Source organism: Vicugna pacos, unplaced genomic scaffold (assembly GCF_048564905.1).
Source record: "Vicugna pacos unplaced genomic scaffold, VicPac4 scaffold_195, whole genome shotgun sequence".
In the NCBI taxonomy this organism is placed as follows: Eukaryota; Metazoa; Chordata; class Mammalia; order Artiodactyla; family Camelidae; genus Vicugna; species Vicugna pacos.
In genome coordinates, this window is record NW_027328874.1 from 442,373 (window position 1) to 564,268 (window position 121,896).

Below are 121,896 nucleotides of genomic sequence, written 5' to 3' on the forward strand. Positions count from 1 at the left end.
TAAGAAGTTTAACAGAACTCATTTACATGTTTTGGGAGTTATACGAAAATGGAGTTATATTTTGAAACACACTAAATCGACCTAGAAGCCAGACTTGTCAATTTTGGTAACATTGTGTCAGCTCTACGGAAAAGCTAGACAGATAGAATGCAAACTAGCAGTCCAAACTGTTCAAGGGGTCATGTCAGCTCTTTAAGGTTGAAGCCTCCGAAACCAACAGGAACCATGAAATAACTTTTGGAAACATGGAATAACCCCCAACCTTGGATACACTTGTGCATGTGGTGCCCTGTATCCCAATGACACCTACTGGCCAATGTTGGCATTTCAAGGGGTAACATCCCTCTCTAGGAAAATACAAGAGGAAACAAACCAAATATATACATTTAGGTTTGAATCCAAAAGCACCTAGAGGCATTCTAGCTAGGAGAATCCTGCTGCAGTTATGCTAGTCTATTGAGAACCAGGTGTTTTTCTATCAGTGTTGAGAACGCTTAATCATCCGATCCTGTAGTTTAAAGCCATTTAACGCAACCAAGTCTGCACCCCCATGATATAGTGCCCCCGGGGGCTTGACTCAAGTGAAAGACCATCCACATAAGCTGTGTCTTTAATGTCATTGGCGACTTTTACAGTTCAGTTCACTTTCTGACTTGTACTATTTACCTTCACTGTCTTGAAAAACTGAAGCCTAATACAGATTCATGTTCAGTCAAAGATTCCCCTCACTTACCACACTCCCTTCACCCCAGGGAAGAGATAAACACAACATTTGCTGAATCTAGCAGAAGGACATCGTTTCTAGGTGTGAGCTAAGTATTCAATTTTATCTATTTCAGCCGAGACTATTTGACCTTTAAGGTGTTCACTGTTGTTCACAGAGAGTGAAGCTGGAGGAACTCTGATTCTAGGAGGGGCTTGCTCTTCTCGTAATGGCTTCATTGCAGCTCAGGTACTGATCCTTCAAAATGGATGCCTGAGTGGAGGGGAGGCAAGGGCAAGTGCTCACTAGCTAGGCCCAAACCTGGGAAAAGGCTTACCTGGGCTTGTTGAATTTTGGTCTGAATGGCTTGGGAATGCCCCTTGGGACGTGTGGATTCTCACGACCTCTTCCAAGAACAGGAGCGTTTTGATCATCTCTGCCATTTCTTCTCCTTCAGACGTCAGGGACCTTGGACCCGTTATTGGAGAAGAGAATTGAGGAACTTCCTCAAGTCCACGTTGGCACTCCGTATGTTTCTGCCTGTATCAGTGAGTTTCAATATGTCTCATGAATGTCTTTTGAGCCTGGTATCCTCTACAGCTGTCTCCACGCCAGTATTCTCCATTGTAGCAGAACATCTCTCATCCATGTGTTCGCATCTCTCCTCAATCCGTGCAGCCAGCTTACCGGCCAGCTTCTCTTCGTGTCTCCCCTAAAGTCGACTTCACCAGGACTGGGCAAGTCTGAAAGTACCTCGGAGCCTGACCAGTAAGCTGATGACAGGCAGATCTTCCACTGTCTGCCCTTTCAGGTTCTGGAAACTGACCTGTGACCTCAGGTCTTTGGGCAGCAGCAGTATCTCGAACTTACACAGCTTCCCGGACCAAAGACCTAAGCCAAGCTCCACAGAGGGCGGCAGCCCCTCCATCACACTGATCCACCCACAGAACTCTGCCCGGTTACCTAGGATCCAACAGCCACAACAAGCCTCGCGGTAAACACCAACATTCCACCTGGAATCCAACCGCTAACTGCCATCCCCAATGGCTGCTGCATCTTGTCAGTGTTGGGGGAGGGGCTGCATCCGACGAGAGGTTCCTAAGGTAAATGTGATTCTACCCACTAGCGTCCCATGGGCCTTTCTTCTTCCCTCTTTCCTTTTGTTCAGAGCTCTATGCACCGTACCAATGGAGGGAAGTGTGTCCCTTTTCAGTTGATGGTTTCACACGTCTTTAAACTTTCTAACAGTTCACAGTACACAGGGACCCACTAAAGGAGACTTATGTTCCTATAATATCCGTACACCCGGAATACATATGCGTCGCCTGATTTCTGCTGAAACACCCACACTCTCAGGACATGGATCCATTGGATTCATGGGGGCTGAAATTCCAAGAAATGAAACCAACCCCAATGTGCACTTTGCTGTCGGTCTCTTTTGCACTTAGTACACTTTGGCAGAGCTACTTGCCTTTGTTATAGGCTTCTTACATTTCTTCTCTACGTAGCCTAGAATATGGCATTCCTTCATCCTGTTGGAAGACATACAAGTCTACATCACGGACTAGGAGTCCATTTGATTCCAAATCGGCATTAGTGTTAGGTCACGATATGCTCTTATGAATCAAAATTTACGAATATGAATGCACGCTTCTGATTTCCGAATACAAGTGTGCTGAGTACATGCAAGCCACGATACTGGGTCGATGCGTTCTGAATGACCCTTGACCTCACCTTGAGTATTTTCTTTTGAATAATCATGGTTCCCTTTGTATATGTCAGCCAACCATACCATTTTGGTGCTTGTTTGTTGGTTTGATTCTTTGTTGGTCTTCTTCTCGCTTGTTTTGCAAACACGTCAGGCCATGCATCTCTCCTTTCGCTTCAAACAGAGTCAAATAAGCTGATTCACTTAAGAGAGTGCTTCCAATCACCTATGATTTCCTGCTTCCCTCTCCCATCTTTAGGGTTTTGATGTCCTCCTTAAGTTCTTCTTCTTTCTTCTCTGCCACACATGCTCTTCTTGCATTTCCAATAATGGTTTCTTCTTTCCATTCCATCTTGCTGCTTTTCTATTCAGGGGAGTTTTCTCAACCTTTCTTTTAGAAAAACTTTTGAACTGCTGAATTCTTTTAAGATTTGCCGGTCTGTAGAATTCTCTAGCTCTGCCGTTATTTGAAATGGTGTTCATGTGGCATAGGCTACCCTAGGTGGCAGCATTTGGCCATTCAGGATATGGTCTGTGTCCTGGCACTCCTCCCTGTCCTGCAATATTGCTGCCGAGATATCAGCTGAAACCCCTCTGGAGGTTTCCTTGTGACTATGTTGTTTCCTCCAGGTGCATTTTAAATCACTCGGATATTCGTGAACTTTGTTGATTTGAATCATACAGCTGCTGGTAGGTCTATTGGGATTCCACCTCCTTCGGATGCTGTGTAATTCCTGAATTCGCATAGATGATTCTTTCTTGGCTTTCAGCAAGTTTCAGTCTGATTTTTCTACAGATAAATTTTCAGACACTTTTTGTTTCTTTATCTCTTGCTTTTCCATCTGGGACTCATGATTTCTATTCTTTCATGCCCTGTCTTAACCCAGGGTTCAACTGCAATGTTTCCATTTGTTGGCACTTGCTTTCCTATGTCTGCTTCTGACCGAGGTTTTTCTCTTCCCCTGTCTTCACAGTCATTCACGCGTCCCTCTGCATTATCTAGTCTGCTAAGGACTGAATTTTAGCCCTGATATTATCACAACCATTGAGTTTCCTGATATTTTTGGCTCGTGTTGAGACTTTCTCTTCCCCTTTTCTGGTATTCTGCCTTTTGTGATTCTGAGACACTGGTGTTCTTCAGTGTTTTCCTGACCTTCATTTTCAACACTTGTTCTGGATAGCGTTTTGCAGACTAGTTGTTTGAAAGCTTATCTTTTGCGCCTTCAATATCTTTGGAACTGAAAATGGTACTTCCTGTTTCTTTTACTGTTCTTCTTCATCTCTACTGGTCAGGTAATATCAGGTATCTAATGTAGACTTCTAGGGCTTTGTTAATTGAAAATTTTAGACTCTTGTCTCTACGCAATTCCATGGGATTTCTGTGAGGACAATTTCTCCTAGGCATTGATGCCATAACCTGTACCTGTGTGTGTTGTTTGGTATATCTCCAATTGCTGGTGTTGCATTAGTTGTGGTGAACAACCCATACTACTTCGATTAGCATAACTTCATTTTGATTATACTTATCTCACACTTCTGAAAGTGCACAGGACACTTCCTCTTGTGGAAATGAAGCTTCTAAAAGTTCTCAGCTCTGCATTCTTCTCTATGTCATTTTGGAGTGTTTCCAAAACAGCAAACTGAGAGTGCTCTTCTGCTTTTTATTGCCACGGGAATGTCCCAATGAAATGAGTTCTTTCCAGAGCTTCTCTGTCTACAGAAACACCAGTGGAAGCATATCTATGGATGTCACATATCAGGGCCTGCTGGAATGATCCCGCAGACCTTCCTTGTTGTCCTAGGTGCCGTACCGTGCCGGTGCCATCCAAAATGTAGCATCCGCTTTTGGGAGATAGTGCTGAAGGGAATGCTTCCTCTTCTCACGCTGTGGACTTGGACCACTCTCCCTTGTCCTCTCATCCTTGTGGCACGGGTGCACGAAGGCAACCACAGAGTTGTTGCGCATCCTGTGACTCAAACCAAACCATAATCCCAGCCCAGGTTATGAATGTAGCATATCCTAAGGCTTTTCATTCTGATTTCAAATTCAAGGCCCCCTGGATCCCTCAGACCAGATGCACGATATCTCTGATTCAGCCCCACACGTGCTCTATTGGCAAAATTCCCAATTGGTCCCTGGTCCTGCAGATGTACTGGGTGTGGCCATGGGACATATCGGTAATCGCAACCGCGCGACCAGTGTGGTTGATTTATTATTGGTACACAGTTCGGTTTGCTCTCTTGATTCGACCCACCACATCCCACAACGCACTCCAGATCCCTGAGACTCAGCGTGTGCCATCATCCGTAGCTCTATGCCTCACTGACCATTGCCTCTGCTACCTCAAATTTGGCAGCTGGGATCTTGGTCTCAGAATTAACTGTGGGGATATTTTGCGCTGGTTTCTTTGAGTTCTCTCAGCCAAGCATCTGCTGTGCACTCTTGTAAATCTCAGCACATCACCTTCAAACCCATGTCTCCTGTCCACTTGAGAGTGTGCGTCCAAGTTAAACAGAGTTTCACCCTTGTTGCTCCATCACCAGGGGTCCGAACCTGCACTGGTTTCCATTCCCTGCTTTGCATTCTCCTGCTTCCAGGTGTCCTGAGGCCTCATCCTGTTTTTGGGAGTAACAGACCTCTCTTCTGCCAGTGTCCTATGCTAAGGGCTGGGTGAGTGGATGTTTCCATTGCTCTGTACATGGGAGCGAGTTTGAGTGCAGGTTGCACTTCTTCTCTGCCAACTGGGCATCGATGAATCAACACTATCCAGATACATTTCACAGAAATGTGATATTTGCTTAGCTCTTTGTTTCTATACAGCCGTGGTGGGAGGGATTGTCCGAAGACAACTATTTTTGACATTGTGTTGATATCCCATTTGCAGTCTTTAAGAAGTTTAACAGAACTCATTTACATGTTTTGGGAGTTATACGAAAATGGAGTTATATTTTGAAACACACTAAATCGACCTAGAAGCCAGACTTGTCAATTTTGGTAACATTGTGTCAGCTCTACGGAAAAGCTAGACAGATAGAATGCAAACTAGCAGTCCAAACTGTTCAAGGGGTCATGTCAGCTCTTTAAGGTTGAAGCCTCCGAAACCAACAGGAACCATGAAATAACTTTTGGAAACATGGAATAACCCCCAACCTTGGATACACTTGTGCATGTGGTGCCCTGTATCCCAATGACACCTACTGGCCAATGTTGGCATTTCAAGGGGTAACATCCCTCTCTAGGAAAATACAAGAGGAAACAAACCAAATATATACATTTAGGTTTGAATCCAAAAGCACCTAGAGGCATTCTAGCTAGGAGAATCCTGCTGCAGTTATGCTAGTCTATTGAGAACCAGGTGTTTTTCTATCAGTGTTGAGAACGCTTAATCATCCGATCCTGTAGTTTAAAGCCATTTAACGCAACCAAGTCTGCACCCCCATGATATAGTGCCCCCGGGGGCTTGACTCAAGTGAAAGACCATCCACATAAGCTGTGTCTTTAATGTCATTGGCGACTTTTACAGTTCAGTTCACTTTCTGACTTGTACTATTTACCTTCACTGTCTTGAAAAACTGAAGCCTAATACAGATTCATGTTCAGTCAAAGATTCCCCTCACTTACCACACTCCCTTCACCCCAGGGAAGAGATAAACACAACATTTGCTGAATCTAGCAGAAGGACATCGTTTCTAGGTGTGAGCTAAGTATTCAATTTTATCTATTTCAGCCGAGACTATTTGACCTTTAAGGTGTTCACTGTTGTTCACAGAGAGTGAAGCTGGAGGAACTCTGATTCTAGGAGGGGCTTGCTCTTCTCGTAATGGCTTCATTGCAGCTCAGGTACTGATCCTTCAAAATGGATGCCTGAGTGGAGGGGAGGCAAGGGCAAGTGCTCACTAGCTAGGCCCAAACCTGGGAAAAGGCTTACCTGGGCTTGTTGAATTTTGGTCTGAATGGCTTGGGAATGCCCCTTGGGACGTGTGGATTCTCACGACCTCTTCCAAGAACAGGAGCGTTTTGATCATCTCTGCCATTTCTTCTCCTTCAGACGTCAGGGACCTTGGACCCGTTATTGGAGAAGAGAATTGAGGAACTTCCTCAAGTCCACGTTGGCACTCCGTATGTTTGTGCCTGTATCAGTGAGTTTCAATATGTCTCATGAATGTCTTTTGAGCCTGGTATCCTCTACAGCTGTCTCCACGCCAGTATTCTCCATTGTAGCAGAACATCTCTCATCCATGTGTTCGCATCTCTCCTCAATCCGTGCAGCCAGCTTACCGGCCAGCTTCTCTTCGTGTCTCCCCTAAAGTCGACTTCACCAGGACTGGGCAAGTCTGAAAGTACCTCGGAGCCTGACCAGTAAGCTGATGACAGGCAGATCTTCCACTGTCTGCCCTTTCAGGTTCTGGAAACTGACCTGTGACCTCAGGTCTTTGGGCAGCAGCAGTATCTCGAACTTACACAGCTTCCCGGACCAAAGACCTAAGCCAAGCTCCACAGAGGGCGGCAGCCCCTCCATCACACTGATCCACCCACAGAACTCTGCCCGGTTACCTAGGATCCAACAGCCACAACAAGCCTCGCGGTAAACACCAACATTCCACCTGGAATCCAACCGCTAACTGCCATCCCCAATGGCTGCTGCATCTTGTCAGTGTTGGGGGAGGGGCTGCATCCGACGAGAGGTTCCTAAGGTAAATGTGATTCTACCCACTAGCGTCCCATGGGCCTTTCTTCTTCCCTCTTTCCTTTTGTTCAGAGCTCTATGCACCGTACCAATGGAGGGAAGTGTGTCCCTTTTCAGTTGATGGTTTCACACGTCTTTAAACTTTCTAACAGTTCACAGTACACAGGGACCCACTAAAGGAGACTTATGTTCCTGTAATATCCGTACACCCGGAATACATATGCGTCGCCTGATTTCTGCTGAAACACCCACACTCTCAGGACATGGATCCATTGGATTCATGGGGGCTGAAATTCCAAGAAATGAAACCAACCCCAATGTGCACTTTGCTGTCGGTCTCTTTTGCACTTAGTACACTTTGGCAGAGCTACTTGCCTTTGTTATAGGCTTCTTACATTTCTTCTCTACGTAGCCTAGAATATGGCATTCCTTCATCCTGTTGGAAGACATACAAGTCTACATCACGGACTAGGAATCCATTTGATTCCAAATCGGCATTAGTGTTAGGTCACGATATGCTCTTATGAATCAAAATTTACGAATATGAATGCACGCTTCTGATTTCCGAATACAAGTGTGCTGAGTACATGCAAGCCACGATACTGGGTCGATGCGTTCTGAATGACCCTTGACCTCACCTTGAGTATTTTCTTTTGAATAATCATGGTTCCCTTTGTATATGTCAGCCAACCATACCATTTTGGTGCTTGTTTGTTGGTTTGATTCTTTGTTGGTCTTCTTCTCGCTTGTTTTGCAAACACGTCAGGCCATGCATCTCTCCTTTCGCTTCAAACAGAGTCAAATAAGCTGATTCACTTAAGAGAGTGCTTCCAATCACCTATGATTTCCTGCTTCCCTCTCCCATCTTTAGGGTTTTGATGTCCTCCTTAAGTTCTTCTTCTTTCTTCTCTGCCACACATGCTCTTCTTGCATTTCCAATAATGGTTTCTTCTTTCCATTCCATCTTGCTGCTTTTCTATTCAGGGGAGTTTTCTCAACCTTTCTTTTAGAAAAACTTTTGAACTGCTGAATTCTTTTAAGATTTGCCGGTCTGTAGAATTCTCTAGCTCTGCCGTTATTTGAAATGGTGTTCATGTGGCATAGGCTACCCTAGGTGGCAGCATTTGGCCATTCAGGATATGGTCTGTGTCCTGGCACTCCTCCCTGTCCTGCAATATTGCTGCCGAGATATCAGCTGAAACCCCTCTGGAGGTTTCCTTGTGACTATGTTGTTTCCTCCAGGTGCATTTTAAATCACTCGGATATTCGTGAACTTTGTTGATTTGAATCATACAGCTGCTGGTAGGTCTATTGGGATTCCACCTCCTTCGGATGCTGTGTAATTCCTGAATTCGCATAGATGATTCTTTCTTGGCTTTCAGCAAGTTTCAGTCTGATTTTTCTACAGATAAATTTTCAGACACTTTTTGTTTCTTTATCTCTTGCTTTTCCATCTGGGACTCATGATTTCTATTCTTTCATGCCCTGTCTTAACCCAGGGTTCAACTGCAATGTTTCCATTTGTTGGCACTTGCTTTCCTATGTCTGCTTCTGACCGAGGTTTTTCTCTTCCCCTGTCTTCACAGTCATTCACGCGTCCCTCTGCATTATCTAGTCTGCTAAGGACTGAATTTTAGCCCTGATATTATCACAACCATTGAGTTTCCTGATATTTTTGGCTCGTGTTGAGACTTTCTCTTCCCCTTTTCTGGTATTCTGCCTTTTGTGATTCTGAGACACTGGTGTTCTTCAGTGTTTTCCTGACCTTCATTTTCAACACTTGTTCTGGATAGCGTTTTGCAGACTAGTTGTTTGAAAGCTTATCTTTTGCGCCTTCAATATCTTTGGAACTGAAAATGGTACTTCCTGTTTCTTTTACTGTTCTTCTTCATCTCTACTGGTCAGGTAATATCAGGTATCTAATGTAGACTTCTAGGGCTTTGTTAATTGAAAATTTTAGACTCTTGTCTCTACGCAATTCCATGGGATTTCTGTGAGGACAATTTCTCCTAGGCATTGATGCCATAACCTGTACCTGTGTGTGTTGTTTGGTATATCTCCAATTGCTGGTGTTGCATTAGTTGTGGTGAACAACCCATAATACTTCGATTAGCATAACTTCATTTTGATTATACTTATCTCACACTTCTGAAAGTGCACAGGACACTTCCTCTTGTGGAAATGAAGCTTCTAAAAGTTCTCAGCTCTGCATTCTTCTCTATGTCATTTTGGAGTGTTTCCAAAACAGCAAACTGAGAGTGCTCTTCTGCTTTTTATTGCCACGGGAATGTCCCAATGAAATCAGTTCTTTCCAGAGCTTCTCTGTCTACAGAAACACCAGTGGAAGCATATCTATGGATGTCACATATCAGGGCCTGCTGGAATGATCCCGCAGACCTTCCTTGTTGTCCTAGGTGCCGTACCGTGCCGGTGCCATCCAAAATGTAGCATCCGCTTTTGGGAGATAGTGCTGAAGGGAATGCTTCCTCTTCTCACGCTGTGGACTTGGACCACTCTCCCTTGTCCTCTCATCCTTGTGGCACGGGTGCACGAAGGCAACCACAGAGTTGTTGCGCATCCTGTGACTCAAACCAAACCATAATCCCAGCCCAGGTTATGAATGTAGCATATCCTAAGGCTTTTCATTCTGATTTCAAATTCAAGGCCCCCTGGATCCCTCAGACCAGATGCACGATATCTCTGATTCAGCCCCACACGTGCTCTATTGGCAAAATTCCCAATTGGTCCCTGGTCCTGCAGATGTACTGGGTGTGGCCATGGGACATATCGGTAATCGCAACCGCGCGACCAGTGTGGTTGATTTATTATTGGTACACAGTTCGGTTTGCTCTCTTGATTCGACCCACCACATCCCACAACGCACTCCAGATCCCTGAGACTCAGCGTGTGCCATCATCCGTAGCTCTATGCCTCACTGACCATTGCCTCTGCTACCTCAAATTTGGCAGCTGGGATCTTGGTCTCAGAATTAACTGTGGGGATATTTTGCGCTGGTTTCTTTGAGTTCTCTCAGCCAAGCATCTGCTGTGCACTCTTGTAAATCTCAGCACATCACCTTCAAACCCATGTCTCCTGTCCACTTGAGAGTGTGCGTCCAAGTTAAACAGAGTTTCACCCTTGTTGCTCCATCACCAGGGGTCCGAACCTGCACTGGTTTCCATTCCCTGCTTTGCATTCTCCTGCTTCCAGGTGTCCTGAGGCCTCATCCTGTCTTTGGGAGTAACAGACCTCTCTTCGGCCAGTGTCCTATGCTAAGGGCTGGGTGAGTGGATGTTTCCATTGCTCTGTACATGGGAGCGAGTGAGTGCAGGTTGCACTTCTTCTCTGCCAACTGGGCATCGATGAATCAACACTATCCAGATACATTTCACAGAAATGTGATATTTGCTTAGCTCTTTGTTTCTATACAGCCGTGGTGGGAGGGATTGTCCGAAGACAACTATTTTTGACATTGTGTTGATATCCCATTTGCAGTCTTTAAGAAGTTTAACAGAACTCATTTACATGTTTTGGGAGTTATACGAAAATGGAGTTATATTTTGAAACACACTAAATCGACCTAGAAGCCAGACTTGTCAATTTTGGTAACATTGTGTCAGCTCTACGGAAAAGCTAGACAGATAGAATGCAAACTAGCAGTCCAAACTGTTCAAGGGGTCATGTCAGCTCTTTAAGGTTGAAGCCTCCGAAACCAACAGGAACCATGAAATAACTTTTGGAAACATGGAATAACCCCCAACCTTGGATACACTTGTGCATGTGGTGCCCTGTATCCCAATGACACCTACTGGCCAATGTTGGCATTTCAAGGGGTAACATCCCTCTCTAGGAAAATACAAGAGGAAACAAACCAAATATATACATTTAGGTTTGAATCCAAAAGCACCTAGAGGCATTCTAGCTAGGAGAATCCTGCTGCAGTTATGCTAGTCTATTGAGAACCAGGTGTTTTTCTATCAGTGTTGAGAACGCTTAATCATCCGATCCTGTAGTTTAAAGCCATTTAACGCAACCAAGTCTGCACCCCCATGATATAGTGCCCCCGGGGGCTTGACTCAAGTGAAAGACCATCCACATAAGCTGTGTCTTTAATGTCATTGGCGACTTTTACAGTTCAGTTCACTTTCTGACTTGTACTATTTACCTTCACTGTCTTGAAAAACTGAAGCCTAATACAGATTCATGTTCAGTCAAAGATTCCCCTCACTTACCACACTCCCTTCACCCCAGGGAAGAGATAAACACAACATTTGCTGAATCTAGCAGAAGGACATCGTTTCTAGGTGTGAGCTAAGTATTCAATTTTATCTATTTCAGCCGAGACTATTTGACCTTTAAGGTGTTCACTGTTGTTCACAGAGAGTGAAGCTGGAGGAACTCTGATTCTAGGAGGGGCTTGCTCTTCTCGTAATGGCTTCATTGCAGCTCAGGTACTGATCCTTCAAAATGGATGCCTGAGTGGAGGGGAGGCAAGGGCAAGTGCTCACTAGCTAGGCCCAAACCTGGGAAAAGGCTTACCTGGGCTTGTTGAATTTTGGTCTGAATGGCTTGGGAATGCCCCTTGGGACGTGTGGATTCTCACGACCTCTTCCAAGAACAGGAGCGTTTTGATCATCTCTGCCATTTCTTCTCCTTCAGACGTCAGGGACCTTGGACCCGTTATTGGAGAAGAGAATTGAGGAACTTCCTCAAGTCCACGTTGGCACTCCGTAAGTTTCTGCCTGTATCAGTGAGTTTCAATATGTCTCATGAATGTCTTTTGAGCCTGGTATCCTCTACAGCTGTCTCCACGCCAGTATTCTCCATTGTAGCAGAACATCTCTCATCCATGTGTTCGCATCTCTCCTCAATCCGTGCAGCCAGCTTACCGGCCAGCTTCTCTTCGTGTCTCCCCTAAAGTCGACTTCACCAGGACTGGGCAAGTCTGAAAGTACCTCGGAGCCTGACCAGTAAGCTGATGACAGGCAGATCTTCCACTGTCTGCCCTTTCAGGTTCTGGAAACTGACCTGTGACCTCAGGTCTTTGGGCAGCAGCAGTATCTCGAACTTACACAGCTTCCTGGACCAAAGACCTAAGCCAAGCTCCACAGAGGGCGGCAGCCCCTCCATCACACTGATCCACCCACAGAACTCTGCCCGGTTACCTAGGATCCAACAGCCACAACAAGCCTCGCGGTTCACACCAACATTCCACCTGGAATCCAACCGCTAACTGCCATCCCCAATGGCTGCTGCATCTTGTCAGTGTTGGGGGAGGGGCTGCATCCGACGAGAGGTTCCTAAGGTAAATGTGATTCTACCCACTAGCGTCCCATGGGCCTTTCTTCTTCCCTCTTTCCTTTTGTTCAGAGCTCTATGCACCGTACCAATGGAGGGAAGTGTGTCCCTTTTCAGTTGATGGTTTCACACGTCTTTAAACTTTCTAACAGTTCACAGTACACAGGGACCCACTAAAGGAGACTTATGTTCCTATAATATCCGTACACCCGGAATACATATGCGTCGCCTGATTTCTGCTGAAACACCCACACTCTCAGGACATGGATCCATTGGATTCATGGGGGCTGAAATTCCAAGAAATGAAACCAACCCCAATGTGCACTTTGCTGTCGGTCTCTTTTGCACTTAGTACACTTTGGCAGAGCTACTTGCCTTTGTTATAGGCTTCTTACATTTCTTCTCTACGTAGCCTAGAATATGGCATTCCTTCATCCTGTTGGAAGACATACAAGTCTACATCACGGACTAGGAGTCCATTTGATTCCAAATCGGCATTAGTGTTAGGTCACGATATGCTCTTATGAATCAAAATTTACGAATATGAATGCACGCTTCTGATTTCCGAATACAAGTGTGCTGAGTACATGCAAGCCACGATACTGGGTCGATGCGTTCTGAATGACCCTTGACCTCACCTTGAGTATTTTCTTTTGAATAATCATGGTTCCCTTTGTATATGTCAGCCAACCATACCATTTTGGTGCTTGTTTGTTGGTTTGATTCTTTGTTGGTCTTCTTCTCGCTTGTTTTGCAAACACGTCAGGCCATGCATCTCTCCTTTCGCTTCAAACAGAGTCAAATAAGCTGATTCACTTAAGAGAGTGCTTCCAATCACCTATGATTTCCTGCTTCCCTCTCCCATCTTTAGGGTTTTGATGTCCTCCTTAAGTTCTTCTTCTTTCTTCTCTGCCACACATGCTCTTCTTGCATTTCCAATAATGGTTTCTTCTTTCCATTCCATCTTGCTGCTTTTCTATTCAGGGGAGTTTTCTCAACCTTTCTTTTAGAAAAACTTTTGAACTGCTGAATTCTTTTAAGATTTGCCGGTCTGTAGAATTCTCTAGCTCTGCCGTTATTTGAAATGGTGTTCATGTGGCATAGGCTACCCTAGGTGGCAGCATTTGGCCATTCAGGATATGGTCTGTGTCCTGGCACTCCTCCCTGTCCTGCAATATTGCTGCCGAGATATCAGCTGAAACCCCTCTGGAGGTTTCCTTGTGACTATGTTGTTTCCTCCAGGTGCATTTTAAATCACTCGGATATTCGTGAACTTTGTTGATTTGAATCATACAGCTGCTGGTAGGTCTATTGGGATTCCACCTCCTTCGGATGCTGTGTAATTCCTGAATTCGCATAGATGATTCTTTCTTGGCTTTCAGCAAGTTTCAGTCTGATTTTTCTACAGATAAATTTTCAGACACTTTTTGTTTCTTTATCTCTTGCTTTTCCATCTGGGACTCATGATTTCTATTCTTTCATGCCCTGTCTTAACCCAGGGTTCAACTGCAATGTTTCCATTTGTTGGCACTTGCTTTCCTATGTCTGCTTCTGACCGAGGTTTTTCTCTTCCCCTGTCTTCACAGTCATTCACGCGTCCCTCTGCATTATCTAGTCTGCTAAGGACTGAATTTTAGCCCTGATATTATCACAACCATTGAGTTTCCTGATATTTTTGGCTCGTGTTGAGACTTTCTCTTCCCCTTTTCTGGTATTCTGCCTTTTGTGATTCTGAGACACTGGTGTTCTTCAGTGTTTTCCTGACCTTCATTTTCAACACTTGTTCTGGATAGCGTTTTGCAGACTAGTTGTTTGAAAGCTTATCTTTTGCGCCTTCAATATCTTTGGAACTGAAAATGGTACTTCCTGTTTCTTTTACTGTTCTTCTTCATCTCTACTGGTCAGGTAATATCAGGTATCTAATGTAGACTTCTAGGGCTTTGTTAATTGAAAATTTTAGACTCTTGTCTCTACGCAATTCCATGGGATTTCTGTGAGGACAATTTCTCCTAGGCATTGATGCCATAACCTGTACCTGTGTGTGTTGTTTGGTATATCTCCAATTGCTGGTGTTGCATTAGTTGTGGTGAACAACCCATACTACTTCGATTAGCATAACTTCATTTTGATTATACTTATCTCACACTTCTGAAAGTGCACAGGACACTTCCTCTTGTGGAAATGAAGCTTCTAAAAGTTCTCAGCTCTGCATTCTTCTCTATGTCATTTTGGAGTGTTTCCAAAAGAGCAAACTGAGAGTGCTCTTCTGCTTTTTATTGCCACGGGAATGTCCCAATGAAATCAGTTCTTTCCAGAGCTTCTCTGTCTACAGAAACACCAGTGGAAGCATATCTATGGATGTCACATATCAGGGCCTGCTGGAATGATCCCGCAGACCTTCCTTGTTGTCCTAGGTGCCGTACCGTGCCGGTGCCATCCAAAATGTAGCATCCGCTTTTGGGAGATAGTGCTGAGGGGAATGCTTCCTCTTCTCACGCTGTGGACTTGGACCACTCTCCCTTGTCCTCTCATCCTTGTGGCACGGGTGCACGAAGGCAACCACAGAGTTGTTGCGCATCCTGTGACTCAAACCAAACCATAATCCCAGCCCAGGTTATGAATGTAGCATATCCTAAGGCTTTTCATTCTGATTTCAAATTCAAGGCCCCCTGGATCCCTCAGACCAGATGCACGATATCTCTGATTCAGCCCCACACGTGCTCTATTGGCAAAATTCCCAATTGGTCCCTGGTCCTGCAGATGTACTGGGTGTGGCCATGGGACATATCGGTAATCGCAACCGCGCGACCAGTGTGGTTGATTTATTATTGGTACACAGTTCGGTTTGCTCTCTTGATTCGACCCACCACATCCCACAACGCACTCCAGATCCCTGAGACTCAGCGTGTGCCATCATCCGTAGCTCTATGCCTCACTGACCATTGCCTCTGCTACCTCAAATTTGGCAGCTGGGATCTTGGTCTCAGAATTAACTGTGGGGATATTTTGCGCTGGTTTCTTTGAGTTCTCTCAGCCAAGCATCTGCTGTGCACTCTTGTAAATCTCAGCACATCACCTTCAAACCCATGTCTCCTGTCCGCTTGAGAGTGTGCGTCCAAGTTAAACAGAGTTTCACCCTTGTTGCTCCATCACCAGGGGTCCGAACCTGCACTGGTTTCCATTCCCTGCTTTGCATTCTCCTGCTTCCAGGTGTCCTGAGGCCTCATCCTGTTTTTGGGAGTAACAGACCTCTCTTCTGCCAGTGTCCTATGCTAAGGGCTGGGTGAGTGGATGTTTCCATTGCTCTGTACATGGGAGCGAGTGAGTGCAGGTTGCACTTCTTCTCTGCCAACTGGGCATCGATGAATCAACACTATCCAGATACATTTCACAGAAATGTGATATTTGCTTAGCTCTTTGTTTCTATACAGCCGTGGTGGGAGGGATTGTCCGAAGACAACTATTTTTGACATTGTGTTGATATCCCATTTGCAGTCTTTAAGAAGTTTAACAGAACTCATTTACATGTTTTGGGAGTTATACGAAAATGGAGTTATATTTTGAAACACACTAAATCGACCTAGAAGCCAGACTTGTCAATTTTGGTAACATTGTGTCAGCTCTACGGAAAAGCTAGACAGATAGAATGCAAACTAGCAGTCCAAACTGTTCAAGGGGTCATGTCAGCTCTTTAAGGTTGAAGCCTCCGAAACCAACAGGAACCATGAAATAACTTTTGGAAACATGGAATAACCCCCAACCTTGGATACACTTGTGCATGTGGTGCCCTGTATCCCAATGACACCTACTGGCCAATGTTGGCATTTCAAGGGGTAACATCCCTCTCTAGGAAAATACAAGAGGAAACAAACCAAATATATACATTTAGGTTTGAATCCAAAAGCACCTAGAGGCATTCTAGCTAGGAGAATCCTGCTGCAGTTATGCTAGTCTATTGAGAACCAGGTGTTTTTCTATCAGTGTTGAGAACGCTTAATCATCCGATCCTGTAGTTTAAAGCCATTTAACGCAACCAAGTCTGCACCCCCATGATATAGTGCCCCCGGGGGCTTGACTCAAGTGAAAGACCATCCACATAAGCTGTGTCTTTAATGTCATTGGCGACTTTTACAGTTCAGTTCACTTTCTGACTTGTACTATTTACCTTCACTGTCTTGAAAAACTGAAGCCTAATACAGATTCATGTTCAGTCAAAGATTCCCCTCACTTACCACACTCCCTTCACCCCAGGGAAGAGATAAACACAACATTTGCTGAATCTAGCAGAAGGACATCGTTTCTAGGTGTGAGCTAAGTATTCAATTTTATCTATTTCAGCCGAGACTATTTGACCTTGAAGGTGTTCACTGTTGTTCACAGAGAGTGAAGCTGGAGGAACTCTGATTCTAGGAGGGGCTTGCTCTTCTCGTAATGGCTTCATTGCAGCTCAGGTACTGATCCTTCAAAATGGATGCCTGAGTGGAGGGGAGGCAAGGGCAAGTGCTCACTAGCTAGGCCCAAACCTGGGAAAAGGCTTACCTGGGCTTGTTGAATTTTGGTCTGAATGGCTTGGGAATGCCCCTTGGGACGTGTGGATTCTCACGACCTCTTCCAAGAACAGGAGCGTTTTGATCATCTCTGCCATTTCTTCTCCTTCAGACGTCAGGGACCTTGGACCCGTTATTGGAGAAGAGAATTGAGGAACTTCCTCAAGTCCACGTTGGCACTCCGTATGTTTCTGCCTGTATCAGTGAGTTTCAATATGTCTCATGAATGTCTTTTGAGCCTGGTATCCTCTACAGCTGTCTCCACGCCAGTATTCTCCATTGTAGCAGAACATCTCTCATCCATGTGTTCGCATCTCTCCTCAATCCGTGCAGCCAGCTTACCGGCCAGCTTCTCTTCGTGTCTCCCCTAAAGTCGACTTCACCAGGACTGGGCAAGTCTGAAAGTACCTCGGAGCCTGACCAGTAAGCTGATGACAGGCAGATCTTCCACTGTCTGCCCTTTCAGGTTCTGGAAACTGACCTGTGACCTCAGGTCTTTGGGCAGCAGCAGTATCTCGAACTTACACAGCTTCCCGGACCAAAGACCTAAGCCAAGCTCCACAGAGGGCGGCAGCCCCTCCATCACACTGATCCACCCACAGAACTCTGCCCGGTTACCTAGGATCCAACAGCCACAACAAGCCTCGCGGTAAACACCAACATTCCACCTGGAATCCAACCGCTAACTGCCATCCCCAATGGCTGCTGCATCTTGTCAGTGTTGGGGGAGGGGCTGCATCCGACGAGAGGTTCCTAAGGTAAATGTGATTCTACCCACTAGCGTCCCATGGGCCTTTCTTCTTCCCTCTTTCCTTTTGTTCAGAGCTCTATGCACCGTACCAATGGAGGGAAGTGTGTCCCTTTTCAGTTGATGGTTTCACACGTCTTTAAACTTTCTAACAGTTCACAGTACACAGGGACCCACTAAAGGAGACTTATGTTCCTATAATATCCGTACACCCGGAATACATATGCGTCGCCTGATTTCTGCTGAAACACCCACACTCTCAGGACATGGATCCATTGGATTCATGGGGGCTGAAATTCCAAGAAATGAAACCAACCCCAATGTGCACTTTGCTGTCGGTCTCTTTTGCACTTAGTACACTTTGGCAGAGCTACTTGCCTTTGTTATAGGCTTCTTACATTTCTTCTCTACGTAGCCTAGAATATGGCATTCCTTCATCCTGTTGGAAGACATACAAGTCTACATCACGGACTAGGAATCCATTTGATTCCAAATCGGCATTAGTGTTAGGTCACGATATGCTCTTATGAATCAAAATTTACGAATATGAATGCACGCTTCTGATTTCCGAATACAAGTGTGCTGAGTACATGCAAGCCACGATACTGGGTCGATGCGTTCTGAATGACCCTTGACCTCACCTTGAGTATTTTCTTTTGAATAATCATGGTTCCCTTTGTATATGTCAGCCAACCATACCATTTTGGTGCTGGTTTGTTGGTTTGATTCTTTGTTGGTCTTCTTCTCGCTTGTTTTGCAAACACGTCAGGCCATGCATCTCTCCTTTCGCTTCAAACAGAGTCAAATAAGCTGATTCACTTAAGAGAGTGCTTCCAATCACCTATGATTTCCTGCTTCCCTCTCCCATCTTTAGGGTTTTGATGTCCTCCTTAAGTTCTTCTTCTTTCTTCTCTGCCACACATGCTCTTCTTGCATTTCCAATAATGGTTTCTTCTTTCCATTCCATCTTGCTGCTTTTCTATTCAGGGGAGTTTTCTCAACCTTTCTTTTAGAAAAACTTTTGAACTGCTGAATTCTTTTAAGATTTGCCGGTCTGTAGAATTCTCTAGCTCTGCCGTTATTTGAAATGGTGTTCATGTGGCATAGGCTACCCTAGGTGGCAGCATTTGGCCATTCAGGATATGGTCTGTGTCCTGGCACTCCTCCCTGTCCTGCAATATTGCTGCCGAGATATCAGCTGAAACCCCTCTGGAGGTTTCCTTGTGACTATGTTGTTTCCTCCAGGTGCATTTTAAATCACTCGGATATTCGTGAACTTTGTTGATTTGAATCATACAGCTGCTGGTAGGTCTATTGGGATTCCACCTCCTTCGGATGCTGTGTAATTCCTGAATTCGCATAGATGATTCTTTCTTGGCTTTCAGCAAGTTTCAGTCTGATTTTTCTACAGATAAATTTTCAGACACTTTTTGTTTCTTTATCTCTTGCTTTTCCATCTGGGACTCATGATTTCTATTCTTTCATGCCCTGTCTTAACCCAGGGTTCAACTGCAATGTTTCCATTTGTTGGCACTTGCTTTCCTATGTCTGCTTCTGACCGAGGTTTTTCTCTTCCCCTGTCTTCACAGTCATTCACGCGTCCCTCTGCATTATCTAGTCTGCTAAGGACTGAATTTTAGCCCTGATATTATCACAACCATTGAGTTTCCTGATATTTTTGGCTCGTGTTGAGACTTTCTCTTCCCCTTTTCTGGTATTCTGCCTTTTGTGATTCTGAGACACTGGTGTTCTTCAGTGTTTTCCTGACCTTCATTTTCAACACTTGTTCTGGATAGCGTTTTGCAGACTAGTTGTTTGAAAGCTTATCTTTTGCGCCTTCAATATCTTTGGAACTGAAAATGGTACTTCCTGTTTCTTTTACTGTTCTTCTTCATCTCTACTGGTCAGGTAATATCAGGTATCTAATGTAGACTTCTAGGGCTTTGTTAATTGAAAATTTTAGACTCTTGTCTCTACGCAATTCCATGGGATTTCTGTGAGGACAATTTCTCCTAGGCATTGATGCCATAACCTGTACCTGTGTGTGTTGTTTGGTATATCTCCAATTGCTGGTGTTGCATTAGTTGTGGTGAACAACCCATACTACTTCGATTAGCATAACTTCATTTTGATTATACTTATCTCACACTTCTGAAAGTGCACAGGACACTTCCTCTTGTGGAAATGAAGCTTCTAAAAGTTCTCAGCTCTGCATTCTTCTCTATGTCATTTTGGAGTGTTTCCAAAAGAGCAAACTGAGAGTGCTCTTCTGCTTTTTATTGCCACGGGAATGTCCCAATGAAATGAGTTCTTTCCAGAGCTTCTCTGTCTACAGAAACACCAGTGGAAGCATATCTATGGATGTCACATATCAGGGCCTGCTGGAATGATCCCGCAGACCTTCCTTGTTGTCCTAGGTGCCGTACCGTGCCGGTGCCATCCAAAATGTAGCATCCGCTTTTGGGAGATAGTGCTGAAGGGAATGCTTCCTCTTCTCACGCTGTGGACTTGGACCACTCTCCCTTGTCCTCTCATCCTTGTGGCACGGGTGCACGAAGGCAACCACAGAGTTGTTGCGCATCCTGTGACTCAAACCAAACCATAATCCCAGCCCAGGTTATGAATGTAGCATATCCTAAGGCTTTTCATTCTGATTTCAAATTCAAGGCCCCCTGGATCCCTCAGACCAGATGCACGATATCTCTGATTCAGCCCCACACGTGCTCTATTGGCAAAATTCCCAATTGGTCCCTGGTCCTGCAGATGTACTGGGTGTGGCCATGGGACATATCGGTAATCGCAACCGCGCGACCAGTGTGGTTGATTTATTATTGGTACACAGTTCGGTTTGCTCTCTTGATTCGACCCACCACATCCCACAACGCACTCCAGATCCCTGAGACTCAGCGTGTGCCATCATCCGTAGCTCTATGCCTCACTGACCATTGCCTCTGCTACCTCAAATTTGGCAGCTTGGATCTTGGTCTCAGAATTAACTGTGGGGATATTTTGCGCTGGTTTCTTTGAGTTCTCTCAGCCAAGCATCTGCTGTGCACTCTTGTAAATCTCAGCACATCACCTTCAAACCCATGTCTCCTGTCCGCTTGAGAGTGTGCGTCCAAGTTAAACAGAGTTTCACCCTTGTTGCTCCATCACCAGGGGTCCGAACCTGCACTGGTTTCCATTCCCTGCTTTGCATTCTCCTGCTTCCAGGTGTCCTGAGGCCTCATCCTGTCTTTGGGAGTAACAGACCTCTCTTCGGCCAGTGTCCTATGCTAAGGGCTGGGTGAGTGGATGTTTCCATTGCTCTGTACATGGGAGCGAGTGAGTGCAGGTTGCACTTCTTCTCTGCCAACTGGGCATCGATGAATCAACACTATCCAGATACATTTCACAGAAATGTGATATTTGCTTAGCTCTTTGTTTCTATACAGCCGTGGTGGGAGGGATTGTCCGAAGACAACTATTTTTGACATTGTGTTGATATCCCATTTGCAGTCTTTAAGAAGTTTAACAGAATTCATTTACATGTTTTGGGAATTATACGAAAATGGAGTTATTTTTTGAAACACACTAAATCGACCTAGAAGCCAGACTTGTCAATTTTGGTAACATTGTGTCAGCTCTACGGAAAAGCTAGACAGATAGAATGCAAACTAGCAGTCCAAACTGTTCAAGGGGTCATGTCAGCTCTTTAAGGTTGAAGCCTCCGAAACCAACAGGAACCATGAAATAACTTTTGGAAACATGGAATAACCCCCAACCTTGGATACACTTGTGCATGTGGTGCCCTGTATCCCAATGACACCTACTGGCCAATGTTGGCATTTCAAGGGGTAACATCCCTCTCTAGGAAAATACAAGAGGAAACAAACCAAATATATACATTTAGGTTTGAATCCAAAAGCACCTAGAGGCATTCTAGCTAGGAGAATCCTGCTGCAGTTATGCTAGTCTATTGAGAACCAGGTGTTTTTCTATCAGTGTTGAGAACGCTTAATCATCCGATCCTGTAGTTTAAAGCCATTTAACGCAACCAAGTCTGCACCCCCATGATATAGTGCCCCCGGGGGCTTGACTCAAGTGAAAGACCATCCACATAAGCTGTGTCTTTAATGTCATTGGCGACTTTTACAGTTCAGTTCACTTTCTGACTTGTACTATTTACCTTCACTGTCTTGAAAAACTGAAGCCTAATACAGATTCATGTTCAGTCAAAGATTCCCCTCACTTACCACACTCCCTTCACCCCAGGGAAGAGATAAACACAACATTTGCTGAATCTAGCAGAAGGACATCGTTTCTAGGTGTGAGCTAAGTATTCAATTTTATCTATTTCAGCCGAGACTATTTGACCTTGAAGGTGTTCACTGTTGTTCACAGAGAGTGAAGCTGGAGGAACTCTGATTCTAGGAGGGGCTTGCTCTTCTCGTAATGGCTTCATTGCAGCTCAGGTACTGATCCTTCAAAATGGATGCCTGAGTGGAGGGGAGGCAAGGGCAAGTGCTCACTAGCTAGGCCCAAACCTGGGAAAAGGCTTACCTGGGCTTGTTGAATTTTGGTCTGAATGGCTTGGGAATGCCCCTTGGGACGTGTGGATTCTCACGACCTCTTCCAAGAACAGGAGCGTTTTGATCATCTCTGCCATTTCTTCTCCTTCAGACGTCAGGGACCTTGGACCCGTTATTGGAGAAGAGAATTGAGGAACTTCCTCAAGTCCACGTTGGCACTCCGTATGTTTCTGCCTGTATCAGTGAGTTTCAATATGTCTCATGAATGTCTTTTGAGCCTGGTATCCTCTACAGCTGTCTCCACGCCAGTATTCTCCATTGTAGCAGAACATCTCTCATCCATGTGTTCGCATCTCTCCTCAATCCGTGCAGCCAGCTTACCGGCCAGCTTCTCTTCGTGTCTCCCCTAAAGTCGACTTCACCAGGACTGGGCAAGTCTGAAAGTACCTCGGAGCCTGACCAGTAAGCTGATGACAGGCAGATCTTCCACTGTCTGCCCTTTCAGGTTCTGGAAACTGACCTGTGACCTCAGGTCTTTGGGCAGCAGCAGTATCTCGAACTTACACAGCTTCCCGGACCAAAGACCTAAGCCAAGCTCCACAGAGGGCGGCAGCCCCTCCATCACACTGATCCACCCACAGAACTCTGCCCGGTTACCTAGGATCCAACAGCCACAACAAGCCTCGCGGTAAACACCAACATTCCACCTGGAATCCAACCGCTAACTGCCATCCCCAATGGCTGCTGCATCTTGTCAGTGTTGGGGGAGGGGCTGCATCCGACGAGAGGTTCCTAAGGTAAATGTGATTCTACCCACTAGCGTCCCATGGGCCTTTCTTCTTCCCTCTTTCCTTTTGTTCAGAGCTCTATGCACCGTACCAATGGAGGGAAGTGTGTCCCTTTTCAGTTGATGGTTTCACACGTCTTTAAACTTTCTAACAGTTCACAATACACAGGGACCCACTAAAGGAGACTTATGTTCCTATAATATCTGTACACCCGGAATACATATGCGTCGCCTGATTTCTGCTGAAACACCCACACTCTCAGGACATGGATCCATTGGATTCATGGGGGCTGAAATTCCAAGAAATGAAACCAACCCCAATGTGCACTTTGCTGTCGGTCTCTTTTGCACTTAGTACACTTTGGCAGAGCTACTTGCCTTTGTTATAGGCTTCTTACATTTCTTCTCTACGTAGCCTAGAATATGGCATTCCTTCATCCTGTTGGAAGACATACAAGTCTACATCACGGACTAGGAGTCCATTTGATTCCAAATCGGCATTAGTGTTAGGTCACGATATGCTCTTATGAATCAAAATTTACGAATATGAATGCACGCTTCTGATTTCCGAATACAAGTGTGCTGAGTACATGCAAGCCACGATACTGGGTCGATGCGTTCTGAATGACCCTTGACCTCACCTTGAGTATTTTCTTTTGAATAATCATGGTTCCCTTTGTATATGTCAGCCAACCATACCATTTTGGTGCTTGTTTGTTGGTTTGATTCTTTGTTGGTCTTCTTCTCGCTTGTTTTGCAAACACGTCAGGCCATGCATCTCTCCTTTCGCTTCAAACAGAGTCAAATAAGCTGATTCACTTAAGAGAGTGCTTCCAATCACCTATGATTTCCTGCTTCCCTCTCCCATCTTTAGGGTTTTGATGTCCTCCTTAAGTTCTTCTTCTTTCTTCTCTGCCACACATGCTCTTCTTGCATTTCCAATAATGGTTTCTTCTTTCCATTCCATCTTGCTGCTTTTCTATTCAGGGGAGTTTTCTCAACCTTTCTTTTAGAAAAACTTTTGAACTGCTGAATTCTTTTAAGATTTGCCGGTCTGTAGAATTCTCTAGCTCTGCCGTTATTTGAAATGGTGTTCATGTGGCATAGGCTACCCTAGGTGGCAGCATTTGGCCATTCAGGATATGGTCTGTGTCCTGGCACTCCTCCCTGTCCTGCAATATTGCTGCCGAGATATCAGCTGAAACCCCTCTGGAGGTTTCCTTGTGACTATGTTGTTTCCTCCAGGTGCATTTTAAATCACTCGGATATTCGTGAACTTTGTTGATTTGAATCATACAGCTGCTGGTAGGTCTATTGGGATTCCACCTCCTTCGGATGCTGTGTAATTCCTGAATTCGCATAGATGATTCTTTCTTGGCTTTCAGCAAGTTTCAGTCTGATTTTTCTACAGATAAATTTTCAGACACTTTTTGTTTCTTTATCTCTTGCTTTTCCATCTGGGACTCATGATTTCTATTCTTTCATGCCCTGTCTTAACCCAGGGTTCAACTGCAATGTTTCCATTTGTTGGCACTTGCTTTCCTATGTCTGCTTCTGACCGAGGTTTTTCTCTTCCCCTGTCTTCACAGTCATTCACGCGTCCCTCTGCATTATCTAGTCTGCTAAGGACTGAATTTTAGCCCTGATATTATCACAACCATTGAGTTTCCTGATATTTTTGGCTCGTGTTGAGACTTTCTCTTCCCCTTTTCTGGTATTCTGCCTTTTGTGATTCTGAGACACTGGTGTTCTTCAGTGTTTTCCTGACCTTCATTTTCAACACTTGTTCTGGATAGCGTTTTGCAGACTAGTTGTTTGAAAGCTTATCTTTTGCGCCTTCAATATCTTTGGAACTGAAAATGGTACTTCCTGTTTCTTTTACTGTTCTTCTTCATCTCTACTGGTCAGGTAATATCAGGTATCTAATGTAGACTTCTAGGGCTTTGTTAATTGAAAATTTTAGACTCTTGTCTCTACGCAATTCCATGGGATTTCTGTGAGGACAATTTCTCCTAGGCATTGATGCCATAACCTGTACCTGTGTGTGTTGTTTGGTATATCTCCAATTGCTGGTGTTGCATTAGTTGTGGTGAACAACCCATACTACTTCGATTAGCATAACTTCATTTTGATTATACTTATCTCACACTTCTGAAAGTGCACAGGACACTTCCTCTTGTGGAAATGAAGCTTCTAAAAGTTCTCAGCTCTGCATTCTTCTCTATGTCATTTTGGAGTGTTTCCAAAACAGCAAACTGAGAGTGCTCTTCTGCTTTTTATTGCCACGGGAATGTCCCAATGAAATGAGTTCTTTCCAGAGCTTCTCTGTCTACAGAAACACCAGTGGAAGCATATCTATGGATGTCACATATCAGGGCCTGCTGGAATGATCCCGCAGACCTTCCTTGTTGTCCTAGGTGCCGTACCGTGCCGGTGCCATCCAAAATGTAGCATCCGCTTTTGGGAGATAGTGCTGAAGGGAATGCTTCCTCTTCTCACGCTGTGGACTTGGACCACTCTCCCTTGTCCTCTCATCCTTGTGGCACGGGTGCACGAAGGCAACCACAGAGTTGTTGCGCATCCTGTGACTCAAACCAAACCATAATCCCAGCCCAGGTTATGAATGTAGCATATCCTAAGGCTTTTCATTCTGATTTCAAATTCAAGGCCCCCTGGATCCCTCAGACCAGATGCACGATATCTCTGATTCAGCCCCACACGTGCTCTATTGGCAAAATTCCCAATTGGTCCCTGGTCCTGCAGATGTACTGGGTGTGGCCATGGGACATATCGGTAATCGCAACCGCGCGACCAGTGTGGTTGATTTATTATTGGTACACAGTTCAGTTTGCTCTCTTGATTCGACCCACCACATCCCACAACGCACTCCAGATCCCTGAGACTCAGCGTGTGCCATCATCCGTAGCTCTATGCCTCACTGACCATTGCCTCTGCTACCTCAAATTTGGCAGCTGGGATCTTGGTCTCAGAATTAACTGTGGGGATATTTTGCGCTGGTTTCTTTGAGTTCTCTCAGCCAAGCATCTGCTGTGCACTCTTGTAAATCTCAGCACATCACCTTCAAACCCATGTCTCCTGTCCGCTTGAGAGTGTGCGTCCAAGTTAAACAGAGTTTCACCCTTGTTGCTCCATCACCAGGGGTCCGAACCTGCACTGGTTTCCATTCCCTGCTTTGCATTCTCCTGCTTCCAGGTGTCCTGAGGCCTCATCCTGTTTTTGGGAGTAACAGACCTCTCTTCTGCCAGTGTCCTATGCTAAGGGCTGGGTGAGTGGATGTTTCCATTGCTCTGTACATGGGAGCGAGTGAGTGCAGGTTGCACTTCTTCTCTGCCAACTGGGCATCGATGAATCAACACTATCCAGATACATTTCACAGAAATGTGATATTTGCTTAGCTCTTTGTTTCTATACAGCCGTGGTGGGAGGGATTGTCCGAAGACAACTATTTTTGACATTGTGTTGATATCCCATTTGCAGTCTTTAAGAAGTTTAACAGAACTCATTTACATGTTTTGGGAGTTATACGAAAATGGAGTTATATTTTGAAACACACTAAATCGACCTAGAAGCCAGACTTGTCAATTTTGGTAACATTGTGTCAGCTCTACGGAAAAGCTAGACAGATAGAATGCAAACTAGCAGTCCAAACTGTTCAAGGGGTCATGTCAGCTCTTTAAGGTTGAAGCCTCCGAAACCAACAGGAACCATGAAATAACTTTTGGAAACATGGAATAACCCCCAACCTTGGATACACTTGTGCATGTGGTGCCCTGTATCCCAATGACACCTACTGGCCAATGTTGGCATTTCAAGGGGTAACATCCCTCTCTAGGAAAATACAAGAGGAAACAAACCAAATATATACATTTAGGTTTGAATCCAAAAGCACCTAGAGGCATTCTAGCTAGGAGAATCCTGCTGCAGTTATGCTAGTCTATTGAGAACCAGGTGTTTTTCTATCAGTGTTGAGAACGCTTAATCATCCGATCCTGTAGTTTAAAGCCATTTAACGCAACCAAGTCTGCACCCCCATGATATAGTGCCCCCGGGGGCTTGACTCAAGTGAAAGACCATCCACATAAGCTGTGTCTTTAATGTCATTGGCGACTTTTACAGTTCAGTTCACTTTCTGACTTGTACTATTTACCTTCACTGTCTTGAAAAACTGAAGCCTAATACAGATTCATGTTCAGTCAAAGATTCCCCTCACTTACCACACTCCCTTCACCCCAGGGAAGAGATAAACACAACATTTGCTGAATCTAGCAGAAGGACATCGTTTCTAGGTGTGAGCTAAGTATTCAATTTTATCTATTTCAGCCGAGACTATTTGACCTTGAAGGTGTTCACTGTTGTTCACAGAGAGTGAAGCTGGAGGAACTCTGATTCTAGGAGGGGCTTGCTCTTCTCGTAATGGCTTCATTGCAGCTCAGGTACTGATCCTTCAAAATGGATGCCTGAGTGGAGGGGAGGCAAGGGCAAGTGCTCACTAGCTAGGCCCAAACCTGGGAAAAGGCTTACCTGGGCTTGTTGAATTTTGGTCTGAATGGCTTGGGAATGCCCCTTGGGACGTGTGGATTCTCACGACCTCTTCCAAGAACAGGAGCGTTTTGATCATCTCTGCCATTTCTTCTCCTTCAGACGTCAGGGACCTTGGACCCGTTATTGGAGAAGAGAATTGAGGAACTTCCTCAAGTCCACGTTGGCACTCCGTATGTTTCTGCCTGTATCAGTGAGTTTCAATATGTCTCATGAATGTCTTTTGAGCCTGGTATCCTCTACAGCTGTCTCCACGCCAGTATTCTCCATTGTAGCAGAACATCTCTCATCCATGTGTTCGCATCTCTCCTCAATCCGTGCAGCCAGCTTACCGGCCAGCTTCTCTTCGTGTCTCCCCTAAAGTCGACTTCACCAGGACTGGGCAAGTCTGAAAGTACCTCGGAGCCTGACCAGTAAGCTGATGACAGGCAGATCTTCCACTGTCTGCCCTTTCAGGTTCTGGAAACTGACCTGTGACCTCAGGTCTTTGGGCAGCAGCAGTATCTCGAACTTACACAGCTTCCCGGACCAAAGACCTAAGCCAAGCTCCACAGAGGGCGGCAGCCCCTCCATCACACTGATCCACCCACAGAACTCTGCCCGGTTACCTAGGATCCAACAGCCACAACAAGCCTCGCGGTAAACACCAACATTCCACCTGGAATCCAACCGCTAACTGCCATCCCCAATGGCTGCTGCATCTTGTCAGTGTTGGGGGAGGGGCTGCATCCGACGAGAGGTTCCTAAGGTAAATGTGATTCTACCCACTAGCGTCCCATGGGCCTTTCTTCTTCCCTCTTTCCTTTTGTTCAGAGCTCTATGCACCGTACCAATGGAGGGAAGTGTGTCCCTTTTCAGTTGATGGTTTCACACGTCTTTAAACTTTCTAACAGTTCACAGTACACAGGGACCCACTAAAGGAGACTTATGTTCCTATAATATCCGTACACCCGGAATACATATGCGTCGCCTGATTTCTGCTGAAACACCCACACTCTCAGGACATGGATCCATTGGATTCATGGGGGCTGAAATTCCAAGAAATGAAACCAACCCCAATGTGCACTTTGCTGTCGGTCTCTTTTGCACTTAGTACACTTTGGCAGAGCTACTTGCCTTTGTTATAGGCTTCTTACATTTCTTCTCTACGTAGCCTAGAATATGGCATTCCTTCATCCTGTTGGAAGACATACAAGTCTACATCACGGACTAGGAGTCCATTTGATTCCAAATCGGCATTAGTGTTAGGTCACGATATGCTCTTATGAATCAAAATTTACGAATATGAATGCACGCTTCTGATTTCCGAATACAAGTGTGCTGAGTACATGCAAGCCACGATACTGGGTCGATGCGTTCTGAATGACCCTTGACCTCACCTTGAGTATTTTCTTTTGAATAATCATGGTTCCCTTTGTATATGTCAGCCAACCATACCATTTTGGTGCTGGTTTGTTGGTTTGATTCTTTGTTGGTCTTCTTCTCGCTTGTTTTGCAAACACGTCAGGCCATGCATCTCTCCTTTCGCTTCAAACAGAGTCAAATAAGCTGATTCACTTAAGAGAGTGCTTCCAATCACCTATGATTTCCTGCTTCCCTCTCCCATCTTTAGGGTTTTGATGTCCTCCTTAAGTTCTTCTTCTTTCTTCTCTGCCACACATGCTCTTCTTGCATTTCCAATAATGGTTTCTTCTTTCCATTCCATCTTGCTGCTTTTCTATTCAGGGGAGTTTTCTCAACCTTTCTTTTAGAAAAACTTTTGAACTGCTGAATTCTTTTAAGATTTGCCGGTCTGTAGAATTCTCTAGCTCTGCCGTTATTTGAAATGGTGTTCATGTGGCATAGGCTACCCTAGGTGGCAGCATTTGGCCATTCAGGATATGGTCTGTGTCCTGGCACTCCTCCCTGTCCTGCAATATTGCTGCCGAGATATCAGCTGAAACCCCTCTGGAGGTTTCCTTGTGACTATGTTGTTTCCTCCAGGTGCATTTTAAATCACTCGGATATTCGTGAACTTTGTTGATTTGAATCATACAGCTGCTGGTAGGTCTATTGGGATTCCACCTCCTTCGGATGCTGTGTAATTCCTGAATTCGCATAGATGATTCTTTCTTGGCTTTCAGCAAGTTTCAGTCTGATTTTTCTACAGATAAATTTTCAGACACTTTTTGTTTCTTTATCTCTTGCTTTTCCATCTGGGACTCATGATTTCTATTCTTTCATGCCCTGTCTTAACCCAGGGTTCAACTGCAATGTTTCCATTTGTTGGCACTTGCTTTCCTATGTCTGCTTCTGACCGAGGTTTTTCTCTTCCCCTGTCTTCACAGTCATTCACGCGTCCCTCTGCATTATCTAGTCTGCTAAGGACTGAATTTTAGCCCTGATATTATCACAACCATTGAGTTTCCTGATATTTTTGGCTCGTGTTGAGACTTTCTCTTCCCCTTTTCTGGTATTCTGCCTTTTGTGATTCTGAGACACTGGTGTTCTTCAGTGTTTTCCTGACCTTCATTTTCAACACTTGTTCTGGATAGCGTTTTGCAGACTAGTTGTTTGAAAGCTTATCTTTTGCGCCTTCAATATCTTTGGAACTGAAAATGGTACTTCCTGTTTCTTTTACTGTTCTTCTTCATCTCTACTGGTCAGGTAATATCAGGTATCTAATGTAGACTTCTAGGGCTTTGTTAATTGAAAATTTTAGACTCTTGTCTCTACGCAATTCCATGGGATTTCTGTGAGGACAATTTCTCCTAGGCATTGATGCCATAACCTGTACCTGTGTGTGTTGTTTGGTATATCTCCAATTGCTGGTGTTGCATTAGTTGTGGTGAACAACCCATAATACTTCGATTAGCATAACTTCATTTTGATTATACTTATCTCACACTTCTGAAAGTGCACAGGACACTTCCTCTTGTGGAAATGAAGCTTCTAAAAGTTCTCAGCTCTGCATTCTTCTCTATGTCATTTTGGAGTGTTTCCAAAACAGCAAACTGAGAGTGCTCTTCTGCTTTTTATTGCCACGGGAATGTCCCAATGAAATGAGTTCTTTCCAGAGCTTCTCTGTCTACAGAAACACCAGTGGAAGCATATCTATGGATGTCACATATCAGGGCCTGCTGGAATGATCCCGCAGACCTTCCTTGTTGTCCTAGGTGCCGTACCGTGCCGGTGCCATCCAAAATGTAGCATCCGCTTTTGGGAGATAGTGCTGAAGGGAATGCTTCCTCTTCTCACGCTGTGGACTTGGACCACTCTCCCTTGTCCTCTCATCCTTGTGGCACGGGTGCACGAAGGCAACCACAGAGTTGTTGCGCATCCTGTGACTCAAACCAAACCATAATCCCAGCCCAGGTTATGAATGTAGCATATCCTAAGGCTTTTCATTCTGATTTCAAATTCAAGGCCCCCTGGATCCCTCAGACCAGATGCACGATATCTCTGATTCAGCCCCACACGTGCTCTATTGGCAAAATTCCCAATTGGTCCCTGGTCCTGCAGATGTACTGGGTGTGGCCATGGGACATATCGGTAATCGCAACCGCGCGACCAGTGTGGTTGATTTATTATTGGTACACAGTTCGGTTTGCTCTCTTGATTCGACCCACCACATCCCACAACGCACTCCAGATCCCTGAGACTCAGCGTGTGCCATCATCCGTAGCTCTATGCCTCACTGACAATTGCCTCTGCTACCTCAAATTTGGCAGCTGGGATCTTGGTCTCAGAATTAACTGTGGGGATATTTTGCGCTGGTTTCTTTGAGTTCTCTCAGCCAAGCATCTGCTGTGCACTCTTGTAAATCTCAGCACATCACCTTCAAACCCATGTCTCCTGTCCGCTTGAGAGTGTGCGTCCAAGTTAAACAGAGTTTCACCCTTGTTGCTCCATCACCAGGGGTCCGAACCTGCACTGGTTTCCATTCCCTGCTTTACATTCTCCTGCTTCCAGGTGTCCTGAGGCCTCATCCTGTTTTTGGGAGTAACAGACCTCTCTTCTGCCAGTGTCCTATGCTAAGGGCTGGGTGAGTGGATGTTTCCATTGCTCTGTACATGGGAGCGAGTTTGAGTGCAGGTTGCACTTCTTCTCTGCCAACTGGGCATCGATGAATCAACACTATCCAGATACATTTCACAGAAATGTGATATTTGCTTAGCTCTTTGTTTCTATACAGCCGTGGTGGGAGGGATTGTCCGAAGACAACTATTTTTGACATTGTGTTGATATCCCATTTGCAGTCTTTAAGAAGTTTAACAGAACTCATTTACATGTTTTGGGAGTTATACGAAAATGGAGTTATATTTTGAAACACACTAAATCGACCTAGAAGCCAGACTTGTCAATTTTGGTAACATTGTGTCAGCTCTACGGAAAAGCTAGACAGATAGAATGCAAACTAGCAGTCCAAACTGTTCAAGGGGTCATGTCAGCTCTTTAAGGTTGAAGCCTCCGAAACCAACAGGAACCATGAAATAACTTTTGGAAACATGGAATAACCCCCAACCTTGGATACACTTGTGCATGTGGTGCCCTGTATCCCAATGACACCTACTGGCCAATGTTGGCATTTCAAGGGGTAACATCCCTCTCTAGGAAAATACAAGAGGAAACAAACCAAATATATACATTTAGGTTTGAATCCAAAAGCACCTAGAGGCATTCTAGCTAGGAGAATCCTGCTGCAGTTATGCTAGTCTATTGAGAACCAGGTGTTTTTCTATCAGTGTTGAGAACGCTTAATCATCCGATCCTGTAGTTTAAAGCCATTTAACGCAACCAAGTCTGCACCCCCATGATATAGTGCCCCCGGGGGCTTGACTCAAGTGAAAGACCATCCACATAAGCTGTGTCTTTAATGTCATTGGCGACTTTTACAGTTCAGTTCACTTTCTGACTTGTACTATTTACCTTCACTGTCTTGAAAAACTGAAGCCTAATACAGATTCATGTTCAGTCAAAGATTCCCCTCACTTACCACACTCCCTTCACCCCAGGGAAGAGATAAACACAACATTTGCTGAATCTAGCAGAAGGACATCGTTTCTAGGTGTGAGCTAAGTATTCAATTTTATCTATTTCAGCCGAGACTATTTGACCTTGAAGGTGTTCACTGTTGTTCACAGAGAGTGAAGCTGGAGGAACTCTGATTCTAGGAGGGGCTTGCTCTTCTCGTAATGGCTTCATTGCAGCTCAGGTACTGATCCTTCAAAATGGATGCCTGAGTGGAGGGGAGGCAAGGGCAAGTGCTCACTAGCTAGGCCCAAACCTGGGAAAAGGCTTACCTGGGCTTGTTGAATTTTGGTCTGAATGGCTTGGGAATGCCCCTTGGGACGTGTGGATTCTCACGACCTCTTCCAAGAACAGGAGCGTTTTGATCATCTCTGCCATTTCTTCTCCTTCAGACGTCAGGGACCTTGGACCCGTTATTGGAGAAGAGAATTGAGGAACTTCCTCAAGTCCACGTTGGCACTCCGTATGTTTCTGCCTGTATCAGTGAGTTTCAATATGTCTCATGAATGTCTTTTGAGCCTGGTATCCTCTACAGCTGTCTCCACGCCAGTATTCTCCATTGTAGCAGAACATCTCTCATCCATGTGTTCGCATCTCTCCTCAATCCGTGCAGCCAGCTTACCGGCCAGCTTCTCTTCGTGTCTCCCCTAAAGTCGACTTCACCAGGACTGGGCAAGTCTGAAAGTACCTCGGAGCCTGACCAGTAAGCTGATGACAGGCAGATCTTCCACTGTCTGCCCTTTCAGGTTCTGGAAACTGACCTGTGACCTCAGGTCTTTGGGCAGCAGCAGTATCTCGAACTTACACAGCTTCCCGGACCAAAGACCTAAGCCAAGCTCCACAGAGGGCGGCAGCCCCTCCATCACACTGATCCACCCACAGAACTCTGCCCGGTTACCTAGGATCCAACAGCCACAACAAGCCTCGCGGTAAACACCAACATTCCACCTGGAATCCAACCGCTAACTGCCATCCCCAATGGCTGCTGCATCTTGTCAGTGTTGGGGGAGGGGCTGCATCCGACGAGAGGTTCCTAAGGTAAATGTGATTCTACCCACTAGCGTCCCATGGGCCTTTCTTCTTCCCTCTTTCCTTTTGTTCAGAGCTCTATGCACCGTACCAATGGAGGGAAGTGTGTCCCTTTTCAGTTGATGGTTTCACACGTCTTTAAACTTTCTAACAGTTCACAGTACACAGGGACCCACTAAAGGAGACTTATGTTCCTATAATATCCGTACACCCGGAATACATATGCGTCGCCTGATTTCTGCTGAAACACCCACACTCTCAGGACATGGATCCATTGGATTCATGGGGGCTGAAATTCCAAGAAATGAAACCAACCCCAATGTGCACTTTGCTGTCGGTCTCTTTTGCACTTAGTACACTTTGGCAGAGCTACTTGCCTTTGTTATAGGCTTCTTACATTTCTTCTCTACGTAGCCTAGAATATGGCATTCCTTCATCCTGTTGGAAGACATACAAGTCTACATCACGGACTAGGAGTCCATTTGATTCCAAATCGGCATTAGTGTTAGGTCACGATATGCTCTTATGAATCAAAATTTACGAATATGAATGCACGCTTCTGATTTCCGAATACAAGTGTGCTGAGTACATGCAAGCCACGATACTGGGTCGATGCGTTCTGAATGACCCTTGACCTCACCTTGAGTATTTTCTTTTGAATAATCATGGTTCCCTTTGTATATGTCAGCCAACCATACCATTTTGGTGCTGGTTTGTTGGTTTGATTCTTTGTTGGTCTTCTTCTCGCTTGTTTTGCAAACACGTCAGGCCATGCATCTCTCCTTTCGCTTCAAACAGAGTCAAATAAGCTGATTCACTTAAGAGAGTGCTTCCAATCACCTATGATTTCCTGCTTCCCTCTCCCATCTTTAGGGTTTTGATGTCCTCCTTAAGTTCTTCTTCTTTCTTCTCTGCCACACATGCTCTTCTTGCATTTCCAATAATGGTTTCTTCTTTCCATTCCATCTTGCTGCTTTTCTATTCAGGGGAGTTTTCTCAACCTTTCTTTTAGAAAAACTTTTGAACTGCTGAATTCTTTTAAGATTTGCCGGTCTGTAGAATTCTCTAGCTCTGCCGTTATTTGAAATGGTGTTCATGTGGCATAGGCTACCCTAGGTGGCAGCATTTGGCCATTCAGGATATGGTCTGTGTCCTGGCACTCCTCCCTGTCCTGCAATATTGCTGCCGAGATATCAGCTGAAACCCCTCTGGAGGTTTCCTTGTGACTATGTTGTTTCCTCCAGGTGCATTTTAAATCACTCGGATATTCGTGAACTTTGTTGATTTGAATCATACAGCTGCTGGTAGGTCTATTGGGATTCCACCTCCTTCGGATGCTGTGTAATTCCTGAATTCGCATAGATGATTCTTTCTTGGCTTTCAGCAAGTTTCAGTCTGATTTTTCTACAGATAAATTTTCAGACACTTTTTGTTTCTTTATCTCTTGCTTTTCCATCTGGGACTCATGATTTCTATTCTTTCATGCCCTGTCTTAACCCAGGGTTCAACTGCAATGTTTCCATTTGTTGGCACTTGCTTTCCTATGTCTGCTTCTGACCGAGGTTTTTCTCTTCCCCTGTCTTCACAGTCATTCACGCGTCCCTCTGCATTATCTAGTCTGCTAAGGACTGAATTTTAGCCCTGTTATTATCACAACCATTGAGTTTCCTGATATTTTTGGCTCGTGTTGAGACTTTCTCTTCCCCTTTTCTGGTATTCTGCCTTTTGTGATTCTGAGACACTGGTGTTCTTCAGTGTTTTCCTGACCTTCATTTTCAACACTTGTTCTGGATAGCGTTTTGCAGACTAGTTGTTTGAAAGCTTATCTTTTGCGCCTTCAATATCTTTGGAACTGAAAATGGTACTTCCTGTTTCTTTTACTGTTCTTCTTCATCTCTACTGGTCAGGTAATATCAGGTATCTAATGTAGACTTCTAGGGCTTTGTTAATTGAAAATTTTAGACTCTTGTCTCTACGCAATTCCATGGGATTTCTGTGAGGACAATTTCTCCTAGGCATTGATGCCATAACCTGTACCTGTGTGTGTTGTTTGGTATATCTCCAATTGCTGGTGTTGCATTAGTTGTGGTGAACAACCCATAATACTTCGATTAGCATAACTTCATTTTGATTATACTTATCTCACACTTCTGAAAGTGCACAGGACACTTCCTCTTGTGGAAATGAAGCTTCTAAAAGTTCTCAGCTCTGCATTCTTCTCTATGTCATTTTGGAGTGTTTCCAAAACAGCAAACTGAGAGTGCTCTTCTGCTTTTTATTGCCACGGGAATGTCCCAATGAAATCAGTTCTTTCCAGAGCTTCTCTGTCTACAGAAACACCAGTGGAAGCATATCTATGGATGTCACATATCAGGGCCTGCTGGAATGATCCCGCAGACCTTCCTTGTTGTCCTAGGTGCCGTACCGTGCCGGTGCCATCCAAAATGTAGCATCCGCTTTTGGGAGATAGTGCTGAAGGGAATGCTTCCTCTTCTCACGCTGTGGACTTGGACCACTCTCCCTTGTCCTCTCATCCTTGTGGCACGGGTGCACGAAGGCAACCACAGAGTTGTTGCGCATCCTGTGACTCAAACCAAACCATAATCCCAGCCCAGGTTATGAATGTAGCATATCCTAAGGCTTTTCATTCTGATTTCAAATTCAAGGCCCCCTGGATCCCTCAGACCAGATGCACGATATCTCTGATTCAGCCCCACACGTGCTCTATTGGCAAAATTCCCAATTGGTCCCTGGTCCTGCAGATGTACTGGGTGTGGCCATGGGACATATCGGTAATCGCAACCGCGCGACCAGTGTGGTTGATTTATTATTGGTACACAGTTCGGTTTGCTCTCTTGATTCGACCCACCACATCCCACAACGCACTCCAGATCCCTGAGACTCAGCGTGTGCCATCATCCGTAGCTCTATGCCTCACTGACCATTGCCTCTGCTACCTCAAATTTGGCAGCTGGGATCTTGGTCTCAGAATTAACTGTGGGGATATTTTGCGCTGGTTTCTTTGAGTTCTCTCAGCCAAGCATCTGCTGTGCACTCTTGTAAATCTCAGCACATCACCTTCAAACCCATGTCTCCTGTCCGCTTGAGAGTGTGCGTCCAAGTTAAACAGAGTTTCACCCTTGTTGCTCCATCACCAGGGGTCCGAACCTGCACTGGTTTCCATTCCCTGCTTTGCATTCTCCTGCTTCCAGGTGTCCTGAGGCCTCATCCTGTCTTTGGGAGTAACAGACCTCTCTTCGGCCAGTGTCCTATGCTAAGGGCTGGGTGAGTGGATGTTTCCATTGCTCTGTACATGGGAGCGAGTTTGAGTGCAGGTTGCACTTCTTCTCTGCCAACTGGGCATCGATGAATCAACACTATCCAGATACATTTCACAGAAATGTGATATTTGCTTAGCTCTTTGTTTCTATACAGCCGTGGTGGGAGGGATTGTCCGAAGACAACTATTTTTGACATTGTGTTGATATCCCATTTGCAGTCTTTAAGAAGTTTAACAGAACTCATTTACATGTTTTGGGAGTTATACGAAAATGGAGTTATATTTTGAAACACACTAAATCGACCTAGAAGCCAGACTTGTCAATTTTGGTAACATTGTGTCAGCTCTACGGAAAAGCTAGACAGATAGAATGCAAACTAGCAGTCCAAACTGTTCAAGGGGTCATGTCAGCTCTTTAAGGTTGAAGCCTCCGAAACCAACAGGAACCATGAAATAACTTTTGGAAACATGGAATAACCCCCAACCTTGGATACACTTGTGCATGTGGTGCCCTGTATCCCAATGACACCTACTGGCCAATGTTGGCATTTCAAGGGGTAACATCCCTCTCTAGGAAAATACAAGAGGAAACAAACCAAATATATACATTTAGGTTTGAATCCAAAAGCACCTAGAGGCATTCTAGCTAGGAGAATCCTGCTGCAGTTATGCTAGTCTATTGAGAACCAGGTGTTTTTCTATCAGTGTTGAGAACGCTTAATCATCCGATCCTGTAGTTTAAAGCCATTTAACGCAACCAAGTCTGCACCCCCATGATATAGTGCCCCCGGGGGCTTGACTCAAGTGAAAGACCATCCACATAAGCTGTGTCTTTAATGTCATTGGCGACTTTTACAGTTCAGTTCACTTTCTGACTTGTACTATTTACCTTCACTGTCTTGAAAAACTGAAGCCTAATACAGATTCATGTTCAGTCAAAGATTCCCCTCACTTACCACACTCCCTTCACCCCAGGGAAGAGATAAACACAACATTTGCTGAATCTAGCAGAAGGACATCGTTTCTAGGTGTGAGCTAAGTATTCAATTTTATCTATTTCAGCCGAGACTATTTGACCTTGAAGGTGTTCACTGTTGTTCACAGAGAGTGAAGCTGGAGGAACTCTGATTCTAGGAGGGGCTTGCTCTTCTCGTAATGGCTTCATTGCAGCTCAGGTACTGATCCTTCAAAATGGATGCCTGAGTGGAGGGGAGGCAAGGGCAAGTGCTCACTAGCTAGGCCCAAACCTGGGAAAAGGCTTACCTGGGCTTGTTGAATTTTGGTCTGAATGGCTTGGGAATGCCCCTTGGGACGTGTGGATTCTCACGACCTCTTCCAAGAACAGGAGCGTTTTGATCATCTCTGCCATTTCTTCTCCTTCAGACGTCAGGGACCTTGGACCCGTTATTGGAGAAGAGAATTGAGGAACTTCCTCAAGTCCACGTTGGCACTCCGTATGTTTCTGCCTGTATCAGTGAGTTTCAATATGTCTCATGAATGTCTTTTGAGCCTGGTATCCTCTACAGCTGTCTCCACGCCAGTATTCTCCATTGTAGCAGAACATCTCTCATCCATGTGTTCGCATCTCTCCTCAATCCGTGCAGCCAGCTTACCGGCCAGCTTCTCTTCGTGTCTCCCCTAAAGTCGACTTCACCAGGACTGGGCAAGTCTGAAAGTACCTCGGAGCCTGACCAGTAAGCTGATGACAGGCAGATCTTCCACTGTCTGCCCTTTCAGGTTCTGGAAACTGACCTGTGACCTCAGGTCTTTGGGCAGCAGCAGTATCTCGAACTTACACAGCTTCCCGGACCAAAGACCTAAGCCAAGCTCCACAGAGGGCGGCAGCCCCTCCATCACACTGATCCACCCACAGAACTCTGCCCGGTTACCTAGGATCCAAAAGCCACAACAAGCCTCGCGGTAAACACCAACATTCCACCTGGAATCCAACCGCTAACTGCCATCCCCAATGGCTGCTGCATCTTGTCAGTGTTGGGGGAGGGGCTGCATCCGACGAGAGGTTCCTAAGGTAAATGTGATTCTACCCACTAGCGTCCCATGGGCCTTTCTTCTTCCCTCTTTCCTTTTGTTCAGAGCTCTATGCACCGTACCAATGGAGGGAAGTGTGTCCCTTTTCAGTTGATGGTTTCACACGTCTTTAAACTTTCTAACAGTTCACAGTACACAGGGACCCACTAAAGGAGACTTATGTTCCTGTAATATCCGTACACCCGGAATACATATGCGTCGCCTGATTTCTGCTGAAACACCCACACTCTCAGGACATGGATCCATTGGATTCATGGGGGCTGAAATTCCAAGAAATGAAACTAACCCCAATGTGCACTTTGCTGTCGGTCTCTTTTGCACTTAGTACACTTTGGCAGAGCTACTTGCCTTTGTTATAGGCTTCTTACATTTCTTCTCTACGTAGCCTAGAATATGGCATTCCTTCATCCTGTTGGAAGACATACAAGTCTACATCACGGACTAGGAATCCATTTGATTCCAAATCGGCATTAGTGTTAGGTCACGATATGCTCTTATGAATCAAAATTTACGAATATGATTGCACGCTTCTGATTTCCGAATACAAGTGTGCTGAGTACATGCAAGCCACGATACTGGGTCGATGCGTTCTGAATGACCCTTGACCTCACCTTGAGTATTTTCTTTTGAATAATCATGGTTCCCTTTGTATATGTCAGCCAACCATACCATTTTGGTGCTTGTTTGTTGGTTTGATTCTTTGTTGGTCTTCTTCTCGCTTGTTTTGCAAACACGTCAGGCCATGCATCTCTCCTTTCGCTTCAAACAGAGTCAAATAAGCTGATTCACTTAAGAGAGTGCTTCCAATCACCTATGATTTCCTGCTTCCCTCTCCCATCTTTAGGGTTTTGATGTCCTCCTTAAGTTCTTCTTCTTTCTTCTCTGCCACACATGCTCTTCTTGCATTTCCAATAATGGTTTCTTCTTTCCATTCCATCTTGCTGCTTTTCTATTCAGGGGAGTTTTCTCAACCTTTCTTTTAGAAAAACTTTTGAACTGCTGAATTCTTTTAAGATTTGCCGGTCTGTAGAATTCTCTAGCTCTGCCGTTATTTGAAATGGTGTTCATGTGGCATAGGCTACCCTAGGTGGCAGCATTTGGCCATTCAGGATATGGTCTGTGTCCTGGCACTCCTCCCTGTCCTGCAATATTGCTGCCGAGATATCAGCTGAAACCCCTCTGGAGGTTTCCTTGTGACTATGTTGTTTCCTCCAGGTGCATTTTAAATCACTCGGATATTCGTGAACTTTGTTGATTTGAATCATACAGCTGCTGGTAGGTCTATTGGGATTCCACCTCCTTCGGATGCTGTGTAATTCCTGAATTCGCATAGATGATTCTTTCTTGGCTTTCAGCAAGTTTCAGTCTGATTTTTCTACAGATAAATTTTCAGACACTTTTTGTTTCTTTATCTCTTGCTTTTCCATCTGGGACTCATGATTTCTATTCTTTCATGCCCTGTCTTAACCCAGGGTTCAACTGCAATGTTTCCATTTGTTGGCACTTGCTTTCCTATGTCTGCTTCTGACCGAGGTTTTTCTCTTCCCCTGTCTTCACAGTCATTCACGCGTCCCTCTGCATTATCTAGTCTGCTAAGGACTGAATTTTAGCCCTGATATTATCACAACCATTGAGTTTCCTGATATTTTTGGCTCGTGTTGAGACTTTCTCTTCCCCTTTTCTGGTATTCTGCCTTTTGTGATTCTGAGACACTGGTGTTCTTCAGTGTTTTCCTGACCTTCATTTTCAACACTTGTTCTGGATAGCGTTTTGCAGACTAGTTGTTTGAAAGCTTATCTTTTGCGCCTTCAATATCTTTGGAACTGAAAATGGTACTTCCTGTTTCTTTTACTGTTCTTCTTCATCTCTACTGGTCAGGTAATATCAGGTATCTAATGTAGACTTCTAGGGCTTTGTTAATTGAAAATTTTAGACTCTTGTCTCTACGCAATTCCATGGGATTTCTGTGAGGACAATTTCTCCTAGGCATTGATGCCATAACCTGTACCTGTGTGTGTTGTTTGGTATATCTCCAATTGCTGGTGTTGCATTAGTTGTGGTGAACAACCTATACTATTTCGATTAGCATAACTTCATTTTGATTATACTTATCTCACACTTCTGAAAGTGCACAGGACACTTCCTCTTGTGGAAATGAAGCTTCTAAAAGTTCTCAGCTCTGCATTCTTCTCTATGTCATTTTGGAGTGTTTCCAAAACAGCAAACTGAGAGTGCTCTTCTGCTTTTTATTGCCACGGGAATGTCCCAATGAAATCAGTTCTTTCCAGAGCTTCTCTGTCTACAGAAACACCAGTGGAAGCATATCTATGGATGTCACATATCAGGGCCTGCTGGAATGATCCCGCAGACCTTCCTTGTTGTCCTAGGTGCCGTACCGTGCCGGTGCCATCCAAAATGTAGCATCCGCTTTTGGGAGATAGTGCTGAAGGGAATGCTTCCTCTTCTCACGCTGTGGACTTGGACCACTCTCCCTTGTCCTCTCATCCTTGTGGCACGGGTGCACGAAGGCAACCACAGAGTTGTTGCGCATCCTGTGACTCAAACCAAACCATAATCCCAGCCCAGGTTATGAATGTAGCATATCCTAAGGCTTTTCATTCTGATTTCAAATTCAAGGCCCCCTGGATCCCTCAGACCAGATGCACGATATCTCTGATTCAGCCCCACACGTGCTCTATTGGCAAAATTCCCAATTGGTCCCTGGTCCTGCAGATGTACTGGGTGTGGCCATGGGACATATCGGTAATCGCAACCGCGCGACCAGTGTGGTTGATTTATTATTGGTACACAGTTCGGTTTGCTCTCTTGATTCGACCCACCACATCCCACAACGCACTCCAGATCCCTGAGACTCAGCGTGTGCCATCATCCGTAGCTCTATGCCTCACTGACAATTGCCTCTGCTACCTCAAATTTGGCAGCTGGGATCTTGGTCTCAGAATTAACTGTGGGGATATTTTGCGCTGGTTTCTTTGAGTTCTCTCAGCCAAGCATCTGCTGTGCACTCTTGTAAATCTCAGCACATCACCTTCAAACCCATGTCTCCTGTCCGCTTGAGAGTGTGCGTCCAAGTTAAACAGAGTTTCACCCTTGTTGCTCCATCACCAGGGGTCCGAACCTGCACTGGTTTCCATTCCCTGCTTTACATTCTCCTGCTTCCAGGTGTCCTGAGGCCTCATCCTGTTTTTGGGAGTAACAGACCTCTCTTCTGCCAGTGTCCTATGCTAAGGGCTGGGTGAGTGGATGTTTCCATTGCTCTGTACATGGGAGCGAGTTTGAGTGCAGGTTGCACTTCTTCTCTGCCAACTGGGCATCGATGAATCAACACTATCCAGATACATTTCACAGAAATGTGATATTTGCTTAGCTCTTTGTTTCTATACAGCCGTGGTGGGAGGGATTGTCCGAAGACAACTATTTTTGACATTGTGTTGATATCCCATTTGCAGTCTTTAAGAAGTTTAACAGAACTCATTTACATGTTTTGGGAGTTATACGAAAATGGAGTTATATTTTGAAACACACTAAATCGACCTAGAAGCCAGACTTGTCAATTTTGGTAACATTGTGTCAGCTCTACGGAAAAGCTAGACAGATAGAATGCAAACTAGCAGTCCAAACTGTTCAAGGGGTCATGTCAGCTCTTTAAGGTTGAAGCCTCCGAAACCAACAGGAACCATGAAATAACTTTTGGAAACATGGAATAACCCCCAACCTTGGATACACTTGTGCATGTGGTGCCCTGTATCCCAATGACACCTACTGGCCAATGTTGGCATTTCAAGGGGTAACATCCCTCTCTAGGAAAATACAAGAGGAAACAAACCAAATATATACATTTAGGTTTGAATCCAAAAGCACCTAGAGGCATTCTAGCTAGGAGAATCCTGCTGCAGTTATGCTAGTCTATTGAGAACCAGGTGTTTTTCTATCAGTGTTGAGAACGCTTAATCATCCGATCCTGTAGTTTAAAGCCATTTAACGCAACCAAGTCTGCACCCCCATGATATAGTGCCCCCGGGGGCTTGACTCAAGTGAAAGACCATCCACATAAGCTGTGTCTTTAATGTCATTGGCGACTTTTACAGTTCAGTTCACTTTCTGACTTGTACTATTTACCTTCACTGTCTTGAAAAACTGAAGCCTAATACAGATTCATGTTCAGTCAAAGATTCCCCTCACTTACCACACTCCCTTCACCCCAGGGAAGAGATAAACACAACATTTGCTGAATCTAGCAGAAGGACATCGTTTCTAGGTGTGAGCTAAGTATTCAATTTTATCTATTTCAGCCGAGACTATTTGACCTTTAAGGTGTTCACTGTTGTTCACAGAGAGTGAAGCTGGAGGAACTCTGATTCTAGGAGGGGCTTGCTCTTCTCGTAATGGCTTCATTGCAGCTCAGGTACTGATCCTTCAAAATGGATGCCTGAGTGGAGGGGAGGCAAGGGCAAGTGCTCACTAGCTAGGCCCAAACCTGGGAAAAGGCTTACCTGGGCTTGTTGAATTTTGGTCTGAATGGCTTGGGAATGCCCCTTGGGACGTGTGGATTCTCACGACCTCTTCCAAGAACAGGAGCGTTTTGATCATCTCTGCCATTTCTTCTCCTTCAGACGTCAGGGACCTTGGACCCGTTATTGGAGAAGAGAATTGAGGAACTTCCTCAAGTCCACGTTGGCACTCCGTAAGTTTCTGCCTGTATCAGTGAGTTTCAATATGTCTCATGAATGTCTTTTGAGCCTGGTATCCTCTACAGCTGTCTCCACGCCAGTATTCTCCATTGTAGCAGAACATCTCTCATCCATGTGTTCGCATCTCTCCTCAATCCGTGCAGCCAGCTTACCGGCCAGCTTCTCTTCGTGTCTCCCCTAAAGTCGACTTCACCAGGACTGGGCAAGTCTGAAAGTACCTCGGAGCCTGACCAGTAAGCTGATGACAGGCAGATCTTCCACTGTCTGCCCTTTCAGGTTCTGGAAACTGACCTGTGACCTCAGGTCTTTGGGCAGCAGCAGTATCTCGAACTTACACAGCTTCCCGGACCAAAGACCTAAGCCAAGCTCCACAGAGGGCGGCAGCCCCTCCATCACACTGATCCACCCACAGAACTCTGCCCGGTTACCTAGGATCCAACAGCCACAACAAGCCTCGCGGTACACACCAACATTCCACCTGGAATCCAACCGCTAACTGCCATCCCCAATGGCTGCTGCATCTTGTCAGTGTTGGGGGAGGGGCTGCATCCGACGAGAGGTTCCTAAGGTAAATGTGATTCTACCCACTAGCGTCCCATGGGCCTTTCTTCTTCCCTCTTTCCTTTTGTTCAGAGCTCTATGCACCGTACCAATGGAGGGAAGTGTGTCCCTTTTCAGTTGATGGTTTCACACGTCTTTAAACTTTCTAACAGTTCACAGTACACAGGGACCCACTAAAGGAGACTTATGTTCCTATAATATCCGTACACCCGGAATACATATGCGTCGCCTGATTTCTGCTGAAACACCCACACTCTCAGGACATGGATCCATTGGATTCATGGGGGCTGAAATTCCAAGAAATGAAACCAACCCCAATGTGCACTTTGCTGTCGGTCTCTTTTGCACTTAGTACACTTTGGCAGAGCTACTTGCCTTTGTTATAGGCTTCTTACATTTCTTCTCTACGTAGCCTAGAATATGGCATTCCTTCATCCTGTTGGAAGACATACAAGTCTACATCACGGACTAGGAGTCCATTTGATTCCAAATCGGCATTAGTGTTAGGTCACGATATGCTCTTATGAATCAAAATTTACGAATATGAATGCACGCTTCTGATTTCCGAATACAAGTGTGCTGAGTACATGCAAGCCACGATACTGGGTCGATGCGTTCTGAATGACCCTTGACCTCACCTTGAGTATTTTCTTTTGAATAATCATGGTTCCCTTTGTATATGTCAGCCAACCATACCATTTTGGTGCTTGTTTGTTGGTTTGATTCTTTGTTGGTCTTCTTCTCGCTTGTTTTGCAAACACGTCAGGCCATGCATCTCTCCTTTCGCTTCAAACAGAGTCAAATAAGCTGATTCACTTAAGAGAGTGCTTCCAATCACCTATGATTTCCTGCTTCCCTCTCCCATCTTTAGGGTTTTGATGTCCTCCTTAAGTTCTTCTTCTTTCTTCTCTGCCACACATGCTCTTCTTGCATTTCCAATAATGGTTTCTTCTTTCCATTCCATCTTGCTGCTTTTCTATTCAGGGGAGTTTTCTCAACCTTTCTTTTAGAAAAACTTTTGAACTGCTGAATTCTTTTAAGATTTGCCGGTCTGTAGAATTCTCTAGCTCTGCCGTTATTTGAAATGGTGTTCATGTGGCATAGGCTACCCTAGGTGGCAGCATTTGGCCATTCAGGATATGGTCTGTGTCCTGGCACTCCTCCCTGTCCTGCAATATTGCTGCCGAGATATCAGCTGAAACCCCTCTGGAGGTTTCCTTGTGACTATGTTGTTTCCTCCAGGTGCATTTTAAATCACTCGGATATTCGTGAACTTTGTTGATTTGAATCATACAGCTGCTGGTAGGTCTATTGGGATTCCACCTCCTTCGGATGCTGTGTAATTCCTGAATTCGCATAGATGATTCTTTCTTGGCTTTCAGCAAGTTTCAGTCTGATTTTTCTACAGATAAATTTTCAGACACTTTTTGTTTCTTTATCTCTTGCTTTTCCATCTGGGACTCATGATTTCTATTCTTTCATGCCCTGTCTTAACCCAGGGTTCAACTGCAATGTTTCCATTTGTTGGCACTTGCTTTCCTATGTCTGCTTCTGACCGAGGTTTTTCTCTTCCCCTGTCTTCACAGTCATTCACGCGTCCCTCTGCATTATCTAGTCTGCTAAGGACTGAATTTTAGCCCTGATATTATCACAACCATTGAGTTTCCTGATATTTTTGGCTCGTGTTGAGACTTTCTCTTCCCCTTTTCTGGTATTCTGCCTTTTGTGATTCTGAGACACTGGTGTTCTTCAGTGTTTTCCTGACCTTCATTTTCAACACTTGTTCTGGATAGCGTTTTGCAGACTAGTTGTTTGAAAGCTTATCTTTTGCGCCTTCAATATCTTTGGAACTGAAAATGGTACTTCCTGTTTCTTTTACTGTTCTTCTTCATCTCTACTGGTCAGGTAATATCAGGTATCTAATGTAGACTTCTAGGGCTTTGTTAATTGAAAATTTTAGACTCTTGTCTCTACGCAATTCCATGGGATTTCTGTGAGGACAATTTCTCCTAGGCATTGATGCCATAACCTGTACCTGTGTGTGTTGTTTGGTATATCTCCAATTGCTGGTGTTGCATTAGTTGTGATGAACAACCCATTCTACTTCGATTAGCATAACTTCATTTTGATTATACTTATCTCACACTTCTGAAAGTGCACAGGACACTTCCTCTTGTGGAAATGAAGCTTCTAAAAGTTCTCAGCTCTGCATTCTTCTCTATGTCATTTTGGAGTGTTTCCAAAACAGCAAACTGAGAGTGCTCTTCTGCTTTTTATTGCCACGGGAATGTCCCAATGAAATGAGTTCTTTCCAGAGCTTCTCTGTCTACAGAAACACCAGTGGAAGCATATCTATGGATGTCACATATCAGGGCCTGCTGGAATGATCCCGCAGACCTTCCTTGTTGTCCTAGGTGCCGTACCGTGCCGATGCCATCCAAAATGTAGCATCCGCTTTTGGGAGATAGTGCTGAAGGGAATGCTTCCTCTTCTCGCGCTGTGGACTTGGACCACTCTCCCTTGTCCTCTCATCCTTGTGGCACGGGTGCACGAAGGCAACCACAGAGTTGTTGCGCATCCTGTGACTCAAACCAAACCATAATCCCAGCCCAGGTTATGAATGTAGCATATCCTAAGGCTTTTCATTCTGATTTCAAATTCAAGGCCCCCTGGATCCCTCAGACCAGATGCACGATATCTCTGATTCAGCCCCACACGTGCTCTATTGGCAAAATTCCCAATTGGTCCCTGGTCCTGCAGATGTACTGGGTGTGGCCATGGGACATATCGGTAATCGCAACCGCGCGACCAGTGTGGTTGATTTATTATTGGTACACAGTTCGGTTTGCTCTCTTGATTCGACCCACCAAATCCCACAACGCACTCCAGATCCCTGAGACTCAGCGTGTGCCATCATCCGTAGCTCTATGCCTCACTGATCATTGCCTCTGCTACCTCAAATTTGGCAGCTGGGATCTTGGTCTCAGAATTAACTGTGGGGATATTTTGCGCTGGTTTCTTTGAGTTCTCTCAGCCAAGCATCTGCTGTGCACTCTTGTAAATCTCAGCACATCACCTTCAAACCCATGTCTCCTGTCCGCTTGAGAGTGTGCGTCCAAGTTAAACAGAGTTTCACCCTTGTTGCTCCATCACCAGGGGTCCGAACCTGCACTGGTTTCCATTCCCTGCTTTGCCTTCTCCTGCTTCCAGGTGTCCTGAGGCCTCATCCTGTCTTTGGGAGTAACAGACCTCTCTTCGGCCAGTGTCCTATGCTAAGGGCTGGGTGAGTGGATGTTTCCATTGCTCTGTACATGGGAGCGAGTGAGTGCAGGTTGCACTTCTTCTCTGCCAACTGGGCATCGATGAATCAACACTATCCAGATACATTTCACAGAAATGTGATATTTGCTTAGCTCTTTGTTTCTATACAGCCGTGGTGGGAGGGATTGTCCGAAGACAACTATTTTGACATTGTGTTGATATCCCATTTGCAGTCTTTAAGAAGTTTAACAGAACTCATTTACATGTTTTGGGAGTTATACGAAAATGGAGTTATTTTTTGAAACACACTAAATCGACCTAGAAGCCAGACTTGTCAATTTTGGTAACATTGTGTCAGCTCTACGGAAAAGCTAGACAGATAGAATGCAAACTAGCAGTCCAAACTGTTCAAGGGGTCATGTCAGCTCTTTAAGGTTGAAGCCTCCGAAACCAACAGGAACCATGAAATAACTTTTGGAAACATGGAATAACCCCCAACCTTGGATACACTTGTGCATGTGGTGCCCTGTATCCCAATGACACCTACTGGCCAATGTTGGCATTTCAAGGGGTAACATCCCTCTCTAGGAAAATACAAGAGGAAACAAACCAAATATATACATTTAGGTTTGAATCCAAAAGCACCTAGAGGCATTCTAGCTAGGAGAATCCTGCTGCAGTTATGCTAGTCTATTGAGAACCAGGTGTTTTTCTATCAGTGTTGAGAACGCTTAATCATCCGATCCTGTAGTTTAAAGCCATTTAACGCAACCAAGTCTGCACCCCCATGATATAGTGCCCCCGGGGGCTTGACTCAAGTGAAAGACCATCCACATAAGCTGTGTCTTTAATGTCATTGGCGACTTTTACAGTTCAGTTCACTTTCTGACTTGTACTATTTACCTTCACTGTCTTGAAAAACTGAAGCCTAATACAGATTCATGTTCAGTCAAAGATTCCCCTCACTTACCACACTCCCTTCACCCCAGGGAAGACATAAACACAACATTTGCTGAATCTAGCGGAAGGACATCGTTTCTAGGTGTGAGCTAAGTATTCAATTTTATCTATTTCAGCCGAGACTATTTGACCTTTAAGGTGTTCACTGTTGTTCACAGAGAGTGAAGCTGGAGGAACTCTGATTCTAGGAGGGGCTTGCTCTTCTCGTAATGGCTTCATTGCAGCTCAGGTACTGATCCTTCAAAATGGATGCCTGAGTGGAGGGGAGGCAAGGGCAAGTGCTCACTAGCTAGGCCCAAACCTGGGAAAAGGCTTACCTGGGCTTGTTGAATTTTGGTCTGAATGGCTTGGGAATGCCCCTTGGGACGTGTGGATTCTCACGACCTCTTCCAAGAACAGGAGCGTTTTGATCATCTCTGCCATTTCTTCTCCTTCAGACGTCAGGGACCTTGGACCCGTTATTGGAGAAGAGAATTGAGGAACTTCCTCAAGTTCACGTTGGCACTCCGTATGTTTCTGCCTGTATCAGTGAGTTTCAATATGTCTCATGAATGTCTTTTGAGCCTGGTATCCTCTACAGCTGTCTCCACGCCAGTATTCTCCATTGTAGCAGAACATCTCTCATCCATGTGTTCGCATCTCTCCTCAATCCGTGCAGCCAGCTTACCGGCCAGCTTCTCTTCGTGTCTCCCCTAAAGTCGACTTCACCAGGACTGGGCAAGTCTGAAAGTACCTCGGAGCCTGACCAGTAAGCTGATGACAGGCAGATCTTCCACTGTCTGCCCTTTCAGGTTCTGGAAACTGACCTGTGACCTCAGGTCTTTGGGCAGCAGCAGTATCTCGAACTTACACAGCTTCCCGGACCAAAGACCTAAGCCAAGCTCCACAGAGGGCGGCAGCCCCTCCATCACACTGATCCACCCACAGAACTCTGCCCGGTTACCTAGGATCCAACAGCCACAACAAGCCTCGCGGTAAACACCAACATTCCACCTGGAATCCAACCGCTAACTGCCATCCCCAATGGCTGCTGCATCTTGTCAGTGTTGGGGGAGGGGCTGCATCCGACGAGAGGTTCCTAAGGTAAATGTGATTCTACCCACTAGCGTCCCATGGGCCTTTCTTCTTCCCTCTTTCCTTTTGTTCAGAGCTCTATGCACCGTACCAATGGAGGGAAGTGTGTCCCTTTTCAGTTGATGGTTTCACACGTCTTTAAACTTTCTAACAGTTCACAGTACACAGGGACCCACTAAAGGAGACTTATGTTCCTATAATATCCGTACACCCGGAATACATATGCGTCGCCTGATTTCTGCTGAAACACCCACACTCTCAGGACATGGATCCATTGGATTCATGGGGGCTGAAATTCCAAGAAATGAAACCAACCCCAATGTGCACTTTGCTGTCGGTCTCTTTTGCACTTAGTACACTTTGGCAGAGCTACTTGCCTTTGTTATAGGCTTCTTACATTTCTTCTCTACGTAGCCTAGAATATGGCATTCCTTCATCCTGTTGGAAGACATACAAGTCTACATCACGGACTAGGAGTCCATTTGATTCCAAATCGGCATTAGTGTTAGGTCACGATATGCTCTTATGAATCAAAATTTACGAATATGAATGCACGCTTCTGATTTCCGAATACAAGTGTGCTGAGTACATGCAAGCCACGATACTGGGTCGATGCGTTCTGAATGACCCTTGACCTCACCTTGAGTATTTTCTTTTGAATAATCATGGTTCCCTTTGTATATGTCAGCCAACCATACCATTTTGGTGCTTGTTTGTTGGTTTGATTCTTTGTTGGTCTTCTTCTCGCTTGTTTTGCAAACACGTCAGGCCATGCATCTCTCCTTTCGCTTCAAACAGAGTCAAATAAGCTGATTCACTTAAGAGAGTGCTTCCAATCACCTATGATTTCCTGCTTCCCTCTCCCATCTTTAGGGTTTTGATGTCCTCCTTAAGTTCTTCTTCTTTCTTCTCTGCCACACATGCTCTTCTTGCATTTCCAATAATGGTTTCTTCTTTCCATTCCATCTTGCTGCTTTTCTATTCAGGGGAGTTTTCTCAACCTTTCTTTTAGAAAAACTTTTGAACTGCTGAATTCTTTTAAGATTTGCCGGTCTGTAGAATTCTCTAGCTCTGCCGTTATTTGAAATGGTGTTCATGTGGCATAGGCTACCCTAGGTGGCAGCATTTGGCCATTCAGGATATGGTCTGTGTCCTGGCACTCCTCCCTGTCCTGCAATATTGCTGCCGAGATATCAGCTGAAACCCCTCTGGAGGTTTCCTTGTGACTATGTTGTTTCCTCCAGGTGCATTTTAAATCACTCGGATATTCGTGAACTTTGTTGATTTGAATCATACAGCTGCTGGTAGGTCTATTGGGATTCCACCTCCTTCGGATGCTGTGTAATTCCTGAATTCGCATAGATGATTCTTTCTTGGCTTTCAGCAAGTTTCAGTCTGATTTTTCTACAGATAAATTTTCAGACACTTTTTGTTTCTTTATCTCTTGCTTTTCCATCTGGGACTCATGATTTCTATTCTTTCATGCCCTGTCTTAACCCAGGGTTCAACTGCAATGTTTCCATTTGTTGGCACTTGCTTTCCTATGTCTGCTTCTGACCGAGGTTTTTCTCTTCCCCTGTCTTCACAGTCATTCACGCGTCCCTCTGCATTATCTAGTCTGCTAAGGACTGAATTTTAGCCCTGATATTATCACAACCATTGAGTTTCCTGATATTTTTGGCTCGTGTTGAGACTTTCTCTTCCCCTTTTCTGGTATTCTGCCTTTTGTGATTCTGAGACACTGGTGTTCTTCAGTGTTTTCCTGACCTTCATTTTCAACACTTGTTCTGGATAGCGTTTTGCAGACTAGTTGTTTGAAAGCTTATCTTTTGCGCCTTCAATATCTTTGGAACTGAAAATGGTACTTCCTGTTTCTTTTACTGTTCTTCTTCATCTCTACTGGTCAGGTAATATCAGGTATCTAATGTAGACTTCTAGGGCTTTGTTAATTGAAAAATTTAGACTCTTGTCTCTACGCAATTCCATGGGATTTCTGTGAGGACAATTTCTCCTAGGCATTGATGCCATAACCTGTACCTGTGTGTGTTGTTTGGTATATCTCCAATTGCTGGTGTTGCATTAGTTGTGATGAACAACCCATTCTACTTCGATTAGCATAACTTCATTTTGATTATACTTATCTCACACTTCTGAAAGTGCACAGGACACTTCCTCTTGTGGAAATGAAGCTTCTAAAAGTTCTCAGCTCTGCATTCTTCTCTATGTCATTTTGGAGTGTTTCCAAAACAGCAAACTGAGAGTGCTCTTCTGCTTTTTATTGCCACGGGAATGTCCCAATGAAATGAGTTCTTTCCAGAGCTTCTCTGTCTACAGAAACACCAGTGGAAGCATATCTATGGATGTCACATATCAGGGCCTGCTGGAATGATCCCGCAGACCTTCCTTGTTGTCCTAGGTGCCGTACCGTGCCGATGCCATCCAAAATGTAGCATCCGCTTTTGGGAGATAGTGCTGAAGGGAATGCTTCCTCTTCTCGCGCTGTGGACTTGGACCACTCTCCCTTGTCCTCTCATCCTTGTGGCACGGGTGCACGAAGGCAACCACAGAGTTGTTGCGCATCCTGTGACTCAAACCAAACCATAATCCCAGCCCAGGTTATGAATGTAGCATATCCTAAGGCTTTTCATTCTGATTTCAAATTCAAGGCCCCCTGGATCCCTCAGACCAGATGCACGATATCTCTGATTCAGCCCCACACGTGCTCTATTGGCAAAATTCCCAATTGGTCCCTGGTCCTGCAGATGTACTGGGTGTGGCCATGGGACATATCGGTAATCGCAACCGCGCGACCAGTGTGGTTGATTTATTATTGGTACACAGTTCGGTTTGCTCTCTTGATTCGACCCACCACATCCCACAATGCACTCCAGATCCCTGAGACTCAGCGTGTGCCATCATCCGTAGCTCTATGCCTCACTGACCATTGCCTCTGCTACCTCAAATTTGGCAGCTTGGATCTTGGTCTCAGAATTAACTGTGGGGATATTTTGTGCTGGTTTCTTTGAGTTCTCTCAGCCAAGCATCTGCTGTGCACTCTTGTAAATCTCAGCACATCACCTTCAAACCCATGTCTCCTGTCCGCTTGAGAGTGTGCGTCCAAGTTAAACAGAGTTTCACCCTTGTTGCTCCATCACCAGGGGTCCGAACCTGCACTGGTTTCCATTCCCTGCTTTGCATTCTCCTGCTTCCAGGTGTCCTGAGGCCTCATCCTGTCTTTGGGAGTAACAGACCTCTCTTCGGCCAGTGTCCTATGCTAAGGGCTGGGTGAGTGGATGTTTCCATTGCTCTGTACATGTGAGCGAGTGAGTGCAGGTTGCATTTCTTCTCTGCCAACTGGGCATCGATGAATCAACACTATCCAGATACATTTCACAGAAATGTGATATTTGCATAGCTCTTTGCTTCTATACAGCCGTGGTGGGAGAGATTGTCCGAAGACAACTATTTTGACATTGTGTTGATATCCCATTTGCAGTCTTTAAGAAGTTTAACAGAACTCATTTTCATGTTTTGGGAGTTATACGAAAATGGAGTTATTTTTTGAAACACACTAAATCGACCTAGAAGCCAGACTTGTCAATTTTGGTAGCATTTTGTCAGCTCTACGGAAAAGCAAGACAGATAGAATGCAAACTAGCAGTCCAAACTGTTCAAGGGGTCATGTCAGCTCTTTAAGGTTGAAGCCTCCGAAACCAACAGGAACCATGAAATAACTTTTGGAAACATGGAATAACCCCCAACCTTGGATACACTTGTGCATGTGGTGCCCTGTATCCCAATGACACCTACTGGCCAATGTTGGCATTTCAAGGGGTAACATCCCTCTCTAGGAAAATACAAGAGGAAACAAACCAAATATATACATTTAGGTTTGAATCCAAAAGCACCTAGAGGCATTCTAGCTAGGAGAATCCTGCTGCAGTTATGCTAGTCTATTGAGAACCAGGTGTTTTTCTATCAGTGTTGAGAACGCTTAATCATCCGATCCTGTAGTTTAAAGCCATTTAACGCAACCAAGTCTGCACCCCCATGATATAGTGCCCCCGGGGTCTTGACTCAAGTGATAGACGATCCACATAAGCTGTTTCTTTAATGTCATTGGCGACTTTTACAGTTCAGTTCACTTTCTGACTTGTACTATTTACCTTCACTGTCTTGAAAAACTGAAGCCTAATACAGATTCATGTTCAGTCAAAGATTCCTCTCACTTACCACACTCCCTTCACCCCAGGGAAGAGATAAACACAACATTTGCTGAATCTAGCAGAAGGACATCGTTTCTAGGTGTGAGCTAATTATTCAATTTTATCTATTTCAGCCGAGACTATTTGACCTTTAAGGTGTTCACTGTTGTTCACAGAGAGTGAAGCTGGAGGAACTCTGATTCTAGGAGGGGCTTGCTCTTCTCGTAATGGCTTCATTGCAGCTCAGGTACGGATCCTTCAAAATGGATGCCTGAGTGGAGGGGAGGCAAGGGCAAGTGCTCACTAGCTAGGCCCAAACCTGGGAAAAGGCTTACCTGGGCTTGTTGAATTTTGGTCTGAATGGCTTGGGAATGCCCCTTGGGACGTGTGGATTCTCACGACCTCTTCCAAGAACAGGAGCGTTTTGATCATCTCTGCCATTTCTTCTCTTTCAGACGTCAGGGACCTTGGACCCGTTATTGGAGAAGAGAATTGAGGAACTTCCTCAAGTCCACGTTGGCACTCCGTATGTTTCTGCCTGTATCAGTGAGTTTCAATATGTCTCATGAATGTCTTTTGAGCCTGGTATCCTCTACAGCTGTCTCCACGCCAGTATTCTCCATTGTAGCAGAACATCTCTCATCCATGTGTTCGCATCTCTCCTCAATCCGTGCAGCCAGCTTACCGGCCAGCTTCTCTTCGTGTCTCCCCTAAAGTCGACTTCACCAGGACTGGGCAAGTCTGAAAGTACCTCGGAGCCTGACCAGTAAGCTGATGACAGGCAGATCTTCCACTGTCTGCCCTTTCAGGTTCTGGAAACTGACCTGTGACCTCAGGTCTTTGGGCAGCAGCAGTATCTCGAACTTACACAGCTTCCCGGACCAAAGACCTAAGCCAAGCTCCACAGAGGGCGGCAGCCCCTCCATCACACTGATCCACCCACAGAACTCTGCCCGGTTACCTAGGATCCAACAGCCACAACAAGCCTCGCGGTAAACACCAACATTCCACCTGGAATCCAACCGCTAACTGCCATCCCCAATGGCTGCTGCATCTTGTCAGTGTTGGGGGAGGGGCTGCATCCGACGAGAGGTTCCTAAGGTAAATGTGATTCTACCCACTAGCGTCCCATGGGCCTTTCTTCTTCCCTCTTTCCTTTTGTTCAGAGCTCTATGCACCGTACCAATGGAGGGAAGTGTGTCCCTTTTCAGTTGATGGTTTCACACGTCTTTAAACTTTCTAACAGTTCACAGTACACAGGGACCCACTAAAGGAGACTTATGTTCCTATAATATCCGTACACCCGGAATACATATGCGTCGCCTGATTTCTGCTGAAACACCCACACTCTCAGGACATGGATCCATTGGATTCATGGGGGCTGAAATTCCAAGAAATGAAACCAACCCCAATGTGCACTTTGCTGTCGGTCTCTTTTGCACTTAGTACACTTTGGCAGAGCTACTTGCCTTTGTTATAGGCTTCTTACATTTCTTCTCTACGTAGCCTAGAATATGGCATTCCTTCATCCTGTTGGAAGACATACAAGTCTACATCACGGACTAGGAATCCATTTGATTCCAAATCGGCATTAGTGTTAGGTCACGATATGCTCTTATGAATCAAAATTTACGAATATGAATGCACGCTTCTGATTTCCGAATACAAGTGTGCTGAGTACATGCAAGCCACGATACTGGGTCGATGCGTTCTGAATGACCCTTGACCTCACCTTGAGTATTTTCTTTTGAATAATCATGGTTCCCTTTGTATATGTCAGCCTACCATACCATTTTGGTGCTTGTTTGTTGGTTTGATTCTTTGTTGGTCTTCTTTTCGCTTGTTTTGCAAACACGTCAGGCCATGCATCTCTCCTTTCACTTCAAACAGAGTCAAATAAGCTGATTCACTTAAGAGAGTGCTTCCAATCACCTATGATTTCCTGCTTCCCTCTCCCATCTTTAGGGTTTTGATGTCCTCCTTAAGTTCTTCTTCTTTCTTCTCTGCCACACATGCTCTTCTTGCATTTCCAATAATGGTTTCTTCTTTCCATTCCATCTTGCTGCTTTTCTATTCAGGGGAGTTTTCTCAACCTTTCTTTTAGAAAAACTTTTGAACTGCTGAATTCTTTTAAGATTTGCCGGTCTGTAGAATTCTCTAGCTCTGCCGTTATTTGAAATGGTGTTCATGTGGCATAGGCTACCCTAGGTGGCAGCATTTGGCCATTCAGGATATGGTCTGTGTCCTGGCACTCCTCCCTGTCCTGCAATATTGCTGCCGAGATATCAGCTGAAACCCCTCTGGAGGTTTCCTTGTGACTATGTTGTTTCCTCCAGGTGCATTTTAAATCACTCGGATATTCGTGAACTTTGTTGATTTGAATCATACAGCTGCTGGTAGGTCTATTGGGATTCCACCTCCTTCGGATGCTGTGTAATTCCTGAATTCGCATAGATGATTCTTTCTTGGCTTTCAGCAAGTTTCAGTCTGATTTTTCTACAGATAAATTTTCAGACACTTTTTGTTTCTTTATCTCTTGCTTTTCCATCTGGGACTCATGATTTCTATTCTTTCATGCCCTGTCTTAACCCAGGGTTCAACTGCAATGTTTCCATTTGTTGGCACTTGCTTTCCTATGTCTGCTTCTGACCGAGGTTTTTCTCTTCCCCTGTCTTCACAGTCATTCACGCGTCCCTCTGCATTATCTAGTCTGCTAAGGACTGAATTTTAGCCCTGATATTATCACAACCATTGAGTTTCCTGATATTTTTGGCTCGTGTTGAGACTTTCTCTTCCCCTTTTCTGGTATTCTGCCTTTTGTGATTCTGAGACACTGGTGTTCTTCAGTGTTTTCCTGACCTTCATTTTCAACACTTGTTCTGGATAGCGTTTTGCAGACTAGTTGTTTGAAAGCTTATCTTTTGCGCCTTCAATATCTTTGGAACTGAAAATGGTACTTCCTGTTTCTTTTACTGTTCTTCTTCATCTCTACTGGTCAGGTAATATCAGGTATCTAATGTAGACTTCTAGGGCTTTGTTAATTGAAAAATTTAGACTCTTGTCTCTACGCAATTCCATGGGATTTCTGTGAGGACAATTTCTCCTAGGCATTGATGCCATAACCTGTACCTGTGTGTGTTGTTTGGTATATCTCCAATTGCTGGTGTTGCATTAGTTGTGATGAACAACCCATTCTACTTCGATTAGCATAACTTCATTTTGATTATACTTATCTCACACTTCTGAAAGTGCACAGGACACTTCCTCTTGTGGAAATGAAGCTTCTAAAAGTTCTCAGCTCTGCATTCTTCTCTATGTCATTTTGGAGTGTTTCCAAAACAGCAAACTGAGAGTGCTCTTCTGCTTTTTATTGCCACGGGAATGTCCCAATGAAATGAGTTCTTTCCAGAGCTTCTCTGTCTACAGAAACACCAGTGGAAGCATATCTATGGATGTCACATATCAGGGCCTGCTGGAATGATCCCGCAGACCTTCCTTGTTGTCCTAGGTGCCGTACCGTGCCGGTGCCATCCAAAATGTAGCATCCGCTTTTGGGAGATAGTGCTGAAGGGAATGCTTCCTCTTCTCGCGCTGTGGACTTGGACCACTCTTCCTTGTCCTCTCATCCTTGTGGCACGGGTGCACGAAGGCAACCACAGAGTTGTTGCGCATCCTGTGACTCAAACCAAACCATAATCCCAGCCCAGGTTATGAATGTAGCATATCCTAAGGCTTTTCATTCTGATTTCAAATTCAAGGCCCCCTGGATCCCTCAGACCAGATGCACGATATCTCTGATTCAGCCCCACACGTGCTCTATTGGCAAAATTCCCAATTGGTCCCTGGTCCTGCAGATGTACTGGGTGTGGCCATGGGACATATCGGTAATCGCAACCGCGCGACCAGTGTGGTTGATTTATTATTGGTACACAGTTCGGTTTGCTCTCTTGATTCGACCCACCAAATCCCACAACGCACTCCAGATCCCTGAGACTCAGCGTGTGCCATCATCCATAGCTCTATGCCTCACTGACCATTGCCTCTGCTACCTCAAATTTGGCAGCTGGGATCTTGGTCTCAGAATTAACTGTGGGGATATTTTGCGCTGGTTTCTTTGAGTTCTCTCAGCCAAGCATCTGCTGTGCACTCTTGTAAATCTCAGCACATCACCTTCAAACCCATGTCTCCTGTCCGCTTGAGAGTGTGCGTCCAAGTTAAACAGAGTTTCACCCTTGTTGCTCCATCACCAGGGGTCCGAACCTGCACTGGTTTCCATTCCCTGCTTTGCCTTCTCCTGCTTCCAGGTGTCCTGAGGCCTCATCCTGTCTTTGGGAGTAACAGACCTCTCTTCGGCCAGTGTCCTATGCTAAGGGCTGGGTGAGTGGATGTTTCCATTGCTCTGTACATGGGAGCGAGTGAGTGCAGGTTGCACTTCTTCTCTGCCAACTGGGCATCGATGAATCAACACTATCCAGATACATTTCACAGAAATGTGATATTTGCTTAGCTCTTTGTTTCTATACAGCCGTGGTGGGAGGGATTGTCCGAAGACAACTATTTTGACATTGTGTTGATATCCCATTTGCAGTCTTTAAGAAGTTTAACAGAACTCATTTACATGTTTTGGGAGTTATACGAAAATGGAGTTATTTTTTGAAACACACTAAATCGACCTAGAAGCCAGACTTGTCAATTTTGGTAACATTGTGTCAGCTCTACGGAAAAGCTAGACAGATAGAATGCAAACTAGCAGTCCAAACTGTTCAAGGGGTCATGTCAGCTCTTTAAGGTTGAAGCCTCCGAAACCAACAGGAACCATGAAATAACTTTTGGAAACATGGAATAACCCCCAACCTTGGATACACTTGTGCATGTGGTGCCCTGTATCCCAATGACACCTACTGGCCAATGTTGGCATTTCAAGGGGTAACATCCCTCTCTAGGAAAATACAAGAGGAAACAAACCAAATATATACATTTAGGTTTGAATCCAAAAGCACCTAGAGGCATTCTAGCTAGGAGAATCCTGCTGCAGTTATGCTAGTCTATTGAGAACCAGGTGTTTTTCTATCAGTGTTGAGAACGCTTAATCATCCGATCCTGTAGTTTAAAGCCATTTAACGCAACCAAGTCTGCACCCCCATGATATAGTGCCCCCGGGGGCTTGACTCAAGTGAAAGACCATCCACATAAGCTGTGTCTTTAATGTCATTGGCGACTTTTACAGTTCAGTTCACTTTCTGACTTGTACTATTTACCTTCACTGTCTTGAAAAACTGAAGCCTAATACAGATTCATGTTCAGTCAAAGATTCCCCTCACTTACCACACTCCCTTCACCCCAGGGAAGACATAAACACAACATTTGCTGAATCTAGCGGAAGGACATCGTTTCTAGGTGTGAGCTAAGTATTCAATTTTATCTATTTCAGCCGAGACTATTTGACCTTTAAGGTGTTCACTGTTGTTCACAGAGAGTGAAGCTGGAGGAACTCTGATTCTAGGAGGGGCTTGCTCTTCTCGTAATGGCTTCATTGCAGCTCAGGTACTGATCCTTCAAAATGGATGCCTGAGTGGAGGGGAGGCAAGGGCAAGTGCTCACTAGCTAGGCCCAAACCTGGGAAAAGGCTTACCTGGGCTTGTTGAATTTTGGTCTGAATGGCTTGGGAATGCCCCTTGGGACGTGTGGATTCTCACGACCTCTTCCAAGAACAGGAGCGTTTTGATCATCTCTGCCATTTCTTCTCCTTCAGACGTCAGGGACCTTGGACCCGTTATTGGAGAAGAGAATTGAGGAACTTCCTCAAGTCCACGTTGGCACTCCGTATGTTTCTGCCTGTATCAGTGAGTTTCAATATGTCTCATGAATGTCTTTTGAGCCTGGTATCCTCTACAGCTGTCTCCACGCCAGTATTCTCCATTGTAGCAGAACATCTCTCATCCATGTGTTCGCATCTCTCCTCAATCCGTGCAGCCAGCTTACCGGCCAGCTTCTCTTCGTGTCTCCCCTAAAGTCGACTTCACCAGGACTGGGCAAGTCTGAAAGTACCTCGGAGCCTGACCAGTAAGCTGATGACAGGCAGATCTTCCACTGTCTGCCCTTTCAGGTTCTGGAAACTGACCTGTGACCTCAGGTCTTTGGGCAGCAGCAGTATCTCGAACTTACACAGCTTCCCGGACCAAAGACCTAAGCCAAGCTCCACAGAGGGCGGCAGCCCCTCCATCACACTGATCCACCCACAGAACTCTGCCCGGTTACCTAGGATCCAACAGCCACAACAAGCCTCGCGGTAAACACCAACATTCCACCTGGAATCCAACCGCTAACTGCCATCCCCAATGGCTGCTGCATCTTGTCAGTGTTGGGGGAGGGGCTGCATCCGACGAGAGGTTCCTAAGGTAAATGTGATTCTACCCACTAGCGTCCCATGGGCCTTTCTTCTTCCCTCTTTCCTTTTGTTCAGAGCTCTATGCACCGTACCAATGGAGGGAAGTGTGTCCCTTTTCAGTTGATGGTTTCACACGTCTTTAAACTTTCTAACAGTTCACAGTACACAGGGACCCACTAAAGGAGACTTATGTTCCTATAATATCCGTACACCCGGAATACATATGCGTCGCCTGATTTCTGCTGAAACACCCACACTCTCAGGACATGGATCCATTGGATTCATGGGGGCTGAAATTCCAAGAAATGAAACCAACCCCAATGTGCACTTTGCTGTCGGTCTCTTTTGCACTTAGTACACTTTGGCAGAGCTACTTGCCTTTGTTATAGGCTTCTTACATTTCTTCTCTACGTAGCCTAGAATATGGCATTCCTTCATCCTGTTGGAAGACATACAAGTCTACATCACGGACTAGGAATCCGTTTGATTCCAAATCGGCATTAGTGTTAGGTCACGATATGCTCTTATGAATCAAAATTTACGGATATGAATGCACGCTTCTGATTTCCGAATACAAGTGTGCTGAGTACATGCAAGCCACGATACTGGGTCGATGCGTTCTGAATGACCCTTGACCTCACCTTGAGTATTTTCTTTTGAATAATCATGGTTCCCTTTGTATATGTCAGCCAACCATACCATTTTGGTGCTTGTTTGTTGGTTTGATTCTTTGTTGGTCTTCTTCTCGCTTGTTTTGCAAACACGTCAGGACATGCATCTCTCCTTTCACTTCAAACAGAGTCAAATAAGCTGATTCACTTAAGAGAGTGCTTCCAATCACCTATGATTTCCTGCTTCCCTCTCCCATCTTTAGGGTTTTGATGTCCTCCTTAAGTTCTTCTTCTTTCTTCTCTGCCACACATGCTCTTCTTGCATTTCCAATAATGGTTTCTTCTTTCCATTCCATCTTGCTGCTTTTCTATTCAGGGGAGTTTTCTCAACCTTTCTTTTAGAAAAACTTTTGAACTGCTGAATTCTTTTAAGATTTGCCGGTCTGTAGAATTCTCTAGCTCTGCCGTTATTTGAAATGGTGTTCATGTGGCATAGGCTACCCTAGGTGGCAGCATTTGGCCATTCAGGATATGGTCTGTGTCCTGGCACTCCTCCCTGTCCTGCAATATTGCTGCCGAGATATCAGCTGAAACCCCTCTGGAGGTTTCCTTGTGACTATGTTGTTTCCTCCAGGTGCATTTTAAATCACTCGGATATTCGTGAACTTTGTTGATTTGAATCATACAGCTGCTGGTAGGTCTATTGGGATTCCACCTCCTTCGGATGCTGTGTAATTCCTGAATTCGCATAGATGATTCTTTCTTGGCTTTCAGCAAGTTTCAGTCTGATTTTTCTACAGATAAATTTTCAGACACTTTTTGTTTCTTTATCTCTTGCTTTTCCATCTGGGACTCATGATTTCTATTCTTTCATGCCCTGTCTTAACCCAGGGTTCAACTGCAATGTTTTCTTTTGTTGGCACTTGCTTTCCTATGTCTGCTTCTGACCGAGGTTTTTCTCTTCCCCTGTCTTCACAGTCATTCACGCGTCCCTCTGCATTATCTAGTCTGCTAAGGACTGAATTTTAGCCCTGATATTATCACAACCATTGAGTTTCCTGATATTTTTGGCTCGTGTTGAGACTTTCTCTTCCCCTTTTCTGGTATTCTGCCTTTTGTGATTCTGAGACACTGGTGTTCTTCAGTGTTTTCCTGACCTTCATTTTCAACACTTGTTCTGGATAGCGTTTTGCAGACTAGTTGTTTGAAAGCTTATCTTTTGCGCCTTCAATATCTTTGGAACTGAAAATGGTACTTCCTGTTTCTTTTACTGTTCTTCTTCATCTCTACTGGTCAGGTAATATCAGGTATCTAATGTAGACTTCTAGGGCTTTGTTAATTGAAAAATTTAGACTCTTGTCTCTACGCAATTCCATGGGATTTCTGTGAGGACAATTTCTCCTAGGCATTGATGCCATAACCTGTACCTGTGTGTGTTGTTTGGTATATCTCCAATTGCTGGTGTTGCATTAGTTGTGATGAACAACCCATACTACTTCGATTAGCATAACTTCATTTTGATTATACTTATCTCACACTTCTGAAAGTGCACAGGACACTTCCTCTTGTGGAAATGAAGCTTCTAAAAGTTCTCAGCTCTGCATTCTTCTCTATGTCATTTTGGAGTGTTTCCAAAACAGCAAACTGAGAGTGCTCTTCTGCTTTTTATTGCCACGGGAATGTCCCAATGAAATGAGTTCTTTCCAGAGCTTCTCTGTCTACAGAAACACCTGTGGAAGCATATCTATGGATGTCACATATCAGGGCCTGCTGGAATGATCCCGCAGACCTTCCTTGTTGTCCTAGGTGCCGTACCGTGCCGGTGCCATCCAAAATGTAGCATCCGCTTTTGGGAGATAGTGCTGAAGGGAATGCTTCATCTTCTCGCGCTGTGGACTTGGACCACTCTCCCTTGTCCTCTCATCCTTGTGGCACGGGTGCACGAAGGCAACCACAGAGTTGTTGCGCATCCTGTGACTCAAACCAAACCATAATCCCAGCCCAGGTTATGAATGTAGCATATCCTAAGGCTTTTCATTCTGATTTCAAATTCAAGGCCCCCTGGATCCCTCAGACCAGATGCACGATATCTCTGATTCAGCCCCACACGTGCTCTATTGGCAAAATTCCCAATTGGTCCCTGGTCCGTCAGATGTACTGGGTGTGGCCATGGGACATATCGGTAATCGCAACCACGCGACCAGTGTGGTTGATTTATTATTGGTACACAGTTCGGTTTGCTCTCTTGATTCGACCCACCACATCCCACAATGCACTCCAGATCCCTGAGACTCAGCGTGTGCCATCATCCGTAGCTCTATGCCTCACTGGCCATTGCCTCTGCTACCTCAAATTTGGCAGCTTGGATCTTGGTCTCAGAATTAACTGTGGGGATATTTTGCGCTGGTTTCTTTGAGTTCTCTCAGCCAAGCATCTGCTGTGCACTCTTGTAAATCTCAGCACATCACCTTCAAACCCATGTCTCCTGTCCGCTTGAGAGTGTGCGTCCAAGTTAAACAGAGTTTCACCCTTGTTGCTCCATCACCAGGGGTCCGAACCTGCACTGGTTTCCATTCCCTGCTTTGCCTTCCTGCTTCCAGGTGTCCTGAGGCCTCATCCTGTCTTTGGGAGTAACAGACCTCTCTTCGTCCAGTGTCCTATGCTAAGGGCTGGGTGAGTGGATGTTTCCATTGCTCTGTACATGGGAGCGAGTGAGTGCAGGTTGCACTTCTTCTCTGCCAACTGGGCATCGATGAATCAACACTATCCAGATACATTTCACAGAAATGTGATATTTGCTTAGCTCTTTGTTTCTATACAGCCGTGGTGGGAGGGATTGTCCGAAGACAACTATTTTGACATTGTGTTGATATCCCATTTGCAGTCTTTAAGAAGTTTAACAGAACTCATTTACATGTTTTGGGAGTTATACGAAAATGGAGTTATTTTTTGAAACACACTAAATCGACCTAGAAGCCAGACTTGTCAATTTTGGTAACATTGTGTCAGCTCTACGGAAAAGCTAGACAGATAGAATGCAAACTAGCAGTCCAAACTGTTCAAGGGGTCATGTCAGCTCTTTAAGGTTGAAGCCTCCGAAACCAACAGGAACCATGAAATAACTTTTGGAAACATGGAATAACCCCCAACCTTGGATACACTTGTGCATGTGGTGCCCTGTATCCCAATGACACCTACTGGCCAATGTTGGCATTTCAAGGGGTAACATCCCTCTCTAGGAAAATACAAGAGGAAACAAACCAAATATATACATTTAGGTTTGAATCCAAAAGCACCTAGAGGCATTCTAGCTAGGAGAATCCTGCTGCAGTTATGCTAGTCTATTGAGAACCAGGTGTTTTTCTATCAGTGTTGAGAACGCTTAATCATCCGATCCTGTAGTTTAAAGCCATTTAACGCAACCAAGTCTGCACCCCCATGATATAGTGCCCCCGGGGGCTTGACTCAAGTGAAAGACGATTTACATAAGCTGTGTCTTTAATGTCATTGGCGACTTTTACAGTTCAGTTCACTTTCTGACTTGTACTATTTACCTTCACTGTCTTGAAAAACTGAAGCCTAATACAGATTCATGTTCAGTCAAAGATTCCCCTCACTTACCACACTCCCTTCACCCCAGGGAAGACATAAACACAACATTTGCTGAATCTAGCGGAAGGACATCGTTTCTAGGTGTGAGCTAAGTATTCAATTTTATCTATTTCAGCCGAGACTATTTGACCTTTAAGGTGTTCACTGTTGTTCACAGAGAGTGAAGCTGGAGGAACTCTGATTCTAGGAGGGGCTTGCTCTTCTCGTAATGGCTTCATTGCAGCTCAGGTACTGATCCTTCAAAATGGATGCCTGAGTGGAGGGGAGGCAAGGGCAAGTGCTCACTAGCTAGGCCCAAACCTGGGAAAAGGCTTACCTGGGCTTGTTGAATTTTGGTCTGAATGGCTTGGGAATGCCCCTTGGGACGTGTGGATTCTCACGACCTCTTCCAAGAACAGGAGCGTTTTGATCATCTCTGCCATTTCTTCTCCTTCAGACGTCAGGGACCTTGGACCCGTTATTGGAGAAGAGAATTGAGGAACTTCCTCAAGTCCACGTTGGCACTCCGTATGTTTCTGCCTGTATCAGTGAGTTTCAATATGTCTCATGAATGTCTTTTGAGCCTGGTATCCTCTACAGCTGTCTCCACGCCAGTATTCTCCATTGTAGCAGAACATCTCTCATCCATGTGTTCGCATCTCTCCTCAATCCGTGCAGCCAGCTTACCGGCCAGCTTCTCTTCGTGTCTCCCCTAAAGTCGACTTCACCAGGACTGGGCAAGTCTGAAAGTACCTCGGAGCCTGACCAGTAAGCTGATGACAGGCAGATCTTCCACTGTCTGCCCTTTCAGGTTCTGGAAACTGACCTGTGACCTCAGGTCTTTGGGCAGCAGCAGTATCTCGAACTTACACAGCTTCCCGGACCAAAGACCTAAGCCAAGCTCCACAGAGGGCGGCAGCCCCTCCATCACACTGATCCACCCACAGAACTCTGCCCGGTTACCTAGGATCCAACAGCCACAACAAGCCTCGCGGTAAACACCAACATTCCACCTGGAATCCAACCGCTAACTGCCATCCCCAATGGCTGCTGCATCTTGTCAGTGTTGGGGGAGGGGCTGCATCCGACGAGAGGTTCCTAAGGTAAATGTGATTCTACCCACTAGCGTCCCATGGGCCTTTCTTCTTCCCTCTTTCCTTTTGTTCAGAGCTCTATGCACCGTACCAATGGAGGGAAGTGTGTCCCTTTTCAGTTGATGGTTTCACACGTCTTTAAACTTTCTAACAGTTCACAGTACACAGGGACCCACTAAAGGAGACTTATGTTCCTATAATATCCGTACACCCGGAATACATATGCGTCGCCTGATTTCTGCTGAAACACCCACACTCTCAGGACATGGATCCATTGGATTCATGGGGGCTGAAATTCCAAGAAATGAAACCAACCCCAATGTGCACTTTGCTGTCGGTCTCTTTTGCACTTAGTACACTTTGGCAGAGCTACTTGCCTTTGTTATAGGCTTCTTACATTTCTTCTCTACGTAGCCTAGAATATGGCATTCCTTCATCCTGTTGGAAGACATACAAGTCTACATCACGGACTAGGAATCCATTTGATTCCAAATCGGCATTAGTGTTAGGTCACGATATGCTCTTATGAATCAAAATTTACGGATATGAATGCACGCTTCTGATTTCCGAATACAAGTGTGCTGAGTACATGCAAGCCACGATACTGGGTCGATGCGTTCTGAATGACCCTTGACCTCACCTTGAGTATTTTCTTTTGAATAATCATGGTTCCCTTTGTATATGTCAGCCAACCATACCATTTTGGTGCTTGTTTGTTGGTTTGATTCTTTGTTGGTCTTCTTCTCGCTTGTTTTGCAAACACGTCAGGACATGCATCTCTCCTTTCACTTCAAACAGAGTCAAATAAGCTGATTCACTTAAGAGAGTGCTTCCAATCACCTATGATTTCCTGCTTCCCTCTCCCATCTTTAGGGTTTTGATGTCCTCCTTAAGTTCTTCTTCTTTCTTCTCTGCCACACATGCTCTTCTTGCATTTCCAATAATGGTTTCTTCTTTCCATTCCATCTTGCTGCTTTTCTATTCAGGGGAGTTTTCTCAACCTTTCTTTTAGAAAAACTTTTGAACTGCTGAATTCTTTTAAGATTTGCCGGTCTGTAGAATTCTCTAGCTCTGCCGTTATTTGAAATGGTGTTCATGTGGCATAGGCTACCCTAGGTGGCAGCATTTGGCCATTCAGGATATGGTCTGTGTCCTGGCACTCCTCCCTGTCCTGCAATATTGCTGCCGAGATATCAGCTGAAACCCCTCTGGAGGTTTCCTTGTGACTATGTTGTTTCCTCCAGGTGCATTTTAAATCACTCGGATATTCGTGAACTTTGTTGATTTGAATCATACAGCTGCTGGTAGGTCTATTGGGATTCCACCTCCTTCGGATGCTGTGTAATTCCTGAATTCGCATAGATGATTCTTTCTTGGCTTTCAGCAAGTTTCAGTCTGATTTTTCTACAGATAAATTTTCAGACACTTTTTGTTTCTTTATCTCTTGCTTTTCCATCTGGGACTCATGATTTCTATTCTTTCATGCCCTGTCTTAACCCAGGGTTCAACTGCAATGTTTTCATTTGTTGGCACTTGCTTTCCTATGTCTGCTTCTGACCGAGGTTTTTCTCTTCCCCTGTCTTCACAGTCATTCACGCGTCCCTCTGCATTATCTAGTCTGCTAAGGACTGAATTTTAGCCCTGATATTATCACAACCATTGAGTTTCCTGATATTTTTGGCTCGTGTTGAGACTTTCTCTTCCCCTTTTCTGGTATTCTGCCTTTTGTGATTCTGAGACACTGGTGTTCTTCAGTGTTTTCCTGACCTTCATTTTCAACACTTGTTCTGGATAGCGTTTTGCAGACTAGTTGTTTGAAAGCTTATCTTTTGCGCCTTCAATATCTTTGGAACTGAAAATGGTACTTCCTGTTTCTTTTACTGTTCTTCTTCATCTCTACTGGTCAGGTAATATCAGGTATCTAATGTAGACTTCTAGGGCTTTGTTAATTGAAAATTTTAGACTCTTGTCTCTACGCAATTCCATGGGATTTCTGTGAGGACAATTTCTCCTAGGCATTGATGCCATAACCTGTACCTGTGTGTGTTGTTTGGTATATCTCCAATTGCTGGTGTTGCATTAGTTGTGATGAACAACCCATTCTACTTCGATTAGCATAACTTCATTTTGATTATACTTATCTCACACTTCTGAAAGTGCACAGGACACTTCCTCTTGTGGAAATGAAGCTTCTAAAAGTTCTCAGCTCTGCATTCTTCTCTATGTCATTTTGGAGTGTTTCCAAAACAGCAAACTGAGAGTGCTCTTCTGCTTTTTATTGCCACGGGAATGTCCCAATGAAATGAGTTCTTTCCAGAGCTTCTCTGTCTACAGAAACACCAGTGGAAGCATATCTATGGATGTCACATATCAGGGCCTGCTAGAATGATCCCGCAGACCTTCCTTGTTGTCCTAGGTGCCGTACCGTGCCGGTGCCATCCAAAATGTAGCATCCGCTTTGGGAGATAGTGCTGAAGGGAATGCTTCCTCTTCTCGCGCTGTGGACTTGGACCACTCTTCCTTGTCCTCTCATCCTTGTGGCACGGGTGCACGAAGGCAACCACAGAGTTGTTGCGCATCCTGTGACTCAAACCAAACCATAATCCCAGCCCAGGTTATGAATGTAGCATATCCTAAGGCTTTTCATTCTGATTTCAAATTCAAGGCCCCCTGGATCCCTCAGACCAGATGCACGATATCTCTGATTCAGCCCCACACGTGCTCTATTGGCAAAATTCCCAATTGGTCCCTGGTCCTGCAGATGTACTGGGTGTGGCCATGGGACATATCGGTAATCGCAACCGCGCGACCAGTGTGGTTGATTTATTATTGGTACACAGTTCGGTTTGCTCTCTTGATTCGACCCACCAAATCCCACAACGCACTCCAGATCCCTGAGACTCAGCGTGTGCCATCATCCGTAGCTCTATGCCTCACTGATCATTGCCTCTGCTACCTCAAATTTGGCAGCTTGGATCTTGGTCTCAGAATTAACTGTGGGGATATTTTGCGCTGGTTTCTTCGAGTTCTCTCAGCCAAGCATCTGCTGTGCACTCTTGTAAATCTCAGCACATCACCTTCAAACCCATGTCTCCTGTCCGCTTGAGAGTGTGCGTCCAAGTTAAACAGAGTTTCACCCTTGTTGCTCCATCACCAGGGGTCCGAACCTGCACTGGTTTCCATTCCCTGCTTTGCCTTCTCCTGCTTCCAGGTGTCCTGAGGCCTCATCCTGTCTTTGGGAGTAACAGACCTCTCTTCGGCCAGTGTCCTATGCTAAGGGCTGGGTGAGTGGATGTTTCCATTGCTCTGTACATGGGAGCGAGTGAGTGCAGGTTGCACTTCTTCTCTGCCAACTGGGCATCGATGAATCAACACTATCCAGATACATTTCACAGAAATGTGATATTTGCTTAGCTCTTTGTTTCTATACAGCCGTGGTGGGAGGGATTGTCCGAAGACAACTATTTTGACATTGTGTTGATATCCCATTTGCAGTCTTTAAGAAGTTTAACAGAACTCATTTACATGTTTTGGGAGTTATACGAAAATGGAGTTATTTTTTGAAACACACTAAATCGACCTAGAAGCCAGACTTGTCAATTTTGGTAACATTGTGTCAGCTCTACGGAAAAGCTAGACAGATAGAATGCAAACTAGCAGTCCAAACTGTTCAAGGGGTCATGTCAGCTCTTTAAGGTTGAAGCCTCCGAAACCAACAGGAACCATGAAATAACTTTTGGAAACATGGAATAACCCCCAACCTTGGATACACTTGTGCATGTGGTGCCCTGTATCCCAATGACACCTACTGGCCAATGTTGGCATTTCAAGGGGTAACATCCCTCTCTAGGAAAATACAAGAGGAAACAAACCAAATATATACATTTAGGTTTGAATCCAAAAGCACCTAGAGGCATTCTAGCTAGGAGAATCCTGCTGCAGTTATGCTAGTCTATTGAGAACCAGGTGTTTTTCTATCAGTGTTGAGAACGCTTAATCATCCGATCCTGTAGTTTAAAGCCATTTAACGCAACCAAGTCTGCACCCCCATGATATAGTGCCCCCGGGGGCTTGACTCAAGTGAAAGACGATTTACATAAGCTGTGTCTTTAATGTCATTGGCGACTTTTACAGTTCAGTTCACTTTCTGACTTGTACTATTTACCTTCACTGTCTTGAAAAACTGAAGCCTAATACAGATTCATGTTCAGTCAAAGATTCCCCTCACTTACCACACTCCCTTCACCCCAGGGAAGACATAAACACAACATTTGCTGAATCTAGCGGAAGGACATCGTTTCTAGGTGTGAGCTAAGTATTCAATTTTATCTATTTCAGCCGAGACTATTTGACCTTTAAGGTGTTCACTGTTGTTCACAGAGAGTGAAGCTGGAGGAACTCTGATTCTAGGAGGGGCTTGCTCTTCTCGTAATGGCTTCATTGCAGCTCAGGTACTGATCCTTCAAAATGGATGCCTGAGTGGAGGGGAGGCAAGGGCAAGTGCTCACTAGCTAGGCCCAAACCTGGGAAAAGGCTTACCTGGGCTTGTTGAATTTTGGTCTGAATGGCTTGGGAATGCCCCTTGGGACGTGTGGATTCTCACGACCTCTTCCAAGAACAGGAGCGTTTTGATCATCTCTGCCATTTCTTCTCCTTCAGACGTCAGGGACCTTGGACCCGTTATTGGAGAAGAGAATTGAGGAACTTCCTCAAGTCCACGTTGGCACTCCGTATGTTTCTGCCTGTATCAGTGAGTTTCAATATGTCTCATGAATGTCTTTTGAGCCTGGTATCCTCTACAGCTGTCTCCACGCCAGTATTCTCCATTGTAGCAGAACATCTCTCATCCATGTGTTCGCATCTCTCCTCAATCCGTGCAGCCAGCTTACCGGCCAGCTTCTCTTCGTGTCTCCCCTAAAGTCGACTTCACCAGGACTGGGCAAGTCTGAAAGTACCTCGGAGCCTGACCAGTAAGCTGATGACAGGCAGATCTTCCACTGTCTGCCCTTTCAGGTTCTGGAAACTGACCTGTGACCTCAGGTATTTGGGCAGCAGCAGTATCTCGAACTTACACAGCTTCCCGGACCAAAGACCTAAGCCAAGCTCCACAGAGGGCGGCAGCCCCTCCATCACACTGATCCACCCACAGAACTCTGCCCGGTTACCTAGGATCCAACAGCCACAACAAGCCTCGCGGTAAACACCAACATTCCACCTGGAATCCAACCGCTAACTGCCATCCCCAATGGCTGCTGCATCTTGTCAGTGTTGGGGGAGGGGCTGCATCCGACGAGAGGTTCCTAAGGTAAATGTGATTCTACCCACTAGCGTCCCATGGGCCTTTCTTCTTCCCTCTTTCCTTTTGTTCAGAGCTCTATGCACCGTACCAATGGAGGGAAGTGTGTCCCTTTTCAGTTGATGGTTTCACACGTCTTTAAACTTTCTAACAGTTCACAGTACACAGGGACCCACTAAAGGAGACTTATGTTCCTATAATATCCGTACACCCGGAATACATATGCGTCGCCTGATTTCTGCTGAAACACCCACACTCTCAGGACATGGATCCATTGGATTCATGGGGGCTGAAATTCCAAGAAATGAAACCAACCCCAATGTGCACTTTGCTGTCGGTCTCTTTTGCACTTAGTACACTTTGGCAGAGCTACTTGCCTTTGTTATAGGCTTCTTACATTTCTTCTCTACGTAGCCTAGAATATGGCATTCCTTCATCCTGTTGGAAGACATACAAGTCTACATCACGGACTAGGAATCCATTTGATTCCAAATCGGCATTAGTGTTAGGTCACGATATGCTCTTATGAATCAAAATTTACGGATATGAATGCACGCTTCTGATTTCCGAATACAAGTGTGCTGAGTACATGCAAGCCACGATACTGGGTCGATGCGTTCTGAATGACCCTTGACCTCACCTTGAGTATTTTCTTTTGAATAATCATGGTTCCCTTTGTATATGTCAGCCAACCATACCATTTTGGTGCTTGTTTGTTGGTTTGATTCTTTGTTGGTCTTCTTCTCGCTTGTTTTGCAAACACGTCAGGACATGCATCTCTCCTTTCACTTCAAACAGAGTCAAATAAGCTGATTCACTTAAGAGAGTGCTTCCAATCACCTATGATTTCCTGCTTCCCTCTCCCATCTTTAGGGTTTTGATGTCCTCCTTAAGTTCTTCTTCTTTCTTCTCTGCCACACATGCTCTTCTTGCATTTCCAATAATGGTTTCTTCTTTCCATTCCATCTTGCTGCTTTTCTATTCAGGGGAGTTTTCTCAACCTTTCTTTTAGAAAAACTTTTGAACTGCTGAATTCTTTTAAGATTTGCCGGTCTGTAGAATTCTCTAGCTCTGCCGTTATTTGAAATGGTGTTCATGTGGCATAGGCTACCCTAGGTGGCAGCATTTGGCCATTCAGGATATGGTCTGTGTCCTGGCACTCCTCCCTGTCCTGCAATATTGCTGCCGAGATATCAGCTGAAACCCCTCTGGAGGTTTCCTTGTGACTATGTTGTTTCCTCCAGGTGCATTTTAAATCACTCGGATATTCGTGAACTTTGTTGATTTGAATCATACAGCTGCTGGTAGGTCTATTGGGATTCCACCTCCTTCGGATGCTGTGTAATTCCTGAATTCGCATAGATGATTCTTTCTTGGCTTTCAGCAAGTTTCAGTCTGATTTTTCTACAGATAAATTTTCAGACACTTTTTGTTTCTTTATCTCTTGCTTTTCCATCTGGGACTCATGATTTCTATTCTTTCATGCCCTGTCTTAACCCAGGGTTCAACTGCAATGTTTTCATTTGTTGGCACTTGCTTTCCTATGTCTGCTTCTGACCGAGGTTTTTCTCTTCCCCTGTCTTCACAGTCATTCACGCGTCCCTCTGCATTATCTAGTCTGCTAAGGACTGAATTTTAGCCCTGATATTATCACAACCATTGAGTTTCCTGATATTTTTGGCTCGTGTTGAGACTTTCTCTTCCCCTTTTCTGGTATTCTGCCTTTTGTGATTCTGAGACACTGGTGTTCTTCAGTGTTTTCCTGACCTTCATTTTCAACACTTGTTCTGGATAGCGTTTTGCAGACTAGTTGTTTGAAAGCTTATCTTTTGCGCCTTCAATATCTTTGGAACTGAAAATGGTACTTCCTGTTTCTTTTACTGTTCTTCTTCATCTCTACTGGTCAGGTAATATCAGGTATCTAATGTAGACTTCTAGGGCTTTGTTAATTGAAAAATTTAGACTCTTGTCTCTACGCAATTCCATGGGATTTCTGTGAGGACAATTTCTCCTAGGCATTGATGCCATAACCTGTACCTGTGTGTGTTGTTTGGTATATCTCCAATTGCTGGTGTTGCATTAGTTGTGATGAACAACCCATACTACTTCGATTAGCATAACTTCATTTTGATTATACTTATCTCACACTTCTGAAAGTGCACAGGACACTTCCTCTTGTGGAAATGAAGCTTCTAAAAGTTCTCAGCTCTGCATTCTTCTCTATGTCATTTTGGAGTGTTTCCAAAACAGCAAACTGAGAGTGCTCTTCTGCTTTTTATTGCCACGGGAATGTCCCAATGAAATGAGTTCTTTCCAGAGCTTCTCTGTCTACAGAAACACCTGTGGAAGCATATCTATGGATGTCACATATCAGGGCCTGCTGGAATGATCCCGCAGACCTTCCTTGTTGTCCTAGGTGCCGTACCGTGCCGGTGCCATCCAAAATGTAGCATCCGCTTTTGGGAGATAGTGCTGAAGGGAATGCTTCATCTTCTCGCGCTGTGGACTTGGACCACTCTCCCTTGTCCTCTCATCCTTGTGGCACGGGTGCACGAAGGCAACCACAGAGTTGTTGCGCATCCTGTGACTCAAACCAAACCATAATCCCAGCCCAGGTTATGAATGTAGCATATCCTAAGGCTTTTCATTCTGATTTCAAATTCAAGGCCCCCTGGATCCCTCAGACCAGATGCACGATATCTCTGATTCAGCCCCACACGTGCTCTATTGGCAAAATTCCCAATTGGTCCCTGGTCCGTCAGATGTACTGGGTGTGGCCATGGGACATATCGGTAATCGCAACCGCGCGACCAGTGTGGTTGATTTATTATTGGTACACAGTTCGGTTTGCTCTCTTGATTCGACCCACCACATCCCACAACGCACTCCAGATCCCTGAGACTCAGCGTGTGCCATCATCCGTAGCTCTATGCCTCACTGGCCATTGCCTCTGCTACCTCAAATTTGGCAGCTGGGATCTTGGTCTCAGAATTAACTGTGGGGATATTTTGCGCTGGTTTCTTTGAGTTCTCTCAGCTAAGCATCTGCTGTGCACTCTTGTAAATCTCAGCACATCACCTTCAAACCCATGTCTCCTGTCCGCTTGAGAGTGTGCGTCCAAGTTAAACAGAGTTTCACCCTTGTTGCTCCATCACCAGGGGTCCGAACCTGCACTGGTTTCCATTCCCTGCTTTGCCTTCTCCTGCTTCCAGGTGTCCTGAGGCCTCATCCTGTCTTTGGGAGTAACAGACCTCTCTTCGGCCAGTGTCCTATGCTAAGGGCTGGGTGAGTGGATGTTTCCATTGCTCTGTACATGGGAGCGAGTGAGTGCAGGTTGCACTTCTTCTCTGCAAACTGGGCATCGATGAATCAACACTATCCAGATACATTTCACAGAAATGTGATATTTGATTAGCTCTTTGTTTCTATACAGCCGTGGTGGGAGGGATTGTCCGAAGACAACTATTTTGACATTGTGTTGATATCCCATTTGCAGTCTTTAAGAAGTTTAATAGAACTCATTTACATGTTTTGGGAGTTATACGAAAATGGAGTTATTTTTTGAAACACACTAAATCGACCTAGAAGCCAGACTTGTCAATTTTGGTAACATTTTGTCAGCTCTACGGAAAAGCTAGACAGATAGAATGCAAACTAGCAGTCCTAACTGTTCAAGGGGTCATGTCAGCTCTTTAAGGTTGAAGCCTCCGAAACCAACAGGAACCATGAAATAACTTTTGGAAACATGGAATAACCCCCAACCTTGGATACACTTGTGCATGTGGTGCCCTGTATCCCAATGACACCTACTGGCCAATGTTGGCATTTCAAGGGGTAACATCCCTCTCTAGGAAAATACAAGAGGAAACAAACCAAATATATACATTTAGGTTTGAATCCAAAAGCACCTAGAGGCATTCTAGCTAGGAGAATCCTGCTGCAGTTATGCTAGTCTATTGAGAACCAGGTGTTTTTCTATCAGTGTTGAGAACGCTTAATCATCCGATCCTGTAGTTTAAAGCCATTTAACGCAACCAAGTCTGCACCCCCATGATATAGTGCCCCCGGGGGCTTGACTCAAGTGAAAGACGATTTACATAAGCTGTGTCTTTAATGTCATTGGCGACTTTTACAGTTCAGTTCACTTTCTGACTTGTACTATTTACCTTCACTGTCTTGAAAAACTGAAGCCTAATACAGATTCATGTTCAGTCAAAGATTCCCCTCACTTACCACACTCCCTTCACCCCAGGGAAGACATAAACACAACATTTGCTGAATCTAGCGGAAGGACATCGTTTCTAGGTGTGAGCTAAGTATTCAATTTTATCTATTTCAGCCGAGACTATTTGACCTTTAAGGTGTTCACTGTTGTTCACAGAGAGTGAAGCTGGAGGAACTCTGATTCTAGGAGGGGCTTGCTCTTCTCGTAATGGCTTCATTGCAGCTCAGGTACTGATCCTTCAAAATGGATGCCTGAGTGGAGGGGAGGCAACGGCAGGTGCTCACTAGCTAGGCCCAAACCTGGGAAAAGGCTTACCTGGGCTTGTTGAATTTTGGTCTGAATGGCTTGGGAATGCCCCTTGGGACGTGTGGATTCTCACGACCTCTTCCAAGAACAGGAGCGTTTTGATCATCTCTGCCATTTCTTCTCCTTCAGACGTCAGGGACCTTGGACCCGTTATTGGAGAAGAGAATTGAGGAACTTCCTCAAGTCCACGATGGCACTCCGTATGTTTGTGCCTGTATCAGTGAGTTTCAATATGTCTCATGAATGTCTTTTGAGCCTGGTATCCTCTACAGCTGTCTCCACGCCAGTATTCTCCATTGAAGCAGAACATCTCTCATCCATGTGTTCGCATCTCTCCTCAATCCGTGCAGCCAGCTTACCGGCCAGCTTCTCTTCGTGTCTCCCCTAAAGTCGACTTCACCAGGACTGGGCAAGTCTGAAAGTACCTCGGAGCCTGACCAGTAAGCTGATGACAGGCTGATCTTCCACTGTCTGCCCTTTCAGGTTCTGGAAACTGACATGTGACCTCATGTCTTTGGGCAGCAGCAGTATCTCGAACTTACACAGCTTCCTGGACCAAAGACCTAAGCCAAGCTCCACAGAGGGCGGCAGCCCCTCCATCACACAGATCCACCCACAGAACTCTGCCCGGTTACCTAGGATCCAACAGCCACAACAAGCCTCGCGGTAAACACCAACATTCCACCTGGAATCCAACCGCTAACTGCCATCCCCAATGGCTGCTGCATCTTGTCAGTGTTGGGGGAGGGGCTGCATCCGACGAGAGGTTCCTAAGGTAAATGTGATTCTACCCACTAGCGTCCCATGGGCCTTTCTTCTTCCCTCTTTCCTTTTGTTCAGAGCTCTATGCACCGTACCAATGGAGGGAAGTGTGTCCCTTTTCAGTTGATGGTTTCACACGTCTTTAAACTTTCTAACAGTTCACAGTACACAGGGACCCACTAAAGGAGACTTATGTTCCTATAATATCCGTACACCCGGAATACATATGCGTCGCCAGATTTCTGCTGAAACACCCACTCTCAGGACATGGATCCATTGGATTCATGGGGGCTGAAATTCCAAGAAATGAAACCAACCCCAATGTGCACTTTGCTGTCGGTCTCTTTTGCACTTAGTACACTTTGGCAGAGCTACTTGCCTTTGTTATAGGCTTCTTACATTTCTTCTCTACGTAGCCTAGAATATGGCATTCCTTCATCCTGTTGGAAGACATACAAGTCTACATCACGGACTAGGAATCCATTTGATTCCAAATCGGCATTAGTGTTAGGTCACGATATGCTCTTATGAATCAAAATTTACGAATATGAATGCACGTTTCTGATTTCCGAATACAAGTGTGCTGAGTACATGCAAGCCACGATACTGGGTCGATGCGTTCTGAATGACCCTTGACCTCACCTTGAGTATTTTCTTTTGAATAATCATGGTTCCCTTTGTATATGTCAGCCAACCATACCATTTTGGTGCTTGTTTGTTGGTTTGATTCTTTGTTGGTCTTCTTCTCGCTTGTTTTGCAAACACGTCAGGACATGCATCTCTCCTTTCGCTTCAAACAGAGTCAAATAAGCTGATTCACTTAAGAGAGTGCTTCCAATCACCTATGATTTCCTGCTTCCCTCTCCCATCTTTAGGGTTTTGATGTCCTCCTTAAGTTCTTCTTCTTTCTTCTCTGCCACACATGCTCTTCTTGCATTTCCAATAATGGTTTCTTCTTTCCATTCCATCTTGCTGCTTTTCTATTCAGGGGAGTTTTCTCAACCTTTCTTTTAGAAAAACTTTTGAACTGCTGAATTCTTTTAAGATTTGCCGGTCTGTAGAATTCTCTAGCTCTGCCGTTATTTGAAATGGTGTTCATGTGGCATAGGCTACCCTAGGTGGCAGCATTTGGCCATTCAGGATATGGTCTGTGTCCTGGCACTCCTCCCTGTCCTGCAATATTGCTGCCGAGATATCAGCTGAAACCCCTCTGGAGGTTTCCTTGTGACTATGTTGTTTCCTCCAGGTGCATTTTAAATCACTCGGATATTCGTGAACTTTGTTGATTTGAATCATACAGCTGCTGGTAGGTCTATTGGGATTCCACCTCCTTCGGATGCTGTGTAATTCCTGAATTCGCATAGATGATTCTTTCTTGGCTTTCAGCAAGTTTCAGTCTGATTTTTCTACAGATAAATTTTCAGACACTTTTTGTTTCTTTATCTCTTGCTTTTCCATCTGGGACTCATGATTTCTATTCTTTCATGCCCTGTCTTAACCCAGGGTTCAACTGCAATGTTTCCATTTGTTGGCACTTTCTTTCCTATGTCTGCTTCTGACCGAGGTTTTTCTCTTCCCCTGTCTTCAGAGTCATTCACGCGTCCCTCTGCATTATCTAGTCTGCTAAGGACTGAATTTTAGCCCTGATATTATCACAACCATTGAGTTTCCTGATATTTTTGGCTCGTGTTGAGACTTTCTCTTCCCCTTTTCTGGTATTCTGCCTTTTGTGATTCTGAGACACTGGTGTTCTTCAGTGTTTTCCTGACCTTCATTTTCAACACTTGTTCTGGATAGCGTTTTGCAGACTAGTTGTTTGAAAGCTTATCTTTTGCGCCTTCAATATCTTTGGAACTGAAAATGGTACTTCCTGTTTCTTTTACTGTTCTTCTTCATCTCTACTGGTCAGGTAATATCAGGTATCTAATGTAGACTTCTAGGGCTTTGTTAATTGAAAATTTTAGACTCTTGTCTCTACGCAATTCCATGGGATTTCTGTGAGGACAATTTCTCCTAGGCATTGATGCCATAACCTGTACCTGTGTGTGTTGTTTGGTATATCTCCAATTGCTGGTGTTGCATTAGTTGTGATGAACAACCCATTCTACTTCGATTAGCATAACTTCATTTTGATTATACTTATCTCACACTTCTGAAAGTGCACAGGACACTTCCTCTTGTGGAAATGAAGCTTCTAAAAGTTCTCAGCTCTGCATTCTTCTCTATGTCATTTTGGAGTGTTTCCAAAACAGCAAACTGAGAGTGCTCTTCTGCTTTTTATTGCCACGGGAATGTCCCAATGAAATGAGTTCTTTCCAGAGCTTCTCTGTCTACAGAAACACCAGTGGAAGCATATCTATGGATGTCACATATCAGGGCCTGCTGGAATGATCCCGCAGACCTTCCTTGTTGTCCTAGGTGCCGTACCGTGCCGGTGCCATCCAAAATGTAGCATCCGCTTTTGGGAGATAGTGCTGAAGGGAATGCTTCCTCTTCTCGCGCTGTGGACTTGGACCACTCTCCCTTGTCCTCTCATCCTTGTGGCACGGGTGCACGAAGGCAACCACAGAGTTGTTGCGCATCCTGTGACTCAAACCAAACCATAATCCCAGCCCAGGTTATGAATGTAGCATATCCTAAGGCTTTTCATTCTGATTTCAAATTCAAGGCCCCCTGGATCCCTCAGACCAGATGCACGATATCTCTGATTCAGCCCCACACGTGCTCTATTGGCAAAATTCCCAATTGGTCCCTGGTCCTGCAGATGTACTGGGTGTGGCCATGGGACATATCGGTAATCGCAACCGCGCGACCAGTGTGGTTGATTTATTATTGGTACACAGTTCGGTTTGCTCTCTTGATTCGACCCACCAAATCCCACAACGCACTCCAGATCCCTGAGACTCAGCGTGTGCCATCATCCATAGCTCTATGCCTCACTGATCATTGCCTCTGCTACCTCAAATTTGGCAGCTTGGATCTTGGTCTCAGAATTAACTGTGGGGATATTTTGCGCTGGTTTCTTTGAGTTCTCTCAGCCAAGCATCTGCTGTGCACTCTTGTAAATCTCAGCACATCACCTTCAAACCCATGTCTCCTGTCCGCTTGAGAGTGTGCGTCCAAGTTAAACAGAGTTTCACCCTTGTTGCTCCATCACCAGGGGTCCGAACCTGCACTGGTTTCCATTCCCTGCTTTGCCTTCTCCTGCTTCCAGGTGTCCTGAGGCCTCATCCTGTCTTTGGGAGTAACAGACCTCTCTTCGGCCAGTGTCCTATGCTAAGGGCTGGGTGAGTGGATGTTTCCATTGCTCTGTACATGGGAGCGAGTGAGTGCAGGTTGCACTTCTTCTCTGCCAACTGGGCATCGATGAATCAACACTATCCAGATACATTTCACAGAAATGTGATATTTGCTTAGCTCTTTGTTTCTATACAGCCGTGGTGGGAGGGATTGTCCGAAGACAACTATTTTGACATTGTGTTGATATCCCATTTGCAGTCTTTAAGAAGTTTAACAGAACTCATTTACATGTTTTGGGAGTTATACGAAAATGGAGTTATTTTTTGAAACACACTAAATCGACCTAGAAGCCAGACTTGTCAATTTTGGTAACATTGTGTCAGCTCTACGGAAAAGCTAGACAGATAGAATGCAAACTAGCAGTCCAAACTGTTCAAGGGGTCATGTCAGCTCTTTAAGGTTGAAGCCTCCGAAACCAACAGGAACCATGAAATAACTTTTGGAAACATGGAATAACCCCCAACCTTGGATACACTTGTGCATGTGGTGCCCTGTATCCCAATGACACCTACTGGCCAATGTTGGCATTTCAAGGGGTAACATCCCTCTCTAGGAAAATACAAGAGGAAACAAACCAAATATATACATTTAGGTTTGAATCCAAAAGCACCTAGAGGCATTCTAGCTAGGAGAATCCTGCTGCAGTTATGCTAGTCTATTGAGAACCAGGTGTTTTTCTATCAGTGTTGAGAACGCTTAATCATCCGATCCTGTAGTTTAAAGCCATTTAACGCAACCAAGTCTGCACCCCCATGATATAGTGCCCCCGGGGGCTTGACTCAAGTGAAAGACCATCCACATAAGCTGTGTCTTTAATGTCATTGGCGACTTTTACAGTTCAGTTCACTTTCTGACTTGTACTATTTACCTTCACTGTCTTGAAAAACTGAAGCCTAATACAGATTCATGTTCAGTCAAAGATTCCCCTCACTTACCACACTCCCTTCACCCCAGGGAAGACATAAACACAACATTTGCTGAATCTAGCGGAAGGACATCGTTTCTAGGTGTGAGCTAAGTATTCAATTTTATCTATTTCAGCCGAGACTATTTGACCTTTAAGGTGTTCACTGTTGTTCACAGAGAGTGAAGCTGGAGGAACTCTGATTCTAGGAGGGGCTTGCTCTTCTCGTAATGGCTTCATTGCAGCTCAGGTACTGATCCTTCAAAATGGATGCCTGAGTGGAGGGGAGGCAAGGGCAAGTGCTCACTAGCTAGGCCCAAACCTGGGAAAAGGCTTACCTGGGCTTGTTGAATTTTGGTCTGAATGGCTTGGGAATGCCCCTTGGGACGTGTGGATTCTCACGACCTCTTCCAAGAACAGGAGCGTTTTGATCATCTCTGCCATTTCTTCTCCTTCAGACGTCAGGGACCTTGGACCCGTTATTGGAGAAGAGAATTGAGGAACTTCCTCAAGTCCACGTTGGCACTCCGTATGTTTCTGCCTGTATCAGTGAGTTTCAATATGTCTCATGAATGTCTTTTGAGCCTGGTATCCTCTACAGCTGTCTCCACGCCAGTATTCTCCATTGTAGCAGAAAATCTCTCATCCATGTGTTCGCATCTCTCCTCAATCCGTGCAGCCAGCTTACCGGCCAGCTTCTCTTCGTGTCTCCCCTAAAGTCGACTTCACCAGGACTGGGCAAGTCTGAAAGTACCTTGGAGCCTGACCAGTAAGCTGATGACAGGCAGATCTTCCACTGTCTGCCCTTTCAGGTTCTGGAAACTGACCTGTGAACTCAGGTCTTTGGGCAGCAGCAGTATCTCGAACTTACACAGCTTCCCGGACCAAACACCTAAGCCAAGCTCCACAGAGGGCGGCAGCCCCTCCATCACACTGATCCACCCACAGAACTCTGCCCGGTTACCTAGGATCCAACAGCCACAACAAGCCTCGCGGTACACACCAACATTCCACCTGGAATCCAACCGCTAACTGCCATCCCCAATGGCTGCTGCATCTTGTCAGTGTTGGGGGAGGGGCTGCATCCGACGAGAGGTTCCTAAGGTAAATGTGATTCTACCCACTAGCGTCCCATGGGCCTTTCTTCTTCCCTCTTTCCTTTTGTTCAGAGCTCTATGCACCGTACCAATGGAGGGAAGTGTGTCCCTTTTCAGTTGATGGTTTCACACGTCTTTAAACTTTCTAACAGTTCACAGTACACAGGGACCCACTAAAGGAGACTTATGTTCCTATAATATCCGTACACCCGGAATACATATGCGTCGCCTGATTTCTGCTGAAACACCCACACTCTCAGGACATGGATCCATTGGATTCATGGGGGCTGAAATTCCAAGAAATGAAACCAACCCCAATGTGCACTTTGCTGTCGGTCTCTTTTGCACTTAGTACACTTTGGCAGAGCTACTTGCCTTTGTTATAGGCTTCTTACATTTCTTCTCTACGTAGCCTAGAATATGGCATTCCTTCATCCTGTTGGAAGACATACAAGTCTACATCACGGACTAGGAATCCATTTGATTCCAAATCGGCATTAGTGTTAGGTCACGATATGCTCTTATGAATCAAAATTTACGGATATGAATGCACGCTTCTGATTTCCGAATACAAGTGTGCTGAGTACATGCAAGCCACGATACTGGGTCGATGCGTTCTGAATGACCCTTGACCTCACCTTGAGTATTTTCTTTTGAATAATCATGGTTCCCTTTGTATATGTCAGCCAACCATACCATTTTGGTGCTTGTTTGTTGGTTTGATTCTTTGTTGGTCTTCTTCTCGCTTGTTTTGTAAACACGTCAGGACATGCATCTCTCCTTTCACTTCAAACAGAGTCAAATAAGCTGATTCACTTAAGAGAGTGCTTCCAATCACCTATGATTTCCTGCTTCCCTCTCCCATCTTTAGGGTTTTGATGTCCTCCTTAAGTTCTTCTTCTTTCTTCTCTGCCACACATGCTCTTCTTGCATTTCCAATAATGGTTTCTTCTTTCCATTCCATCTTGCTGCTTTTCTATTCAGGGGAGTTTTCTCAACCTTTCTTTTAGAAAAACTTTTGAACTGCTGAATTCTTTTAAGATTTGCCGGTCTGTAGAATTCTCTAGCTCTGCCGTTATTTGAAATGGTGTTCATGTGGCATAGGCTACCCTAGGTGGCAGCATTTGGCCATTCAGGATATGGTCTGCGTCCTGGCACTCCTCCCTGTCCTGCAATATTGCTGCCGAGATATCAGCTGAAACCCCTCTGGAGGTTTCCTTGTGACTATGTTGTTTCCTCCAGGTGCATTTTAAATCACTCGGATATTCGTGAACTTTGTTGATTTGAATCATACAGCTGCTGGTAGGTCTATTGGGATTCCACCTCCTTCGGATGCTGTGTAATTCCTGAATTCGCATAGATGATTCTTTCTTGGCTTTCAGCAAGTTTCAGTCTGATTTTTCTACAGATAAATTTTCAGACACTTTTTGTTTCTTTATCTCTTGCTTTTCCATCTGGGACTCATGATTTCTATTCTTTCATGCCCTGTCTTAACCCAGGGTTCAACTGCAATGTTTTCATTTGTTGGCACTTGCTTTCCTATGTCTGCTTCTGACCGAGGTTTTTCTCTTCCCCTGTCTTCACAGTCATTCACGCGTCCCTCTGCATTATCTAGTCTGCTAAGGACTGAATTTTAGCCCTGATATTATTACAACCATTGAGTTTCCTGATATTTTTGGCTCGTGTTGAGACTTTCTCTTCCCCTTTTCTGGTATTCTGCCTTTTGTGATTCTGAGACACTGGTGTTCTTCAGTGTTTTCCTGACCTTCATTTTCAACACTTGTTCTGGATAGCGTTTTGCAGACTAGTTGTTTGAAAGCTTATCTTTTGCGCCTTCAATATCTTTGGAACTGAAAATGGTACTTCCTGTTTCTTTTACTGTTCTTCTTCATCTCTACTGGTCAGGTAATATCAGGTATCTAATGTAGACTTCTAGGGCTTTGTTAATTGAAAAATTTAGACTCTTGTCTCTACGCAATTCCATGGGATTTCTGTGAGGACAATTTCTCCTAGGCATTGATGCCATAACCTGTACCTGTGTGTGTTGTTTGGTATATCTCCAATTGCTGGTGTTGCATTAGTTGTGATGAACAACCCATACTACTTCGATTAGCATAACTTCATTTTGATTATACTTATCTCACACTTCTGAAAGTGCACAGGACACTTCCTCTTGTGGAAATGAAGCTTCTAAAAGTTCTCAGCTCTGCATTCTTCTCTATGTCATTTTGGAGTGTTTCCAAAACAGCAAACTGAGAGTGCTCTTCTGCTTTTTATTGCCACGGGAATGTCCCAATGAAATGAGTTCTTTCCAGAGCTTCTCTGTCTACAGAAACACCAGTGGAAGCATATCTATGGATGTCACATATCAGGGCCTGCTGGAATGATCCCGCAGACCTTCCTTGTTGTCCTAGGTGCCGTACCGTGCCGGTGCCATCCAAAATGTAGCATCCGCTTTTGGGAGATAGTGCTGAAGGGAATGCTTCATCTTCTCGCGCTGTGGACTTGGACCACTCTCCCTTGTCCTCTCATCCTTGTGGCACGGGTGCACGAAGGCAACCACAGAGTTGTTGCGCATCCTGTGACTCAAACCAAACCATAATCCCAGCCCAGGTTATGAATGTAGCATATCCTAAGGCTTTTCATTCTGATTTCAAATTCAAGGCCCCCTGGATCCCTCAGACCAGATGCACGATATCTCTGATTCAGCCCCACACGTGCTCTATTGGCAAAATTCCCAATTGGTCCCTGGTCCGTCAGATGTACTGGGTGTGGCCATGGGACATATCGGTAATCGCAACCGCGCGACCAGTGTGGTTGATTTATTATTGGTACACAGTTCGGTTTGCTCTCTTGATTCGACCAACCACATCCCACAACGCACTCCAGATCCCTGAGACTCAGCGTGTGCCATCATCCGTAGCTCTATGCCTCACTGGCCATTGCCTCTGCTACCTCAAATTTGGCAGCTTGGATCTTGGTCTCAGAATTAACTGTGGGGATATTTTGCGCTGGTTTCTTTGAGTTCTCTCAGCCAAGCATCTGCTGTGCACTCTTGTAAATCTCAGCACATCACCTTCAAACCCATGTCTCCTGTCCGCTTGAGAGTGTGCGTCCAAGTTAAACAGAGTTTCACCCTTGTTGCTCCATCACCAGGGGTCCGAACCTGCACTGGTTTCCATTCCCTGCTTTGCCTTCTCCTGCTTCCAGGTGTCCTGAGGCCTCATCCTGTCTTTGGGAGTAACAGACCTCTCTTCGGCCAGTGTCCTATGCTAAGGGCTGGGTGAGTGGATGTTTCCATTGCTCTGTACATGGGAGCGAGTGAGTGCAGGTTGCACTTCTTCTATGCCAACTGGGCATCGATGAATCAACACTATCCAGATACATTTCACAGAAATGTGATATTTGCTTAGCTCTTTGTTTCTATACAGCCGTGGTGGGAGGGATTGTCCGAAGACAACTATTTTGACATTGTGTTGATATCCCATTTGCAGTCTTTAAGAAGTTTAACAGAACTCATTTACATGTTTTGGGAGTTATACGAAAATGGAGTTATTTTTTGAAACACACTAAATCGACCTAGAAGCCAGACTTGTCAATTTTGGTAACATTTTGTCAGCTCTACGGAAAAGCTAGACAGATAGAATGCAAACTAGCAGTCCTAACTGTTCAAGGGGTCATGTCAGCTCTTTAAGGTTGAAGCCTCCGAAACCAACAGGAACCATGAAATAACTTTTGGAAACATGGAATAACCCCCAACCTTGGATACACTTGTGCATGTGGTGCCCTGTATCCCAATGACACCTACTGGCCAATGTTGGCATTTCAAGGGGTAACATCCCTCTCTAGGAAAATACAAGAGGAAACAAACCAAATATATACATTTAGGTTTGAATCCAAAAGCACCTAGAGGCATTCTAGCTAGGAGAATCCTGCTGCAGTTATGCTAGTCTATTGAGAACCAGGTGTTTTTCTATCAGTGTTGAGAACGCTTAATCATCCGATCCTGTAGTTTAAAGCCATTTAACGCAACCAAGTCTGCACCCCCATGATATAGTGCCCCCGGGGGCTTGACTCAAGTGAAAGACCATCCACATAAGCTGTGTCTTTAATGTCATTGGCGACTTTTACAGTTCAGTTCACTTTCTGACTTGTACTATTTACCTTCACTGTCTTGAAAAACTGAAGCCTAATACAGATTCATGTTCAGTCAAAGATTCCCCTCACTTACCACACTCCCTTCACCCCAGGGAAGACATAAACACAACATTTGCTGAATCTAGCGGAAGGACATCGTTTCTAGGTGTGAGCTAAGTATTCAATTTTATCTATTTCAGCCGAGACTATTTGACCTTTAAGGTGTTCACTGTTGTTCACAGAGAGTGAAGCTGGAGGAACTCTGATTCTAGGAGGGGCTTGCTCTTCTCGTAATGGCTTCATTGCAGCTCAGGTACTGATCCTTCAAAATGGATGCCTGAGTGGAGGGGAGGCAACGGCATGTGCTCACTAGCTAGGCCCAAACCTGGGAAAAGGCTTACCTGGGCTTGTTGAATTTTGGTCTGAATGGCTTGGGAATGCCCCTTGGGACGTGTGGATTCTCACGACCTCTTCCAAGAACAGGAGCGTTTTGATCATCTCTGCCATTTCTTCTCCTTCAGACGTCAGGGACCTTGGACCCGTTATTGGAGAAGAGAATTGAGGAACTTCCTCAAGTCCACGATGGCACTCCGTATGTTTGTGCCTGTATCAGTGAGTTTCAATATGTCTCATGAATGTCTTTTGAGCCTGGTATCCTCTACAGCTGTCTCCACGCCAGTATTCTCCATTGTAGCAGAACATCTCTCATCCATGTGTTCGCATCTCTCCTCAATCCGTGCAGCCAGCTTACCGGCCAGCTTCTCTTCGTGTCTCCCCTAAAGTCGACTTCACCAGGACTGGGCAAGTCTGAAAGTACCTCGGAGCCTGACCAGTAAGCTGATGACAGGCTGATCTTCCACTGTCTGCCCTTTCAGGTTCTGGAAACTGACATGTGACCTCATGTCTTTGGGCAGCAGCAGTATCTCGAACTTACACAGCTTCCTGGACCAAAGACCTAAGCCAAGCTCCACAGAGGGCGGCAGCCCCTCCATCACACAGATCCACCCACAGAACTCTGCCCGGTTACCTAGGATCCAACAGCCACAACAAGCCTCGCGGTAAACACCAACATTCCACCTGGAATCCAACCGCTAACTGCCATCCCCAATGGCTGCTGCATCTTGTCAGTGTTGGGGGAGGGGCTGCATCCGACGAGAGGTTCCTAAGGTAAATGTGATTCTACCCACTAGCGTCCCATGGGCCTTTCTTCTTCCCTCTTTCCTTTTGTTCAGAGCTCTATGCACCGTACCAATGGAGGGAAGTGTGTCCCTTTTCAGTTGATGGTTTCACACGTCTTTAAACTTTCTAACAGTTCACAGTACACAGGGACCCACTAAAGGAGACTTATGTTCCTATAATATCCGTACACCCGGAATACATATGCGTCGCCTGATTTCTGCTGAAACACCCACTCTCAGGACATGGATCCATTGGATTCATGGGGGCTGAAATTCCAAGAAATGAAACCAACCCCAATGTGCACTTTGCTGTCAGTCTCTTTTGCACTTAGTACACTTTGGCAGAGCTACTTGCCTTTGTTATAGGCTTCTTACATTTCTTCTCTACGTAGCCTAGAATATGGCATTCCTTCATCCTGTTGGAAGACATACAAGTCTACATCACGGACTAGGAATCCATTTGATTCCAAATCGGCATTAGTGTTAGGTCACGATATGCTCTTATGAATCAAAATTTACGAATATGAATGCACGCTTCTGATTTCCGAATACAAGTGTGCTGAGTACATGCAAGCCACGATACTGGGTCGATGCGTTCTGAATGACCCTTGACCTCACCTTGAGTATTTTCTTTTGAATAATCATGGTTCCCTTTGTATATGTCAGCCAACCATACCATTTTGGTGCTTGTTTGTTGGTTTGATTCTTTGTTGGTCTTCTTCTCGCTTGTTTTGCAAACACGTCAGGCCATGCATCTCTCCTTTCGCTTCAAACAGAGTCAAATAAGCTGATTCACTTAAGAGAGTGCTTCCAATCACCTATGATTTCCTGCTTCCCTCTCCCATCTTTAGGGTTTTGATGTCCTCCTTAAGTTCTTCTTCTTTCTTCTCTGCCACACATGCTCTTCTTGCATTTCCAATAATGGTTTCTTCTTTCCATTCCATCTTGCTGCTTTTCTATTCAGGGGAGTTTTCTCAACCTTTCTTTTAGAAAAACTTTTGAACTGCTGAATTCTTTTAAGATTTGCCGGTCTGTAGAATTCTCTAGCTCTGCCGTTATTTGAAATGGTGTTCATGTGGCATAGGCTACCCTAGGTGGCAGCATTTGGCCATTCAGGATATGGTCTGTGTCCTGGCACTCCTCCCTGTCCTGCAATATTGCTGCCGAGATATCAGCTGAAACCCCTCTGGAGGTTTCCTTGTGACTATGTTGTTTCCTCCAGGTGCATTTTAAATCACTCGGATATTCGTGAACTTTGTTGATTTGAATCATACAGCTGCTGGTAGGTCTATTGGGATTCCACCTCCTTCGGATGCTGTGTAATTCCTGAATTCGCATAGATGATTCTTTCTTGGCTTTCAGCAAGTTTCAGTCTGATTTTTCTACAGATAAATTTTCAGACACTTTTTGTTTCTTTATCTCTTGCTTTTCCATCTGGGACTCATGATTTCTATTCTTTCATGCCCTGTCTTAACCCAGGGTTCAACTGCAATGTTTCCATTTGTTGGCACTTGCTTTCCTATGTCTGCTTCTGACCGAGGTTTTTCTCTTCCCCTGTCTTCACAGTCATTCACGCGTCCCTCTGCATTATCTAGTCTGCTAAGGACTGAATTTTAGCCCTGATATTATCACAACCATTGAGTTTCCTGATATTTTTGGCTCGTGTTGAGACTTTCTCTTCCCCTTTTCTGGTATTCTGCCTTTTGTGATTCTGAGACACTGGTGTTCTTCAGTGTTTTCCTGACCTTCATTTTCAACACTTGTTCTGGATAGCGTTTTGCAGACTAGTTGTTTGAAAGCTTATCTTTTGCGCCTTCAATATCTTTGGAACTGAAAATGGTACTTCCTGTTTCTTTTACTGTTCTTCTTCATCTCTACTGGTCAGGTAATATCAGGTATCTAATGTAGACTTCTAGGGCTTTGTTAATTGAAAATTTTAGACTCTTGTCTCTACGCAATTCCATGGGATTTCTGTGAGGACAATTTCTCCTAGGCATTGATGCCATAACCTGTACCTGTGTGTGTTGTTTGGTATATCTCCAATTGCTGGTGTTGCATTAGTTGTGATGAACAACCCATTCTACTTCGATTAGCATAACTTCATTTTGATTATACTTATCTCACACTTCTGAAAGTGCACAGGACACTTCCTCTTGTGGAAATGAAGCTTCTAAAAGTTCTCAGCTCTGCATTCTTCTCTATGTCATTTTGGAGTGTTTCCAAAACAGCAAACTGAGAGTGCTCTTCTGCTTTTTATTGCCACGGGAATGTCCCAATGAAATGAGTTCTTTCCAGAGCTTCTCTGTCTACAGAAACACCAGTGGAAGCATATCTATGGATGTCACATATCAGGGCCTGCTGGAAAGATCCCGCAGACCTTCCTTGTTGTCCTAGGTGCCGTACCGTGCCGGTGCCATCCAAAATGTAGCATCCGCTTTTGGGAGATAGTGCTGAAGGGAATGCTTCCTCTTCTCGCGCTGTGGACTTGGACCACTCTCCCTTGTCCTCTCATCCTTGTGGCACGGGTGCACGAAGGCAACCACAGAGTTGTTGCGCATCCTGTGACTCAAACCAAACCATAATCCCAGCCCAGGTTATGAATGTAGCATATCCTAAGGCTTTTCATTCTGATTTCAAATTCAAGGCCCCCTGGATCCCTCAGACCAGATGCATGATATCTCTGATTCAGCCCCACACGTGCTCTATTGGCAAAATTCCCAATTGGTCCCTGGTCCTGCAGATGTACTGGGTGTGGCCATGGGACATATCGGTAATCGCAACCGCGCGACCAGTGTGGTTGATTTATTATTGGTACACAGTTCGGTTTGCTCTCTTGATTCGACCCACCACATCCCACAATGCACTCCAGATCCCTGAGACTCAGCGTGTGCCATCATCCGTAGCTCTATGCCTCACTGACCATTGCCTCTGCTACCTCAAATTTGGCAGCTTGGATCTTGGTCTCAGAATTTACTGTGGGGATATTTTGTGCTGGATTCTTTGAGTTCTCTCAGCCAAGCATCTGCTGTGCACTCTTGTAAATCTCAGCACATCACCTTCAAACCCATGTCTCCTGTCCGCTTGAGAGTGTGCGTCCAAGTTAAACAGAGTTTCACCCTTGTTGCTCCATCACCAGGGGTCCGAACCCGCACTGGTTTCCATTCCCTGCTTTGCATTCTCCTGCTTCCAGGTGTCCTGAGGCCTCATCCTGTCTTTGGGAGTAACAGACCTCTCTTCGGCCAGTGTCCTATGCTAAGGGCTGGGTGAGTGGATGTTTCCATTGCTCTGTACATGTGATCGAGTGAGTGCAGGTTGCATTTCTTCTCTGCCAACTGGGAATCGATGAATCAACACTATCCAGATACATTTCACAGAAATGTGATATTTGCATAGCTCTTTGCTTCTATACAGCCGTGGTGGGAGGGATTGTCCGAAGACAAGTATTTTTGACATTGTGTTGATATCCCATTTGCAGTCTTTAAGAAGTTTAACAGAACTCATTTACATGTTTTGGGAGTTATACGAAAATGGAGTTATTTTTTGAAACACACTAAATCGACCTAGAAGCCAGACTTGTCAATTTTGGTAACATTTTGTCAGCTCTACGGAAAAGCTAGACAGATAGAATGCAAACTAGCAGCCCAAACTGTTCAAGGGGTCATGTCAGCTCTTTAAGGTTGAAGCCTCCGAAACCAACAGGAACCATGAAATAACTTTTGGAAACATGGAATAACCCCCAACCTTGGATACACTTGTGCATGTGGTGCCCTGTATCCCAATGACACCTACTGGCCAATGTTGGCATTTCAAGGGGTAACATCCCTCTCTAGGAATATACAAGAGGAAACAAACCAAATATATACATTTAGGTTTGAATCCAAAAGCACCTAGAGGCATTCTAGCTAGGAGAATCCTGCTGCAGTTATGCTAGTCTATTGAGAACCAGGTGTTTTTCTATCAGTGTTGAGAACGCTTAATCATCCGATCCTGTAGTTTAAAGCCATTTAACGCAACCAAGTCTGCACCCCCATGATATAGTGCCCCCGGGGGCTTGACTCAAGTGATAGACGATCCACATAAGCTGTGTCTTTAATGTCATTGGCGACTTTTACAGTTCAGTTCACTTTCTGACTTGTACTATTTACCTTCACTGTCTTGAAAAACTGAAGCCTAATACAGATTCATGTTCAGTCAATGATTCCCCTCACTTACCACACTCCCTTCACCCCAGGGAAGACATAAACACAACATTTGCTGAATCTAGCGGAAGGACATCGTTTCTAGGTGTGAGCTAAGTATTCAATTTTATCTATTTCAGCCGAGACTATTTGACCTTTAAGGTGTTCACTGTTGTTCACAGAGAGTGAAGCTGGAGGAACTCTGATTCTAGGAGGGGCTTGCTCTTCTCGTAATGGCTTCATTGCAGCTCAGGTACTGATCCTTCAAAATGGATGCCTGAGTGGAGGGGAGGCAAGGGCAAGTGCTCACTAGCTAGGCCCAAACCTGGGAAAAGGCTTACCTGGGCTTGTTGAATTTTGGTCTGAATGGTTTGGGAATGCCCCTTGGGACGTGTGGATTCTCACGACCTCTTCCAAGAACAGGAGCGTTTTGATCATCTCTGCCATTTCTTCTCTTTCAGACGTCAGGGACCTTGGACCCGTTATTGGAGAAGAGAATTGAGGAACTTCCTCAAGTCCACGTTGGCACTCCGTATGTTTCTGCCTGTATCAGTGAGTTTCAATATGTCTCATGAATGTCTTTTGAGCCTGGTATCCTCTACAGCTGTCTCCACGCCAGTATTCACCATTGTAGCAGAACATCTCTCATCCATGTGTTCGCATCTCTCCTCAATCCATGCAGCCAGCTTACCGGCCAGCTTCTCTTCGTGTCTCCCCTAAAGTCGACTTCACCAGGACTGGGCAAGTCTGAAAGTACCTCGGAGCCTGACCAGTAAGCTGATGACAGGCAGATCTTCCACTGTCTGCCCTTTCAGGTTCTGGAAACTGACATGTGACCTCAGGTCTTTGGGCAGCAGCAGTATCTCGAACTTACACAGCTTCCCGGACCAAAGACCTAAGCCAAGCTCCACAGAGGGCGGCAGCCCCTCCATCACACTGATCCACCCACAGAACTCTGCCCGGTTACCTAGGATCCAACAGCCACAACAAGCCTCGCGGTAAACACCAACATTCCACCTGGAATCCAACCGCTAACTGCCATCCCCAATGGCTGCTGCATCTTGTCAGTGTTGGGGGAGGGGCTGCATCCGACGAGAGGTTCCTAAGGTAAATGTGATTCTACCCACTAGCGTCCCATGGGCCTTTCTTCTTCCCTCTTTCCTTTTGTTCAGAGCTCTATGCACCGTACCAATGGAGGGAAGTGTGTCCCTTTTCAGTTGATGGTTTCACACGTCTTTAAACTTTCTAACAGTTCACAGTACACAGGGACCCACTAAAGGAGACTTATGTTCCTATAATATCCGTACACCCGGAATACATATGCGTCGCCTGATTTCTGCTGAAACACCCACTCTCAGGACATGGATCCATTGGATTCATGGGGGCTGAAATTCCAAGAAATGAAACCAACCCCAATGTGCACTTTGCTGTCGGTCTCTTTTGCACTTAGTACACTTTGGCAGAGCTACTTGCCTTTGTTATAGGCTTCTTACATTTCTTCTCTACGTAGCCTAGAATATGGCATTCCTTCATCCTGTTGGAAGACATACAAGTCTACATCACGGACTAGGAATCCATTTGATTCCAAATCGGCATTAGTGTTAGGTCACGATATGCTCTTATGAATCAAAATTTACGAATATGAATGCACGCTTCTGATTTCCGAATACAAGTGTGCTGAGTACATGCAAGCCACGATACTGGGTCGATGCGTTCTGAATGACCCTTGACCTCACCTTGAGTATTTTCTTTTGAATAATCATGGTTCCCTTTGTATATGTCAGCCAACCATACCATTTTGGTGCTTGTTTGTTGGTTTGATTCTTTGTTGGTCTTCTTCTCGCTTGTTTTGCAAACACGTCAGGCCATGCATCTCTCCTTTCGCTTCAAACAGAGTCAAATAAGCTGATTCACTTAAGAGAGTGCTTCCAATCACCTATGATTTCCTGCTTCCCTCTCCCATCTTTAGGGTTTTGATGTCCTCCTTAAGTTCTTCTTCTTTCTTCTCTGCCACACATGCTCTTCTTGCATTTCCAATAATGGTTTCTTCTTTCCATTCCATCTTGCTGCTTTTCTATTCAGGGGAGTTTTCTCAACCTTTCTTTTAGAAAAACTTTTGAACTGCTGAATTCTTTTAAGATTTGCCGGTCTGTAGAATTCTCTAGCTCTGCCGTTATTTGAAATGGTGTTCATGTGGCATAGGCTACCCTAGGTGGCAGCATTTGGCCATTCAGGATATGGTCTGTGTCCTGGCACTCCTCCCTGTCCTGCAATATTGCTGCCGAGATATCAGCTGAAACCCCTCTGGAGGTTTCCTTGTGACTATGTTGTTTCCTCCAGGTGCATTTTAAATCACTCGGATATTCGTGAACTTTGTTGATTTGAATCATACAGCTGCTGGTAGGTCTATTGGGATTCCACCTCCTTCGGATGCTGTGTAATTCCTGAATTCGCATAGATGATTCTTTCTTGGCTTTCAGCAAGTTTCAGTCTGATTTTTCTACAGATAAATTTTCAGACACTTTTTGTTACTTTATCTCTTGCTTTTCCATCTGGGACTCATGATTTCTATTCTTTCATGCCCTGTCTTAACCCAGGGTTCAACTGCAATGTTTCCATTTGTTTGCACTTGCTTTCCTATGTCTGCTTCTGACCGAGGTTTTTCTCTTCCCCTGTCTTCACAGTCATTCACGCGTCCCTCTGCATTATCTAGTCTGCTAAGGACTGAATTTTAGCCCTGATATTATCACAACCATTGAGTTTCCTGATATTTTTGGCTCGTGTTGAGACTTTCTCTTCCCCTTTTCTGGTATTCTGCCTTTTGTGATTCTGAGACACTGGTGTTCTTCAGTGTTTTCCTGACCTTCATTTTCAACACTTGTTCTGGATAGCGTTTTGCAGACTAGTTGTTTGAAAGCTTATCTTTTGCGCCTTCAATATCTTTGGAACTGAAAATGGTACTTCCTGTTTCTTTTACTGTTCTTCTTCATCTCTACTGGTCAGGTAATATCAGGTATCTAATGTAGACTTCTAGGGCTTTGTTAATTGAAAATTTTAGACTCTTGTCTCTACGCAATTCCATGGGATTTCTGTGAGGACAATTTCTCCTAGGCATTGATGCCATAACCTGTACCTGTGTGTGTTGTTTGGTATATCTCCAATTGCTGGTGTTGCATTAGTTGTGATGAACAACCCATTCTACTTCGATTAGCATAACTTCATTTTGATTATACTTATCTCACACTTCTGAAAGTGCACAGGACACTTCCTCTTGTGGAAATGAAGCTTCTAAAAGTTCTCAGCTCTGCATTCTTCTCTATGTCATTTTGGAGTGTTTCCAAAACAGCAAACTGAGAGTGCTCTTCTGCTTTTTATTGCCACGGGAATGTCCCAATGAAATGAGTTCTTTCCAGAGCTTCTCTGTCTACAGAAACACCAGTGGAAGCATATCTATGGATGTCACATATCAGGGCCTGCTGGAATGATCCTGCAGACCTTCCTTGTTGTCCTAGGTGCCGTACCGTGCCGGTGCCATCCAAAATGTAGCATCCACTTTTGGGAGATAGTGCTGAAGGGAATGCTTCCTCTTCTCGCGCTGTGGACTTGGACCACTCTCCCTTGTCCTCTCATCCTTATGGCACGGGTGCACGAAGGCAACCACAGAGTTGTTGCGCATCCTGTGACTCAAACCAAACCATAATCCCAGCCCAGGTTATGAATGTAGCATATCCTAAGGCTTTTCATTCTGATTTCAAATTCAAGGCCCCCTGGATCCCTCAGACCAGATGCACGATATCTCTGATTCAGCCCCACACGTGCTCTATTGGCAAAATGCCCAATTGGTCCCTGGTCCTGCAGATGTACTGGGTGTGGCCATGGGACATATCGGTAATCGCAACCGCGCGACCAGTGTGGTTGATTTATTATTGGTACACAGTTCGGTTTGCTCTCTTGATTCGACCCACCACATCCCACAACGCACTCCAGATCCCTGAGACTCAGCGTGTGCCATCATCCGTAGCTCTATGCCTCACTGACCATTGCCTCTGCTACCTCAAATTTGGCAGCTGGGATCTTGGTCTCAGAATTAACTGTGGGGATATTTTGCGCTGGTTTCTTTGAGTTCTCTCAGCCAAGCATCTGCTGTGCACTCTTGTAAATCTCAGCACATCACCTTCAAACCCATGTCTCCTGTCCGCTTGAGAGTGTGCGTCCAAGTTAAACAGAGTTTCACCCTTGTTGCTCCATCACCAGGGGTCCGAACCTGCACTGGTTTCCATTCCCTGCTTTGCCTTCTCCTGCTTCCAGGTGTCCTGAGGCCTCATCCTGTCTTTGGGAGTAACAGACCTCTCTTCGGCCAGTGTCCTATGCTAAGGGCTGGGTGAGTGGATGTTTCCATTGCTCTGTACATGGGAGCGAGTGAGTGCAGGTTGCACTTCTTCTCTGCCAACTGGGCATCGATGAATCAACACTATCCAGATACATTTCACAGAAATGTGATATTTGCTTAGCTCTTTGTTTCTATACAGCCGTGGTGGGAGGGATTGTCCGAAGACAACTATTTTGACATTGTGTTGATATCCCATTTGCAGTCTTTAAGAAGTTTAACAGAACTCATTTACATGTTTTGGGAGTTATACGAAAATGGAGTTATTTTTTGAAACACACTAAATCGACCTAGAAGCCAGACTTGTCAATTTTGGTAACATTGTGTCAGCTCTACGGAAAAGCTAGACAGATAGAATGCAAACTAGCAGTCCAAACTGTTCAAGGGTTCATGTCAGCTCTTTAAGGTTGAAGCCTCCGAAACCAACAGGAACCATGAAATAACTTTTGGAAACATGGAGTAACCCCCAACCTTGGATACACTTGTGCATGTGGTGCCCTGTATCCCAATGACACCTACTGGCCAATGTTGGCATTTCAAGGGGTAACATCCCTCTCTAGGAAAATACAAGAGGAAACAAACCAAATATATACATTTAGGTTTGAATCCAAAAGCACCTAGAGGCATTCTAGCTAGGAGAATCCTGCTGCAGTTATGCTAGTCTATTGAGAACCAGGTGTTTTTCTATCAGTGTTGAGAACGCTTAATCATCCGATCCTGTAGTTTAAAGCCATTTAACGCAACCAAGTCTGCACCCCCATGATATAGTGCCCCCGGGGGCTTGACTCAAGTGATAGACGATCCACATAAGCTGTGTCTTTAATGTCATTGGCGACTTTTACAGTTCAGTTCACTTTCTGACTTGTACTATTTACCTTCACTGTCTTGAAAAACTGAAGCCTAATACAGATTCATGTTCAGTCAAAGATTCCCCTCACTTACCACACTCCCTTCACCCCAGGGAAGACATAAACACAACATTTGCTGAATCTAGCGGAAGGACATCGTTTCTAGGTGTGAGCTAAGTATTCAATTTTATCTATTTCAGCCGAGACTATTTGACCTTTAAGGTGTTCACTGTTGTTCACAGAGAGTGAAGCTGGAGGAACTCTGATTCTAGGAGGGGCTTGCTCTTCTCGTAATGGCTTCATTGCAGCTCAGGTACTGATCCTTCAAAATGGATGCCTGAGTGGAGGGGAGGCAAGGGCAAGTGCTCACTAGCTAGGCCCAAACCTGGGAAAAGGCTTACCTGGGCTTGTTGAATTTTGGTCTGAATGGCTTGGGAATGCCCCTTGGGACGTGTGGATTCTCACGACCTCTTCCAAGAACAGGAGCGTTTTGATCATCTCTGCCATTTCTTCTCCTTCAGACGTCAGGGACCTTGGACCCGTTATTGGAGAAGAGAATTGAGGAACTTCCTCAAGTCCACGTTGGCACTCCGTATGTTTCTGCCTGTATCAGTGAGTTTCAATATGTCTCATGAAAGTCTTTTGAGCCTGGTATCCTCTACAGCTGTCTCCACGCCAGTATTCTCCATTGTAGCAGAACATCTCTCATCCATGTGTTCGCATCTCTCCTCAATCCGTGCAGCCAGCTTACCGGCCAGCTTCTCTTTGTGTCTCCCCTAAAGTCGACTTCACCAGGACTGGGCAAGTCTGAAAGTACCTCGGAGCCTGACCAGTAAGCTGATGACAGGCAGATCTTCCACTGTCTGCCCTTTCAGGTTCTGGAAACTGACCTGTGACCTCAGGTCTTTGGGCAGCAGCAGTATCTCGAACTTACACAGCTTCCCGGACCAAAGACCTAAGCCAAGCTCCACAGAGGGCGGCAGCCCCTCCATCACACTGATCCACCCACAGAACTCTGCCCGGTTACCTAGGATCCAACAGCCACAACAAGCCTCGCGGTAAACACCAACATTCCACCTGGAATCCAACCGCTAACTGCCATCCCCAATGGCTGCTGCATCTTGTCAGTGTTGGGGGAGGGGCTGCATCCGACGAGAGGTTCCTAAGGTAAATGTGATTCTACCCACTAGCGTCCCATGGGCCTTTCTTCTTCCCTCTTTCCTTTTGTTCAGAGCTCTATGCACCGTACCAATGGAGGGAAGTGTGTCCCTTTTCAGTTGATGGTTTCACACGTCTTTAAACTTTCTAACAGTTCACAGTACACAGGGACCCACTAAAGGAGACTTATGTTCCTATAATATCCGTACACCCGGAATACATATGCGTCGCCTGATTTCTGCTGAAACACCCACACTCTCAGGACATGGATCCATTGGATTCATGGGGGCTGAAATTCCAAGAAATGAAACCAACCCCAATGTGCACTTTGCTGTCGGTCTCTTTTGCACTTAGTACACTTTGGCAGAGCTACTTGCCTTTGTTATAGGCTTCTTACATTTCTTCTCTACGTAGCCTAGAATATGGCATTCCTTCATCCTGTTGGAAGACATACAAGTCTACATCACGGACTAGGAATCCATTTGATTCCAAATCGGCATTAGTGTTAGGTCACGATATGCTCTTATGAATCAAAATTTACGAATATGAATGCACGCTTCTGATTTCCGAATACAAGTGTGCTGAGTACATGCAAGCCACGATACTGGGTCGATGCGTTCTGAATGACCCTTGACCTCACCTTGAGTATTTTCTTTTGAATAATCATGGTTCCCTTTGTATATGTCAGCCAACCATACCATTTTGGTGCTTGTTTGTTGGTTTGATTCTTTGTTGGTCTTCTTCTCGCTTGTTTTGCAAACACGTCAGGCCATGCATCTCTCCTTTCGCTTCAAACAGAGTCAAATAAGCTGATTCACTTAAGAGAGTGCTTCCAATCACCTATGATTTCCTGCTTCCCTCTCCCATCTTTAGGGTTTTGATGTCCTCCTTAAGTTCTTCTTCTTTCTTCTCTGCCACACATGCTCTTCTTGCATTTCCAATAATGGTTTCTTCTTTCCATTCCATCTTGCTGCTTTTCTATTCAGGGGAGTTTTCTCAACCTTTCTTTTAGAAAAACTTTTGAACTGCTGAATTCTTTTAAGATTTGCCGGTCTGTAGAATTCTCTAGCTCTGCCGTTATTTGAAATGGTGTTCATGTGGCATAGGCTACCCTAGGTGGCAGCATTTGGCCATTCAGGATATGGTCTGTGTCCTGGCACTCCTCCCTGTCCTGCAATATTGCTGCCGAGATATCAGCTGAAACCCCTCTGGAGGTTTCCTTGTGACTATGTTGTTTCCTCCAGGTGCATTTTAAATCACTCGGATATTCGTGAACTTTGTTGATTTGAATCATACAGCTGCTGGTAGGTCTATTGGGATTCCACCTCCTTCGGATGCTGTGTAATTCCTGAATTCGCATAGATGATTCTTTCTTGGCTTTCAGCAAGTTTCAGTCTGATTTTTCTACAGATAAATTTTCAGACACTTTTTGTTTCTTTATCTCTTGCTTTTCCATCTGGGACTCATGATTTCTATTCTTTCATGCCCTGTCTTAACCCAGGGTTCAACTGCAATGTTTTCATTTGTTGGCACTTGCTTTCCTATGTCTGCTTCTGACCGAGGTTTTTCTCTTCCCCTGTCTTCACAGTCATTCACGCGTCCCTCTGCATTATCTAGTCTGCTAAGGACTGAATTTTAGCCCTGATATTATCACAACCATTGAGTTTCCTGATATTTTTGGCTCGTGTTGAGACTTTCTCTTCCCCTTTTCTGGTATTCTGCCTTTTGTGATTCTGAGACACTGGTGTTCTTCAGTGTTTTCCTGACCTTCATTTTCAACACTTGTTCTGGATAGCGTTTTGCAGACTAGTTGTTTGAAAGCTTATCTTTTGCGCCTTCAATATCTTTGGAACTGAAAATGGTACTTCCTGTTTCTTTTACTGTTCTTCTTCATCTCTACTGGTCAGGTAATATCAGGTATCTAATGTAGACTTCTAGGGCTTTGTTAATTGAAAATTTTAGACTCTTGTCTCTACGCAATTCCATGGGATTTCTGTGAGGACAATTTCTCCTAGGCATTGATGCCATAACCTGTACCTGTGTGTGTTGTTTGGTATATCTCCAATTGCTGGTGTTGCATTAGTTGTGATGAACAACCCATTCTACTTCGATTAGCATAACTTCATTTTGATTATACTTATCTCACACTTCTGAAAGTGCACAGGACACTTCCTCTTGTGGAAATGAAGCTTCTAAAAGTTCTCAGCTCTGCATTCTTCTCTATGTCATTTTGGAGTGTTTCCAAAACAGCAAACTGAGAGTGCTCTTCTGCTTTTTATTGCCACGGGAATGTCCCAATGAAATGAGTTCTTTCCAGAGCTTCTCTGTCTACAGAAACACCAGTGGAAGCATATCTATGGATGTCACATATCAGGGCCTGCTGGAATGATCCTGCAGACCTTCCTTGTTGTCCTAGGTGCCGTACCGTGCCGGTGCCATCCAAAATGTAGCATCCACTTTTGGGAGATAGTGCTGAAGGGAATGCTTCCTCTTCTCGCGCTGTGGACTTGGACCACTCTCCCTTGTCCTCTCATCCTTATGGCACGGGTGCACGAAGGCAACCACAGAGTTGTTGCGCATCCTGTGACTCAAACCAAACCATAATCCCAGCCCAGGTTATGAATGTAGCATATCCTAAGGCTTTTCATTCTGATTTCAAATTCAAGGCCCCCTGGATCCCTCAGACCAGATGCACGATATCTCTGATTCAGCCCCACACGTGCTCTATTGGCAAAATTCCCAATTGGTCCCTGGTCCTGCAGATGTACTGGGTGTGGCCATGGGACATATCGGTAATCGCAACCGCGCGACCAGTGTGGTTGATTTATTATTGGTACACAGTTCGGTTTGCTCTCTTGATTCGACCCACCACATCCCACAACGCACTCCAGATCCCTGAGACTCAGCGTGTGCCATCATCCGTAGCTCTATGCCTCACTGACCATTGCCTCTGCTACCTCAAATTTGGCAGCTGGGATCTTGGTCTCAGAATTAACTGTGGGGATATTTTGCGCTGGTTTCTTTGAGTTCTCTCAGCCAAGCATCTGCTGTGCACTCTTGTAAATCTCAGCACATCACCTTCAAACCCATGTCTCCTGTCCGCTTGAGAGTGTGCGTCCAAGTTAAACAGAGTTTCACCCTTGTTGCTCCATCACCAGGGGTCCGAACCTGCACTGGTTTCCATTCCCTGCTTTGCCTTCTCCTGCTTCCAGGTGTCCTGAGGCCTCATCCTGTCTTTGGGAGTAACAGACCTCTCTTCGGCCAGTGTCCTATGCTAAGGGCTGGGTGAGTGGATGTTTCCATTGCTCTGTACATGGGAGCGAGTGAGTGCAGGTTGCACTTCTTCTCTGCCAACTGGGCATCGATGAATCAACACTATCCAGATACATTTCACAGAAATGTGATATTTGCTTAGCTCTTTGTTTCTATACAGCCGTGGTGGGAGGGATTGTCCGAAGACAACTATTTTGACATTGTGTTGATATCCCATTTGCAGTCTTTAAGAAGTTTAACAGAACTCATTTACATGTTTTGGGAGTTATACGAAAATGGAGTTATTTTTTGAAACACACTAAATCGACCTAGAAGCCAGACTTGTCAATTTTGGTAACATTGTGTCAGCTCTACGGAAAAGCTAGACAGATAGAATGCAAACTAGCAGTCCAAACTGTTCAAGGGTTCATGTCAGCTCTTTAAGGTTGAAGCCTCCGAAACCAACAGGAACCATGAAATAACTTTTGGAAACATGGAGTAACCCCCAACCTTGGATACACTTGTGCATGTGGTGCCCTGTATCCCAATGACACCTACTGGCCAATGTTGGCATTTCAAGGGGTAACATCCCTCTCTAGGAAAATACAAGAGGAAACAAACCAAATATATACATTTAGGTTTGAATCCAAAAGCACCTAGAGGCATTCTAGCTAGGAGAATCCTGCTGCAGTTATGCTAGTCTATTGAGAACCAGGTGTTTTTCTATCAGTGTTGAGAACGCTTAATCATCCGATCCTGTAGTTTAAAGCCATTTAACGCAACCAAGTCTGCACCCCCATGATATAGTGCCCCCGGGGGCTTGACTCAAGTGATAGACGATCCACATAAGCTGTGTCTTTAATGTCATTGGCGACTTTTACAGTTCAGTTCACTTTCTGACTTGTACTATTTACCTTCACTGTCTTGAAAAACTGAAGCCTAATACAGATTCATGTTCAGTCAAAGATTCCCCTCACTTACCACACTCCCTTCACCCCAGGGAAGACATAAACACAACATTTGCTGAATCTAGCGGAAGGACATCGTTTCTAGGTGTGAGCTAAGTATTCAATTTTATCTATTTCAGCCGAGACTATTTGACCTTTAAGGTGTTCACTGTTGTTCACAGAGAGTGAAGCTGGAGGAACTCTGATTCTAGGAGGGGCTTGCTCTTCTCGTAATGGCTTCATTGCAGCTCAGGTACTGATCCTTCAAAATGGATGCCTGAGTGGAGGGGAGGCAAGGGCAAGTGCTCACTAGCTAGGCCCAAACCTGGGAAAAGGCTTACCTGGGCTTGTTGAATTTTGGTCTGAATGGCTTGGGAATGCCCCTTGGGACGTGTGGATTCTCACGACCTCTTCCAAGAACAGGAGCGTTTTGATCATCTCTGCCATTTCTTCTCCTTCAGACGTCAGGGACCTTGGACCCGTTATTGGAGAAGAGAATTGAGGAACTTCCTCAAGTCCACGTTGGCACTCCGTATGTTTCTGCCTGTATCAGTGAGTTTCAATATGTCTCATGAATGTCTTTTGAGCCTGGTATCCTCTACAGCTGTCTCCACGCCAGTATTCTCCATTGTAGCAGAACATCTCTCATCCATGTGTTCGCATCTCTCCTCAATCCGTGCAGCCAGCTTACCGGCCAGCTTCTCTTTGTGTCTCCCCTAAAGTCGACTTCACCAGGACTGGGCAAGTCTGAAAGTACCTCGGAGCCTGACCAGTAAGCTGATGACAGGCAGATCTTCCACTGTCTGCCCTTTCAGGTTCTGGAAACTGACCTGTGACCTCAGGTCTTTGGGCAGCAGCAGTATCTCGAACTTACACAGCTTCCCGGACCAAAGACCTAAGCCAAGCTCCACAGAGGGCGGCAGCCCCTCCATCACACTGATCCACCCACAGAACTCTGCCCGGTTACCTAGGATCCAACAGCCACAACAAGCCTCGCGGTAAACACCAACATTCCACCTGGAATCCAACCGCTAACTGCCATCCCCAATGGCTGCTGCATCTTGTCAGTGTTGGGGGAGGGGCTGCATCCGACGAGAGGTTCCTAAGGTAAATGTGATTCTACCCACTAGCGTCCCATGGGCCTTTCTTCTTCCCTCTTTCCTTTTGTTCAGAGCTCTATGCACCGTACCAATGGAGGGAAGTGTGTCCCTTTTCAGTTGATGGTTTCACACGTCTTTAAACTTTCTAACAGTTCACAGTACACAGGGACCCACTAAAGGAGACTTATGTTCCTATAATATCCGTACACCCGGAATACATATGCGTCGCCTGATTTCTGCTGAAACACCCACACTCTCAGGACATGGATCCATTGGATTCATGGGGGCTGAAATTCCAAGAAATGAAACCAACCCCAATGTGCACTTTGCTGTCGGTCTCTTTTGCACTTAGTACACTTTGGCAGAGCTACTTGCCTTTGTTATAGGCTTCTTACATTTCTTCTCTACGTAGCCTAGAATATGGCATTCCTTCATCCTGTTGGAAGACATACAAGTCTACATCACGGACTAGGAATCCATTTGATTCCAAATCGGCATTAGTGTTAGGTCACGATATGCTCTTATGAATCAAAATTTACGAATATGAATGCACGCTTCTGATTTCCGAATACAAGTGTGCTGAGTACATGCAAGCCACGATACTGGGTCGATGCGTTCTGAATGACCCTTGACCTCACCTTGAGTATTTTCTTTTGAATAATCATGGTTCCCTTTGTATATGTCAGCCAACCATACCATTTTGGTGCTTGTTTGTTGGTTTGATTCTTTGTTGGTCTTCTTCTCGCTTGTTTTGCAAACACGTCAGGCCATGCATCTCTCCTTTCGCTTCAAACAGAGTCAAATAAGCTGATTCACTTAAGAGAGTGCTTCCAATCACCTATGATTTCCTGCTTCCCTCTCCCATCTTTAGGGTTTTGATGTCCTCCTTAAGTTCTTCTTCTTTCTTCTCTGCCACACATGCTCTTCTTGCATTTCCAATAATGGTTTCTTCTTTCCATTCCATCTTGCTGCTTTTCTATTCAGGGGAGTTTTCTCAACCTTTCTTTTAGAAAAACTTTTGAACTGCTGAATTCTTTTAAGATTTGCCGGTCTGTAGAATTCTCTAGCTCTGCCGTTATTTGAAATGGTGTTCATGTGGCATAGGCTACCCTAGGTGGCAGCATTTGGCCATTCAGGATATGGTCTGTGTCCTGGCACTCCTCCCTGTCCTGCAATATTGCTGCCGAGATATCAGCTGAAACCCCTCTGGAGGTTTCCTTGTGACTATGTTGTTTCCTCCAGGTGCATTTTAAATCACTCGGATATTCGTGAACTTTGTTGATTTGAATCATACAGCTGCTGGTAGGTCTATTGGGATTCCACCTCCTTCGGATGCTGTGTAATTCCTGAATTCGCATAGATGATTCTTTCTTGGCTTTCAGCAAGTTTCAGTCTGATTTTTCTACAGATAAATTTTCAGACACTTTTTGTTTCTTTATCTCTTGCTTTTCCATCTGGGACTCATGATTTCTATTCTTTCATGCCCTGTCTTAACCCAGGGTTCAACTGCAATGTTTTCATTTGTTGGCACTTGCTTTCCTATGTCTGCTTCTGACCGAGGTTTTTCTCTTCCCCTGTCTTCACAGTCATTCACGCGTCCCTCTGCATTATCTAGTCTGCTAAGGACTGAATTTTAGCCCTGATATTATCACAACCATTGAGTTTCCTGATATTTTTGGCTCGTGTTGAGACTTTCTCTTCCCCTTTTCTGGTATTCTGCCTTTTGTGATTCTGAGACACTGGTGTTCTTCAGTGTTTTCCTGACCTTCATTTTCAACACTTGTTCTGGATAGCGTTTTGCAGACTAGTTGTTTGAAAGCTTATCTTTTGCGCCTTCAATATCTTTGGAACTGAAAATGGTACTTCCTGTTTCTTTTACTGTTCTTCTTCATCTCTACTGGTCAGGTAATATCAGGTATCTAATGTAGACTTCTAGGGCTTTGTTAATTGAAAATTTTAGACTCTTGTCTCTACGCAATTCCATGGGATTTCTGTGAGGACAATTTCTCCTAGGCATTGATGCCATAACCTGTACCTGTGTGTGTTGTTTGGTATATCTCCAATTGCTGGTGTTGCATTAGTTGTGATGAACAACCCATTCTACTTCGATTAGCATAACTTCATTTTGATTATACTTATCTCACACTTCTGAAAGTGCACAGGACACTTCCTCTTGTGGAAATGAAGCTTCTAAAAGTTCTCAGCTCTGCATTCTTCTCTATGTCATTTTGGAGTGTTTCCAAAACAGCAAACTGAGAGTGCTCTTCTGCTTTTTATTGCCACGGGAATGTCCCAATGAAATGAGTTCTTTCCAGAGCTTCTCTGTCTACAGAAACACCAGTGGAAGCATATCTATGGATGTCACATATCAGGGCCTGCTGGAATGATCCCGCAGACCTTCCTTGTTGTCCTAGGTGCCGTACCGTGCCGATGCCATCCAAAATGTAGCATCCGCTTTTGGGAGATAGTGCTGAAGGGAATGCTTCCTCTTCTCGCGCTGTGGACTTGGACCACTCTCCCTTGTCCTCTCATCCTTGTGGCACGGGTGCACGAAGGCAACCACAGAGTTGTTGCGCATCCTGTGACTCAAACCAAACCATAATCCCAGCCCAGGTTATGAATGTAGCATATCCTAAGGCTTTTCATTCTGATTTCAAATTCAAGGCCCCCTGGATCCCTCAGACCAGATGCACGATATCTCTGATTCAGCCCCACACGTGCTCTATTGGCAAAATTCCCAATTGGTCCCTGGTCCTGCAGATGTACTGGGTGTGGCCATGGGACATATCGGTAATCGCAACCGCGCGACCAGTGTGGTTGATTTATTATTGGTACACAGTTCGGTTTGCTCTCTTGATTCGACCCACCACATCCCACAACGCACTCCAGATCCCTGAGACTCAGCGTGTGCCATCATCCGTAGCTCTATGCCTCACTGACCATTGCCTCTGCTACCTCAAATTTGGCAGCTTGGATCTTGGTCTCAGAATTAACTGTGGGGATATTTTGCGCTGGTTTCTTTGAGTTCTCTCAGCCAAGCATCTGCTGTGCACTCTTGTAAATCTCAGCACATCACCTTCAAACCCATGTCTCCTGTCCGCTTGAGAGTGTGCGTCCAAGTTAAACAGAGTTTCACCCTTGTTGCTCCATCACCAGGGGTCCGAACCTGCACTGGTTTCCATTCCCTGCTTTGCCTTCTCCTGCTTCCAGGTGTCCTGAGGCCTCATCCTGTCTTTGGGAGTAACAGACCTCTCTTCGGCCAGTGTCCTATGCTAAGGGCTGGGTGAGTGGATGTTTCCATTGCTCTGTACATGGGAGCGAGTGAGTGCAGGTTGCACTTCTTCTCTGCCAACTGGGCATCGATGAATCAACACTATCCAGATACATTTCACAGAAATGTGATATTTGCTTAGCTCTTTGTTTCTATACAGCCGTGGTGGGAGGGATTGTCCGAAGACAACTATTTTGACATTGTGTTGATATCCCATTTGCAGTCTTTAAGAAGTTTAACAGAACTCATTTACATGTTTTGGGAGTTATACGAAAATGGAGTTATTTTTTGAAACACACTAAATCGACCTAGAAGCCAGACTTGTCAATTTTGGTAACATTGTGTCAGCTCTACGGAAAAGCTAGACAGATAGAATGCAAACTAGCAGTCCAAACTGTTCAAGGGTTCATGTCAGCTCTTTAAGGTTGAAGCCTCCGAAACCTACAGGAACCATGAAATAACTTTTGGAAACATGGAGTAACCCCCAACCTTGGATACACTTGTGCATGTGGTGCCCTGTATCCCAATGACACCTACTGGCCAATGTTGGCATTTCAAGGGGTAACATCCCTCTCTAGGAAAATACAAGAGGAAACAAACCAAATATATACATTTAGGTTTGAATCCAAAAGCACCTAGAGGCATTCTAGCTAGGAGAATCCTGCTGCAGTTATGCTAGTCTATTGAGAACCAGGTGTTTTTCTATCAGTGTTGAGAACGCTTAATCATCCGATCCTGTAGTTTAAAGCCATTTAACGCAACCAAGTCTGCACCCCCATGATATAGTGCCCCCGGGGGCTTGACTCAAGTGATAGACGATCCACATAAGCTGTGTCTTTAATGTCATTGGCGACTTTTACAGTTCAGTTCACTTTCTGACTTGTACTATTTACCTTCACTGTCTTGAAAAACTGAAGCCTAATACAGATTCATGTTCAGTCAAAGATTCCCCTCACTTACCACACTCCCTTCACCCCAGGGAAGACATAAACACAACATTTGCTGAATCTAGCGGAAGGACATCGTTTCTAGGTGTGAGCTAAGTATTCAATTTTATCTATTTCAGCCGAGACTATTTGACCTTTAAGGTGTTCACTGTTGTTCACAGAGAGTGAAGCTGGAGGAACTCTGATTCTAGGAGGGGCTTGCTCTTCTCGTAATGGCTTCATTGCAGCTCAGGTACTGATCCTTCAAAATGGATGCCTGAGTGGAGGGGAGGCAAGGGCAAGTGCTCACTAGCTAGGCCCAAACCTGGGAAAAGGCTTACCTGGGCTTGTTGAATTTTGGTCTGAATGGCTTGGGAATGCCCCTTGGGACGTGTGGATTCTCACGACCTCTTCCAAGAACAGGAGCGTTTTGATCATCTCTGCCATTTCTTCTCCTTCAGACGTCAGGGACCTTGGACCCGTTATTGGAGAAGAGAATTGAGGAACTTCCTCAAGTCCAAGTTGGCACTCCGTATGTTTCTGCCTGTATCAGTGAGTTTCAATATGTCTCATGAATGTCTTTTGAGCCTGGTATCCTCTACAGCTGTCTCCACGCCAGTATTCACCATTGTAGCAGAACATCTCTCATCCATGTGTTCGCATCTCTCCTCAATCCGTGCAGCCAGCTTACCGGCCAGCTTCTCTTCGTGTCTCCCCTAAAGTCGACTTCACCAGGACTGGGCAAGTCTGAAAGTACCTCGGAGCCTGACCAGTAAGCTGATGACAGGCAGATCTTCCACTGTCTGCCCTTTCAGGTTCTGGAAACTGACCTGTGACCTCAGGTCTTTGGGCAGCAGCAGTATCTCGAACTTACACAGCTTCCCGGACCAAAGACCTAAGCCAAGCTCCACAGAGGGCGGCAGCCCCTCCATCACACTGATCCACCCACAGAACTCTGCCCGGTTACCTAGGATCCAACAGCCACAACAAGCCTCGCGGTAAACACCAACATTCCACCTGGAATCCAACCGCTAACTGCCATCCCCAATGGCTGCTGCATCTTGTCAGTGTTGGGGGAGGGGCTGCATCCGACGAGAGGTTCCTAAGGTAAATGTGATTCTACCCACTAGCGTCCCATGGGCCTTTCTTCTTCCCTCTTTCCTTTTGTTCAGAGCTCTATGCACCGTACCAATGGAGGGAAGTGTGTCCCTTTTCAGTTGATGGTTTCACACGTCTTTAAACTTTCTAACAGTTCACAGTACACAGGGACCCACTAAAGGAGACTTATGTTCCTATAATATCCGTACACCCGGAATACATATGCGTCGCCTGATTTCTGCTGAAACACCCACACTCTCAGGACATGGATCCATTGGATTCATGGGGGCTGAAATTCCAAGAAATGAAACCAACCCCAATGTGCACTTTGCTGTCGGTCTCTTTTGCACTTAGTACACTTTGGCAGAGCTACTTGCCTTTGTTATAGGCTTCTTACATTTCTTCTCTACGTAGCCTAGAATATGGCATTCCTTCTTCCTGTTGGAAGACATACAAGTCTACATCACGGACTAGGAATCCATTTGATTCCAAATCGGCATTAGTGTTAGGTCACGATATGCTCTTATGAATCAAAATTTACGAATATGAATGCACGCTTCTGATTTCCGAATACAAGTGTGCTGAGTACATGCAAGCCACGATACTGGGTCGATGCGTTCTGAATGACCCTTGACCTCACCTTGAGTATTTTCTTTTGAATAATCATGGTTCCCTTTGTATATGTCAGCCAACCATACCATTTTGGTGCTTGTTTGTTGGTTTGATTCTTTGTTGGTCTTCTTCTCGCTTGTTTTGCAAACACGTCAGGCCATGCATCTCTCCTTTCGCTTCAAACAGAGTCAAATAAGCTGATTCACTTAAGAGAGTGCTTCCAATCACCTATGATTTCCTGCTTCCCTCTCCCATCTTTAGGGTTTTGATGTCCTCCTTAAGTTCTTCTTCTTTCTTCTCTGCCACACATGCTCTTCTTGCATTTCCAATAATGGTTTCTTCTTTCCATTCCATCTTGCTGCTTTTCTATTCAGGGGAGTTTTCTCAACCTTTCTTTTAGAAAAACTTTTGAACTGCTGAATTCTTTTAAGATTTGCCGGTCTGTAGAATTCTCTAGCTCTGCCGTTATTTGAAATGGTGTTCATGTGGCATAGGCTACCCTAGGTGGCAGCATTTGGCCATTCAGGATATGGTCTGTGTCCTGGCACTCCTCCCTGTCCTGCAATATTGCTGCCGAGATATCAGCTGAAACCCCTCTGGAGGTTTCCTTGTGACTATGTTGTTTCCTCCAGGTGCATTTTAAATCACTCGGATATTCGTGAACTTTGTTGATTTGAATCATACAGCTGCTGGTAGGTCTATTGGGATTCCACCTCCTTCGGATGCTGTGTATTTCCTGAATTCGCATAGATGATTCTTTCTTGGCTTTCAGCAAGTTTCAGTCTGATTTTTCTACAGATAAATTTTCAGACACTTTTTGTTTCTTTATCTCTTGCTTTTCCATCTGGGACTCATGATTTCTATTCTTTCATGCCCTGTCTTAACCCAGGGTTCAACTGCAATGTTTTCATTTGTTGGCACTTGCTTTCCTATGTCTGCTTCTGACCGAGGTTTTTCTCTTCCCCTGTCTTCACAGTCATTCACGCGTCCCTCTGCATTATCTAGTCTGCTAAGGACTGAATTTTAGCCCTGATATTATCACAACCATTGAGTTTCCTGATATTTTTGGCTCGTGTTGAGACTTTCTCTTCCCCTTTTCTGGTATTCTGCCTTTTGTGATTCTGAGACACTGGTGTTCTTCAGTGTTTTCCTGACCTTCATTTTCAACACTTGTTCTGGATAGCGTTTTGCAGACTAGTTGTTTGAAAGCTTATCTTTTGTGCCTTCAATATCTTTGGAACTGAAAATGGTACTTCCTGTTTCTTTTACTGTTCTTCTTCATCTCTACTGGTCAGGTAATATCAGGTATCTAATGTAGACTTCTAGGGCTTTGTTAATTGAAAATTTTAGACTCTTGTCTCTACGCAATTCCATGGGATTTCTGTGAGGACAATTTCTCCTAGGCATTGATGCCATAACCTGTACCTGTGTGTGTTGTTTGGTATATCTCCAATTGCTGGTGTTGCATTAGTTGTGATGAACAACCCATTCTACTTCGATTAGCATAACTTCATTTTGATTATACTTATCTCACACTTCTGAAAGTGCACAGGACACTTCCTCTTGTGGAAATGAAGCTTCTAAAAGTTCTCAGCTCTGCATTCTTCTCTATGTCATTTTGGAGTGTTTCCAAAACAGCAAACTGAGAGTGCTCTTCTGCTTTTTATTGCCACGGGAATGTCCCAATGAAATGAGTTCTTTCCAGAGCTTCTCTGTCTACAGAAACACCAGTGGAAGCATATCTATGGATGTCACATATCAGGGCCTGCTGGAATGATCCCGCAGACCTTCCTTGTTGTCCTAGGTGCCGTACCGTGCCGATGCCATCCAAAATGTAGCATCCGCTTTTGGGAGATAGTGCTGAAGGGAATGCTTCCTCTTCTCGCGCTGTGGACTTGGACCACTCTCCCTTGTCCTCTCATCCTTGTGGCACGGGTGCACGAAGGCAACCACAGAGTTGTTGCGCATCCTGTGACTCAAACCAAACCATAATCCCAGCCCAGGTTATGAATGTAGCATATCCTAAGGCTTTTCATTCTGATTTCAAATTCAAGGCCCCCTGGATCCCTCAGACCAGATGCACGATATCTCTGATTCAGCCCCACACGTGCTCTATTGGCAAAATTCCCAATTGGTCCCTGGTCCTGCAGATGTACTGGGTGTGGCCATGGGACATATCGGTAATCGCAACCGCGCGACCAGTGTGGTTGATTTATTATTGGTACACAGTTCGGTTTGCTCTCTTGATTCGACCCACCACATCCCACAACGCACTCCAGATCCCTGAGACTCAGCGTGTGCCATCATCCGTAGCTCTATGCCTCACTGACCATTGCCTCTGCTACCTCAAATTTGGCAGCTTGGATCTTGGTCTCAGAATTAACTGTGGGGATATTTTGCGCTGGTTTCTTTGAGTTCTCTCAGCCAAGCATCTGCTGTGCACTCTTGTAAATCTCAGCACATCACCTTCAAACCCATGTCTCCTGTCCGCTTGAGAGTGTGCGTCCAAGTTAAACAGAGTTTCACCCTTGTTGCTCCATCACCAGGGGTCCGAACCTGCACTGGTTTCCATTCCCTGCTTTGCCTTCTCCTGCTTCCAGGTGTCCTGAGGCCTCATCCTGTCTTTGGGAGTAACAGACCTCTCTTCGGCCAGTGTCCTATGCTAAGGGCTGGGTGAGTGGATGTTTCCATTGCTCTGTACATGGGAGCGAGTGAGTGCAGGTTGCACTTCTTCTCTGCCAACTGGGCATCGATGAATCAACACTATCCAGATACATTTCACAGAAATGTGATATTTGCTTAGCTCTTTGTTTCTATACAGCCGTGGTGGGAGGGATTGTCCGAAGACAACTATTTTGACATTGTGTTGATATCCCATTTGCAGTCTTTAAGAAGTTTAACAGAACTCATTTACATGTTTTGGGAGTTATACGAAAATGGAGTTATTTTTTGAAACACACTAAATCGACCTAGAAGCCAGACTTGTCAATTTTGGTAACATTTTGTCAGCTCTACGGAAAAGCTAGACAGATAGAATGCAAACTAGCAGTCCTAACTGTTCAAGGGGTCATGTCAGCTCTTTAAGGTTGAAGCCTCCGAAACCAACAGGAACCATGAAATAACTTTTGGAAACATGGAATAACCCCCAACCTTGGATACACTTGTGCATGTGGTGCCCTGTATCCCAATGACACCTACTGGCCAATGTTGGCATTTCAAGGGGTAACATCCCTCTCTAGGAAAATACAAGAGGAAACAAACCAAATATATACATTTAGGTTTGAATCCAAAAGCACCTAGAGGCATTCTAGCTAGGAGAATCCTGCTGCAGTTATGCTAGTCTATTGAGAACCAGGTGTTTTTCTATCAGTGTTGAGAACGCTTAATCATCCGATCCTGTAGTTTAAAGCCATTTAACACAACCAAGTCTGCACCCCCATGATATAGTGCCCCCGGGGGCTTGACTCAAGTGAAAGACCATCCACATAAGCTGTGTCTTTAATGTCATTGGCGACTTTTACAGTTCAGTTCACTTTCTGACTTGTACTATTTATCTTCACTGTCTTGAAAAACTGAAGCCTAATACAGATTCATGTTCAGTCAAAGATTCCCCTCACTTACCACACTCCCTTCACCCCAGGGAAGACATAAACACAACATTTGCTGAATCTAGCGGAAGGACATCGTTTCTAGGTGTGAGCTAAGTATTCAATTTTATCTATTTCAGCCGAGACTATTTGACCTTTAAGGTGTTCACTGTTGTTCACAGAGAGTGAAGCTGGAGGAACTCTGATTCTAGGAGGGGCTTGCTCTTCTCGTAATGGCTTCATTGCAGCTCAGGTACTGATCCTTCAAAATGGATGCCTGAGCGGAGGGGATGGAAGGGCAATTGCTTGCTAGCTAGGCCCAACCTGGGAAAAGTTTTACCTGGGCTTGGTGAATTCTGGTCGGAATGGCTTGTTAATGCCCCTTTGGACGTGTGGATTCTCACGACCACTTCCAAGAACAGTAGCGTTTTGATCATCTCTGCCATGTCTTCTCTTTCAGACGTCAGAAACGTTGGACCCATTCTTGGAGAAGAGAATTGAGGAACTTCCTCGAGTCCACGTTGGCACTCCGTATGTTTCTGCCAGTATCAGCGAGGTTCAATATGTCTCATGAATGTCTTTTGAGCCTGGTATCCTCTACAGCTGTCTCCACGCCAGTATTCTCCATTGTAGCAGAACATCTCTCATCCATCTGTTCGCATCTCTCCTCAATCCGTGCAGCCAGCTTTTCGGCCAGCTTGTCTTCGTGTCTCCCCTAAAGTCGACTTCACCAGGACTGGGCAAGTCTGAAAGTACCTTGGAGCCTGACCAGTAAGCTGATGACAGGCAGATCTTCCACTGTCTGCCCTTTCAGTTTCTGGAAACTGACCTGTGAACTCAGGTCTTTGGGCAGCAGCAGTATCTCGAACTTACACAGCTTCCCGGACCAAACACCTAAGCCAAGCTCCACAGAGGGCGGCAGCCCCTCCATCACACTGATCCACCCACAGAACTCTGCCCGGTTACCTAGGATCCAACAGCCACAACAAGCCTCGCGGTACACACCAACATTCCACCTGGAATCCAACCGCTAACTGCCATCCCCAATGGCTGCTGCATCTTGTCAGTGTTGGGGGAGGGGCTGCATCCGACGAGAGGTTCCTAAGGTAAATGTGATTCTACCCACTAGCGTCCCATGGGCCTTTCTTCTTCCCTCTTTCCTTTTGTTCAGAGCTCTATGCACCGTACCAATGGAGGGAAGTGTGTCCCTTTTCAGTTGATGGTTTCACACGTCTTTAAACTTTCTAACAGTTCACAGTACACAGGGACCCACTAAAGGAGACTTATGTTCCTATAATATCCGTACACCCGGAATACATATGCGTCGCCTGATTTCTGCTGAAACACCCACACTCTCAGGACATGGATCCATTGGATTCATGGGGGCTGAAATTCCAAGAAATGAAACCAACCCCAATGTGCACTTTGCTGTCGGTCTCTTTTGCACTTAGTACACTTTGGCAGAGCTACTTGCCTTTGTTATAGGCTTCTTACATTTCTTCTCTACGTAGCCTAGAATATGGCATTCCTTCATCCTGTTGGAAGACATACAAGTCTACATCACGGACTAGGAATCCATTTGATTCCAAATCGGCATTAGTGTTAGGTCACGATATGCTCTTATGAATCAAAATTTACGAATATGAATGCACGCTTCTGATTTCCGAATACAAGTGTGCTGAGTACATGCAAGCCACGATACTGGGTCGATGCGTTCTGAATGACCCTTGACCTCACCTTGAGTATTTTCTTTTGAATAATCATGGTTCCCTTTGTATATGTCAGCCAACCATACCATTTTGGTGCTTGTTTGTTGGTTTGATTCTTTGTTGGTCTTCTTCTCGCTTGTTTTGCAAACACGTCAGGCCATGCATCTCTCCTTTCGCTTCAAACAGAGTCAAATAAGCTGATTCACTTAAGAGAGTGCTTCCAATCACCTATGATTTCCTGCTTCCCTCTCCCATCTTTAGGGTTTTGATGTCCTCCTTAAGTTCTTCTTCTTTCTTCTCTGCCACACATGCTCTTCTTGCATTTCCAATAATGGTTTCTTCTTTCCATTCCATCTTGCTGCTTTTCTATTCAGGGGAGTTTTCTCAACCTTTCTTTTAGAAAAACTTTTGAACTGCTGAATTCTTTTAAGATTTGCCGGTCTGTAGAATTCTCTAGCTCTGCCGTTATTTGAAATGGTGTTCATGTGGCATAGGCTACCCTAGGTGGCAGCATTTGGCCATTCAGGATATGGTCTGTGTCCTGGCACTCCTCCCTGTCCTGCAATATTGCTGCCGAGATATCAGCTGAAACCCCTCTGGAGGTTTCCTTGTGACTATGTTGTTTCCTCCAGGTGCATTTTAAATCACTCGGATATTCGTGAACTTTGTTGATTTGAATCATACAGCTGCTGGTAGGTCTATTGGGATTCCACCTCCTTCGGATGCTGTGTAATTCCTGAATTCGCATAGATGATTCTTTCTTGGCTTTCAGCAAGTTTCAGTCTGATTTTTCTACAGATAAATTTTCAGACACTTTTTGTTTCTTTATCTCTTGCTTTTCCATCTGGGACTCATGATTTCTATTCTTTCATGCCCTGTCTTAACCCAGGGTTCAACTGCAATGTTTTCATTTGTTGGCACTTGCTTTCCTATGTCTGCTTCTGACCGAGGTTTTTCTCTTCCCCTGTCTTCACAGTCATTCACGCGTCCCTCTGCATTATCTAGTCTGCTAAGGACTGAATTTTAGCCCTGATATTATCACAACCATTGAGTTTCCTGATATTTTTGGCTCGTGTTGAGACTTTCTCTTCCCCTTTTCTGGTATTCTGCCTTTTGTGATTCTGAGACACTGGTGTTCTTCAGTGTTTTCCTGACCTTCATTTTCAACACTTGTTCTGGATAGCGTTTTGCAGACTAGTTGTTTGAAAGCTTATCTTTTGCGCCTTCAATATCTTTGGAACTGAAAATGGTACTTCCTGTTTCTTTTACTGTTCTTCTTCATCTCTACTGGTCAGGTAATATCAGGTATCTAATGTAGACTTCTAGGGCTTTGTTAATTGAAAATTTTAGACTCTTGTCTCTACGCAATTCCATGGGATTTCTGTGAGGACAATTTCTCCTAGGCATTGATGCCATAACCTGTACCTGTGTGTGTTGTTTGGTATATCTCCAATTGCTGGTGTTGCATTAGTTGTGATGAACAACCCATTCTACTTCGATTAGCATAACTTCATTTTGATTATACTTATCTCACACTTCTGAAAGTGCACAGGACACTTCCTCTTGTGGAAATGAAGCTTCTAAAAGTTCTCAGCTCTGCATTCTTCTCTATGTCATTTTGGAGTGTTTCCAAAACAGCAAACTGAGAGTGCTCTTCTGCTTTTTATTGCCACGGGAATGTCCCAATGAAATGAGTTCTTTCCAGAGCTTCTCTGTCTACAGAAACACCAGTGGAAGCATATCTATGGATGTCACATATCAGGGCCTGCTGGAATGATCCCGCAGACCTTCCTTGTTGTCCTAGGTGCCGTACCGTGCCGATGCCATCCAAAATGTAGCATCCGCTTTTGGGAGATAGTGCTGAAGGGAATGCTTCCTCTTCTCGCGCTGTGGACTTGGACCACTCTCCCTTGTCCTCTCATCCTTGTGGCACGGGTGCACGAAGGCAACCACAGAGTTGTTGCGCATCCTGTGACTCAAACCAAACCATAATCCCAGCCCAGGTTATGAATGTAGCATATCCTAAGGCTTTTCATTCTGATTTCAAATTCAAGGCCCCCTGGATCCCTCAGACCAGATGCACGATATCTCTGATTCAGCCCCACACGTGCTCTATTGGCAAAATTCCCAATTGGTCCCTGGTCCTGCAGATGTACTGGGTGTGGCCATGGGACATATCGGTAATCGCAACCGCGCGACCAGTGTGGTTGATTTATTATTGGTACACAGTTCGGTTTGCTCTCTTGATTCGACCCACCACATCCCACAACGCACTCCAGATCCCTGAGACTCAGCGTGTGCCATCATCCGTAGCTCTATGCCTCACTGACCATTGCCTCTGCTACCTCAAATTTGGCAGCTTGGATCTTGGTCTCAGAATTAACTGTGGGGATATTTTGCGCTGGTTTCTTTGAGTTCTCTCAGCCAAGCATCTGCTGTGCACTCTTGTAAATCTCAGCACATCACCTTCAAACCCATGTCTCCTGTCCGCTTGAGAGTGTGCGTCCAAGTTAAACAGAGTTTCACCCTTGTTGCTCCATCACCAGGGGTCCGAACCTGCACTGGTTTCCATTCCCTGCTTTGCCTTCTCCTGCTTCCAGGTGTCCTGAGGCCTCATCCTGTCTTTGGGAGTAACAGACCTCTCTTCGGCCAGTGTCCTATGCTAAGGGCTGGGTGAGTGGATGTTTCCATTGCTCTGTACATGGGAGCGAGTGAGTGCAGGTTGCACTTCTTCTCTGCCAACTGGGCATCGATGAATCAACACTATCCAGATACATTTCACAGAAATGTGATATTTGCTTAGCTCTTTGTTTCTATACAGCCGTGGTGGGAGGGATTGTCCGAAGACAACTATTTTGACATTGTGTTGATATCCCATTTGCAGTCTTTAAGAAGTTTAACAGAACTCATTTACATGTTTTGGGAGTTATACGAAAATGGAGTTATTTTTTGAAACACACTAAATCGACCTAGAAGCCAGACTTGTCAATTTTGGTAACATTGTGTCAGCTCTACGGAAAAGCTAGACAGATAGAATGCAAACTAGCAGTCCTAACTGTTCAAGGGGTCATGTCAGCTCTTTAAGGTTGAAGCCTCCGAAACCAACAGGAACCATGAAATAACTTTTGGAAACATGGAATAACCCCCAACCTTGGATACACTTGTGCATGTGGTGCCCTGTATCCCAATGACACCTACTGGCCAATGTTGGCATTTCAAGGGGTAACATCCCTCTCTAGGAAAATACAAGAGGAAACAAACCAAATATATACATTTAGGTTTGAATCCAAAAGCACCTAGAGGCATTCTAGCTAGGAGAATCCTGCTGCAGTTATGCTAGTCTATTGAGAACCAGGTGTTTTTCTATCAGTGTTGAGAACGCTTAATCATCCGATCCTGTAGTTTAAAGCCATTTAACACAACCAAGTCTGCACCCCCATGATATAGTGCCCCCGGGGGCTTGACTCAAGTGAAAGACCATCCACATAAGCTGTGTCTTTAATGTCATTGGCGACTTTTACAGTTCAGTTCACTTTCTGACTTGTACTATTTATCTTCACTGTCTTGAAAAACTGAAGCCTAATACAGATTCATGTTCAGTCAAAGATTCCCCTCACTTACCACACTCCCTTCACCCCAGGGAAGACATAAACACAACATTTGCTGAATCTAGCGGAAGGACATCGTTTCTAGGTGTGAGCTAAGTATTCAATTTTATCTATTTCAGCCGAGACTATTTGACCTTTAAGGTGTTCACTGTTGTTCACAGAGAGTGAAGCTGGAGGAACTCTGATTCTAGGAGGGGCTTGCTCTTCTCGTAATGGCTTCATTGCAGCTCAGGTACTGATCCTTCAAAATGGATGCCTGAGCGGAGGGGATGGAAGGGCAATTGCTTGCTAGCTAGGCCCAACCTGGGAAAAGTTTTACCTGGGCTTGGTGAATTCTGGTCGGAATGGCTTGTGAATGCCCCTTTGGACGTGTGGATTCTCACGACCACTTCCAAGAACAGTAGCGTTTTGATCATCTCTGCCATGTCTTCTCTTTCAGACGTCAGAAACGTTGGACCCATTCTTGGAGAAGAGAATTGAGGAACTTCCTCGAGTCCACGTTGGCACTCCGTATGTTTCTGCCAGTATCAGCGAGGTTCAATATGTCTCATGAATGTCTTTTGAGCCTGGTATCCTCTACAGCTGTCTCCACGCCAGTATTCTCCATTGTAGCAGAACATCTCTCATCCATCTGTTCGCATCTCTCCTCAATCCGTGCAGCCAGCTTTTCGGCCAGCTTGTCTTCGTGTCTCCCCTAAAGTCGACTTCACCAGGACTGGGCAAGTCTGAAAGTACCTTGGAGCCTGACCAGTAAGCTGATGACAGGCAGATCTTCCACTGTCTGCCCTTTCAGTTTCTGGAAACTGACCTGTGAACTCAGGTCTTTGGGCAGCAGCAGTATCTCGAACTTACACAGCTTCCCGGACCAAACACCTAAGCCAAGCTCCACAGAGGGCGGCAGCCCCTCCATCACACTGATCCACCCACAGAACTCTGCCCGGTTACCTAGGATCCAACAGCCACAACAAGCCTCGCGGTACACACCAACATTCCACCTGGAATCCAACCGCTAACTGCCATCCCCAATGGCTGCTGCATCTTGTCAGTGTTGGGGGAGGGGCTGCATCCGACGAGAGGTTCCTAAGGTAAATGTGATTCTACCCACTAGCGTCCCATGGGCCTTTCTTCTTCCCTCTTTCCTTTTGTTCAGAGCTCTATGCACCGTACCAATGGAGGGAAGTGTGTCCCTTTTCAGTTGATGGTTTCACACGTCTTTAAACTTTCTAACAGTTCACAGTACACAGGGACCCACTAAAGGAGACTTATGTTCCTATAATATCCGTACACCCGGAATACATATGCGTCGCCTGATTTCTGCTGAAACACCCACACTCTCAGGACATGGATCCATTGGATTCATGGGGGCTGAAATTCCAAGAAATGAAACCAACCCCAATGTGCACTTTGCTGTCGGTCTCTTTTGCACTTAGTACACTTTGGCAGAGCTACTTGCCTTTGTTATAGGCTTCTTACATTTCTTCTCTACGTAGCCTAGAATATGGCATTCCTTCATCCTGTTGGAAGACATACAAGTCTACATCACGGACTAGGAATCCATTTGATTCCAAATCGGCATTAGTGTTAGGTCACGATATGCTCTTATGAATCAAAATTTACGAATATGAATGCACGCTTCTGATTTCCGAATACAAGTGTGCTGAGTACATGCAAGCCACGATACTGGGTCGATGCGTTCTGAATGACCCTTGACCTCACCTTGAGTATTTTCTTTTGAATAATCATGGTTCCCTTTGTATATGTCAGCCAACCATACCATTTTGGTGCTTGTTTGTTGGTTTGATTCTTTGTTGGTCTTCTTCTCGCTTGTTTTGCAAACACGTCAGGCCATGCATCTCTCCTTTCGCTTCAAACAGAGTCAAATAAGCTGATTCACTTAAGAGAGTGCTTCCAATCACCTATGATTTCCTGCTTCCCTCTCCCATCTTTAGGGTTTTGATGTCCTCCTTAAGTTCTTCTTCTTTCTTCTCTGCCACACATGCTCTTCTTGCATTTCCAATAATGGTTTCTTCTTTCCATTCCATCTTGCTGCTTTTCTATTCAGGGGAGTTTTCTCAACCTTTCTTTTAGAAAAACTTTTGAACTGCTGAATTCTTTTAAGATTTGCCGGTCTGTAGAATTCTCTAGCTCTGCCGTTATTTGAAATGGTGTTCATGTGGCATAGGCTACCCTAGGTGGCAGCATTTGGCCATTCAGGATATGGTCTGTGTCCTGGCACTCCTCCCTGTCCTGCAATATTGCTGCCGAGATATCAGCTGAAACCCCTCTGGAGGTTTCCTTGTGACTATGTTGTTTCCTCCAGGTGCATTTTAAATCACTCGGATATTCGTGAACTTTGTTGATTTGAATCATACAGCTGCTGGTAGGTCTATTGGGATTCCACCTCCTTCGGATGCTGTGTAATTCCTGAATTCGCATAGATGATTCTTTCTTGGCTTTCAGCAAGTTTCAGTCTGATTTTTCTACAGATAAATTTTCAGACACTTTTTGTTTCTTTATCTCTTGCTTTTCCATCTGGGACTCATGATTTCTATTCTTTCATGCCCTGTCTTAACCCAGGGTTCAACTGCAATGTTTTCATTTGTTGGCACTTGCTTTCCTATGTCTGCTTCTGACCGAGGTTTTTCTCTTCCCCTGTCTTCACAGTCATTCACGCGTCCCTCTGCATTATCTAGTCTGCTAAGGACTGAATTTTAGCCCTGATATTATCACAACCATTGAGTTTCCTGATATTTTTGGCTCGTGTTGAGACTTTCTCTTCCCCTTTTCTGGTATTCTGCCTTTTGTGATTCTGAGACACTGGTGTTCTTCAGTGTTTTCCTGACCTTCATTTTCAACACTTGTTCTGGATAGCGTTTTGCAGACTAGTTGTTTGAAAGCTTATCTTTTGCGCCTTCAATATCTTTGGAACTGAAAATGGTACTTCCTGTTTCTTTTACTGTTCTTCTTCATCTCTACTGGTCAGGTAATATCAGGTATCTAATGTAGACTTCTAGGGCTTTGTTAATTGAAAATTTTAGACTCTTGTCTCTACGCAATTCCATGGGATTTCTGTGAGGACAATTTCTCCTAGGCATTGATGCCATAACCTGTACCTGTGTGTGTTGTTTGGTATATCTCCAATTGCTGGTGTTGCATTAGTTGTGATGAACAACCCATTCTACTTCGATTAGCATAACTTCATTTTGATTATACTTATCTCACACTTCTGAAAGTGCACAGGACACTTCCTCTTGTGGAAATGAAGCTTCTAAAAGTTCTCAGCTCTGCATTCTTCTCTATGTCATTTTGGAGTGTTTCCAAAACAGCAAACTGAGAGTGCTCTTCTGCTTTTTATTGCCACGGGAATGTCCCAATGAAATGAGTTCTTTCCAGAGCTTCTCTGTCTACAGAAACACCAGTGGAAGCATATCTATGGATGTCACATATCAGGGCCTGCTGGAATGATCCCGCAGACCTTCCTTGTTGTCCTAGGTGCCGTACCGTGCCGATGCCATCCAAAATGTAGCATCCGCTTTTGGGAGATAGTGCTGAAGGGAATGCTTCCTCTTCTCGCGCTGTGGACTTGGACCACTCTCCCTTGTCCTCTCATCCTTGTGGCACGGGTGCACGAAGGCAACCACAGAGTTGTTGCGCATCCTGTGACTCAAACCAAACCATAATCCCAGCCCAGGTTATGAATGTAGCATATCCTAAGGCTTTTCATTCTGATTTCAAATTCAAGGCCCCCTGGATCCCTCAGACCAGATGCACGATATCTCTGATTCAGCCCCACACGTGCTCTATTGGCAAAATTCCCAATTGGTCCCTGGTCCTGCAGATGTACTGGGTGTGGCCATGGGACATATCGGTAATCGCAACCGCGCGACCAGTGTGGTTGATTTATTATTGGTACACAGTTCGGTTTGCTCTCTTGATTCGACCCACCACATCCCACAACGCACTCCAGATCCCTGAGACTCAGCGTGTGCCATCATCCGTAGCTCTATGCCTCACTGACCATTGCCTCTGCTACCTCAAATTTGGCAGCTTGGATCTTGGTCTCAGAATTAACTGTGGGGATATTTTGCGCTGGTTTCTTTGAGTTCTCTCAGCCAAGCATCTGCTGTGCACTCTTGTAAATCTCAGCACATCACCTTCAAACCCATGTCTCCTGTCCGCTTGAGAGTGTGCGTCCAAGTTAAACAGAGTTTCACCCTTGTTGCTCCATCACCAGGGGTCCGAACCTGCACTGGTTTCCATTCCCTGCTTTGCCTTCTCCTGCTTCCAGGTGTCCTGAGGCCTCATCCTGTCTTTGGGAGTAACAGACCTCTCTTCGGCCAGTGTCCTATGCTAAGGGCTGGGTGAGTGGATGTTTCCATTGCTCTGTACATGGGAGCGAGTGAGTGCAGGTTGCACTTCTTCTCTGCCAACTGGGCATCGATGAATCAACACTATCCAGATACATTTCACAGAAATGTGATATTTGCTTAGCTCTTTGTTTCTATACAGCCGTGGTGGGAGGGATTGTCCGAAGACAACTATTTTGACATTGTGTTGATATCCCATTTGCAGTCTTTAAGAAGTTTAACAGAACTCATTTACATGTTTTGGGAGTTATACGAAAATGGAGTTATT

The 121,896-nt window shown here is 45.0% G+C and overlaps 14 long non-coding RNA genes across 18 annotated transcripts; all 14 read left to right on the forward strand.

The window, feature by feature from the left end:
- Nucleotides 1–11,324: 11,324 nt before the first annotated feature.
- Nucleotides 11,325–12,180, forward strand: LOC140695306 (uncharacterized). 2 transcript variants are annotated; one of them, XR_012071011.1, is made up of 3 exons: nucleotides 11,325–11,550; nucleotides 11,759–11,849; nucleotides 11,980–12,180. It is a non-coding gene; the product is annotated as an uncharacterized lncRNA (long non-coding RNA). The 2 variants fall into 2 exon arrangements; XR_012071012.1 differs by having other exon boundaries at nucleotides 11,932–12,142.
- Nucleotides 12,181–26,201: 14,021 nt separating this feature from the next.
- Nucleotides 26,202–28,078, forward strand: LOC140695308 (uncharacterized). The gene is made up of 4 exons (XR_012071014.1): nucleotides 26,202–26,276; nucleotides 27,332–27,444; nucleotides 27,653–27,743; nucleotides 27,874–28,078. It is a non-coding gene; the product is annotated as an uncharacterized lncRNA (long non-coding RNA).
- A 3,423-nt stretch (nucleotides 28,079–31,501) lies between these two features.
- On the forward strand, nucleotides 31,502–33,276 carry LOC140695309 (uncharacterized). The gene is made up of 4 exons (XR_012071015.1): nucleotides 31,502–31,574; nucleotides 32,632–32,744; nucleotides 32,953–33,043; nucleotides 33,174–33,276. It is a non-coding gene; the product is annotated as an uncharacterized lncRNA (long non-coding RNA).
- Nucleotides 33,277–43,118: 9,842 nt separating this feature from the next.
- LOC140695313 (uncharacterized) lies at nucleotides 43,119–44,086 on the forward strand. 2 transcript variants are annotated; one of them, XR_012071020.1, is made up of 4 exons: nucleotides 43,119–43,344; nucleotides 43,553–43,643; nucleotides 43,774–43,863; nucleotides 43,970–44,086. It is a non-coding gene; the product is annotated as an uncharacterized lncRNA (long non-coding RNA). The 2 variants fall into 2 exon arrangements; XR_012071021.1 differs by lacking the exon at nucleotides 43,970–44,086 and having other exon boundaries at nucleotides 43,726–43,933.
- A 10,533-nt stretch (nucleotides 44,087–54,619) lies between these two features.
- Nucleotides 54,620–59,850, forward strand: LOC140695332 (uncharacterized). The gene is made up of 4 exons (XR_012071053.1): nucleotides 54,620–54,792; nucleotides 59,165–59,235; nucleotides 59,444–59,514; nucleotides 59,617–59,850. It is a non-coding gene; the product is annotated as an uncharacterized lncRNA (long non-coding RNA).
- Nucleotides 59,851–59,919: 69 nt separating this feature from the next.
- On the forward strand, nucleotides 59,920–65,182 carry LOC140695327 (uncharacterized). The gene is made up of 4 exons (XR_012071045.1): nucleotides 59,920–60,089; nucleotides 64,460–64,530; nucleotides 64,739–64,809; nucleotides 64,960–65,182. It is a non-coding gene; the product is annotated as an uncharacterized lncRNA (long non-coding RNA).
- Nucleotides 65,183–65,211: 29 nt separating this feature from the next.
- On the forward strand, nucleotides 65,212–70,403 carry LOC140695324 (uncharacterized). 2 transcript variants are annotated; one of them, XR_012071039.1, is made up of 4 exons: nucleotides 65,212–65,384; nucleotides 69,756–69,826; nucleotides 70,035–70,105; nucleotides 70,208–70,403. It is a non-coding gene; the product is annotated as an uncharacterized lncRNA (long non-coding RNA). The 2 variants fall into 2 exon arrangements; XR_012071040.1 differs by having other exon boundaries at nucleotides 70,256–70,393.
- A 4,473-nt stretch (nucleotides 70,404–74,876) lies between these two features.
- On the forward strand, nucleotides 74,877–75,851 carry LOC140695319 (uncharacterized). The gene is made up of 3 exons (XR_012071030.1): nucleotides 74,877–75,123; nucleotides 75,332–75,422; nucleotides 75,686–75,851. It is a non-coding gene; the product is annotated as an uncharacterized lncRNA (long non-coding RNA).
- A 10,559-nt stretch (nucleotides 75,852–86,410) lies between these two features.
- On the forward strand, nucleotides 86,411–91,649 carry LOC140695322 (uncharacterized). 2 transcript variants are annotated; one of them, XR_012071036.1, is made up of 4 exons: nucleotides 86,411–86,569; nucleotides 90,941–91,011; nucleotides 91,220–91,310; nucleotides 91,441–91,649. It is a non-coding gene; the product is annotated as an uncharacterized lncRNA (long non-coding RNA). The 2 variants fall into 2 exon arrangements; XR_012071035.1 differs by lacking the exon at nucleotides 86,411–86,569 and having other exon boundaries at nucleotides 90,781–91,011.
- Nucleotides 91,650–91,692: 43 nt separating this feature from the next.
- LOC140695333 (uncharacterized) lies at nucleotides 91,693–96,646 on the forward strand. Its single transcript, XR_012071054.1, has 3 exons — nucleotides 91,693–91,865; nucleotides 96,236–96,306; nucleotides 96,515–96,646. It is a non-coding gene; the product is annotated as an uncharacterized lncRNA (long non-coding RNA).
- Nucleotides 96,647–97,002: 356 nt separating this feature from the next.
- Nucleotides 97,003–101,901, forward strand: LOC140695337 (uncharacterized). Its single transcript, XR_012071058.1, has 3 exons — nucleotides 97,003–97,160; nucleotides 101,533–101,603; nucleotides 101,812–101,901. It is a non-coding gene; the product is annotated as an uncharacterized lncRNA (long non-coding RNA).
- A 4,750-nt stretch (nucleotides 101,902–106,651) lies between these two features.
- LOC140695318 (uncharacterized) lies at nucleotides 106,652–107,548 on the forward strand. Its single transcript, XR_012071029.1, has 3 exons — nucleotides 106,652–106,900; nucleotides 107,109–107,199; nucleotides 107,330–107,548. It is a non-coding gene; the product is annotated as an uncharacterized lncRNA (long non-coding RNA).
- A 4,535-nt stretch (nucleotides 107,549–112,083) lies between these two features.
- LOC140695336 (uncharacterized) lies at nucleotides 112,084–112,554 on the forward strand. The gene is made up of 2 exons (XR_012071057.1): nucleotides 112,084–112,197; nucleotides 112,405–112,554. It is a non-coding gene; the product is annotated as an uncharacterized lncRNA (long non-coding RNA).
- Nucleotides 112,555–117,379: 4,825 nt separating this feature from the next.
- On the forward strand, nucleotides 117,380–117,850 carry LOC140695334 (uncharacterized). Its single transcript, XR_012071055.1, has 2 exons — nucleotides 117,380–117,493; nucleotides 117,701–117,850. It is a non-coding gene; the product is annotated as an uncharacterized lncRNA (long non-coding RNA).
- The last annotated feature ends 4,046 nt before the right edge of the window (nucleotides 117,851–121,896 follow it).